We start from the raw sequence: 142303 nt of genomic DNA, 5'->3' as shown, positions 1-142303 counted from the left end.
TGGTCCTTCTGTATCCAGGCAGAGGGGTTCAGCAGCACGAGCGATGGGGAGATGTCGGAATTTGCCACCCACAGACTGGTTTGTCATGTGTGCAGCCTGGGTAATCCCAGCGCTGCTCAGTCCTGTAGGACCTTGGAGTCAGACAAGCCTCAATGTGTACTAGCTCGTTTGGTGGCAACAAATTGTCCTAACCATGCTCTGTGAATGCTGAATTAAGCATGGTGAATGAGGGTTGAAATTGAAAGCAGCTAAGTAAGCCTGATATGTGCTGTCTATTCTGTGTTTGTATACATAACTGTTCAATATCTTATAAACTTTCCCACAAAATCAAACAACACCCCTCTTAAGGGAGTGGTTTTCCAGCAATTATGAAAACCAAGTTGTGTGGCATCTGGGTACAGAGAACTATAGCCAAACACCACTTTGTTCTCGAGTCTTTTCCTTTCCCCCTGATTTTACTTTTAAACATTCATTGCACAGCTGTATCGTTCATCTTGAAAATTTTTGAAGGGTATACCTCAGGAGCGTTTTCTCTGTTTAGGACTCTGCTGGCTTCCCTTTATATCTTTTGGTTATGTCCACAGCCAGGCATTGTTTAGCCTACATTATGTGACTCAGAATGGTTTTGGTTTACATCCACTTTATCATTCTGTATCACCTATAGAATTACTACACACAGAAATTCAGACCTCTCTCTGTACAACTGGGTAAAGAAGTATAACTCTACACACGAGCTCCAAGGGCACTGTAAACGCCACAGCCTTGGTTAAAAATGTCTGCCTAGCAAAAAATGGGGAAGCCTTTTTGCAGGATGGAGTGTCTCAATTCTTGTCTGATAATTTTGGGTAACAAAAGGTGATGTCCTGTGGCATCAGCCCTGGGAGGGTGAAACAAGGTTCAGGAAAACCTTGTAGCTTCAATGCTGGGTTCACAGAGACGGCAGGGAGGACTCCCAGGAAAAAGGCAATGTTGTCCTGCTTGGAGGGTACCCAGCAGAAACATCTTTCTCCCTGACCATAACTTCATCCCACTTTCCTTTCATCCTCTAGGCAGGATGCACTCTGCAGAGAAGGATTTACCATGGCTGTTAGCAGCAGTAAGTTCCGATACTGCTTTCTTCTCTGACCCAAATGCTGGATTGCTGGGAAACTTTCGGTGGCTGTGTTGGAAAAGCACCACCCTCTCCGAGCCCCATCTGCAGGGAGGTAACTTGGCACAGCTCCCCAGCTTTAACGTGGATAAGGGAGGATACAAAGGGGATTACTGCTTCTTGTGGAGCATTTCCCTCTATGGCTGCTGTCTCTCTAGGGGAACAAAGGGCCCTTCCAGCTCCCAGGTGAGGCAGCAAGTATTAAACCCTGACTGGGGGACCTGCTATGGATTTGCATTGCTATTGCTGCTTCTGATTCTACAGCTTTTCCGGGGCTTCATTAACCCAGTTACTTGATTCACAGCTTGGAGAATTAGTATGGTTTTCTGTAACTGGGAGGCCTTCATGTAAAGCTTGATCTTGCTGTAATTCTCAGTCAGTTTGGTAATTTTATTGGGCCTCAAAGTATTCTGTGGCTGGAGGAAATGCTCTATGTAAAACTCACAGCTTCATCTGGTAGTGATTTGTCATTTACCATGTTTTGGGCTTGCTGCCAGCTCAGCTGTTGCCAAATGAAAGGAAGACAAGGGAATAAAATGATTATCAGGAAAAGGCTTAGAAATGTTGCAAATGAAATAAATGAAGAATAGCTTAAAACTAAGATGAGGATATATATAATCAATCACAGAAATCATGGGGGCAGGCAGCAAGGGAGTTCAGATTTCCCCTAGACTACAGTCCTTTTCACACTGAGAACATTTCAGTGTTACCTTCAAATATATGTGATCAAGTGGACCACCAAGACAAAATTTCCTGTGGACCTGTAAACCCGTGCTTATCTCTATTTTGTGTATCTTTAAATGGGGTATCTATTATTAGTGGTTAAAAAGCCTGTTACTATTACACATTTACTCTGTGGTGGGAGCTAAAGGTCAGGGAGGTATGCAAAGAGGCAAAAAGGGCAGTCTCCGGCCCACAGAACCAACTGCAGTACTGTTTGGAAGGAGATGCTGTCCCTGAAAGGGCTGTTTTGCAGGGCTCCGGTGTCACAACAGACTGTCTGGAAACTGCCGGTGGATTTACCATCCCAAGACCCAGCAGCTGGGGGAAGGCCTGCCAGCGCCGCTGCAAGCTGGGCCCCGGGATGCCTTCTCCTGGCTGCGGGTCTGTAAGGTTGGACTGCTGACCCTGGGCCCTCTCTCCGCATTCAGCAGTTACTGGTCTGCTTTCATTGAGGCTGGTGCTGTGTGGGAGGTACCTGGTAATTTCAGAAGCAGTGTGTATGGGCCTGGGGATCGACTGGTGTCCATCACCTACTGAATAGGTGGAAGAATATTTTCAGACGGACTGCCTAAATCCGTACCCACTTTGAAAAAGGGTCCTGCGTTTTAGTTAATGGAAGTTTTGGTTTGAAGGGTTGAGCACTACAGGTGAAAAATTTGTATTCCATACATGGAATGGAACAAACAAACTTTGGAACATACAAACTTTCAAAGAACATGTTTAGTTTGTGTAAGGAGTTGTTTCTTTACACTTCCACTGCTGGGTTTTGGTTTAATACGCACATTTAGGCAGAAGTTGTGACTTTATGTTGTGAAAAAATAAAAGGCCAAAAGATAAGGGTGATTCAACAAATACTTTATCCAAATATCAGGCACTTCTAGGGCTTGTAAATTGTTTTGGAGACAGTTCCACAGCTCTGTCAGCAGCCAGCTGTGAAGGGAATTTCCCACAACTTTTAATATGCTCCTGATTTAATAATTCTTCTTCTCAGCTATGTGAGGTAAGTCAGTAAAACTTAATAGAGGCAGAAACAGAGGTGTAGGGAGATTAACGACTTGCCTAAGGTCCTAGAGGACCAGGGTCTGTTAGCACAGTGCTACCCCAGCAGCACGTCCTGCTGTGGGTGCACACAGGTTAGTGTGGCGTGCGGATGCTCTCTCATTAGGTCGGGATGATCACGCTGAACTCTGGCGAGGCAGGAAAGGGGTGGCACCGTGTGGAAGGGGCCATGCTAAACACTGGGTCAGGAAGGCAGAGGGACAGCCAGGGAGACATCTCTTCAGTTGCTCATCTGGGTTGGGTCGGGGGGAACAGGCATGCTGGGGCAGGAGCAGCTCCCGGTTATTCACCCTGGTGCAGTAGTCAGAGGTGAGTGACAAAGTCTGGGCCTGCAGCAAGAGCAGCAGCACTGTAATCCTACTGCATGGTGCCTGACGTGCGAATGTGGGCTTCTTACAGGCTTTTTAACTTGTGGTAGAAAGAAGTTGAACAAAGCAGCAACTATTTGGGTAAACTTCCACTTCTCCAGGCTCCAACCCTGCTTATGATGTCCCAGTTTTCTCAGTCAAGATACCCTCTCCACTAATGAACTGCAAGGACTGTATTTGCTCTTCTTTATCCACTGTCCTTATCATGGTTATCCTTCCCATGGTTACTACTGCTCCTTTCAGCCCTTACTCTCCCTTCCAAATCCATTCTTCCTCTTCCTGCCTTTAATTTTTCTCCTGCTTTGAGATGCATATTGCCTTAGCTGCTTTTCCCCTGCTGTGCTAAATTGGTCCTTGAGGAAGGCAATGCCTTCCATCATCACATATCACTGCTGATTTTCCCTTACAGAAAGGAATGGTTGCTGTAGAGGGGGTCCTGGCCTTGATGATAGGCGGCTTGATGTCTGTTATGGTTGTAGTCTTCAAATACATGAGCAAGAGAAATTTTCTTGTCTTGTGGCCTTTTTATTCTTTCTTGAAGGTGCACTGGTACGCTGAGAATAAGGAACTTAAATTGAGCTGGCAGTGGCTTCTTTGTGATATCAGCACGCTGGAATACAGTTCTGTCTTATTCACAGAGCAGAATACTGTTGCTCTTGATGTGAGATGCATCCCTACCCCACCAGCTGTTCTCCCCACCCAAAGCCTTAGCTGATGGTGAATACTTGTATGTTTTTAATGGTAGTCAGCAAGTTTAGGCTGTATCTTTTTGATATAACTAAAGAAGCTTTTAAATAGTGAGCCTAATGGAGGACTAAGATCAAGGAAATGTTAAGTTTTATTCCAACCTTTGAGACCGACTTCCTTGGTAGTACTGTATACAGTGCTATGTACAAACCTGACTTAGGAAGTGTTAATGTGAACTGAAACCTGTAAGGACAGCATACACTCAAAGAAATGTCTGTTTATTGTGCTTGAACTTCTGATTAGTGAAAGACATGATCCATTTAGAAAAGGAGACAGGGAAAGGAAGACTGCCGAGTTGCTAAAGAGACATAGGAAGGCAATGACAATTTAGAAATGGATTTGTATTCCATATCTGTAGAGCAGTGACATATATACTTTTTGATATTTGGGAAATGTGAATTTCTTTTCCATGCAGTGCTCTAATAAAAGTGTGGATCCAGCTTTCCTAACCATGAAAATATAGATGGTCATCACACTGAAAACTCTTCTTTTTTATATTTTGGTCACCTGTTAGCCTATTTCCAATCGTTTGAGGTCATTTGCATTAAGTGAAGTCTGGAAATGTGGTACACTTACGACAGCTGTTTGAGCAATCTGGAAGATCTGTGGAGTGCAGTCTTTGAAATGAATTTTAGTATGTCTGGGTGCATTACTGGAGGCTGTGTAAGAAGCAAAGAAATTACTATGGTTCAGCCTGGTTTGTTCTACACTGGGGTCCATCATGATTGCTGTGGTTTAATCCCAGTAGGCAGCCAAGCCCCACCCAGCTGCTCGCTCACTCCCCTGCATCAGGATGGGGAGAGAATCGGAAGGGTGAAAGTGCGAAAACACGTGGGCTGAGATAAAGACAGTTTAATAGGTAAAGCAAAGCTGTGTGCACAAAGTAAAATAAGGAATTCATTCACTGCTTCCCATCGGCAGGCAGGTGTTCAGCCATCCCCAGGACAGCAGGGCTCCATCACACGTAACGGTGACTTGGGAAGACAAACGCCATAACTCCAAACATCCCCCTCTTCCTCCTCCTTCCCCCCAGCTGTTATTGCTGAGCATGACACCATATGGTGTGGGATATCCCTTGGGTCAGTTGGGGTCAGCTGTCCTGGCTGTGTCCCCTCCCAAGTCCTTGTGCACCCCCAGCCTGCTCGCTGGCGGGGCAGGGTGAGGAGCAGAAAAGGCCTTGACGCTGCGCAAGCACTGCTCAGCAGCAGCTAAAACACGGGTGTGTTATCAACACTGTTTTGGTCACAAATCCAAAACATAGCACCATACAAGCTACTACGAAGAAAATTAACTCTATCCCAGCCAAAACCAGTACAATCATGCATCAAAGGTCAAAGTTAAAAAGAAAAGTTAATGTGAAGTCAAAATGCCAAAAGGAAAAAGAAGTGTAGTGATCTGATCCAAAAATACCAGTTGCACCTTGCTGAGAGACTAAAGTGTTCTCAATTTGCACCCACCAGTTTCCTCAAATAGGGTCTGTCTGGTTAGCAGCTAATGCACAATTGCTAATGAGAAGGTGAGTTTACCTCTTTGCTTGTTTGTTAATGACATTTTGCATAAATGTAGGCTACAGAGGTTCACATAGTAGCTTTGTCGGAAAGATTAAGAAGTGAAGGTAAATGATGTGGGGGCTGGCTAGTCTTCATCTGCTGCCATCCTTGGAGACATTCAAGCCTGATCTACTTTCAAAGTGTCCCTGCTTTGAGTAAAGGTTGCCAGATTGCCTTGTAATGTTTCTTCCAACCAAAATTATTTTATGATTTATGATAAGAGAAGTTTAGAAAAAAGTTTGACTTATTCATTTGTCCTGTCTTGGTATTTCTTCAGCATATCCTTGCTTACTACCGCATTTCTGTGAGAACACCCCATTTTGATTAACTGCCTGGAAAAATTTCTGATTCTTTAATGATATGCTTATGACTAATTCATGCTCCCTCCTGATGAGTGAGTCAAAATCCAGGCCAGCCAGCTATGAGTTATGCACCCAGTCTGAAAACTCATTTTCATTTATTTTCTTAATCTGAACTGCAGGAGTTATCTAATATTTTTGTCTTCTCAAAAACAATAAGAATGCCATTTCTAAGCCTCCCTTAGTAGAATAATGGTAATGTGCTTTGGAAACAGGAAAAACAGAAAGAAAATATTTACGTTTCTAAACAAAATATCTATCCAAGCAGGTAATCACTCTGAGAAAGACAGAGGGAATGTCCCGAGGCTGACAGCAGCCCATGAAGTCACACGAGAAGCAAGAATGGCAGGGAAGGGTAACAACTGTGTGCCTACCTCCAAACTGAAAGAATATAGCATAATGTTTTTCACTGCACTATAAGTAGTTAATCGAATAAGTGCAAATTAAATGGGCTTCCAGGAAGACTTTCTAGGCACATCAGAGTTTTTTCATGCTAACAAACAGTCTTATTACTATTTTCACAGAATCATAGGATAGCTATGGTTGGGAGGGGCCTCTGGAGAGCGCCTCGTGCAACCCCACTGCTCAAGCAGGGTCAGCTACACCAGGCTGAGTTTTGAGTATCTCCACAGATGGAGAGTCCACAGCCCCTCTGGGCAACCTCTGCCAGGGTTTGACCACCCTCACGGTGAAGAAGTGTTTCCTTATGTTCAGATGGAGCTTCCTGTGTTTCAGTTTGTGCCCATTGCCTCTTGTCCTGCCAGTGGGCTGCCTCTTCTTCCTCCCCTCCCATCAGGTATTTATACACATGGGTAAGACCCCCTGAGCCTCCTCTCCTCTAGACTGAAGAGTCTCAGCTCTCTCAAACTCTCCTCTTTTTCCAGCCTAGGAAACCAGTTCCCCAATGCAGAAGATGCAGCAAACTTTTTCCTGTATGATGTCTTCCAACTCTTGCCTCAGATGTGCCAACCTCGTTGAAACTCGGTTTGTGACGCTCCAGGGGGTTTCTCAGAGGCCCCAGCGTGCCCAGCAGGCCATGCCCACTGCCTGCAGCTCTCCCCACGAACTGACCTCGGGGCCGCAGAGCAGGGGCTCTGGGCACAGCCCTGGCGCGAGCGAGCGGCTGGGTCGGTCTCCGCTTTGAGGGTGTTTCTGAACAGACCTCCCTGCCAAGCTCCCGTCTAGGCTGGCTTCTCCACCACTGCCAGCCAGCAGAATTACCCAGTTCACCTGCCTTGGATGTAATCAGGACGTGCGACGTCAGAGTCTTACCTTAGGTTTCTAAGTTTTACCTGAAAGTTTGATAGTCATGGGTAAGGTGTTCCAGACTGAAACCGAGGATGTGATCCAGTTGTTTTTTTAGTGTGGTGAGCTGGGAGGGGAGAGGGCTGAGATCAATGACACATGGAGTGTCTGTGGGCATATGGACATTCTCTTTATGTATAAAACCAGTTGCAAATTAAAGCTGATTAGAAAAAAGAAGAGCCACAAAAATGAGACTCTTTCTGATGACAGGATCAACTTCTATTAAACTATCTGCAGTTTAGAGTTTGCTGCCTTAAGAGGCAAAAAGCAATCTTGATTTAAAACAAACAAATAAATCTCCCTTTTTTCCTGTTTGCTTATGCCTCTATTCCCACTATGTAATCTGAGCATAAAGGAAAGCATGCTGCTAAACTTTCTAAAGCCTTCATTTAACATCTGCATGAAGAACTTTAAAAGAAATAATACAAACAAGTTGAATGTATATAAGGAGTCTTGGAAGATTATATCACAGATAAGGAAAATGCTTAGGATTTTCTTTTTGTATGTGTAATGCCTTTGCAACCTACTTGCAACATTATTCCCTGCATGAGGGCCCCCTAATTATTTCATCATGCAGCAGGAAATTCTGGTAGGTCATATATAAACAGCCCGAGGCAGAGACCTCTTCATCAGATAGAGCGTGACATCTGACATCTGTGCAGCCTGCCGTTCGCATGCCACAATTAGCCAGGCAGCCCAAACACTAACTAATGCAGGAGCAACTGGGAGCATGGGGCTAACTGGTGGTGGCAAAGGTCTCCCCTAATCCAAAACTAAAACTTCTGCATCCCTTCCCTTTCCCGATGGCCACATCCCACCCCTCGCCTGGCCGAGGCCACAGCAGGCTTGGTCACGGTGCGGTGCCAATCTGTCCAGGATTCCACCCTGACTTTGCTCTGCACAGAGGTTCTCCCTGAGGATGGGGCGATGCATGCACCCCTTTGTCCACATGTGCCCCTCGGGCAGAGCTGGGCCCCGCGGCAGCTATGCCACGGCCAGGCTGGTCCACAGAGCCCGGCAGAGGAACTGCACCGTCACTGCTTCAGCTGGGGCTCAGTCTGGTGCCACGCTCAGAGCACCTCCTGGCACTGGTGCACCCTTAGTAAAGGCACCAGCTCCCAGTGCGGCCGGCTGAGAGCCTGAGATGCCGTGGTGAGGAATGGCTGGAAGTAGGAGACAGCTAAAAATCAGGTGACTGTAATGGATTAGGGCTCTGCATCAGACGTGATCCATGATTACTTATTTTTTCTTCTCATTTTACTTATTTTTATGGTTCCTCAACAAAAAGGCAGGTTATTTTTCCTTAGATGAGTAATGGTCAGTGGTGTTTCCTTGGTATAGAAAATTACTTAAGGAAATTGTTGCAAGTTGCAGTCTGGGGAGGAGTTTGAGAAGTGTAGGGACAGCACATGCCAGCAGTCACCACTCTGCCCTTCGGTATTTCTTACCTGAAATTCCCTGCATCTCCACATTCCCTCTCCAGTGCCAGCTTGCCCCGGCCATGCTGTGTGTCCAGGAGTGTCTGCCTCCTGTGTGTCCAGGAGAACTGCAACAGCATTGCTAGCTCTGACACTTGCTTAGTTCATCTATCTTTCTTGGATGAAAGTAACAGACTGCATGAAAAACAAAGGAAAATTCTCTGAAGGAACATTTTAGGGAAACAGCAGTTCCCTAGTGTGACATGTATTTTTCCCTCCAGTGTATATTTCCACTGTCTTCAAATATACAACTCTATTTCATTATTATTGTTATTGTTCAGATTATTGGATTCTGTTTTCATATGTCTTGGCTGTTTTGAATCAAATAAGAAAGTTTTTTACATATTTTTTAACTTTGGCTTTAACCTTAAGCCCAGTCCTAGAAAAATCTATGTTCAGCAGTTTTCTGCACTCTGTCCAAATCTATTTACACAGGAAAACGTTCTTTCCATTACTGCATTTAAGGACATGATAAATTCCCCAAGTTTTAAGAAATTGAGGATAGTAACAATATTTGAAGACAGACTTTTAGTGTTAATACTAGACTACTGAGGCTTGAGCTCTGCTGAATCTCTCACTACAAAATCGTCTTCAGACAAACAATTCATAATCAGGCTTTTGTCACATTTCAGTCATTCAGCAATGCTAAGGATTTCCTGAAAAGTCAACATTTTTTTCCCTTGAGTAAGTGACTGAATCAGGTTAAGTTTGTTTGCTGAAATCCGCTATTTTAAAATCAAAGTATGTCACTGACTGAAATAGCTTCCTATTTTCTTCTGCTGTTTTCCGAAGTACTTTTTACATTAGGTACATTTGTAATCATATAATTCCTCATTAACCCTTTTTTCTAACCTACCATTCCTTTATTGCATCATCATAAACTTCAGTATGCACGCATTCACTTTTTATTTGAAGACTGTAACGTAGAACATTTTTTGCACTTAGCAGATGTTTAAAATTGAATCTCTGAAATGGACTTTCTACAACCTCCATCTGCATCTTTAAGACTCTCGGATAATCTTGACCTTGTGTACCTGTGCTTATTCCTGACTTGGGGGATACTCCTTATCAGCCATTTGTTCCAGGGTTAATAAAATGAAATGTCTACCCTTAAGTCTTTCAGTATTTCTGGCAAATGAAAATATTATTTAAAACTGCCCTTGTCCTTATGAGTGATTTTAACTTCCCAGATGTCAACTGGGAACATCATACAGCGGACACAAACAGGTCCAGGAAATTCCCAAAGCACGTTGGAGATGGTACCTGCACCAAGAAGTTAAGGGAGCCGACTAGGAAGGGTGCCCTCCTAGATCTGTTGTTTGTAAACAGAGAGGGACTCGTGGACCAAGTGGTGATCGGTGGCTGTCTCGGTCACAGTGACCACAAAGTAGTTGAGTTTCAAATCGCTGGTGACAGGAGAAAAACTGCCAGCAAAACTTCGGCCCTGGACTTGGGAAGAGCAGACTTGGGGCTGCTGAAGGAGCTCGTTAGTAAGGTCCCCTGGGAATCTGCTTTTGAAAGTATTGGGGTCCATGGATGCTGGTCACTTTTTAAGAGCCGTCTCTTACAAGTGCAGGAGCAGGCAATTCCAAAGTGTGGGAAGTCAAGCAAGTGGAGAGATCTGGATAGGCTAGAGAGCTGGGTAATCACCAACTGTATGAAATTTAACAAGAGCAAGTGCTGGATTCTGCACCTGGGGTGGGGTAATCCTGGTTACACGTACAAATTGGGGGATGAGAGGCTGGAGAGCAGCCCCTCGGAAAGAGATCTGGGGGTTTGGGTTGATGGCAAGTTGAATGTCAGTCAACAGTGTGCCCTGGCAGCCAAAAGGGCCACCCGTGTCCTGGGGTGCACCAAGCACAGCATAGGGAGCTGGTCAAGGGAGATGATTGTCCCACTCTACACTGCACTGTTGCGGCCCCACCTCGAGTAGTGTGTGCAGTTTTGGGTGCCTCAATCTAAGAAGGACATCAAACTATGAGAGTGTGTCCAGAGGAGGACGACCAAGATGGTGAAAGGTCTCGAGAGCAAGACTTAGGAGGAGCGGCTGAGGTCTCTTGGTTTGTTCAGCCCGGAGAAGAGAAGGCTGAGGGGTGACATTGCAGTCTACAGCTTCCTCAAGGGGGGCAGCGGAGGGGGACGTGCTGATCTCCTCTCTCTGGTGGCTGGTGATAGGACACGAGGGAAGGGGGTGAAGCTGCGTCGGGGGAAGTTCAGACTGGACATTAGGAAAAGGTTCTTCACTGAGAGGGTGGTCGGTCACTGGAACTTCCCCAGGGAAGTGGTGACGGCACCAAGCCTGTCAGAGCTCGAGGGGCATCTGGATGACGCTCTTAGTCATATGGTTTAGTTTTAGGTAGTCCTGCGAGGAGCAGGGACTTGGACTTGATGATCCTTATGGGTCCCTACCAACTCGAGATACTCTGTGATTCTATGAATTCATTACTTGTTTTACACAACTTTTAAGGTGAAATTCTAATCTACTTTGAGCTTCCTCTGCTCTATTTTGCAGCCTGGGACCTAGACATTTAGCTGGAAGCAAAGTAATTTTTATTTTTCATTAATCCATAAACAAGAACAGTATCCCAGGAAGTTCAGGCTAATATTACCAATGGCAAATGATGGTGCACTGCTGAAGTTCAAAGCATTCAGTTTATTTTTGTCTTGAAAATTACTAAGTAAATAGATTATTTCCACCTTCAATTATTACTGAAGCATTAGTGGCCACAGAGGAGGAAAAAAGCCCCTTTCAATAAAGTTTTTAATCACTTTTCAATGCAAAGAGGACCTAGCATGCTATTCACAATGCAAAAGCTCATATCCCCACCAAGATTCAGCTATTGGAAGACATTACTATTAGATTCGCTGTGGTCCACACTACTGAATACAGAACACTCCTGTAGCTTCAGCAGTCACCTTGTCATTTTTTGCGTTTTAAAAATTTTCACAAACATATGTGAGTTTTATTTTTAGAAGCTACACTAGAGTTATTCATATGATTCCCTCTGTTTTGCACTGTCGTACATCTGACAGGTCATGATAGGCAATTGGAGAGCTTCTGCATAAACTCCCCTAAGCCTTGTAGCAATTATTGCTGATCCTTTTAAAATGATGACTCCACTCCTGCCAGGAAGGGCAAAATGGCTTCTCGATTTGTGGGTGCAATGTTACCCTTGCAGCCCCTTTCACAAGCCTGGTCATCATCCAGTTAGGGATGTAATTTGCAGTCTGCCTAAATAAGGCTGCGATAAATACATTTACAACGTAAATAAGAAGCACAGGTTAGGTTGTGATCGCTGTTCCTGTTGCTTCTCCTTTGTGCTGATCGATGTATCCCAGATATGGCGTATCATAAAACATTATCACATGATACCTACATAGGAAAATTTGCTTGTTTCCAAAGTAATCCTATCTGTAGTGCTTTTAGGTAAACTACAGTTATTCCGGCAATATTCTCAAACAGTTTCTCTCTTAATTTTCAGCAGTTTTCAGAGTAATTTCCTTCTGTCACTGGTTCCACTATGGGACTCTGAAGCCTTCTCCTGAAGTCCCAGGGCCTCAGGACAGAGACTTGTCCCCAGGAACCGGAGCTCCCCTCAAGTTATTGCCTATTGGCATGGTGAGCACTTTCAGAGAGCTCCTCTAGGCCCCCTCCCAAAAAGCCTTACTCTTGCCAGAAGTGGCTGAGCTGTTACCCCGGTTCCGAGCCCGGACACCCCAAACCTTGGCAGTATAACAAGGTCGTACTGTCAGTGCTCTGCGAGCACTGAGCGAGCCATGAGCCTCTTCAGGGGGTTTTTTCATTGCTGGGCCTGGTCTTTGCCAGGATACTAGTGCAAAAGCAGAGGTCACGCTTTAGCAGGCCAGATCTCAAACATGAAACCACATACATGGTTTTTATTTGAGGCATGCAAATAAAAACCTTGGGGCAGGGTGAGGGCTTTGGGGTTAATTTCTATTAAAAGAGTGCGTTTCTTTGGGCTCAATTTCACACTGAAAACGAGATTTAACCCGCCCCATTGCAGGCATGAACCCTGCACCCCACTCCGCGGGCTGGGGTGGCCGCACCGCTGGCGGACGCTGCTCCACCTGGCACCCTCCTGGGCTGCTCGGTGTCCCCACGGGCTTGGGCAGAGGTGGCTTTTGGCAGTGCAGAAGGCTGCGTGCAGCAGTCCAGTGGGACATGACGGAAAGGAGCATTACCCCCAGCGCAGGAGGGAGGGCCACGTCAGGGCCCTGTGAGCACTAGTAGGCCCTGATGGCCCCCACCAGCTTCACCTGGGGTGTCCACCCGCCCCTCTGCCCACGGGCCCGGCAGCCCATCAGCAAGGGCGCTGCCCACACCAGGGTCACCCTCGGCCCGTCCCTGGCACGGGACAGGCCCAGGCCGGCTGCTCCTGCCAGCTCTGCCCTGCTGCTGCTTTTCCTTGTGCTGTGGCTGGGAAGGCAGCCTGGGGAAAGGGGAGGACAGGCGAGGGAAGGCTGCTGTGACCAGGTCCGGGGACAAAATACAGACTGTGGGAGACCCGGGCTTGCACCAGGAAATCCATGAGCACTTGCGCCAGCGAGGCTGGGCAGGGTGAGCTGCGTACTCTGTCTGAGGATGTGGTGAGAAGAGGCTGAGCAACGTGGAGCTCAAAGCTGCTGTCTCAGGAAACAGTGCCAAGAATGACACACCCTGTGGAAAATAACACAGCCCAAGGCAATGGCTGTCATCTGGAAACGGCTACAGATTACGTCCGGGCAGGACTGTGTAGGTGCTGGGGAAAGAGCGGCAGAGACGGAGGGGCTGAGAGGAGCATTGGAGCCGCGCGGCAGTGGACAGGGAGACTGATGACCTGGAGGCTGGTGTGACTCTGTGGTGAGCGGGAGGCTGCTACAGGCAGCCATGTGTTTCCAGATGCAGTGCCAGGAGACGGCTGCAGCTCAGTGCTCACGGGGCTGAGAACACCTGTGCAGGGATGCAGGACCAGACAGGTCGTAACAGACACCCGCTGCCGATCAAGTCCTTAGTCCTGTGGATCCGGTACATTAAGTGAAAAGGTAACAGTTCTAGGACATGCCCTTTTTTTAGCAGGGCACAGGAACAGGATTCCTAAATCACACTCCTAGAAGTTGCCTCACCCAAAGGCAGAAACCAGATGTGAAGCTGTTTTGCCTTATTTGCTGGAGATCAGGCGGTGGGCAGAAGAACTACAGCAGGACCAGGTGCCACCCATGGGGAAGATTCAAGAAATTGTCCAAAAATCCTCATTTCCAATCCATTTGTAATACATGACAGATCAGATTTTTAATGAAAATATTACAGTTACAGCAAGAGTTCAACATTTAATAGATCCCAGAAACTCTCCGTGGGAATGACAGTTGCCCTGAACACAGTGCTGACTTGTGCCTTAGCTAGGTACAGATTTTCACGGATGACTCCATAATCTCTCCCTTGTGTGACCCCTCAGATGCTGGAGGCAGGCATTTCTTGCACTTTCTTCATCAATAAGAATATTAGTAAGATCCTTCTGCTATTTGGCCACCTGTTTTCACTAAGAATTTAGGAGATGGCTCTCTGTTGCTCTGTCAGAGCTAGCTGAAATTGGTGAGGGCTAACAAGCTTATTAAGTGGGGACTGGCTGAGAAACTGTGCATACACAAGTATACACAGCTGTACTCTGCCAGTTAGCCTTATTTGTTAGGAAACTGTGCTGAATACTTGGTCCATTTTTTCCTGAGTAACTTTGCAGAGAACACTTTCCATTTCCTGGAGCGGGAGAAATTCAGGCGAGATGGCCAACGCTAAAAATATTTTTCTCTGCCTGGTGTTTCAGGTTCTGCCAGGTGCCTTTAGAAAAACAGGTCATGCATTTGTGCATGCTTAGTGGTTCCTCTGGGAGATGGTTTCTGCACACTGCTGCTGTGCTTCGTACCTGAGAGACTTCCCCACAAAATGGAACAGGCTTTTGGTGGTCTTGAAGAAGAATCACGGCTCTGGCTAAAGCTAAGCTAATAATATGCAACTTTAGGTAAGGGAAATAATAGACCTGGGATAGATGTGAACACAGGAAACTTTGAGAAGGTGAGACTGTTGCTGATATATGGTATCAATGGAGAAGAAAGGGATACCAAGACTCTTGATGAAGAGTGCAGGAAAACTGCTGTCTTTGATCTGGCTGCTGAGAGAACCACTGCGTGAAGCTGTCCTAGCTGAATGAAGTGTCTGAGAAACTGGGGGAGTGCAGCACTGTGTCTGAATTAGCTGTACTGTCAGTGCTGAATAAAGTTCCCAGAAGAGTGTTGACACAGCCAGAATGAATGCGTTTGTTGCTTGACAGCAGTGAAAAGCAAGTCCGTGCAACTGTGCAGGGTATCCTCGGAGGCCTTTTTAACTCCATCCTTAGTTTTAATTTGCAGGTAGATTATATGTTTTTGAAATTCTGTCATGATGATTGATTGTTAATTGTTTTTATTCTTAATTTTGCTGGGAAATGCTGGTGTGGGAAATGGGAATGAATTAATTTGGAACATGCTTGTTGCTCATGGTAGGCTCTATAAGCCACTTAGAATTGAAACAGTGAATGTAATAGGCCTGTGGCATACAAGGCAATTACTTGGACAACTCCATGGGACTCAGCAGTCTGTACAAGTGGCTTCTCAGGCATCTGTTGGGACTGAGCCAGGCTGCTGCAGTGGCAGAAAACCAGGCAGAGGTGTCTGTGGATGTGGATTGCTAAGGAGAGGAGTATGTTACCAGAAAACCTGGCTCCGCGTTCTGGAGCTATGGTTGTCTCTATGCAACCTGGGGCAGAAGAAGCGTGACATCCCACCCGGCAAGGCAGAAGGGCCCTGCACTTTACACTCTGGGAAAAGATTTCTTAGGCATGGAGTTATTCCTATGAGCTGTCCAGAAGATCAGAATCCGTGTAGCATGGGACAGTTTCTGTGGGTTGCTGGGAGGTAGAAAACATGGAAAGTACTATAGTAAATTCAATACTGTAGTTTTTGAGCCTGAGTTGTGCTTTTTTTTCCTTTTTTTTTGATCATGCAATGCTTGTACCCTTCTTCTGTCCTCAGTTCTGAGAGCACCCGAACATGGATATATCCCTTAGTATGCTGCGCTGAACTACTAAGGTGACCGTGGGGGAACTTTGCTTTTCCTATTACAAAAACTCATTTGGTTGTCTTTGGTGCATGTCTTTTTAACCTTCTGCCATGTGGACGCTGGTGCACAAGAAGCCCTTTAACAGTTTTCCAGCTACATTGCTATTTCATCCTGTAGAGCTGTGCTGCTCGGTGTCTGAGGTCCATCCCTGACAATGAGGATTGCTGATGAGTGATGGCTAAGGCTGTGAACTCCCTGGATCCCAGGGGAATGCCTGGATCCCTGGCACTGTGGCCACACGAATAATGGGCTTGTAGGTGAGCTGGTATTGCAGCATCTCTAGAAGCTGTGGGTTTGTCTGTTTGCCTAGTTCATTGCCTTGGCTTATATCAACAACAAGTAGTTGAGTTCTGAGATAATTAAACTTCTGAGAGCATGGATATGTGAGAGTCACTGCACATCTCATTCCAGATAAGCTGAATAAACAGATTGTAACTGATTCCTGTCTGTGTTGCTCTTTTGCTCCTGCAGCTCACCTGACTGCACTCGATGTGGTATGCCGTTTGGTGGGAACGGCACACATGCTGCGTTGCCTGGTGTTATGCTATCTCATAGCTCCTTTCTAAGAGGCAGGAATGTGGAAATCTGATGAAACTGAGACAGGTCTGTCTGGCTCAATGAACATTACACTTTCTGATTCCAGTTCGGGAAGTCTCTTAGGAAAGGTTCTTGCACACATACTTCAGTAACGCTGAAACCCATGGGATTCAAGCGCCCATTAAATCCTGGCTTGATTACTGCTTGAGTTCAGCACATGCTTGGGGTATTTTAGAGCTGGCAGTTGGGCCACATGTTTGACACATGTGGTTATTCATCAAGAGAGCCAAACATATTCTGCTCTGGGGCTTCTGTCTATTCCATTCTAGGTTCAGGGAGACTTTTTTTGTCCACAAGGCAGCATGAAACTTTAATTAGATTTCACTGGTTCTTTAAAGCATATAGGCAATTAGCTGTGTCTGAGACAAAATTCTGAGTAAACTGTGCTGGGTTTCTGGGGAAAACAAAGATATTCCCCTCAGAGGTTTGGCTGGCGGGTTTTGCTGCAGACTCGTGATTCTAGCAACCAGCAGATCTGTGGTCTTTCCCAAAGCAGAACCTTTTTGCCTTTTTTCACCTTCTTTCACATCCATTGGTATGCAACTTGGTTTCTGAAATCAGCTGTGTAAGTCTCTAGTATCGATTTCCTGCAAGCGTAGAAGTGTCAGGTAGAGGTGGCATGATCTTCTTGGTTCTCTGTTAGTAGCATGCAGTTTTGGTTGTAAGAGTGAAACACTTGGCTTAAATGAAGCCTTTGTTCACATTATAGCACATATGGATGGTACCTTTTGGGGCAGTGATATGATAGAGTAAAAAAGGATGATTAATTGTCACTCCATCTCTGATCTCTATGAACGCTTAATGAAATCTATGACACTCTATGAGGATGTGGCAGGTAATGCTCCAGACTTCAGCAGTGTGCATGGGAAGAGTTTTTTGTCCAGTGTTTGTGTGGAACCTCCTAGAAATGTAGAAAGAAAGCAGTGGAGTGGGTGGAGGAGAAATTCGGTGTCATGGCATATGGGCAGCCCTAGTGAAGATCTCAGTCTAGGCTTGACACTGCTTACCTGTGCCTTTAAAAATCTTTCACTAATAAAAGTTGAAATTTAATCATTAGTAATTATGTCATCAGCACCATCTGTTGGAAATAGTTGAGACTCAAGATGCTGAAGATTTTTGAGTAATTTTTCCCTTCTGCACCAGAAAGTGTGCAATGAATACCTCCTGTGGTTGTCTTAAAGATCTTTATCTTCTCTTAATATTTCTTCTCTATCTCTGCACCAAAGTCCTATAATTATTGGTGAAGAGGAATGAGGAATGTCTAATCTTTGATAGGCATTACATAAATTTATGCAGAGAGAGAATTATTGGAGATGGTACAGGAGGAGAACTGTATTCCTATTTAAAAGATCTAAAGATACATATGTTGAAAGTAAAACCTAAAATAAAAATCCTTGATATGGATGGGAATTTCATGAATGAATTTCTTTTCCTTTTCCCCTCTTCTTTAATGAAGAACACAAGTAAAACTGCAGATTCAAACACTTTTGAGTACTGGGGCAGGCAGGGGGTTGATTAGAGTTCTCTAATTGTAACTAATGACAGAAATAACATAGGCTCCTGCTTTGCCTAGATGATACATGAATTGAGCCACCTCATATAAATACAGCATGTGTCCCCTTATTTTCTTATGGCAGATGATAGAAAACTGACTTAGTAAACCATGCTGCTGTTTCAGGTTCTCAAGAACCGGACACCTCAGTTTGTCTCCCAACTCCTGGGCCTGTTCACCGGATCCTTGGTGACGTGAAATGGTATCTGACAATGATGTAGCAGCAGGTATTTGAGATTAAAGCTGTTCTCAGAGTACTTGCTGTCATTTCAGCTGCAGCCTGTTACTAAGCTGAGACCAACGTCTTGCTTAGGGCTCTATGTAACTCCAGCTGCTCTGACTCGGGCATTTTGGAGCTTGTATATGTTATGCTGCATTAGCAGTTATAAGTAGACAGAAATCCTCTGACTGGAATTGGGAAAGATGCTTCTTTGGTGCTATTCTGAGACTCCTTGTATATATTTTAATATTTACTCAAACTTCAGTCTGTGTGTAATCCCCTAGGAAGCACAGGCCAGGAAAAATTACTTTTTGCCTAAACATAGTCAGAACAAGATACTTAGTAATGGATTTATTACCCTGCACCTACCCTGATAAGCACTCTCCCCAAGCTTCATTCAATAAGCGGAGTTGTCAGGTCTTCCAGGGCAGGACAGCAGCGGTGCCAGGGAGCAGGGAGTCAGGGCACTGCTCTCAGCTCCTCCCTGGGCAAGTACGTTATTCTGCTCAGTGACTCCTTGCGCATGGGTATCAGCATAATACAGGGGACTGTTTTTAAATAAGGGCTGGCATCACCAATCCTATTTAAAAGCATATTTAAAATCCTATTTAAAAGCGTATCTTCTAATCCTGTTTGTTTTGTCTACTAATGAACATATTCACTGAAACAGGCACCTTGTGCCCTGAAGCAAAATCCTTACACTGAGGGAAACAAAAATGACAAATATTTTTGTTACGTATAATTCTCTGTCAATATTTATATAACTTAATTCCCCAGGTAGCTGCGGGTGAAATTACAGAGGAGAAAAAGAATCCTCGAACCTATACCTGACTCCAAAGGAAACAAGCCGGCGTGCATTTGTAGCAAACTAAAGAGAGGATGAGAGAGAGCAGCAAAACGCAAGGTGAGAAGAGCCACGAATGGCGCGGAGCTCTGGCTCTTTGTCTCCGAGTGGCTGTTGCAGCACGGTTATCAAAATCCTTCCTGGTGCGCGGGGTCTGCCTAGGCAGACGTGGCTCCGCTCTCACCTGGGTCTCAGCCCGTCCTTGCCCTGGCCCGCAGCCCCGCTGGGCGGAGGCCCTGGGGACCGTGTGCGCAGCAGCCAGGGTGCATGGCACCTGCCACGGCTGGCCCTGGCGCGGGGCTGCCGGTGCGGAGGCTGGCGTGCTGGGCAGCTGGGCGGAGGGCAGGGTTGTGACGCCTGCTCCGCTGCCGTGCCCTTGGCCTTCCTGAAGGGGCTGTGGGGCACCCCGTGGGGCATGGCTGTCCCTACCGAGCAGCGGCTGGCCTTTCCCCACAGTTACCCTTCTGGCCGCTGGCGTCCGTGGGATTTGCTAAGGCTAGCTGGAGCCACAGCGCCACAAATGCAAAGAGCTGCAGGAAGAGATGCAGGTTTATCTCAGTAAACATTGCGAGAACAGCGAGATGGAGTAACAGGGCGGAAGAAAAGAAACAATATCTGGCATGCAGAACACAACAACTGATCTCTTTTTTAATTTTTAATTTCCCCGGGGAATCACGTGCTTATTAAACTCTTAAAATCTGTTGTCTCACACTTCTTTAGGCTAATCCCAGAATTTGCTAGAAAAATCCCTTCTTGTAGAGCATACGTTGTAAATCCTACTTTGTTTAAATAGGGTTCATAGTAGAACTTGGTGAAATTCAACATTTAAGCTTTGCACTCATGGCTCTGTGTGAACAGTATGGCTTCGCTCAAAATGAGAGTATCCATGCACACATGCTGCATAGTTCCTTAAACCTCAGGAGAAAATGAATATGTGCAATACATGTGGTTAAGCGTAACTGTGGAAGTAGCCCAAAAAACTGTTTCGTAAAACATTAATTTTTGTATGTTTTAGTTCAGGACACAAAGAAGCAGAATCAGTGCTTTTGCTTGACATTGCATGCAGAACAGGAACAACTTGAGGTTGCTGCACAAGAACAATTAGAAACTTTTCAAATGAATGAAAAGTTTGCCATGCAAGTGTTTTTCTTGTTTTAGACATCTACATTTTAAAGTCCAGGCCGACCATCCCTGCTGTGGAGCTCCGGGCTCCTAGATGCGGGTGTCTGAGCATGAGCAGGGCCCCTCGTGGTGGTACTCCCCAGGGCTCAGCAGCCTCTGAGTACAGAAGCACAGCAAGATCTTGGGTTGTGCTCTTGACATCAGGACCCCGCTGCCTGTGGGGGACAGGTTTTTGACAAGGAAAGCAGAATATAGGAGAAAGAAGGAAAATAAGTGGTGGTAAATCAAAACAGAAATGCAGTCTTTCAAAAGTTAATAATCTTGTCTCCTTATTTTCTTGTTGCTGTTTCCAGACTGAGTTAGAAAGAGCTGGTTATCGCACCGAACATGAGGGGTAGCCCTTAAAATGACTATACTGGAAGAAACACAGATGTGTGTCACCTGTGGTGTATCACTGCAAGTTCTCATGTGTTTTCAGGCACTGGGTCATGTCTGCAGATGCATCTGATCAGTGTGTGTCCTACGCTGGCTGACTTTTCCAGGAATAATTGTGTATGCCTCCCCTTCGATGACAGTGACTGCTAATTAATCTTGCCATTTGGCAGAGTAAATTACAGGATGTAAAAGTTATGGTGTGGCCTGATGGCTGGTTAAAGATGACATCCTCTAATAAACTGTAGTTATCTTAGTGGTCTCATTAACTATGATTAGCGGGTATTTTGCAAATTAAGGCGACAGTGAGGGCATTCCAGGTAGAGGAGAGACTGACAGTGGAGAAGGCAACTAAATTTTAGAGGAGTCTGATTCTTGCAAGAAACTTAAAACATGAAATGTGCCTTTAATTTAATTTTTCAGTCTCTTTCAGATTAAGACAATACAACGTGCGGCTCACTTATTGTAGTCAAAGCATTTGAACTACATACTCTTCCTTGGTTATGCCCTTGCTTATGCCTTAAGTCCATATGATTTAGTTAATAAGGGGTGTGAAATGACTCTTGGATTCAGTGAAATAGTTGTTTTTTTGGTTTTTTTAAAGTCCCATGGTTAGGGTCTCAAGATGGGATAAATTGCATTTCTGCTTCAGTGGTCAGAGGAACTTCAGAGGCACCTATCTTCATTAAAAATGACGTATTTATTACGTCCCTCTCAAATAGACATCTATTTATTTATAATAGACAATATTTATAATGTGCCTTTGGGTCTTCTTGTACTGGGCTACTGTTGTCCGTTGTGTTGGAGTTCCTGTGTTCTCTCTCAGGAATTCTGTATCTGTTTAGCTGTGGATAAACTGTCACTGAAGGTTAAAAGACTGCAAGTCCGAGCAGCATGTGTTATAGGTACTTTCACTCACACTAGCTGAACAGTTACAGAAGGCTGTAAGTAGCCTATTGCCCCAAAGAACTCTAAGGATTGATTAACAGTTGATAAAAATGTTTTTAATTGTTTATTGACTTCTATGAACTACTCGTAAGTGGAACTTCCATATAAAGTCTGATTTTTTTTTTTTTAACTCCCTACTAGGAACTTAAATTTCATGTTTAGTAGGAACTGATGCAGCATAGAAGTAATTGCAAGACAATAAAAATACAATGATGTAAATTAAAAGCATAAAAACCTGGAACAGAGCAATTGTAGGGAACTATGGTGTAGCTATAGGAAAAAGTTAGGATTTGCCAGGCAAGGTTTCAGTTTTTGGTCCTATGCTGATCTTCTATGTGCTGTAATGAGTGTCATAATGCAGAAAGTGGCATATTAAAATGGAGATACGGCTTAACTGAGTCTATAATGGCCTGGTGTAAAAAGCTCTTTGAACATATAAGCTATTGGCCATCACGGGTAATTCCTTCTGTGTTTATTTCTGCTTGGGGCCACATTTTATTTCTGGGAGGAGTGTCCAGATATTTCCCCAAGCTGTTATGTTTGCTGTTACGCCTTTCAGTTGACAACCAGTGAATTAAAATTGTGTGTGGTATTTATTCTTGTTGTTTAAAATCAGTGGAAAAGTGGTGAGAATTCTACGAAGTGGGACAACTTGCTTGTTTAAAGCTGCCCATTATAAGACCTTGCTGTATCAAGGCCAAGTAAATCTAATGGTCTAATTTTGTCTGCATCATTTTATAGTTCAAGGGATTAGTTCTGCTGAGCTGTGTGATTGTCTTCTCTTCCTTCCTTTTTCCTTCCGCCTGCAGAACTCCTTTGCGCTTTTACGTGCATGCACATCAGCCTGTGCCGTGCTGCTCCACTGTGGAGCTCCAGAGAACGCAGCCTGGACTTGCCGCGGGAAGAGCTGCAAGCCCACAGCCTTCTGCTACCACAGCTAGAGACCAAGGCAGCATCAGTACCTTCATTTTCGGCGAAGTTCATCAACACAAGGGGACTCTCTGGACTGCCAGGACAGAATTCTTCCTATGCTTCCGATTTTGTGGTAGCAGAGGATGGCTCTTTTGACTTTGCAACACTATTCTCATAGTCACTGTAATATATAATTCTTATTGATGGTAAATATGGTTGGTGCCATTTTAAAATTCAAACAAGACTAGAGCTCATTGTGTTACACACTTCAGTGAATATATATAATAAAAAAGATTTCCTTGTTCCAGAAACCATAGCAAGGGAGACTGCAGGGGGTGCTTGAGATCATCTTTTCCTATCTTACCAAAATATGCTCCCTTTTCCATTTCTGACCTTCCTTTTGGCTTTAAGATGCAATGCCCTGCAAATGCCTTCTGCACTCATTAGTATTTATGTTACTTGTAAGGCTGAGGAGTGACACTGAGTTGCTGATAATGATGCGAATGTCAGTTGCCAATGCAACATATCATTACCTCAGGCTCTCTCTGGCTTCCCTTTGCCTTCTCTTGGAAGTGAGCTCTACTCCTATCTGCTGTGGTTGCTGGAGGCTTTGGCAAGGAGTTCTGGGATGACTCACCAGAGGAGCAGCAGAAACAGAGAGAAAGCAGATGAGAGATAGATGACTTTTAAAAAAAAAAAAAAATATGGGTTTACATGAGAAATTACTCTCTGTCGGGCTGGGAAGGAAAAGCAATGATTGGAATTGTGTCCTATGGCTGACTTCAGTGCCTGCCCTTAGGCTAGTTACAAGGGAGGGGATTTGGTTTGAAGCAAGACAAGGCTTCCCATCCAGCTGAGCTTTGTTATCCTCAGTAATTACTGGGTGTATTGAGGTTTATTGGGGATAGCTCTTCATAGCCCTCCACACAAAATATCATACCTTTGGCATTTAAAGAAGGCATAAAGCTCTATGTCTATAAAATTCTCCAATTCTGTGTGACTGTGAAGATCTAAATTCTTCAAGAAAGGAGGTCTTGGGAAAGAAGACCTGCCTGCAATACTGTTGAAGGCCTTTCAGTATCCATGAAGACCTGTCTGCAATATATGCTAGAATGGACAACGTATTGAAGGACAATATCCTTGTCATTCAGGAAGATATGCTCAGCTGTTAAGGGAAATTTTCTGGTTGTGGTCTGCACCAGACAGCTTCCTGGGTGACTAGCCCTGGATTTTTGCTCTTCCCAAGACATAGAAATGCCATCTTCAACTGCTGAAAATTTAAACTTTGTCCAAAAGTGATTATTATAAACAGCAGATATGTTATAGAATAATACAAAAGCAAAGAAGAATAATTATTGCAAGTAAAATATACATCAGTGACGCTAGGGATAGGACCCATTTCACTTCTGGTGCAACCCCTACAATTTAAATACATGACACAACAGATGCATCTGGTCCAAAATATTTCTATTTGCCGCCAGTGAAACAAGGCATATCTACAGTGCTTTCACTGTCATCATTTTATTCCATTTCTGTATTATGATTCTTTCATGGCTACTGTCTGCACACATGAAAAATACAATAAAATATTTCCTTAATACGGGAACTTTGTAAATAGAAATAACCCAGCCAGGAAACTGCTCCTAAATATTGAAGATATCTCAATCCTACTTACATGTCACATAAATAAGGGCCTTGAGTTTTATACATAGCCATGATTTTGCCAGAAGTGGTGTTGCAATGTCAACTTGGGCAATGAGACCCCTCTCATTCTTCCATCTGTTGTATTCTCTCCTAGAACTTGGTCTTGAAGTCAGTGGTTTTCAGTGGTCAGGAGAGCCAGCAAATCCAAAGCAGAAGTCTGGGAGCAGCAAACAGGAGCAGTTGGCTTGGGACTAATGTGGTAGCAAGTTCTCATCCCCTGGGGAGTGTGTGTGCATGTGTTTATCTGGGATAGCGCTGCACACTAACGACCTGGTGACTATAAAGAACAAAGAAGGGCTAATGTGTATAGAAACCAGAATTAGTCTGAGATGAAATAATTTGGGGAAAGGATGATATAAGAGGCTTTACCAGGGTAGTGCTGGGTGTCTGCTGTAGGCCCTCAGGGTTGGATTTGGAAATGGAGAGAGATCTCAGCGATGTTATTAGGGACATAAGTAGTACCAGTAATTGTATCATTATGGGAGTCTTTCAACTTTCCAGATATAGATCGGAGAGCAAATGCCACTAATAATTACAGGGTCCAGATATTTCTGCTTGTGTTGGTCTTTAGGTTTCTTTGCACGTGGACGAGCTTTGGAATGTCTTTAAATCAAAGGTGTAAAAACTATTCAGAATCTGTATGGCAGACAGAGAAAAAAATGTTGTGGGGAATGACTCCAGACTGAACTGGATAAATACCTCAAAAGGACACTGTAAATAAGTAAAGAGTCTATAATGAAAAGAAAAAGTACTAATCCAACAAAAAAGTTGCACCTTAGAGATAAAAAGTGCAAGATAAAGTGAAGACTACCAAAGGCTATGTGAGCTGTATTTTTATGAGGGAAATTCAAAGTTTCTTCAATCAAGTCTGCACTGAGACTGGACAAAGAAGTAGAAGGCAATTTAAAATATATTTTAAATATATTGATCATAAACTGATGTCATAATAAACTAACGCTTTGTCCAAGTTTCCTATAAATATTATTTCAGCCTTGTGGGCAGATGATGGATGGCTAATGAGACAAAAGGATAGAGAAAAAGACCTGCATTGGAGACAGTCTGTGGTGGGTTGACCCCAGCCAGGAGCTAAGCACCTACCAGCCTCTTGCTCACTCCTCCTCACCCCGCAGAGGGACGGAGGAGAAAATCAGAAGGGCAAAAGCCAGAAAAACTAGAGGGTATAGATAAAGACAGTTTAAGTGAAGGGAGGGAAAAAACCCCAGAACCAAGTGATGCAAAGGCAATCACTTACCACCTCCCTCCAGCAGACTGATGCAATGCATTTTACTAAATCTACCTGGTCCAGGTGGTACTGTGTGATCAGAGACTAGTGGTCATGTAACCCCCAGGCAGAATGAGGAGGGGTGCAGAGGAGGTGGTTGGCGGCTTCTGGCTTGTCAACCAGGCCAAGAGAGCAGAAGTAGCTTTACTTTGGAAAGGATGATGGAAGGTGTGGAGGTAAATGAAAAATGGGATAAAATACAGCATGAATTTAGCAAAGACAGGTCATCCCAGACTAACGTGGTATCTTGTGCTTAAAGAAAGATCCTATTCCTTCTTTCTGGAGTCCTCATCCTTGGAGATATTAAAAATCTAACTGGACCTGGGCCTGGGCAACTGGCTCTGGGTGGCCCTGCTTGAGCAGGGGGCTTGGATCAGGTGATCTCCAGAGGTCCCTTACAACCTCAGCTGCCACTCTATGGTTCTGTGAGAAGGAGCACTCTCAGGGTAAGGAAGTGACATGGTCATTGGGCTGGATGTGCTGACCTTGTCAGCCTCTTCCGAGAGCTGTCTTATCATTCATGGAGAGCTCCCAGAGGGACCGGTTGCCCCAGGATATGCAGGACTGTAATGGTATTCGTAACCAGAAATGGGCAGCTAGCCTCACGCAGACTGTATTTGGGGTTATCACTGATATTAGCAGGTTTTGCAGAAGGGTGTGAGGGGTAGTGCCTCGGTTCAGAAAACTGCTGTCCCAGAGGCTTTTGGTGGCGGTTGCTGACACTGGAGCATCTGGGCGGACTCCAGGCCTGCTGCGTTAGTTCATCCTGGCTGTGCTATGGTGAGTGGCATGCATGACTCCTTCCAGCCCAGGTGCCAAGAGGTGCTGGGCGAGGTGCATTCATATCCCAAGTCTGTATCTGAGCACTTTTATAAATGTGGAGCAAGAAATTATCTAGAACTGTTTGAAATTATTTGTTAAAAATATTTTTTTGGGAGGGAAGCATCTTTCTTCCAATTTTTTCCTCTGCTAAAGTGCAAGTTTACACAGGGAATAGTCACTTACAGTTAAGTTCTAGGGGTGTTACCACTGAGAGGAAAATGATTTCTCAAATGATTGAAAGATGGAATGTCTTCTCCTCCGCTATTTCGAAGAAACCCCAAAACTATTGAAGAAAAATGTTCAAAGAAAATGAAAACTTTGCCACTTTTGTCATTTCCCCTGCTCCGGGAACTGAAAACATCCCTTGGCCAGTCACAGGACTCTGCTGTTGCCTGCTCTGGCACAACACTGCCACACTCTTCCCAGAAGCACAGCCTTGAGCAGTAACGGTTACAGGAATGTCCGAAACCAGATGGTGGCATTGGAGCCTAAATGACTCACAACTGAAATGCTTCAGTCTTAAATTCCTCCCTGATGTTACTCCATCAAAGCCAATTAATTTGGCCTCCTGAGCCAGCATCCTCCTAAACTTTGCCAAACCTCTTTGGCTTGTTTCTGTTGCTTGCAAATGGTTTTAGAACAAGTCCTCTTCCCATCCCCTTCAGGCGTGTGTTCAGAGAGTATGGTCAGTGGGCAAAGACTTCTTATTAGGAAAAGAGCTGTCCCTGCCTAGAAATTTACACTCAGCCTGAAGATATTTTTTATCATGTATTAACAGTGGGTCTGATAAAGCTGGAAAGTTTTTAGAGACAAATATCTAATTTTTACCTGTTTGAATTTGCTACTTTTTGCTTGCATCAGATTCTGCCAGCTGTTATGAATGTTCTTTTCTCCAGAGAAGGGAAAGTAATATAGTGAGAAGACTAAACCAGCACACTGAGAAGCTTTCACATGACTATCTTTTCTTAATTTTTTTTTTTAAAGAAAATTAGCTGCTAGAACATTTATCTTTTCAGTAATTCCAGCATTTTAAAAAATTAAGAATCGCACTCACTGAGGTCCACAAACATCTGGCAGCAAAACTTCTGCTCAGATTAAGAAGCACTGGATGGCTTGGCAAATGACAGCCCAACAAGGTTCCTTCTCTCCCGGTCACTGGTTCAGATCCAGACCAGATCGATAATCACCAGCTGCTCTCTCTGGGGGAATGTGGTGTAGCTATCCAATGTGAGCCAAGTGCTGTTGGAGAATGAGTGGTCCTCCCACCTACAACCTCCCCTGCTGCTAAGCTAATCTTCAGTCTCAAAGGCAAGGCTGTGGGTTGGAAAGCAAGTGGGCTGAAAGAATCATGGGGAGGATTAGGCAAGTGTCAGAGTGGGGTTGGAAAGCTCTGCCTGCCAGTATCACAATTTAGATGTATTATTGCCATTGCAGATGCTCGGTAAGTACCAGTGTCCCACTGAGAGGGTGCTGTACAACTTTGTCTTACAGGCAGGGAGGGAAACAGAGAAACTGTCATCCATCCCCCCCGCCGCTTTTTTTACTTCCCACCCAGAAGTAACTCGAGTGAATTTCCTGGAGTTACTCCAGTTAAAAATTGGAGAGATAGGAAAGTCTTTGTTTGATGCAGTTCTTCAGAAGTGCCATTTCTTGTGGCTTATGTCACCTTACAGTGCCACATGAATCATTATGTAATGTAGTAATACTATATTGATTGGAAATGTTTCTACCATTATAATGCTGAAGTCAAAGTAAAGTGGAAGAGAATACAAAAGGCTGAATGTTGAACTTGTCTTCAGCCAGGCATGTGTGTGGGGTGAGGCTGTCCTTGCACCCAGCGTTTCTTTCTGCAGGCTTCAGTTTGGCTGTGTTTGGCTTTTAAGAAGCAGCAGTACCCTGCCACGCATTTCAGGTGCTTTTTCCCTGTGTTCCAGGAAGGAATATAAAAACACAGCACTGGTACTGAAACAAACAGCAGACCAAAATGTTTTGGCAAGGAGTCATCCTTCCATTCAAAGAGCCAGGGCTCATGGTGGGGGGTCAGGGCTCTGCTGATCTTGGTGCCCTTCATGTCTTTCTGTAATGCAATGCTGCATTTCCCTTGTGGAGGGGGAGAATGCCGTTACATCTGGTAATGATGTTATTCTTATTGCATTCGTGTGTTGCACTGCTGTACAGACCTTGAAAATATACATCCAGCCATCTGATCCAGCTTTTTTTTTACTATACACATTCACTTACTCTTCAGCTCTGAGGCATATTGACTTAATTCCCTCTGTTTTCTAATGCTGTGTGTGGTTTAATCACATCCCCAGGAAGAGGTGTAATTATTAAACCACAGGAAAGTTAATGACTGGTATTTGCTCTTCAGCATAGCCCATTTTGGTGTCCGGGGTTTGGCATGTTGTCCAATGGGAAAACCAGCTTGGAGACATAATCCTCAAACCACACATGATTTTCCAGAGATTTATACATCTTTTTTCACGTACTAGTTAGTACAATAGTTTTGCTGGTTATTTTAGAAAAGCATGTTTTTTCGATCAAGCTGTGCGGTGCTTACCGTGCAGCAGAAGGTAGTACCTGCTGAAAATTCTTCCCTGGAATTATCCCACATTCTATATGGGGGATGGGTATTTCACCATATGCAAACTAGATTTTACATAAAATTTGCATACTTGTGTAAATGTTGCCTACAGTACTTGTCATTACACAAATGCATAATTCAGGGTTTTTTGTTAAATCAAGAGCTCCTAATGTACTTTGCTTATTATGTATAAAACCCCTAGGAAATTGGCTAACAATTGCTCAACATTTTCTTTACTGAAGGGATTTCCTGGCAGTCTTGCAATAGCAGTTGGTTATTAGCAGCTCTCTGTACGTCTTATGAATTCTGTTTAACTAAGGATCCACTAAACCATATCAAATTTTATATTGTTCAAAAGGAAAGGCATAGAACCCATTAGAAAACAGCATTTCTGCATTTGGTTAGTATTTTATTTAGGAAATGATGATCTGGAGTCAGATCTCTGCTTTTTGTCTATGAGGTTCATTTAATGATAATAATAATAAAAGCTTAGAAACAGGGCCAGTTTAATCATCTTTGTTAGTCCCCACACGAAGTTTGCAAACCAAACAAGAAATCTGTGAGCCATGATTACCTGAAGTGCTGCTGCACTGATCCCTCGCTGTCTGCACGTGGCGGAGCCTGCCCCTGCCTTTGCTCTATTACCCGTTCAAATCAGTACATCAGGCACTGGAGACGCTTTATGTATGGAGGATGAGGGAACAGTCAGAGTTTTGCTTTATGGGTGAAGGAGACCCCCGCAGGGATTGTGCTTTGTTTATTATGTATGAAGTCCTAAGGTGAAGGGGGAAGGGCATACCAGTGATGGATAGTTTGTTCGGGGAATAATTGTGTGGTATCAGGGAAAACACCCATGGAATAAGGTGCTATTCTGTGAGTACAGGTATCAGAACTGCAATGAGTAAACTCGAAACAACCCTGTCTGTTTAAAGGGACTGGTTAATAGTTCTGGAAATGGAGGATTAACAATATTTTCTGGAGTGAAAAGGACCATGGTTTGCTTTCTCTTTCACAGAGCTGAATAAACTAGAATTCAACTGTAAAATTACTCAGTTGCATGCTGATAGTTCTGCTTCTTGAGCATTTGTTTGAGACTTGTACTCTCACTGCACGTGAAATTCACTTTCCCCCTTTTTAAGATGTTTAGTCTGAGCTTTATATGGGACTGCTCTTAAAAACTACAGAAACTTTAAAAAGCTGGTTCTGGGTTCATGCACAAACTTGACACTAGTGGTGTTTCACTACGTTCACTTTGAAGACTGTTTCTGATTTCATACATTTCATTTCAAGAATGTCACGATTCCTGATTTAAACCGGCCTTGAGGTCAAAAACAGGCTTTAAACTTTTGCTTAGGAATTTATGGTCATTTGCACATTGAAGGGGACGTAAAGCCCTTCCGCAACTCAGTGGCAAACTGCGTGGGTGTAAAGGTCACACATGATCCGGACACTGGAGGATCAAGCTTTGGGGTGGAAATTCATCCTCACTCAGCCCAAACGCCTCATCCACCTGCTCACCCTGGCAGCTTAGTGAGGACAGGCAAAGTGTCCTCATCACTAACAAAATTCCCCCGCCCTTTAGGTGTAGGTGAATTGCATCAGTGAAGGTGATCCTCAAAGGAGGTACTTCTTCTGCCCATCCCCTTTGACACTGATGGGGGCCAAGAGGGCTGACATGTGACGAAGCTGGCTGCATGCTGTCAGAGGTATGTGGCTATGCAAAATCTTAACTTGAGAAAATCAGATGATTTCTCAGTGAAAATGTGCATGGCACGGGAATTGTTTCCGTGTTTTAGCGAAGATGAAATCTAGGAATGTTCTTTTGTTTTTATACCAATGGGGCTCAAAATAAAAGAATGTCACTGGGGAGTAGAGAAGCAGTTGTTCAGTTAGAAAGTTTGAAACTTGTTTTTGAAGCAAGAGAACATATTGGGTTTTTTTTCTGCTCTATAAATAACTCTTGGCAGGCAGAAACAACCTTGATTGCATGAGATGAAGTAGAGCAACCAGCAGGCTCTACAGCAGAATAAATGGCACTGTGCCAAGAGCTTCATCAAATGAATAATAGCTTCCACTTGACAATCAGTAAAGTGCCTCTTCTCCTGTGGATTTAGTTTTTAATGATGATTAGAGAGGATGGGCCCCTAAAATTTCTCTGGTAGAAATGACCTCCTATTAATTTCTGTTACTTGAAATGCTGAATTTCAAAGCTATTTTACAGCTGCAAAACCAAAGGCACTGACATAAAGGGACTATTATCTTTGTAATTGTAGCAACAAGTACTAAATTTGTCATTGATTAACAGAGACTTTTTAACTTTATGATCCTTCTGTTGGCTATGTCCTTTACATAATGTTCTGAGCTTTCCAGATTGCCGTCCTTTGAAAGCAGAATGTTTGTTAGAGTGTGGAAGTATATCTTGTGGACTAGAAACGCTTTCTATACCACTGCCTTTTTCTAATTCATTTCCTCCATGTGTTTTTTTTCTAACATTTGGTATTGATCACTGTGGGTAGCAAAGGGCGTGTTTCAGAATGTGTAGTGTGGGAGGGTCCCTCCCAGGTGCATGTATTCAGGGCTGGGTAGGTGTGCTTTGTCAGTGGGGTGCCTCACAGACAGCGAGAACAAGTAAGTAAATCCCAGTTGTCGTTCTCCCCATGAACAAAGGGATCTTCCCTGCTCTGCTGAGTAAAGAGATGTGGGGATTTTAATGTGGAAGGAGGTTAATTGCCTTGAAAACCTGGACCTGCAAACATATCCCATGACTCCTTTCCTTGGTTGTTTTTTTTTTGTTTTGCTTAAAGCAAAGTTGTAGAAAGAAACTTTGGCGAATGACGTTAGAGCCTCCGTGATGCTGTTTTAGTGGGGAGTTGTAAGAAAGGCTGATTAGGTCTTACTTCTTGATTAAAATGTAGAAGCAAATTACAGTCTAGTCCAGGCTTCTGTCCTTGGGCTGCTACTGCTGCTGGTTTGGGCCAACACATGCCGCACAGTGTTTAACAACACAGCGTAATTTTACAAAGCTGTAAACCACTTTGTGTGATCACCTCAGTGTTTGAAATGTCCTGACAGTGCCCATTTCCTTGCTAGCAAGGAGCCAAGAAGTACTCCGTTACCGTGTAAGTGGCTGCACCGATGGGGCAGGCTGCCTGGTGCCTGCCGCCTCTCGCCCCGGGGAAGGACAGCGGAGGCGAGGAGCCCCTTCTCCAGCCCTGCTGTGGGCTCAGAGTGGCCACTGGCCATCACATGGGCAACCCCAGGGCGGGCAGGCTTCCTGGGAAGCCTGGCTAACCCTCCGTGCTCCCTGAAGAAAGGAGAGAAAAGGATAAACGTGAGTAAGAAAGAAGGAGCAAATATTAATTAATGATCGTATGGCAGAAGGCTGTTGCTGAGTGAACAAAATAAGTGCTTGAGGGAGGTGAAATAAACTTTCTTTTTTACATCCAAAGGGGGTTTCAGAGTGCTGTCTCCTGCGTGCCATGCTGTGATGGAGCACTAGCAGAGGACGGCGTAAGGAGCATTGTAATGGGAAATTTTTGTCAGTGCAGGTACTCAGACTTGTTACACACGGGAATGTTACACACGGGGATGCCTTGGTGTGTCTGGCTTGACTACCTGCATTGTGAGCCCTCTGTGTTTGTCTGAATTGTGCTAATAGGAAGCTTTGACAGCTATTGATGGTACTTAGAAGAACGCTGCAGGGAAAAAATCATGAGAAAAGACTTAAGACCGCTCTCCAGATTTCTGGATGTATGGTTAGGATGTGAGGAGCCACTGAAAATAAAAAAAATTAAGGCAGTCAGTTGTAACCACTTGCTTAGAATATTCTTAAATATTTTGTTCTGAATTTCATTTTTTTGTTTTACGTTACATTTTTACTATAATTGATCACATTTTCATAGTAAAAAACTGGCTTTGAATAAAAAATTGGAACTTTTCATTTAAACTATTGAAACTGGATTTTGAATTGGATATCGAAACTGGCAATTTGTCATAACTGGCCTTTTTTCCTACATAAAAAATCAGTGTTGATGAATCAGCATATTTTTAAAATAAACATTTCTCTAAAAAGTCTTGGCAAGCAATAAAAGTACACAAAGCAGAGCATGCAAGCAGAGACAGTAATTTATTTCTGGAACTAGTCATTCTATATGTGTACCGTGGGAGTTGGGATTTTCTTCAGTTTTGCTATGAGTGAAAATTATTTTGCAAATCTTTTCTGTAGATACTTGTTTTGGCTGCCTTTGTGTGTTGCATGATACTGTGTTTTTTGCCATGTCAACAAAATAACTCAATCTAGCGTTTTGGAGTAAGAGCTTTGTGTTTGCAAGTTCAGGTGCTGGGTGGTGAACCTTGCCTCATATTTGCACACAAGGTGCTATGTCTGTGATACCTGCTGCAGTGAAACGACAGCATTTCCGTGGAAAGCATGCCGAAGAGCGCAGGAAAAGCAAGGGTGATGTGCTGGCTTCCCCCTGTGAAGTGAGCGGCTGTGGGGTGTTCTGGGTCTCCCTGGGGGCTGCGGGAGAGCCTGGTGGAACAGGGCTGGGCTCCGATCCTGGCAGTGGCATGCAGAGCAACGGGAGGAGGGCTGGGCAGCGTGGTGCCTGGCTTACTGAGGGCCATGGGCGCCGGAGGGGGCTCGCGCAGTGGAGCGGTGAGGGCTTGGTGCCGTGTTTTTGTTAGGACACAGCAATCCTGCCAGCCATTAATGACTGGCCTCAGCTTTTGGATGCCTCTTTTCTACCCACAGTCTCAGGGACTTCAGAACACAGCCAGGCAGTCTGTAGGTTACCGGCAGTCACGGTCTACAATACCCAGATGTAACACGGAGATGCTCAGAGCAGTGTTTGCTGTGATGAGTTGGCAACGATGGGACACGGTATCTTGGGGACAGTGCATCATCCTGGCAGCAACTCTGCTCACTGGGCTGCAGAGTGTGCCTCCACCCAGTCTTTGCAATAGGATTACAGTCTGTTTTTTTCTCCTTTAGCTACTGGGACCTGTATTAAACACTTACACAATTGTATTTTTATGGTTATTGGCAGAAGTTGGCCTTCGTTTAGCAAGTAGTGCCCTATCACTTAATCTAGAGTTCTCTCACAAATGATGTGTGATCAACTAACAGCGTTTAAATTACATTTCTATGCTATCAGACATGTACTCCAGGGAATTTTCAGTGAAACTATTGGAGCTCGTATCAAGGTTTGGAGAATACAATAGAATATCCAATGCTGACAACACTGAATTGCTTTTGTGAGATACCACAACACTTCAAAAATCGTTTCCTGCTTTAAATTCAGGGGAATATGACACTGTCTTGGGCATTGGTGTGCAGTAACTGTTAGTAAATACTGCTTTTACCTCAGTGACCTGTGTGTGACCAAGGTAACACCAGGCAGCACTGAGACAGTAATGTAACCTTGGTTTGTGGTTGCGGGGCTGGGAGGGAAAGCAGAGGCAAAGAAGTGTTCAGAAAATCAGGTAACACTAGTAAGAAGGACTTGTTTTCTCTTCTCGACAAGCAGAGGTTTTGTAGTGTATGCTGTAGACCTACAAAGTTCATACTCAAATGAGATGGTAGCAAGAAGACTGCTTTTACAAAGTCCCTCCTACTGATAAATGTTCTTTGCATACTCATGCATCTTCAAGAAAATCCAGCATTTTGTCTAGAAATTCATGACCCGTTTGTCCTTTCTTGTTGCACCTTCCTTCATCACAGAAGGACTTCCTAGTCTTTACAGTGGGGTTTCAGTGTAAATGCTGGCACTGTCAGGACACACTTGATAAGGCTGTGGCAGCCTAGTGTTTGTGCTTTTATATAAAACTAAATATACCTGGGCTATTTCAAAGGCACTAGCATTGTCTATGGAGCTTTAAATTGCTGTACATCTGTGAAAGCCAAATAAGGTTGTGGGTAATATCCTATCAGGGATGCTGCCAAGACTCTGAGTCAAATTCAACCCGAATATGTTAGTTTGAGTTTATTGTTTCAGGTTAATATGTATAGCTTTAACTCAAGACAAAGACAAGAACTGAAACCAGGTGAATATGGCTTTAAGCCACACAAGAGTTTCCCTTGTGATTTTTTTTTTTTTTTCCTGTTCAAGTTTAGTTGAATAAAATAATCAAAATACTCTGTAGGAATGATAAGCTTTAAAGTGTTTTATTCCAGTAGTGTTGTTTGGATAATTTGTGGGAACCTGGAACTCAGAAAGTGGTCAAAATAATTTATTGCAGGTATTAGCAAATAAAAATTAGCTTTAGAAACCAACCTCTTGAGAAATTATTGTGATTTCATCTTGTGGAAACTAATTGGACTCCTTTGAAAAGCTTTGTCACAAACACAGATGTATTTTGTAGGTAATCAAGTTTGAGATAATTCATAATTTTCCACAAGAAATCTAACTCTTCTGTATATCTTCATACTTTTTATAATCATTAAGAACAACTATAATTATTTTTCTAGAAGATTCTTCACTCTTCCAGTCTCCATTTTCTAGCTACCTTAAAGAAAAAAAGCAATCGGTCAATTGTTTCAAAGACTTGTAAAGCCCTGAAGTCCTCTGAAATCTAAACATGCAAGAAGAAGGAACCAAGAATCTAGGTTTCCACAACAACCCTACAACAGCTTCCTCAGCTGAAAACAGATATAGAATCATAGAATCGTTTAGGTTGTCAAAGACCTTTAAGATCATCAAGTCTAACCATTAACCTAGCACTGCCAAGTCCACCGCTAAACCATGTCCCTAAGCGCCTCATCTACACATCTTTTAAATACCTCCAGTGATGGTGACTCCACCACCTCCCTGGGCAGCCTGTTCCAATGTTTGACCACTCTCTCAGCACAGAAATTTTTCCTAATATCCAACCTACCCCCCCGGTACGACTTGTGGCCATTTCCTCTTGTCCTATCACTTGTCACTTGGGAGAAAAGACCAGCACCCAACTCTCTACAACCTCCTTTCAGGTAGTTGCAGAGAGTGATAAGGTCTCCCCCTCAGCCTCCTCTTCTCCAGGCTAAACAGCTTCTCCAGCTCTCTCAACTGCTCCTCATAAAACTTGTGCTCCAGACCCCTCACCAGCTCCGTCGCCCTTCTCTGGACACGCTCCAGCATCTCAATGTCCTTCTGGTAGTGTGGGGCCCAACACTGAACACAGCATTCGAGGTGCGGCCTCACCCGCGCCGAGTACAGAGGCACGATCCCCTCCCTACTCCTGCTGGCCACACCATTTCTGATACAGGCCAGGATGCCGTTGGCCTTCTTGGCCACCTGGGCACACTGCCGGCTCATCTTCATCCGGCTGTCCATCAACACCCCCAGGTCCTTTTCTGCTGGGCAGCTTTCCAGCCACTCGTCCCCAAGCCTGTAGCGTTGCCTGGGGTTGTTGTGACCCAAGTGCAGGACCCGGCACTTGGCCTTGTTGAACCTCATACAATTGCCCTCAGCCCATCGATCCAACCTGTCCAGATCCCTCTGCAGAGCCTTCCTGCCCTCCAGCAGATCAACACTCCCGCCCAACTTGGTGTCGTCGGTAAACTTGCTGAGGGAGCACTCAATCCCCTCGTCCAGATCATCGATAAATACATTAAACAAAACCGGCCCCAGTACCGAGCCCTGGGGAACACCACTTGTGACCAGCTGCTGACTGGATTTAACTCCATTCACCACAACCCTTCGGGCCCAGCCGCCCAGACAGTTTTTCACCCAGCAAAGAGTGTGCCTGTCCAAGCCATGAGCAGTCAGTTTCCCCAGGAGAATGCTGTGGGAAACGGTGTCAAAGGCTTTACTAAAGTCTAGGTAGACTATATCCTCAGCCTTTCCCTCATCCACTAAGCGTGTCACTTTGTCATAGAAGGAGACCAGGTTAGTCAGGCAGGACCTGCCTTTCATAAATCCATGCTGACTGGGCCTGATCGCCTGGTTGTCCTGTATGTGCCGTGTGATGGCACTCAAGACGAACCTCTCCATAACCTTCCCCGGCACCGAGGTCAGGCTGACAGGCCTGTAGCTCCCTGGATCCTCCTTCCGGCCCTTCTTGAAGATGGGCGTCACATTTGCTAACCTCCGGTCTGCTGGGACCTCCCCAGTTAACCAGAACTGCTGGTAGATATGCTCAGAAGTTTTGTACTTCTTGTACTTCACAACTGCTGCAAGTTGTGAACTGCTACATGTATTGCAAAACATAATTACAGTCTTGAGGGTCATTCTTTTCTTAAATACAGCTAATTTTCATGTCATGGAGCAGATTCTTCTCAAACAGATGGTCATAGTATTATTTTATCAGCTGGAGATCAGACCACGGAAATTTCAGAAAATCTGAATGCAAGTGGAATTGAATCTACTGCTTTATTATTTTGGATTTAGCATATTTTCTACAGGTTTTATAGGTCTGAGCTATATTAGTCACCAAAGTGAGAGACTTTCTTCTCAGGGAATGAAATATGTGTTAACAAATTACAAGAAAATGCTCCAGCAGAGCCTCTGCAAGTCTCTGAAGGGCTGCTTGATCATTTTTGATGCCTAAGACTTACATTTTTTCTTAATAGGCAGATTATTTTCTTTGCAGTAGGCACAAGATCTTGAAATTAATAGAAATTCAACCAAGTAAAAGTAAAGACAGAAATGAAAAATCGAGGGCCAGATCTTCAGATGCTGTTAATTACCTTACTTCATTGACTTTGGTGCAGCTTTTGAGCTGAGGGAGGTGGACTCTAGTGTATCTGTAACAGAGAGTGCCTACATCTGCCGGTCAATTAGCTAGCAATCTTAACTGAAATGAAAGCCAAATTATTTATGCTTTTACTTTGGCATAGCACCTCCACATGACTGTTCCAGAAGCATTTCAGATGTGAACTAGAACCCTGGAGAACTGTCTTTGTGTTTGAGGTGGATGTGCCCTAAATTAGCAGTGTCTCCTTCCTCTGAAGGGCTGGGGATGAATCCTGCCCTTGCCGCTGAAAATGTGATAAAGATTTGGCACCATTGAATAAATGGCAGCAAAGTCTTTGTTAACTTCAACAGACTTTTATTGGTGATGCAAAAGCTTCTTTCACAAGACTGCTTATGAATCTTGAATTCTCCAATGTGGAGTTCCTGAAAAAGTGCCTAAAAAGGTGCTTAGGCTTCATTGAGGATGGAGTTTTATCCTTGCTGTTCAGAAGTGATTACTTCTTGCTACAAGACAATTGGCTAAAATATCCTAATAGTTTCCTGAAGTCAGCATGAATTTTTCTTGAACGGGTGAACTGCAAAGCTGTAGTATCTAGCAAGTGGGATGGAACAATAGTTGTTCCAATATTCCCGAGGAGCCCTGAGTAACAAATGAACATGTTCAGGGCTCTGCTTTGTTAATATGGGAGTAATAGTAGATGTTCGTCGTGAAATTTAAGATCAGAACTTGCTGCCCTTGCTCTTGCTGTGGTAATCAAAATGATTATATTTCCTCGGTATCATCATACTGATCTTCCAAAATGTGAAAGCAGTATATGATGCAGGTCAGTGACTCACCCCAAAGAAAACAATGCTTAATTATCTTTAATAAAAGCTGCATTTTTCAGGAAATTTAAGCCCCAGAACAGCCATGTTGAGACAATCTGGTATTTATCAGTGAACAAGGCCCCTTGTGAGGCATGTAAGTGTTTGCCACAATGTATGGGGAAGAACTGATTGATCCCTGACTGTCCGCATCAGTGGGTGGGTCTCTGGAGGGTGCTCAGCCCTGGCCCACCCCTGATGCTACTAAGTCCCTGATTTAATCCCTATCTTTGCCCATGTTTTACTATGCATTTCAGTGAAAGGATAGCAACAAGCTGTTAGAAAACCATACTCGCTATAGAAAGCTGCAACCACTTGAAGACCTGCCAAAATTTAGGCTAATTATTTGCTAATTAATTAGATGGCAGAGGTACATTTGAGGAAAAAATGCATATCCAGGACCCCCACTGATACCAGGGCTGTAATGAGCTGAATGAGCTCGTTGTGGCTGTGATGAGCTAGCACCTCTGTGAAAAGCTAGTGTGAGACCTACCTGTCACTGTAGCCTTATTCTACATACCTGAGAAGTCCTCTGCCCTTTGCTCAGTCACACAGAGGAATTGTTCGGTAGCAGCAATACTTTACCTCTTTTTGCTACAGATGAAGCTGGTGTCTCCTGCTTACCAGACACAGTGGGTTCCTCTTGCTCCTGGGAATTCCCTTTGCTTCTCCCTGCATGTTACCATCCCCTTGCTCAGTCATGAGATCACTGAGTGAAAAATATAGTAAAAGAGTAGTCTTCCCAATTAACAGAGAAGGAACTCTGATGGTTCTCGCAGGTTAGCTTCACTGGAAATAATATGGCCCAAATCTTCAAACAGCATGTAGCCCTTGTCCCTGCGTATTTCTGAACTCTACTCAAGGCTTCCTGGGCCACTGCAGTCTGTGGTAAAAGCACAATAAAAGTAATGAGGCACTGAAGTTATACCCATGATGCTGCTCACAAAGGACTGTAGGGCGGGTTTTAGGCACCTCTCTGCACTGGCAGTGGCGCATACCTGTGCTGGCCCTGCAGAATGGCTAGGTGGAGCTCCTAGGATGATAGCAAAGAGCTTGCAGCATGTTCCCTTCCCTTCTGGGGAGTCACCCAGTGCTTATGTCTCTGTGCAAGGGAGGGAAGAGCAAAACCACAACGTTGTTTCCCAAACCACTCAAATAATTCTCCTTGCTTTGGCACTGATTCTTAAGCCAGGGCATACACTTCGCTCTTTGCTTCATTGGGGCTTTAGTATGTGTTTAAGGTTAAGCACATGCTTAAGTCCTTTCCTGGGTTAGGAACCATTGAAAACAGATAAAACATCTTGTATAAGGGAGAGCAAGCCAAAAGGATGGTTGGCATGGCAACAGCTGAAAAATTCCCCCAATGCAAAAAGCTAGAGTACAATGAGGAGAGGAATGCTTCTTCCGACCTTGCTCGTCTAGCTGATAGCTTCAGGCATGCTCAGCCAGCCTCTAGATCCTCCTAACCGCTTAAACATGGTCAGCTTTCACACCTTGCTCAGTGCTGGATGAATGGTTAGAGACATCAGTGTCTCTTTTTTTTTTAGTCACTTTTGCTCATCACTGTATTATATTTATGTAATCTCCAAGTGGACCAAATTTAGCCTTCACGCAGGAATTTTTTGTGTAATTGTTCCTGCCTATTAAGCTAATTGTATGCATTTGATCATGGCTTTATCTCTAGCCAGAGAAATATCCAGTGCAGCTCCAACAGTTTCTCAAGAAGACCACCATATGTCTTTCTAAACTGGCAAGTTTGCATGCTTTTTAAATACAGTTGTTATGGCTACTTTTTTCTTTGCCCAACAACATGCATAGAATCATAGAATATTCTGAGCTGGAAGGGACCTGTGAGGACCATTGAGTCCAACTCCTGACTCCACACAGGGCAACCTAAAAGTTAAACCATGTATCTAAGAGTGTTGTCCAAAGACTTCTTAAACACTGACAGGCTTGGGGCCATGACCACTTACTTCTCTGGGGAGCTTGTTCCAGTAACAACATTTTACTTAGGGTGTTGATTTTAATGGAAGATTGTAAGCCAGGCAATCACTTCAGCAAAGCATTATCTAAGCAAAGCTTTACTTAAGTCTTGGATTTCTTTATTTAACTCTTGTCCCTCTGTAATATGCTTTACACGCACAACAGGAATCTTTTATCAGTTTTGTTTGCAGAGAATTTTTAAAGAGAGTGAATAAGGAGCCAAGTTTACTTTAAAGGCTGAGCCCCTGGGATAGCATTATTGACTTGGCCGTGTTCCTCTCCTGGTGATACGATGCAGTCTCCAGATAGTCTGGAGTGACAGTCTGACAGTGTGAACCATCATCTTCTGAGAAGCTCTTATGAATTCTCCATTGTCCCTCTGCTCTCAAACGGGGAAGGTGGAAGAGATGTGCTGAGTCCTGTAATTCAGCTCTGCTGGGTTCAGGTGTGAATAGCTCCTTTTGAACATGGATTTTGTAATGCTGTGTGTGCACTACTGTGAATAACAACACAACCTAAACTTACTTTCTTTCCCACCGTTGATTCCATTTTTTTCTTTGTAGTGTCCTGTAGCAAAGATAAGCTTTTATGTTTACACTGAGAAACAAACACACAGATAAAATCTCTCACAACACTAGTAACTAATAAAATTGTTATTTTTTGTTATCATAAGTAGCAACTCTCCGATGTTCTCTGCTAGTATTTAGGAAACTATTTTATAGGTAAGGTTGCAGCACTCAGGTGTATATAGTCTAATTCCTGGGTTTTAAAGCCAATAGAAATGATTAGTGGTGATTGAGGGTGACTCTTCTGCTCAGCTGTTAACATTAACTTTTAACACTGGAAAGCAAATAGGGGCCTGGCAGTCAAAAATGCTGAATAAATTGAATATTACAGGAGATGCCATGATGAACAACGCTTTTGTGACCTTGCTGTTTATTGGGCTGGGTTTGCAATACCACAGTGTTTTGAAGAAATCGTTTCCATATGAGTATTGGTGTGAGATTTTACTTTCTGAACATATCTTCCTCAGTTTGTCATGGTTTTCACTGCCATGGAGCTACGAGTAGGAACCTATCTGTTTTCAATTGGTTGCCAGAATGCTCACATACTTAGACTGTACAGTTAGAATTGATTTATTTTGTGGATATGAAGTTGCAGTTACAAAGTTTTATTGAAGAGTCATCATTGGTAAAGAAAAAGCTCAGACACACTGCAGAGAGATTAAATACCTCTGAACCCATGGGCTTTGGTCTGAGTGATGAAATAGAGAGCCGTCTTCTATCATTCCAAGGAGAAGGGCCTGGGACACTCCATTGTCAACCTGCTAGGAGAGCTCAGTTTCATACTGAGTCTTGTGGTGTGTGTGGTAATGGATGTTTGATGGAATATTCTGAGTAAGGTGAAAATCGCCCTTTACTTTTCTTGCCGCAGTCCTTCTTTAGAAGGATACCACCACACTGCCTGTCAGAGTAATCTGAGCTGGACCACTGATGGTTACAGCCAGAGGGTAGCTTTAAACATTCCTATGCCTCTGCTTTTCTGCTGTTTCTTGCTGGACTGCACATGCCTTTGGGCACAGATTAGGTGTGGAGAATGGGCTTGTGTTTGGCGAAAAAGCAAAAGACTCTGGACATCAAAGTTCAGTCTCCTGCTATGGCATGGCTTTCCACGTGCCCTCGGGTAATTCATTCAGTCACTTGCTATGCTTCAATTCACATTCTGCAAAATGGAGCACAACCTTACCTCTTGGGGGTTTTATAAGGAAAAATATACCAAATATGGTGATTTGTACAGCTTCTATGGCAATGCAAAGTACTACGCAAGTCCTGGAACCACGATCAGGCCTCCCCTGGAGCCCCTGGGCGTTTTGCTTCTGCTGATCGTAGCAGGAGTTCACTGTCACTCAGCGCAGAGGAAAGGTTCACATTAACAACTGTGTATTTCTTATGCTTGCATTCATCTGTCATCTTTGCTCAGTCTCCCAGCACGATTAAGTCGTCCAGGAATGGGTTGAAAAGGCTGGGTTTGTAACTAAAACGGGAAGACATGGATGAGTTTTCTTTTACCTGTTGCAGAACGTGGAGCATAGGGAATGTAAGACGGAAATTGGATGTAAACTTCCAAGAGGAACTGAGTAATCTTTTCAGTGATACTGCCTGCAGCTTGCTCACTTGTTTTTGATGCGGCTATAGGGTTACCAGAGGGTTGTTCACATCTCTGTGACTGTTGGGATCCTGGTATTTTGATGACATTTCCTTTCACTGTCTATTTCTCTTCTACTCATTTGTAAGAGTGCATAATTTTTAGTTTGTTTAAAGAAGTCCTAGTCATGTTTTTCCTTCAGATTGTTTCTCAACGAATCAAAACTGAAAAGAACAGAGTCTTGACAGCCTTTTGGCTCCAGTTTTGGCAGGTATTGAGTAAAAATACAGTGTGAAAAGTGTAAGCTCACACTATTTACATCTACAGTGAATAGCTGATAATAATGGATTTCAAATGTGTTAGGTTTGTTACCTTTGAGTATCAGTCACCTTTTGAAGCTCAAAACCCACCATATGCAAATGTCTGACTGCTGGGTTTTTCTGGGTTAGGCTTTGTCCACGGATGCACAGGCAGCTACCTAGTAAGCTTTTCACAAATGCCCGTAACTCCAGCTGGCATTTTCCTGGGTGAGCAGCAGAAACCTCAGGGTCATTCCCTGCTACATGATTGCGTCTCAGCAGGTGCTCAGCGCCTGTGTCTGGTGCAAAGGCGGTGCCATGCCTTGTACCAGTGTGGAGCACCTGTAAGGTGATGAGGCCGCCCCGCCTTCGCCTGGGTGGCCCTGGGGTTTCCCAGATGGCACCTGCAGTGCCCCATCCCAGCCACTGACACCAGTGACCCACGACTCGGGCTTACCCACAGGCTGTCCTCAGGTAAGACTGTAATTTGAATACGCTTTGTAAGAGCTCAGCTTACCTCAGAAGACCTCACTGAGAAATTTTGATACCTGATGCTTGCAAAGAAGCCACCCGAAGCTCTGCTCTGAAGACATCTTCACAGAGCACCGTGGCAGTGCAAGAGAACTAAGGCTAAGGTGTCAGGTACTGCGGTTGTTATTAGCATGTGTTTTACCTGCTGTTTTGGGGGTATCGTAGTCACCCTTTGAGAGTAAAGCTCATGTTAAAAGGGCAACTGTAGCTTGCTGTATTGAAAGATGAGCAAAATACAGCACCAAAAAATGGGGAAAGTTGCACAGAGAATCTGCAGGAAAGCAAAAGATAGAAATCAAATCTCCCAAGTCCTGGGCCTCAGCTATAATCACAAACCTGTTTCACTCTCATTTACTTGTATTGTCATCAGGAGCTGATTTATTCAAATCCCTAAAGGTCACAGTGCTCCCTATAGTAAGAATGAGACAATGCAACAAACTATTGTCTGCTGTACTTGCCATAATCTGATATAATTGTTTGTGTTAGCATTTATGTTTATTTATATACCTAGGAAACTCTTTTTACAGTTTACTTTTGCTTGCTCCACTTGTATATTCTCAGTCAAATAACTAAACCTTGATATCCCTCTGGAAACCACCATCTATCCTCAATTTACTCAAAGAATGACCTAAGCACAAGGAGTGTTTTGGTACAGACCCCAGGCTCTGTCTCTGTGGAAGCGTACCTCTCTCTGACTCCGCTAGCACTCCAGGTTGGATTTAGTACCATGTTCCGGTAACTTGACCAGGCTTGCTCTGTTATGGTTGTGTGTTGATTATTGGTGGCACACAGATTTAAGCTACTAAAGTAGTGGAAGAATTCAGAGCCATCCTTGTTAATGTCAGACAAAAGATCAATAAGATCTGCAGAACAAAAAGAATATTTGTGTTTGTGAAATGTCCTAGTCTTGGTTTTGTCCTTAATCCTTTTTCTGGTTATGAAGGAAATTGTGGTTTTCCCTTCAGAAGGACCCTGTGCTCAGATAATAGAGAATCCTCATCCGAGGGCTCCGTCTTCATGTCTGACAGCCTATGATGTATTCTCCTTTATGAATGTGAGTAGCTACTTTCTGAACCTACGTTGAACGCATTTGTCATCCAGAGCCACACTGGCAGCAAGTTCCCCAGCAGAACTGCGTGTCGTGTGAAGAATATCTCCATTCGTTTTTCAGAGCTTGCCACCCGGTAATTTCATCGAGCCCTTGCTGCCTTGCTGGTTAAAGGAGGCCGCGAGGTACCTGGCCCCTCTGCGTGGCACGCTGCATTTCACACTTGCTAGCGTGCTGCCCACCCTGGTCAAAGGTGGGGCTTTGGAATCCGCTCTACCGTACAGCATTTTTCTGCCCAACAGCTGTTTAGGAAGTCACCTGTTTTCTTACGAGCATTTTGTAAGCTCAGAGAAGAGACTGGAAGAGCTGCTGGGCTCTGCCAAGTCAGGCCGCGCGAGAGCTTAGTCCAGCGGGTGCTCCAGACTGTGATGCTCTAAAGAGTCAGCAAAGCTTTTGTTGCTTTTTAATTATTTCAGCCACAGCTTTCATTTTCATTGATAACAGTGGGTGACCCGTGTTCACATGCAGGGGGAAGTAATTTTCCAGAAAATACAAGCGCTGCTCTTTCACCTGATCGGGAAGGAGGAGGGAAGGCTGCCAGAAACAGCACAGAGATTAATGAGATGCCAAAGACGTGAGGAATTGGCTTGTGTGCCTCCTTCATCAGCAACAGTATCTTTAAAATGTAGTTTGAATAAGCAAGGAACAGTTTACGCATTACAGAGAAAAGATTTCAAAACTGACCACAGGGGACATTTCCTTTGCACAGCTGATGTTCCCGAAGGATGGGAGGACGAGTCACGGAGCCACCGGCCCAGGTTGAAAGTCAGTACAAGCCAGGGTGCCGTGGGATCCCGGGGGCTGCCCCGCAGGGCTCCTACTGAGAGTTTTCTTCAGCACTTTGATCACAGCTGGAGAGGGAGATGGAACACGCTTTCCGGGGACGCACCAGGCCCTTGCTGGAGGCCCACCATTCCCACCTCAGCTGGGGCCGAGGCCTGAGAGCAAGAAGAGGACAGAAGAGCTTGTGCTGCGTAGCACCGACGTGGCTCGGCAACTCACGCTGCCAGGAGGGAGCGGAGCCCCCTGCCACCAGCCCGGCCCGCGGGGCGCCATGGGGACCTGCCCGGGCGGCGGGCCTGCGCCAGGGGAGGTGCCAGCTGACGGGGCCCTGCTGCGGGGTGTGCCACGGGCCCCTCCAGGGCAGGTCGCAACATTGGCAGAGGAGGTACCTGATGTGAAACGCCTCTGTCTGGGAGTCCTGGTGCACAACAGGGTGGCCATGAGCCAGCCGTGTGCCCTTGGGGCCAGGAAGGCCAACGGCACCCTGCGGGGCATCCAGAAGAGTGTGGCGAGCAGGGCGAGGGAGGTTCTCCTCCCCCTCTACTCTGCCCTGGTGAGGCCACATCTGGAGTGCTGTGTCCAGTTTGGGCTGCCTGGTTCAAGGACAGGGAGCTGCTGGAGAGGGTACAGCAAAGGGCTGCGGAGATGATTAGGGGACTGGAACATCTTTCTTGTAGGACAGGCTGAGGGACTTGGGTCTTGTTAGTCTGGAGAAGAGAAGACTGAGGGGGATCTTATCAATGCTTATCAATACCTAAGGGGTGGGTGCCAGGGGGATGGGGTCAGTCTTTTTTCAGGGGTGCCCAGTGACAGGACGAGAGGTGACGGGCACAAACGTGGCCATGGGAGGTTCCACCTAAACATGAGGAGGAACTTCTTCACTTTGAGGGTGGCAGAGCACTGGAAGAGGCTGCCCAGAGAGGCTGTGGAGTTTCCTTCTCTGGAAATACTCAAAACTCACCTGGACGCATTCCTGTGCAACCTGCTCCAGGTGACCCTGCTCTGGGGGGGGTTGGACTGGATGGTCTCCAGAGCTCCTTTCCAACCCCTGTCAGTCTGTGATTCTGCCATTCTGTCAGCTGTGGTGCCAGCTGTGTGTGCCTCAGTGTCAGACCAGAAAACTATCAGGTTCAGGTTCAAATATTTTCTTTTTCTTTATTGGACTCAAAAACTGGGAAAAAAAGGAAAAAGAAAATGAAAAAATGTTTAGTTTGGGATTTTTTTTAATGCTTTTGCCTAACTATAATGGAATTTATGAACATAGACCTGGAATTATTTGGCTGAACATTTTTCACCCAGGTCTAATTTTAATATTTTAAGCTTGTATTAAAATGGAACCTGCTGAACAAACGTTTCTGAAGTGCCACATCCGTAGCTGTGAAGATCAACATCTTTTCCACAGAGAGGTAGTATTGCTTGTGCCTGTCATTTCAGATTTCACTTCTGATCTTTCAAAATGCATTTTTCCAATTAATTTGTGTGCTGCTTTAATTTTCTATCCTCCACATACACAATAGTAATAATAATTCTAAACAATTATTATAATAATACTATGAAGAACTGGTGCTTACTATCAATTGTAGGAAGAATCTGAGGCATATCTGATATGAAACACTGAAAATAATATGTCTCTATATGACAACCAAATCAAAAAAGGTGGCTTTGGATTTGGCTATTTGAGTAAGAACCTAGGTTCAATTTCTTGTAATTCTTAATTTTCATATGTCTCATTTTTTATTTATTTTGTGAAAAAGTAATTTCATTTTTTTTATCCTTACTACTTAATTTTTGCTATTTAATTCTGCCAGAGACTAGCTTTTCACTTGGGTATTCTTTCAGGCACCAGACTGTGCTGCCAGTGGAGGGGAGGGTCCCAGGAGACTTGAGTCTGCTTGGGGACTGCTCATTTGTTATTTTAAATTCACTCCGAGCTTCAGGAACTGTGGGGTTTTGTTTTATTTTTGTTTTCTCCCCAACAGGGCAGAGCATCAGCTCATCTTGGCAGTTCTCTTGCCCATCCCTGTGTCTCATGCTGCAGTTTCAAGCCCAGGAGAAGCAGTGTGGGTTTGGGAGCAGTGCTTCCAGCTATGAGCATTTCTTCTTGGCTGGGGCACTTGGCGCGGTCTTTGCCGGAGAGGCAGTGCTGTTCAGCTGGTGCCCATTGGTCTGCCACTGCTACCAACTGCGCTGCAGTTCGTGGTGGCTGGACTCGCCTCGTCTCTTCCTTGTGCGCAGAAAAGTCAGCAGCAGCTGCTGTCGGTCTGTCCCCAAGCAACAGCACTGGGTTTATTACTCAGGTGCTCTTCTCCTGCCAGCCTCGATAAGACCTTCAGGGGATTGTAACGAGGATGTTGTCAGAAGCTAGCTCTAAAAGTGCCTGGATCCTTTAGCTATTTTTGGGTCCAGGCTTGGCAGAGCCCGAGTGGGCACTGCTGTGTCTGTGTCTGGGAGTCACTGCCTGGGATGCCCACCGACGGGCACACTACAGCCTCGCCAGTCCTGTGGGTCCTGCGCAGCAGCTGGAGGTGTTACTGGCCCTGGCTTTGCTTCCTCTCCTGCTGCAAGATCTCAAAGGTTCCTAAAGTGTTTGTTACCTGGTGGTGTTTTTTCCCTGTTCCAAATTCACTCTGTTGTCCTTCCTGTTCAATGCTCATTTCCAGATGCTGAGCCATACATGGCACTGCTGCATCACCAGGAGCTCCTGGTCTTGTGGTATCTTACGCATCTGTTGGTCAGATTATACCATAATTTCATTTTAGAGAAAGTAATCATTATCACCAGTGAATGCCTTTAGAGAAAGGGAAAAAAATTATTTTCTCCTGTGCCTTGTCAGCTCATTTGGCACTAGCTTTCAACAAGCAGTCTCAGGTCCAGAAGCAGCCCGGACAGGGAAGTGCATAGCTCAACAGGAGCAGAATTGCACCAAAAGCAAACAGAATAGTATTATAAGTGCAACTTTCTCTGAATTTCAGTGCTGCCAGTGCTGAGCCAATGTAGGTGTATCTGCAAAGGCTGCTGGAGGTGACTTCTGCGCTAAACCCCCCACGTGAGGGCTTGTCTGTCCTGCTCAGAGAAAAGTCTCCTTCCTCCACATGTTTATAGTTCCTGGGCTATGTAACTAACTCTGCAGAAAGCTCAGCTTCCCTGGCTTCTACTGGCCAAGTCTCTGGGGACGAGGCTTCTCTTGGAAGAGGGCCCTTCTGCCTCAAGGTCTTGACACTGGCAGGTCCCCTGCCTGTGGCCGCTGGGGCCATCTGCCCGGGAGGTGGGCGCCTGTCTTTGCAGGGATGCACCTTCCCTTCTGGAGCTGGGCAGGTCAGGGAGGTTGAGTGCTGTGCCAGTAGTGGTGGGTGCCCTGCCTTGATTTTTTGGTGCGCTTACTTCAAACACTGTAGTGAGGACTACAAAGACCTGACATGGTTGACCAGAGGCACCAGGATTTTGGAGATCACCTCTCATTCTATCATTCCCCAAGATAAGGAAGACTGACTGAAGACGTCTTCTGAGTTGGCACGGTGAGAAGACACGCATTTGGGCATACAAATCCCAGTTGCAGTTCAGCACAAAGGCACTGGGGAAACGTTATTAGACAGATGTGGTGGGGTCTGCAGTCTAAGGCCACGTGGTGGAGATGAGCCTGAGATGGCTGGACAGCATAAGGTGAGCACTCTACTCACCTGGTGATATGCTGAGAGAACGTGGTGAGCTGTGGGCTGCTGGTTTGGTCTTATGAAATGACACTGGACTGATGTAACTGCAAAACATAGCGAATAAACGGCTTACGATGCTAAAGACAAGGAGGAAGCCTGAGTTCAGAACCAAACATCTGAGGAGGGGAAAGGGGAAGGGAATGGTGGGCCAGCCACTCCAGAAAAAATTGCCTTGGAACTTGGCTGTCTGTGAAGTTACTTGCCTGTTCATTACTTTACAGTTTGTTACTTGACAGTGGTTACTGTTCAAAAGGAGAAATTGCAGCTAATTTCTGGAGGAGAAACATATTCATGTCTTATACTGGAAAGGTAAAAACCCACTATACAGTTCTACCACTCTGATCCTTGGCTGTAGTTCTGGAGTTTCCTCCCTGTCAGGTTGCTGGAGTGGGAGTACGTTGATCCTCAGGGCATGATGATGGTCTGATTCACTTTAAACAAAAAGTAAAGTTAGAGTTTTATGAAGTATTTTAATTATCATCACTAAAGCTCTTTGCTGCTGTAGTGAAAAGTTAGCTGATGCTGTGCTTTGGGCTCGTTCTCGTAGTGCACAGCCAAGATAACCGGCACAAAGGCAGAGTCACGAGCCCCAGGGAGAAGAGGAGATCTCAACCTCTGTCTCTCCGTTCTCGTTTTTGTCATGTGGAATAGTTACACTTTCCAGAGTCGCAGCGCTGTGCTGCTGCCAGGATCACTGATTTTCTTGACATCATTTCTACCCAAGGTTAATAATATCGCACATTTTTGTTTAAAACTACTAACAGCATTCTCAGTGTGCGCTGGGACTCAGATGTCTGAATTACAATGTCAACAGCCTCAGCTGTTTTACTTCTGTGGAGAGAGCTGCAGTTACCAGAACCCAAATTGCTCCCTCTGCTTCTGCTTTTGCTCAGATCTCTCCTGTGCTGCCTTTCTTGAAAATTAATCTGCTAGTCCTTTCCGTGTTTCCTTAGAGCCTGTTCCTGAAGCTACTGTGGACATAAGTGTGTGAACTGGGGATGCTCACCCAACTGCTTTGTTTATTAATTAAAATCAAATGACATAGGCTGCAGATAGTGAAGACAAATAATGGTAATCATCAAACTGTTTTTCTTTCTTTTCAACCATTTTTTTCCGTCAATATTAAGAATTTGGGGTTTGGAGCTGAGACACCTTTGCTGTGCAGTGGTAGAACTAGCTAGCGTGTTTAGGGCACAGCAAGGTGGTTTGATTTTTTTAGCTCACTTTTGGGGATAGGTTTTATACCTCCATATGCCACTTCGATTGATTTATCTTTATTATTTGCCTCTTGATTTTTTTAAAGTTTCCACTGTACTACTTTCTGACCACAGAAGACACATGTGCTAGAAATTTTCTCTGACAGAAAGTTCAAACTCAGTACAAAAATTTATTCTTGGAAAATGGCTGAGGAAATAGGTTTTACTGTGTGCCCTGAAGATCAACAGACCTGGATCCCCATCAGTCAATGACAGAAGATAATTCCAGAGTCAGGGGGCTGAAAAACTCCATCTTCTTTCCCAGAATAGTTAAATTCAATGGCAATGAACAATTAGATGGTATGGAAATCCCAGGATCTCTCAATGCCTCTGCTGTGTAAGACTCTAATTAGATTAAAACAGAGTGAAGGATGAGGGAAGATGTTTAGGGGAACTAGGCTGACATGAGTCTGCTATTGACATACTTACTTGAAGAAGCTATGCTGTTTAGATTAACTCCAGTGAATGATAACCTTAGCTGAGAGATTTGTAAAGATATATAAGAACATGTCTGGCACTTTAGACTGTCTGAAATTTCTACCCTGAATTTTTTATTGGTTCCAGCTCTAAAATAGTGCAAGCCATTTATATAACTCTCTGAACACTCTTGATATGGAGTAGCTATACATCCTATTCCTAAACAACTCTGCATGAAAAATGTTTTTTATTTGACTCTGCAAAGAGGCTGGAGAACTCCACAATGATATGTTGCAGGCCCTTGAAAATTAGTGAAAGTGGAAAAAGAAAGGTAGTGCAACAGTAAATCACAGATTCAAGGGGAGTGAGCTAGAATAGTAAATCCAAAATTATTGAATGAGGGTTCATTACTATGTGCTGTGAGTGCTGTGCAATTAAAGAATCGGGCCAGGTCTCCTGTGGTATGCTGGTATAATCACAATGATTTTATCACAGCTATGTCAATATAATGCAAAGGAAAATGTGACCCTAGCAATGTTTATGATTAGGCGTTAGCAACTCAGAGGAAACAATCAAATTATGCGGCTTCCAATAACACAAAGCTCCTGGCAAAGTCAGCGATTAAAACTGGTGTGTCGCTCCAAGGAATAGCTTCTGTGGATGGGAGTGCCAGGGAGCAGCAAGGGCGGCTGCTCAGAGTACCTCGTCCTGTTAACGTTTCTCTTGCATCAGGTCCCTGCTCCTGACCGTGACAGAGAGTTACGTCTGATAATACCGCAGGGTTCAGTCCTTCAGCTGCAGATGAAGAGTGAACATCTGAAGTGAGTTATTCAGAATGGCTTTTCAAATACTGGCAGCATTTGTGCAACATTCATGGCAATCACAGAGTTTTAAAAGCTTAGTTTTCAGTCATATCTGTGCTTTTCTGTAAGACTGCAAAGTTGCAACGCTTGTCCAGCACTTTTGCAAGTTTTTACATTAAATTGGATGATACAAACCAAGATCTTTTAGGAGACCTGTGCATGTCAGCACGTATTTGTAGCAACATGCCTCCATACCTCCTGTTCCACCAATAATGGAATTTCAGCCACTGGCCGTTAGTGATACCAGTAATTCCTTGTGTCTGTAAGAAGCCCAATGAACAAGAATATGACATGCATTTGTAGACACCTGTGATTAATAACATTATTGAAGTTACATGGTTGGTTAAGGCATACATGTTCCTACCTTACATTACTTTCTCAGACCTGTGTAGGCAGTGACTGTAAAGGCACTCAGGCAATGTGTTTATCAGATCACTTTAGTTAGCATCATAAAGGTCTACTTACTAGGATAACCTATAACAATTACAAGGAATTTTCAGCCTTACTCGCTGCATGTTCTTTTGGAAGGATGCAGGCTAGCAAACAGTTACTTTTTCAGTCCGATATTAACCAGAAAAGCTGAAACCAAAGATGAGAGAATGGATGTCTCAAAGTCTCAAAAGCAAAGATTCGTGTTTGCTTATGTTTTAACTCCCTGTGGATTGGTCAGTTTCTTGTGATCAGTAACTTCTGTTCATCTGATATCCCGATCCTTCTTGTTGAATCACTTTTCCTCTCTGACTTAGAGTTGCTTGTTCTTTTTTTAAGCTCAAGTTAACTCCAGCTGGCATTACATGCCACTACATATTATGGTAGAAGTTTGTTTAACTCCACACAGAAATATGTGGTGACAGACTGATCCTCAAAGAGCTCATTGCTTTCACCTATTCTCTGGCTTGACACTTTGCTAGCTATTTGGAGACCTATTTTTCAACAGGGATCGTGGATGCCACCAGAAGAGTTAGGGTATTTGAAGGTGAGAGTCAACAGTCTCATGCTTTGCCAACTATGTGTAGTGCCAAAGTAAAGATACCATATTAAAGGAAAATATACTTTTTTCACATATTATTTATTGAAGCTAGAAATGACCAATACATTCAATGGTACAAAATATGGGACTAAACTCTGTTCTTGTTTTCTTCTTAAAATACTTTGTGGCCCTTCTTCCTAAGGAAACTTTCTGCTCTTGTGCAGGTTTCAGCTGTTTGAGCTCTGCCTCCAGGTGCTCACAGAATCAAATGTTCAATACCAACCCTTGTTAATGGTAAGGAGCACTGCTGGCCAAGACACCCATTGGTGAAAATGGGGAAAAGGGGAAAAATACTCCTTTGAACTTGCTAAAAGGCTGCATGGCTGAACAGATGCTGCCACATCCAACCTCTGTGACAGTAACCGTCTTGAATTCAGTCCTGTGCTGTGACCGTGTTGGCAGAGACTGGGGCGCAGCCCTTACTTCTCCACGGTGACTGCCAAAAAGACTCTCGCACAGACCTTGTCAGCGTGTGATTCAACGCCATCGCCTTCCCTCTTTAGACCGGGTGCCTAAGAGCCCATACACTGCCTTTTGGCATGACAGCCTAGTAGTGGGGGTCAGGCAGTCCCAGGTCGTAGAAAAATGTGTTGGGATTTTGTGACCCCACCAGGAGTTCATATGCACTTAAACTCCTCAGGCCAGAGATGACACTGGTATTTGTCTGCCGGGGACAACCTGGGAGGCCAAGCACCTCCAGGCTGAGAAGGGAATGCAACCGGGCTAGATGAAAGCAGGCTCCTGTCCTCAGGGGAGGGCTCTGGCAGGTGCCTGTGGCTGGGAGGAGAGACCTGCACCCGGGGAGAGGGAGGAGCCCTTGATGAAGGGCCCCCGGGTGAGCCAGGCATCAGCAGGGGAGTGCGGCGGGCTCGTGTGCTGTGGCGGGCTCGTGTGCTGTGGCGGGCTTGCGTGCGGCTCCGTGCCTTTCTCTTCCATCTTCTCCAGATTGTTCACTGGTGTGTGCAAACAAGTATGCCAAACTGGGGCATCTGACTCTCTTCTCCTGCCTTGCCTGGAAAGTAATGTTTACGGTGCTGGCAGCTGCGTGTAGGTAAGTCGCCCTCTGAAATGAGCTGAGCGGTCCTGGTGCCAAGCTTTCTCATCCAGCCCTGTGAGTGCTGGGTGTTCTGGAGATGGCACGGAGCGGTGTCTGGCAGCACTTGTCTGCTCAGGGGCAGATTGCCCCCTTTGCTATGGTGCCTTTTTTTCAGCAAGGGGAATTTTCACTGTCTGGTTTGGATTTTACTTCTGTGGGAGGTTCCCAGTCCTGGGCCTTGGGTAACCTGCCTGTTCCAAGAAGTTACAAGTGCTCAGTGACTGTGGACGTGGTTATACCATTCCTGTGTGAGCTCTGCCTTGCTGACATGTTAATTACATTGTTATAACTTATTACGGGCAAACTTCTTTAAATGCTAACCCTCACTGATAGAATAACAACCTTCCTAAGTCGTGCCAGCCAGAGGAGTCCCACTGGAAGCTATGCAGTAGAGGGCCACAAATTAGCAAATGACACAACAAATAAATGAGGGTTAAGGGGGAAAACATGGGCACAGTGCACATTCTTGATGAGCATAGCTGACCCTGGGGGTTGCCATGATGCGGTTTGGGTGGCTGCTTGAAATCCTGTCGTCCTGGAGAAAGGTGGAACCCCAGAAAGAGACACCTGTGTTTTGTGGACCAACAGGTAGCACTGATCATCCCAATGTGCAGCAGAACTCGATAACCTCATCCTAACGTGCTCCTCTGCGTGCACTTACGCAGACCTGGGATTTCTGCCTCTGTGCGTAGCAGGATCAGGGCCTGTGCTCACCTTCCTGGCCTGACAATGCAACACTTAATGGGAAGAGCTGTTTGGAAAACAGATTTTCATTCTAAGGGGGGCAGAAAATTTGTTACTTAACAATTTTTTTGGGTCACTTATCATGTCTTTGACTGTTTAGACAGTGGCACAAGTGAATTTTTTTGCTAAGACAAAAATGAATTGTGTAATGGAAAGTTGCCTAAAAATGTCTGGACTGGGCTTCCTTAATATGTAGAACACTGTCAATGGAGAAAAAAGTGGAGGACAATAATCAATTTGGCAGGTCTGACCATTTGAAGGAATGTCTTTAACGAAGAGCAGCTCAAGAACTGTAACTGGATCACAGAAAAGCCTTAAGTCTTAAAATAGACTTCAGAAACTAGTTGAAAACAGTGCAAGGACAAACTGACAAAGGACAACTGTCTAGTAGGCTTGAGGTGATGGTCTGGTTCTTGTTGCAGGCAGGTCTTTAAATCCCAGAACTTCACTTAACTTGCTTAAACCATGCTAAACTATGATAAACATCAGGTAATATATTAATAATAGCTTTAACAGAGTGATTCTGGGGTAACACTCCCCCCCCCCCCCCCCCCCCCCGCCCCCCGGGCCGGATTGATGCAAATGGAAACCCTCTGAGGGGCACCTTGCTGGGCATCTCCTTTGGGAGCGTGAAGCTGTCTAGGAGCTGCAGAGCTCCTGCTCTGCACATAGCACTGCCTCTCTGCTGAGCTACCCAGCACTACGCTCCTGCTGCGTGTGTAAATGCAGAGTGCCTGCTCTGCCTGATCCGCAGGGTGGTCCCATGGCCAGCCGGGGTCTGGGGCAGGCCACGCAGATGAGCTGTCAGGGGTCTGAGCTTGGCGATATTTTAGAAGCACGCTTCCCAAAATCGAGTTGTAGCCAGCCTGCAGGGCAGTGCTTCCGTGCAGCAGCAGACCCAGCAGCCAGCATGCTGGCGCTGAGGAGGCCGCGAGTCCCGAGCTCTCCTACCTTCAGAGACCTAGCTGCATCTCCCGGGTCAGCAGATCGCCACCAGTGAGCAGGCATGGCTGGGGCATCACCCCCTCTCCCTCCCTTTGACGCAGTGACCTTCCACGGAAAGAGGCACCCGAGTCACTGCAGGGGAGAGAGAATGCAAGGGGGGATGGGAATCGTCTCTTTGGCCATCGAAAAGGGTGTTTGGCAGCCCTGGGATCTGTTCCCGGTGTCTCACGCTACTCCTGTATGCTGCCTAACCCAGAATGTAAAAGTTGCCTTGCGGCCAGACCCATGAAGCAAAGATGTGGGTTTTTTTCCTGGGGAAGTGCCCAGAAGTTAGAGTTTGCAGTACCTGGCTTGCCGTTACCTCGGGCTAGGACCAGTAAAGTGTATCACCAATATGTTGTTTGCTAAATGAAGGTTTGCACTCTGTGCCAGACTGCAAAAGTATCTGCGTGATGTGAGTCATTGAACCAGAAATAGACCCTAAATGACCAAAAGCTTGTTGCACTGTGTCAGGAATAAAGCTTGGACAGGAAACAGAGGTTTTTTGGCTTCAGCAGACAAAGTGAACCCCTTGTGAAAAGAATTTGCAATTTCAAGTGGAAAATGTGGAAGGAGGGAAAAATGTACAAATAATGCCAAGAAACAGACTCACTTCTCTGGCACAAAATATGAAGAAGTCTTTCCAGCTGATGGTGGGGGACCCAAAAGCAATGTAGTGGTCAAAAGTTAGTAAGCCGAGTTGTCTTTTTATTCCAGTCAGTATGAGTAATTTTCAAGCAGATTTTGGGGACCCTACAGTATGTTATAAAATCCCTTTTGGGTGACAAGAGCAAGAACAAAAAGCAGATTCTAAGTTTGTCAGACACATATATTCATGTTTCACTGGTGAAAACAAACAGAATGGACAGTTCTTTTGAACTTGGGTGTAGGTGTATACAATGAGCTCATGTAGATCCAGGTGCAGCCATTAAGGAAACATTTGCTATTGCGTAGTTCCTTGAACTTCAAATGCTGGTACTTCTAGAAAGTGTGTTATTTAATGTAAGTGTAAATACCAAGCAAGAAAGGGAACTGCTTTTTATAGCTTGGGAAGTCATGTGCTTTCTCAACAATAAATACAATTAACTGTTTCATACACTTTGCACACAAGAAGAGGGTTTTAACAATGTAGAAGCTGTGACATTATCCCTCCACACACTGCTGATACATGAAACTGTGACAACATTGCCTGCCTATAGTTTTACCAAAACTCACGCTTGAACTGTCGTCTGCCTACAAAACATAAACCCCACACTTCTGAGGCTGCTCCCAGCTGTCTCTTTGCAGAACTCATCTTGCTGATTTTCCTGCCTTCATACCTCTGAACCTTAGAACCAACTTAGAAAAGCGTCAGATTCTTTTAAGGTACCGGCCGGCGCTGCTGAGCAGGACGGAGAGGGACCGTGGCTGGCCAGCCCGGGGGCGGAGGTGGTCCTGGCAGGGACCCCAATAGCTGTGCCTGGGGACAACCGGCCGTTGCGAGGACGGCTTCCCCGCCTTCAGCAGGGACTTGGCTTGTTTCTGTCAGCTGCTACGTTTCAGTGTGGTGCACCCGGCACACTCCCTGTGAGAAAAAACTGATGGTTTCGGTTCATGAATGTGTTGAGAACTGCTCTTGGATAAGGAAATTACTTTGGTTCGTGCTAAGCAAAATACGAGTACAGTATTAATAAGGAAGACAGGCCTCCTCCTGCACTCCAAATTCATTTGTTTCAACATTGTAAAGCAGGGATTCATATTTTTTTAACTGTTTCGTCTCCTTTTGAAAATTATTTCCAACTTTTAGCAGCCTCTAAAGTTGGTAAAGAACTAAGGCAGTAAGTGGTCTACCTTTGTAATGGTGTTAAGCATTGGGGGCATCAGCATAGTTTAACGTATTTGAGAGGGAATTAAATGACAGATAGTTGGTCAACAAAACTTTAGACCGAACTCTACTATCTGCAGATGTTTATCCTGTAAAATGTAGACTCAAAATCTCTCCAGATTTTAAAGGCTGTGTTTTACACTTGTTTCTCAATTTCTAGTTTTCAAGACAACTTCTTACAAATATTGCCTAAAATTCTTACGTTCTCGCCTTCATTGAAGTATTTCGATCTTGCAATGTATTGATCATATGTCTTAAGTTCCTTTGTGCAGGACTAGAAATAAATTACCCTAGGTCAAGTTCTGTTTATACAGTGGACTGTTCTTGCAGAATTACCTTCTTGACTTAATAGCTTCCTTTTGGATGACATTTCTGCCAGAAAGAAGACAAATTGTCTAAGGTCAGCGTGCAGATCAGCTCAGGGTGTAGGAGGAAATTGTAGTGGATCAGCTAAATTGCACCAGGTCTGCCGGCAGCGTTGGGCAGCACGCCGCCGGTCAGCAGCAGGCACTGTGGGGGCGCAGCCCCCTCCCAGCATGGCAAAGCACAGCAGGAGCCGTTCGGCTTTCAAATGTTGTCATGCTGTAGTTTGTCCAATTCAGGCTGTTCTTCAGTCTGACGAATTTAACTGGCATGGCGACAATGAATTAGATCAGCATAGCTATCCTTTCAGCTCAATGTTGACGTGTTCAGTGGTCCCCCAGGCTCTTTGTAGTAAACCTAGCAATTACCTGGCCATATCCAAAGAGGTCACGTTTCTCTGCAGATGCTACACGCTGCAATTTTCCCTGCACCTTCCTTCCCACTCATTCCTGCAACCTTCTTTGAAATCGTTGTCTTACAAATAGTTGGGAGCTGAAACCTTGCAGCTGAGTCTGCTCTCATAATTGCACGACGGCTGTGATGTTCAGTTTGTTTCCTGATGTGTAACATCAGAGGACAGGACTAAAGGACTGGATGCAGATCCCATAATCCTACTCTTGGTGAACTTGATGCTGTTCCATATTTGTATGTATGTTATATAGAACACATTACGTTATATGGAACACGTTATATATATGTTACATACATAACATTATTTGTTTTACGTATATAGATAAAACCAAATAAATATGAGTTGATGGAGAATAGTTCTGCTGAAGTTAGTGGCTTTATATTGTATGAGATTTATGGTAAGAGAACAATCAGGGCTGCAGGCACTGATCAGAATGGCACCAAGACCTGTGCATTTTGCAGATATGCTTAAAAACTAAGCTAAAACTTGACTCCGTGCCTGTCTCACAACATACTCTGTTCATTGAGGCGGGGGTTAGCCTGTTTCTCTGTTGAATTGCTTGTTACTGCACCTTAGCGCTATCTAAATTGCACCTCTAAAGCCCATGCACGTGGGGGGAAAAACCCTAAAGCACAAAAGAGTCATATTTAAAATGATGGAGTTACCTTTTCCCTTTGCAAATTCTTCTATTTATTCTATGTTCTACAAGAGAAGAAATATAAAAGTCTCCTTTTAATTAAGCTCTTTATCCTTTGAAGTTATTTTGGATTTTTTTTCACATTGGTGATGTAATTTATGTAAATAATCATCTATCTATGAAAGGAGTGTGTCTGTCAAAAGCTAAAATAAAAAACATCCGTCATTTTGAAGTGATTAACATTCTCCAGATGTTTAAATCATCAGATTTCAGGAGTTTCCCTTTGTTGTGATAATGATATAGTATCCAGAACAAGAATGTTTACTTTTTTGTATGGGTCAAACACAGATTTTTCACAATCCTATTAAAGCATGCAGTTTATTGTAATTGTATGTGCAGATGAAAGCATATGCAGTTATTATTATTTCCCTTAATTGTAAACTGCTGCTGGTAATTTTACTGTAAAGCTGAAACAAAAGGAGCATACTTGAAAGGACCACCACTGCCCACTTATGTAATCAATTTATAGATGTCAAGTTTGTACAGAGATGGTTATCCCTCTCCGTTAGAGGACCGGTGACATGCTACCACCCTGCAGCGCGCACTCTCCCCCTCCTGCGTTTTGGGGGAGTTGCTCGGGCATACAGTAGATGTAGCTGATAATATTAAGTGACAGTTCTGAACCGTTGTAGTCAAATGTGTTCAGCTTTAGACTTCGGGGAGGAAATAAAACGTGCATTCCTCTCTAATGCGATGGACCTCATGGTTGATCAAGAGAGCTTTACCCATCCTCCGCCGGCCAGCTCACTATGGTAACTGGAGCCACAAAGCCTTGCTGGAGGTTAAGGGGGGTTTTATAGTCAAGGAAAATGGCTACACATGTATGAAATGGGTCATTTCCTTTCCCTTCTATAGTCCTTGCGGAGTAACACCCTTCAATTCCGAAAACTAGCTAACGTACAAGAGAAATGTATGGATCTCGTGTGTCACCACGCTGGCAAACTTTTCTCAGAGCTGACAAAACGCACCTGGATAAAACTTCGAGTGGGCTGCTGGGTGATGGCAACTAGCTGACATTTTTCAATGTTTGTTTTTAACAAAACCTTTCCTGAAAGATACGTTTTGAAAAAATTCCCTAGAAAAATACTAGATAGTTGTACCAGACAAATAACTGCTTTTTCTCCCCCAAGATTTCATTTGAGCTGAAACGTTAACCAAATGATTGTTCAAAATTTAACGTTTTTTCACGTGATGGAATGTTCTTGTCAAATGAATAGATACACCCTGGGGGAACGTGGCCTTAGGTGGCAGAGACAGAGACAGTCTGTGAATGTGACTATGGCTGCTCTCTGCCCTCCAACACCTTCCCCTCAGGGCTGGTGTTAGCACCCGGTCCGCTCAGCAGCTCCAAGCAGAATTTTCTTAGAAAAAGCCACAAACCTGCCAGAGCGATTTCTTCCTTGTCCCACCCAGAACTCACATTTCTCTAAAGCTGCGCTCGGATGGGGTCCGCAAGGGGGAAGCTTAGCCGTGTGCCAATCTCTAGTGCATGCTATGAAAAACTTGCCTTTTCCTAAGCATTATCTCATCCCCCTCGCTGGCCTTTACACCATGGGAAAAAGGCAGATAAGTGAAAGCTGCGTTTTGCGGAAGATGAGAAACTAGAATCTCTCTCTGTTTCTCTCCAGGGGCCCCCTAAGATACTATACATGATTAAGTCTCTAAAATGTTTGTCTTTTTTTTTTTTTTTTTTTTTTTAATCTGGCTCCTTGGATCTGATCTTGCCTCAAGCAATGTGAAAGAGAAAACTCACTGAAGTACAGCTTTTTAAAAGTCTAAGCCGTCCTGAAGTAAGTTTTCTGCAGTATGTGACCTTTACAGGGTCATCAGTGTACTTGCTTAGGATGGCCAAAATAATTTATTAGGGACTTCAAGATTTATTTGCAAATAAAACAGCTTATTCCACCAGAGACTCGCTCTGCAGCCAAAGGGTTGAAATGGTGAGTCAGATCAGCCGAGCAGCCGAGATGCGCGGGGAGGAAGAAAATACACACGTGGTCAAACCTCCGAGTGCTGATCCCGGAGTGGCGGGAGAGAGGAGAAGGGACACGGGACGGGAGGGCATGGTGGCAGGGTGGGCGGAAGGGTGGCAGCCGGCCATGGGAGGGGAGGACGGGCAGGGGCATGGGGACAGCAGGAGGACAAGGCTCTGGGAGATGGGGCGTTGAGTGGCAGTGGCGGAGCTGTCCTCCTCTGGAGGGACAGGGCTGTGCCCTGGGGCCCTGGCATGGTCTGTCCCCCACCGCTCCCCCGGGCAGCGCAGTTCCCGTGCCCACGTGCGCGCGTGGCCTGGTAGCAGCCTCCCGTCAGCGCATCCCCTTCTCCCGAGGGGCTTCTGTACGCGGGCGAAGGCTGCGGTTAGCCCCGGCCGCCCCACCAAACCACCCTCACCAAAGGGCAACTGCTGTCAGAGCTGGCGCAGGCCTTGTGCAGGATGTGAGCAACTCATGTGGGACCGCGTTTTCAAAAGTAGGTGTAGGATTTGGACACCCCAGTTTGCCTTAGCTTTTGCAGGGTGTTTAGCAAAGCCTGCTGCCTATTAGGGGAGCGCTCGCCCCACTCCCTGGGCAGGCGGGGCAGCGGCCGGGAGCGGGGTGTCCCTGGCCGGCTGCGGTCCCCGCGGGGGGCGCACCCCTGGGGCCGTGGAGGCACCTCCGTGCCCCGAGGGGCAGCCCAGGAGGCCCTGCTGCTCAGAGCCAGCTCCGGCGGCTTTTCGGAAGTGCTGAGCAAAGCCTCTAACTGAGAACGTCAGAGCCTTGGGCTTCTTCCCAACCACGTTTCGACGTTTTGATTGCTCTTGCGTTATTTTTGTCATGCCAAACTCGTTTGTAATTTTAATTACCTTAGACAGGAGAGATGGACGAAGGGCAATTCTTCTGGGTCATGTTTTGCATCATTTTGCATCTTCTTGTCTTCCCTAGTTCTGTTGCCCTGATTGTAACGGCTGCATTAGCACAATTTACAAAGCTAGCAATAAATGGACAGAGCTCATTGTCGGTTGCCTGAGCCCTTACCCATAGCCGAGATGGCCGCGTCGGGGAGTCTGGCGGGGGCTCAAGGTGCTGCTCTGCTGTGTGGGGTCTGGCTCTCCATCCCCGGAGCTTCTGTGGAGCTCAGCCGCTCTGCCAGCTCAGCGGGCACGCAAACCTCACCAGCAAGTGGGGGCATGAGGATCGGGTCTAACTCTTCACTCCTCCCAGAGTACTCGCATCCCCCCTAGAAACCAGTGCATTTCAGAAGATAATTAATTATGCAAATCCTCCCATTACAGACTAGGTGAGCCACTCACATGGGCAACTGCAACTAGGCACAAGGAAAGGGGGTGGATGGGTTTGGTTCTTAGCACCGGGATTGACTGGGAAGAAACCAGTTCTCACCTGGAGAGTTATGTTAGCTATAACTAGCATAAATGAAGGATGAACTAAAGCCAAAGGGTCTCTTCTGTCTTTGTCCTACCTTAGTATTTTCACAAAACGGTCCTATGCAGTTCACTCTGGACTCTTTGTGCTTATAAAAAGGTAAATACAATGCAGCACAGTTTTCTGGAGTCTATATTTTCGTTTTAAGTGTGTTTGTTGATTGCGCGTAATGTCCTGGTCAGAAATACGACTTTCTCATCACTGGTAAATCGTGTACCCGGTTGTCTTTTTTCTCAGCTGGTTCTCGCGTTTGCTCCCACGGACTTACAGCACCGCTTTGCCCTCTGACAGTCCTTGGGGCTCCTCGCCCACCCCTTGTAAATGAGAAGAGCATGCTGCCTTGCTGATTGCCCGAGCGGTGGGAGCCCCGAGCCCCGGCCCCTGCCTGGGAGCCTGGGGCTGGCGGGGCGGCGAGGGCAGGGTCCGACGAGGGGCGAAGGAGGCAGCAGGAGCACGGGGAGAGGCAGGACTGCGCTCAGCGAGCGGGGAGGTGCCAGCGAGGGGCAAACCCGAGGCTGCCAAGCCTTGGGAGGAAAAGTGGGTGTCCGGGCCGTTGCTCACCTCCGCTGCAGAGACGCATTTGTGTGGGACGACTCTTCCCGGTCTGGGGGGAGCAGTGATGCGCAGCGCTGGTGGCTGTACACCGGGGTCCCCTCCTGCCCCTCCTTGCTGGCGTGAGCAAGGGCAAGAGACATGCCCTGTTTTCTTGGGTGAATATTTCACGTGGGTTATACCGACTCTCTCCTGAGCACCGTCCTGCCACTGCTTTCAGGGGAAGATGCGTGTTGGTGCTCTACAGGACCGTACTGTGAATACAGGTTTAAGAAAGCAAGTGATTTCTGTCGTTGCATTTTGGCTTCACTGTGCATTCCCCCTGAGTCTGACCAACGTGGTTTTCTTTCCTGGATATTGCTGAAACAGATTCTTCCCTTTTCTAAAGTAATTTCTTTTTGTGAGTCTTCCATTACCTCATTCACATCATCTTGCTAATTGGGCTGAAATATAAGCCGGTTGTGTAGCTAATTTTCCCCTTGATATACCGGACCCTCCAAAATGACAGCTTTGGAAAACAAATGACTGCTGAACAGAAAGCGAGTTACAAACCTATACTAAAATTGTTCTGCTGCATTTGCAGTCTCTAGCACCAGGAAATATTAGTTGTTATTTTTACTCTCCCTGTCTTTACACACAGTAGCAAGTACTACCTCTCTAATGCAGCATTGCATTACATAGCATAGTCTGGCTTCGGCACTCCCAGGGCCTGTCACACAATTGCAGTTGTGGATTTGGTAGCATTTCAATGCTAAACTGCTAGTTTTACGGCTATGCCAGTGGGCCGTGGCAGTATGTTTTATTTGCTTAGTTGACATAGAGTTTCTGCCTGCAAATGTGCTCTGAAGGAAAATTCAGCTATTTCAGGGCAGTAGCAATTAAGGAAACAAAGTGGGTATTTCTGGCTTCCTACAGATGTGCTTATGTGTTTCTGAACCCCAAGTGCCCGTGGGTTCTGCAGGTTGGCATCTGAGCAGGGCTGGCCCCAGAGCGGGCTGTGCTGCCTCTTCCGTGCCAGCTTTGCCTCGCTGCTGCCGCGCGCGGGCAGGGCGGTGGCGTGGGCTGGGGGCTGTGGGCTGGGGGCTGGAGGAGCCTGGGGGCGATGGGGAGAGCCCCGGTGCTCTGCCAGGCTTTGCCCCTTGCACCAGGACCCCCTCAGCTGTGCTGCATACCTCTAGGGCAAATTTGGGAGGAGTTGTAAAATACGACATACCAGCAAAACAGGCGATTTCTGGAAACAGATGGTATAAATACAAGTTCTTGGCTTGAATCTGGTCTTCAGGCACACAAAACTCAAAACTCCAGCACCTAGACACCTGTCAGTGCTTTTGGTTGACTTCAGTCATTTGAGCAAGTCACTTCATCCCTATTTCTCATGTAACTGGAGATTTGTTATGTGCCATGAAGTCCAGATGACACCCCAGCCAGCTTCAGCCGTCTTCTTTCAACTTCAAACTTGGAATTAAAGTTCACACAATATTTTCACCACCAACCCCCCCCCCCCCCCCCAAAAAAAAGGCGGGGGGGGGGGAGAAACAGGGTGAGGAAGGAAAGGGGTGGGAGAGGAAAAGACAAACACAAAATGCAGTTCACTTAAAAATATCTGTGCTTGATGGAGGCTAAAAGGTAGCAGCTGTGCCAAAGTAGTGGACCCTAAATCGCTGAGCAAAAAAGAGCAGGGAAAGCTCTGATTGCTCCTAGTACAGTAGTGAATGTGCGCTCTCAGCCACAAATCAAGCAAGCTTAAAAAAAAAAAGGAAAAAAAAAAAAGACTCAATCAAGGCAATAATGGCCTCCACTTCACAATCAGACAAGTGCTTCTACTTCAGAAATCCTACCATTTATGGCTGATTGCTAACCCTGGCCTCATTTCTAATCTAAAGGGCGAGTAATAATTTGGAAAAGGAATTATAACAACTTCCCAACCATTTGGTAAATCGTTATTATTTTAAAGGGGTGTTGGGAGGCTGTTGCTGTTTGTCAGATATTTTTTTCCTGCTGCTGCTCTACCACTTCCACCACACTGACTCTCACTGATGCCATACTAGAAGGCAAGCAATGTGCAGTGAAAATATAGAAGAAAGAAAAGCCCAGAGCGATACTCTGAGCACAGGGCTTCGGCATGTAAAAAGTTTATATGAAGGCACACAAAGAGATGAAATGGCTCTTTCCCTTTGTCACTGTATAGTGCCCAGAGCCTTGCATCAGGATTAGGGGTTGCGCTGAGCGGGGACACTGCTGCCACCCCAGGAGCTCCAGAGTGAGTTGCCTTGGGTGGGAAGCCTTCTGCCTTAGAAACTTCCAGAACGTACGGGCAAGGGGCAGCGCTGTCCTGCAGTGCTGCGTCAGCACCCTTGCAGGCAGATGGGGCGTTGTTGCTGTGCTTGGTGACAAGGGGCCCTCCATCGAGGGGCTCTCCATCGAGGTGCCCTCCATCGAGGGGCTCTCCATCGAGGGGCTCTCCATCGAGGTGCCCTCCATCGAGGTGCCCTCCATCGAGGGGCTCTCCATCGAGGGGCTCTCCATCGAGGTGCCCTCCATCGAGGGGCTCTCCATCGAGGGGCTCTCCATCGAGGTGCCCTCCATCGAGGGGCTCTCCATCGAGGGGCTCTCCATCAAGGTGCCCTCCATCGAGGGGCTCTCCATCGAGGTGCTCTCCATCGAGGTGCCCTCCATCGAGGTGCCCTCCATCGAGGGGCTCTCCATCGAGGGGCTGCAGTGCACCCGGTCCGGCAACCTCTGTGGTCAGGGGCTGCCCAGCCTGAGGGACTGCTGCTTTATTGTCCTAATCCTGCCTGTACTGCCTCGTGGTGGGCAGCGTAATGAGAGAGAATATTAATCGTTTAACCGACAGGGTATCTTGATGGGAAATGCAAGGTGTATTAGTCTAGAACCCTGATACCTTAATTGCATTTATTGCACTTGTTTTCCTGTTTCAAGCACGGAGAAGTGTGTATGTAAGTATTTCAATAGTTACGTAAATATTTATTCCAACATCTTCTGGGAGCCTGTTGCGATTTTCACATATGCATTTTCTAGGGAGAAAACACTGACTCAGAGGCTCCAGACAATGTGCCTTCCAGCCATGAATCCGGGGAGTGCCTGAATGCAGGATGTTGTCTGATGCCTCTGTTCTAAATGACAAAGCATTTAAAAACAGATGCAATGTGACGCAGAGCAAAAAACCCAAGGGGGACCTGAGCGCAGCTTCACCTGGGTTTGCTAATGCTGCTGAAATCACGATAGTGTTTTGATAATAGCAGGCATTTGTGATCAAAATACCTCTTATTTTAGTGAATCGAGGACAAAATGGGATGCTATCATTTCCCTGGATGAATGTGATATGTTTTATGAAAGGGACGATCAGTATATTTTGGAGGATGGCAAAATTTCATTCACTGACTCGGGAGATAAACGCAGCAGCAGCTTTAATGCAGCATTATATCCCTTATTTCTGGTTTGTGTTGTGAAGTTGTCTGTTGCCACAGCTATTTAAGTCCATATTTTAAATTTGATTTGAAGAGAGACTGATTCAAAAATTTTCAACGACCCAGTGAAATCTGAACTACTTATTGCAAGACAAAAAAAATAATGCTTCAATCAAAATAACAACTTGGAATGTGTTTTATTAAATGGAGTTCATTTAATATTACCCTAGAGTGCTGTGGATTTGAAAGCACATTCTTGAATTTGAACTTTCATATCTAGATAATAGGAATGAGGGGAAAATGGTCATTTGTAATACTGTGCATTTTGGGCCACATTCTGATCCTGCGTAGACCTAACCACGGTGCTCTTGCATATATTTTCCAGAAGTGGCAGGTCCCTGGGTCCTGTTTATCATTCCGAGGTGAAGATGGTGCAGGGAAAACATGTAGATCCTCCACAGAACTCTACATAAAATTGTGCTGCATTTTACTTTCTCAGCACTGCTATATTTCTGCAATATTTCTGAGGTGAGTGTATTTTCAGTGAGAGAAAACAAAACCAGGTTCAGTCTCAGTGGAATCAAAGAAAATTCTGTCTAAAATATGCCACTGAGGGATGCAAAATAATGGGAAAAAAAGAGTAGATTATATGCATAAACTCTGGGCGCATTTCACTTGTAAATATTCCTTGATTTTTGTCAGCAATGTTATGCTGAAATATTTAAATTAGTGTATTATAAGAGAGCAGCACTGCCAGTTTAACATTGATACAGAATTGATCACGAACCGGAAAACTTCTGAGATAGCAGTGGGATGCATTTACATCTCTATTAGTGGAAAATTGGTGGTCATTCCAAGGAAAACAGGTTTTTCCAGTCCAGCTGTTCAGTATTTCAGGAGTTTAAATGGCTCCTACTGTCAGAAGGCAGCCCGTGTGGGGCAAATCACAAGAACCGATTTTTCCCTCAGACAGTCGTGTGAGCAAAAGCGGCTCCAAAGCCGGGCAGGTCGCGCAGAAGCGTAGTCTAGCGACTGGCTCGCCCTCAACTTGCGGTGCCGTACCGCTTGGATCCTCCGGGTAGCCCCAAGCAGGACCGCAGTGATCTGTTTACCTGCTTTGGGAGTCTACAGCTTCTGCAATTTGAAAGGTATCTTTTTCTCTTGCCAGAAATACCACATCAGCGAACGACTCTGTGTGATGCAGTCGGGTCTGCGGCCAGGCTGGGCTGTGGCGTGGACGTCTTGGGGTACAGCAAGGGACCCTGTGGCCTCAAACTCCCTGCGTGCATAAGGAGCCCAGGGAATCAGAGCAATTGCAGGGGAGTACACCGAATAAAAAACCCGTCGGTTTGTTTAGACGTCAGTGAGTCACAGACGCCGGGAGCCTCAGTGTGAAGTACCCCTTGGGGAACAGTTTAACGGGGGTCGGGTTGCAGACACGTCTAGTATCAACACGGGCACCGTAAGCACGACCCTTGGCACCTCCCGGAGTGGTTCCTGCACTTCACGTACTGTGGGCAGAGGAGCTGTTGCCCACACTCGTAACGCGGCACAACGAACGCGCTGCCTGCGGACGCCGCGGGCACGGCTGTCTGCCCGGAGGGGCCACCGCGGCGGGGGCTCAGCCCGCGCAGCGCCGCGGCCGCCCGCCCCTGCGCCGCCGGGAGGGAGCGGCCGCGCCGCGCCGCGCTTCGGCCTTCCTCGGCGAGGGGGGGCGGGCTGCCAGCTCCTGCACCGCGCCCGCGGCAGGGCTGCGCCCGGGCCGGTCAGCCGCAGGCCGGCGGCCGCGGCCGCGCCGGGCTCCGCGCCGCTCCGCAGCCGGACCGCGCGGCGCGGGGTCGGGGCGAACGGGCCACGCGAGCGGCCGCGCCCCCGGCCGGCCCCGGCCCGCGGCGGTGGGGCGCAGAGCACGCGTGGGGGCGCGCGGCCGCAGCCGGCGCGGGGTCCCCGCGGGGTCCCCGGGCGGGCGGGGCGGCCGGGCCCGGCAGCGCCCGGCTCTGCGCCGCTCCGAAGCCGCCTGCGCGCCCGCGGAGGTCAGGGCGTCGTGCGCGCGGGAGCCGCGCACGGATCCGCGGGCCTCGGCGCGGGGCCGGACGGTTTGGCAAAGGCAAAGGCAGCGGCGGCTGCGGGGCGGGCGGCCCTGCCGGTCTGCGCTGCGCGGGTTGCCGCTCTGCTGCGCAGCGCTGGGCGGACGGCACGGCTGCGTTCCGGGGGGGCCGCTGTAGCGGCGTGGAAGCGCCTGTTCCTCCGTGCGGGGCGCGAGGTCCGCCGCCCCCGCGGCTCGTCGCACGCGTTTAGTCCGGGCCGGTTTTGACACCCTCCGCCGCCCGACAGCCGTGTGCGGGAGACGGGCGCCTTCCGCTGTATCGAATGTAATGTAGTGCAGCGGTCTTCCTGCGCTCATCGGACGGACCCCCCGAATGGAAAACCGACTAAGGCGGGTGTGCTCCTGTGATGAGGTGCTGGAACTGGCACGTCTGCCAGCGAGGCAAAGGGATTTAGCAATTAAACAGTCACGTTGCTAGCTTTTCGGGTTCTTCTTCAAGAAAACCTAATTGCTATAACTTCAGAACTTGACTGCAGTGTTATTTGAGGGAAGGAGTTACGTTCTTCTTGATAAAAATTCAGTTGGTTTTGAGAAAAATACTTTCTCTTCTCATGGGGTCATGCAGAAAATGAAAACAAAGAAAGATATTTTTTGTCCCGGTATAAAATGGACCGAAGTATTTATCTGCTCAGTTACCATAACTAAACTGCATCCAGAAAGCAGAATAAAAGCTTATGTGCAATTTCTATGTGGAATTTGGATATTGTTCTGTTTTTAAAAAAGAGCTGAAGATACTCTGACCTTGATGTCTAGATAGTTGTCTGCTGTTGTCACACCAGAGCTAGCAGGTTTAAGACAGTAATTCTTACAGGCTTTACTTTCTCGTGCTGTAAAGAAATTAAGTGGGCAGCTAGGAAAACTTAGGCACGTGATTATCTATTTTTTGAAAGACTCAAATTTCCTTTCAAAGGTTCTTTTTTAGAGACGCACAGCATGCTGCACTGGTATTATCTTCAGCTGTTGGAAGAACAGAAGTTAAACGTCCTCCTTAATATCACATTATGTAAAATCAAATTGACAAGACACTGCAAAGTAATTGTGTATTTTCAGTAACCAAAATTACCAAAGACCTTATAAAACTCCAGTGCATGGTATATTTCATAGTCGAAAGTAATTTAAAAAAATTGAGACTGAATTTTATACAATGGCATGTTGTTAAATGCATGGGCTCAGGCAAACTCGAGTAAAGCATGAGTAGGAGTGGTGGCTGAGAACTGAGAAGCCGTCCTATCCTGAGAATTTTAACTCATTTGCAAACAATGATTTCCACTGCAATCTGATCCTGTTACTGTTATGTTCTTGTAAACTGATTTAAGCACTTAAGTTTCAGAGGAAGAAGCTGTTTTGAGCAATACTAGTGCTTGTGACATCTGCGATCTGCATGTAAAGAATTATCTTGGTGAATCAGTCAAGTGACTTTCATGCTGAAGTGCCTGCTGGATGCCATTTGTGAGCACAACTGGCTGATGCTTTGGCGCTAATTTGGGGAATGACAAAGTGATTTTTCTGGTACGGATGCTAAATGTTATGAGATGGGTGAGAAAAGACGATCAGTTACTAGAGTGGATGAATACATCTGCCTCCCCAGAAACAACTGAATGCAAAGTGAACGAAATTGTAGTTTTAAATGTTCCAATATTTTAACATAGCAAAAGCAAACATGAAAACTGGGCTGAAAATACGCTTTTGTTAGTCAACTGCCTAAGCACACTTACAAATGGTAAAGATTTGCCAATTTTAGGACTCTGGTTGCTCATCAGTAATTTTTTCTTCTGCCTTGAACCCCAGAATTACCTTTCCAAAGGCTGCTGCCTCCTGTTGCGTGTAGCCTTTCTGTCCGCTGGGACGCCTGTAGTCTGCAGCTGAATATTGCATTGAAAGTGTAACCGAATTAGTTATAGGAGCTGGAAATGAAACACAGCTTGACAAAATTAATCTCAAAAGGAACTTGGGAAACTTGGGTAAGAGAGGGGGAAAGCGTGGCTCTCCCCGGTGTATGGGCGAATGAGGGCAGTGGTGCGTGGAGCAGGGTGGTGCTGGTGCTCTGCACCTTCCCAGCACGGCTGCAGGGCAGTGAAACACAACCTCAGTACCACCCTCTGAAACCTTTAGGGGGGTAAAAAAAATCAGAAAAACCTTGTAAAAACTGTTCCATATTTTAAGCACTGAAGTAACATGATTCCCTAACCTTTCACTGAGAATCATGCGACTGTTTATTTTTCTTGTTGCAGGGTCTTGTTTTGGTTTTTTGTATGAGGTCGCTAACAGTCTTCAATAATCGGAGTTAACAGGTATAAAGTAACAAGATGTCAATAGTTAGGGTAACCTTTCTAGGTTAAGACTGTCAAAAAAATATTCCTGAATTTGGTATCATTTTTAAGAGGAACGTGAGCTCATATCACACATCAGTTTCTGACAAACTGTATTTCTAAGAACGTAAATCTTGTACATGCTGTTACATACTGTAAAGGTTTGGGCTGTTATTGTAGTGCTCGGATTGCATTTAAAAGAAATAAAGGTGACAGAAAAAAGCAGCTTCCCCAAAAATGAAGTAGTTGCATTGAATACCCTTTCCTCCCAACACATAGTCCCACAGCTCTGCTCTGGAAAGCATACCAAAGTCCTGGTTCATAAACAAAGTTAGTATCTGTGATCCCTCTTCCTCCTGACGCAGGTGCGTTCATGGCTGTACGTACTTGGAAGGAAACCTTCTCTGACTTCTGAAACAGGCCTCCTCCGCTCTCAAAAATACCGACTCTTTGGGCTGGGGTTGAAGTCCGATATGGTTTCTTTGCCTCTCTGCTTTCTCAGTGCTGAATTTTATCTTCCCACCTGTGGGGCAAGATGGCAGCAGTGCACGGTGTGCGGAAACCGCTCACCTTCGCTAACAGCAGCTGCAGTCACGTGCAGTCGTTTCTGACAGGCGGGAGCCAGACCGTGTTAGGACTGCTTTAAATGCCGAAGGTGGTTCGGACTGTTCTGAAGAAACTCGCTGAAATCCACCCCCATCCCCGCTTTTAAAAGCAACCGCTGCCTCCTCCGCGCAGCAGCCACCCCCCTGGGCGGTGAGGAGGGACCCGCAGGGACGGTGGGACCCCCACCAGCGGGAACGGGGCCGGCGGCTCAGCAGGGCTTTGCCCCGGTCCCTGGCCTGCGAGAGCCACCCGCCCCTCCGCACTGAAGCAGATGCTGCTGTTTGATGGATGCTTTGGGGCTTCGGTTCAGCTCGGTTCAAAGAAACGCAGTTCTGCCTCAGAATGGAAAGGCAAGTCTATGAAAACTTGCGACTGCGAGGGCCTGAAGCAAGCCCCCCGCCCCGGCGCTGCTCTGACAACCTGTGCGGCAGAAGCCACATCCCCCCGCCCTGAGGAGCTGCTGTGGCTTTGGCCTGCCGCAGGGACCCTCGGCCGCTCCCGCCTGCACGCCTGCTGCCGCGCGGGCTGTGGGACTCCAGCTTTGCTCGCCCAGGGCCCTGCTGTGGGGGCCGCACCGCGTCCATGCCACACGCTCTGATCCCGCCGGGCGATGGGTGCCTGCAGCACGTCTCCCAGCAAGCAGCTCTTCAGCATTAGAAACGATCACTCCCTGCCGGGTTCAGCTGGAATTAAACAAGTGAATTGGGTTTGCGTGGCAAGGCTTTGGTAGCAGGAGGGGCTACAAGGGTGGCTTTTGCGGGAAGCTGCTGGAAGCTTCCCCTGTGTCCCATAGAGCCAATGCCAGCCGGCTCCAAGGCGGACCTGCCGCTGGCCAAGGCCGAGCCCATCAGCAATGGTGGTAACGCCTCTCTGGTAACATATTTAAGAAAAGGAAAAAAACCTGCGCAACGGCAGCCAGAGAAGAGAGGAGTGCGAATATGTGAGAGAAACAACTCTGCAGACACCAAGGTCAGTGCAGAAGGAGGGGAAGAGGTGCTCCAGGCGCCGGAGCAGAGATTCCCCGGCAGCCCCTGGTGCAGACCATGGTGAGGCAGGCTGTGTCCCTGCAGCCCGTGGAGGTCCACGGTGGAGCAGATATCCACCTGCAGCCCGTGGAGGACCGCACGCCGGAGCAGGTGGGTGCCCGAAGGAGGCTGTGATCCTGTGGGAAGCCCACGCTGGAGCAGGCTCCTGGCAGGACCTGTGGAGCCATGGAGAGAGGAGCCCGCACTGGAGCAGGTTTGCTGGCAGGACTTGTGACCCTGTGGGGGACCCACGCTGGAGCAGTCTGTTCCTGAAGGATTGCACACCGTGGAATTGGCCCATGCTGGAGCAGTTTGTGAAGAACTGTGGCCTGTGGGAAGGATCCACGTTGGAGAAGTTTGTGGAGAACTGTCTCCTGTGGGAGGGACCCCACGCTGGAGCAGAGGAAGAGCGTGAGGAGGAAGGAGCGGCAGAGACAACGTGTGATGAACTGACTGCAACGCCCCTTCCCCGTCCCCCCTGCGCCGCTCGGGGGGAGGAGGTAGAGGAAATCGGGAGTGAAGTTGAGCCCGGGAAGAAGGGAGGGGTGGGAGGCAGGTGGTTTTAAGATTTGGTTTTATTTCTCATTATTCTGCTCTGATTTTGACTGGTTATGAATTAAACTGATTTCCCCAAGTCGAGTCTGTTTTGCCTGTGACGGTAATTGGTGAGTGATCTCCCTGTCCTTATCCCGACCCATGAGCCTTTCATTATATTTTCTCTCCCCTGTGATAGACTGGCTTTGGGGGGCACCTGCTGTCCAGCCAGGGCCAGCCCACCACAAAAAGGATTCATCCACCCAAATCCACGAGGTTTGAGAACAGCATACACAGTGTATTACTTTTGAAGGTTCCTCGTGGTATTTCAACACCTTATGTACTTGGTCATCTTGCAAGCTGATGTTCTTTAATCTTCAAAATCTGTCACCTCGCCCCTTCCACAAAGGAGGAAAATCACAGTCTGCTCCTTCTGCTTTTTGCTCAATTTGTGCTTGCAGCCAACAGCCAAGGACAACATCAAGCCCCCAGCATTTCACTTGACACGACTGCAATCTTCTTGCAAGGACGGAAACGTGTTGGCCTCTCGCTGTCCCATGCCCCAACCAGGCACTGACATCTTTCAGGCCACCAGAAATAGGATGAAAGCAAGCGCACCAAAGTGCTCAAGCTGCAAGTTAGTAGCACGAACAAGCAACACAAAAGGCTCAAGTTTATTTGTTTTGGCATGCCTGCTACTGAAAACACAGCCTAACAGGTCTTCCAGAATCTATTTGAAGCCCCCAATTACATTTCCCCAAACTGCCACCTAGTATGTCAAATTTTTCCAGTGGCATTTCAGTGTCCCCAGGACATAGGCTTATGTAATGGAAACAATGACCTATATGAACTCAGAGTTACTGTAGCAAATAAACCATTTCCTTCAGTTGGGGTCTTGTTTTGCAGTGTTAGTGATCACTCAGGCATAAAAGGAAGGGCTCGGAATTCATTGCTGCCAAGATTTACAAACTCACCATTTTTCTGAAAAATACAAGTACGGAGTGGCTTTTCGAGTGGTACAATACAGGAATGCACAAATTATTGCACTGTTCTATATTTAACATTTATTGTATGTCAGTGGTTCACAGCCAGGTAAGAAAGCCCCTTCCTGTACCCTGTGGTTGACTTGCCACCCAACAGCTGGAACTGAAGCTGGGTGCTGGCCACATGTAAGTGAGCTAACCAACTATCAGCATATAGAGTTGGCTAAAAGATGCAAAGAAAAATAACGCTTAACGGCCGCTGGCCAAGGGAAGCAGAACACATGAACACAGTGGGGCTGGAGCCTGAAACACAGTAAAGTGCAGGAAAAAAAAGCATCAACTCTGCTGTCCAGTGCAAGTCAGGAAGGATCCCGGATGCACTCAGCTGAAGCTGGCATAGAGCAGTAACTTCTACTTTTCTATCCTAACCTCCACACCAGGTTAGGATTAGCCACATTCTCCAGCTAATCCGTGGCTTTGTGTTGTTCTGAAAGGGCCGTCTACATTGGTGCACAGTGTTTTGCAGAGGTCCTACAGGCATTAAAAACCTTCAAGGATAACAACCCAGTTTTTAGAGTTTCTCTGCTCCGCAAAAATCAGAAGGCCTAAACCCAGCATTTAGAAGTGAAATGCTTCCATAGAGAACGTGGCCAAAGGCTGTAGCAAACCAGTTATTTCTGTGATAACTGACACAGTAAAAGATTGTTAATTCAACAATGGTGTTAAAAAAAAAAAACAACAAACAAACCCCAAAACATTCTCAGGTTTTGTTCTCCGTGCTTTTGTGGCATTAAACCTCTCCACAATTCTGTTTAATTACTTTTTTTTCTGGTAAATGTCCATGAGAGTGTTACTACTTAGAACAGAGCAGTATTTCTCTCTCTTACAAAGAGCATTACAATTATTATTCAGTTTGCCATTTGCTTTCAAATGCCTTAGTCTATATCATCATTTCAGCAAAAATATCGAGATCACTTTCTGTATCTTCCGCAGGCTCCAATTCTTCATTGTGATCCTTTGGAGAGGCGTGTACACCTTGTTCTTGAATGGTCTTTCTCTTTCTCCTGTGAATGTACACAGAGCGATTCTTCTCTGTCTCCTCAGAAGGCGAGTTGTTTGCACTGACGACAGGTTTCAAAGCTAACTCTAAGCGTTTGTAGAACCTGGAAAGAAACAATTGTGTAGTTATTTTTGTAGGTTTGCTCAGGATCTGCACACTAGTCTGAGAAACTAATGCTTTTGCAATATAATCAAAACATGCTAAGAGAAGAAAACAGTTACTAACATTGAAATGTTCTAGCCAATACGGGAAGAAAAATTAGAAGCATCAGCACGTGTCCTTGTGTATGCCATGCCACTTCTCTTTGTAATGCTTGTACGTTAGAAATCAACTAGTGGATGTACTCACGTGCCATTAAGACCCTGTTAATCTTACAGAAACCATAAAATGGTAACGGGTTAAACGTCTGATGAATGATAGCATTAATGATCAGGTGGACTGCTACTATTAGCAATTACTTTAACAACTACAGAGATTTTTAATGGACATATAAAAAGAAACTGGGCTCAGTACAGGCAGGTGTCTCTCCAGCATCCTTTTGATCCTCCTGCTCTTCGGCTCTTCTGCCTATTCTGTTCCTCGGCTGGAGAAAAATGTAAAGACCCAAAGCGCATGTAACCTTCTATTGCCTTCATAAACCATCAGTTTTGGAAACTCTACAAAACATTTAGTGGATCGAGGTGTGTGTTGCCATCTGAATACTTCTGAAATGGTTACTGTGTTACAACAACAAATGCTGTTAATCATTAGAAGAAGAAACTTAAATCCTACTCAGTAACAAAGAGTCCGCAACCTCATGTTGTTTATAGGTTTTTGCTTAATTTATAGTCTTCAGAGCTCAAAAAATTAACTGAAATTGTATTTTAGACTTTGGGGGGGTTGTCTGGTTTGGTGGTTTTTTTTTTTTTTTTTTTTTTTTAAAACATAAGCTCTCTCACTTTTGGATTTAGATGTCATGAACAGGATTGGTGTACTCTTACAAACCTGTCAATCCTCTTTGTGTTTTCTTCCATCTTCCGATTAGCTACATGTATCAAAAATTCAATATATTCTTCAGAGACCATCAATTTCCCCTTGTGGCTCAATGGAACTTCTAAGCAATGAGTGCTCCGGACAGCCTAAAAACACACACAGATGGATTTATGTAGAATAAAGTTTTTTATTTTAGGAAGGTTATTTACATAATACGGGGAGTTCATTACAGGAAAAAACCACTTATCCACACAATTGGTTAGTTTGCTGTCAACTAAAGCAGAAAGGTACTTCTTTGCTACAGCATGCCCTGTGATAGCTGTCAATCACATTACCATTCAGCTCTTGGCTCGTTAAAAAAAAAAAAAAAAAAAATAATCAAGGTTAACAGTAACGATACGATTTTGTTACATTCCTTGTAGGTAAGTAGGAAAGTCCTTACCATCATAATTTTTCCTCCTCTGCCAACCGTAATACCAGAGTTCCTGAACCCAGAATCGATAGCCACTGAATGCTGCAGAAAAAATAAATGCTTTAAACAGGTCTTACACACTTTCGCAGCAAGAAATAATTATGGATGGGTTGCAATGCAGTTTATAATTTCAGTTTTGCAAAAACTTACTCAAAACCATCTCCCCAGATTAATACAGTAATAGTCACATTAAAATGTTTTTAAGATCAAACCCGTGTAGTATCACAAATTGCAGTTGGTTTTCAAAGAACCACAGTCAGTCTTGATTGCCTAATCTTAATCCATTAGTGCAGATGGGACATTAACGTCTCTCTGGGCTCTGTACTATTTTATCTTGAAGAGCTCGTAACCATACAGACAGCCATGCAACACTTTTACAGCTAAAAGTACAGCAGTACTATAAACAAACCTAATCAGCTCCTCCACATTAACGAAAGAACAAACCCTTCACACATTGCTCTCTGGAGTCATTCTGGAAAAGCAGAAGGCAAAGGTACTACTCAGTTAGTTGAAACACTGGAGCCAGATGGCCTGGCCGGTAGCAGAATAACATCTAAAAAAACCCATCACTTTCAGCCAGTGAAAGCAACCCAGGCTCACAGGGAAAAATTTTTTACCAGGCAACCTGCTTCAGCTCAAACACTGAATTGTAGTTGAGTAACTTTGTTTTCTAACACTTACAGCAAAATCTCTACTAAGTTGAAAACTGTTTTCTTCATCAGCTTACTTTTACTACCCTAGTTATTACACACACAGCACATCTGGGGCTATTCTTACGTGCTAAAGCTTACTTAGGAGCCAATACTTTCACTTTTACAGCAAGGACTATAACAGAACAACAATGTAACATTGTTACTTGATGTAATTTTACCAGAAGCTGTGCATCTTGCAGCTCTTGACACAGCACATGAAGAACAAATGGTTCAAACTTGAGCACAACGTCGCCAGTGGCTTTCTCTAGTGCTGTCATCTGGAAAATACACCAAAATATTTATATTAATACTGCACGTGTGTACGGTTAATAAAAAAAAAAAAAGCTAGTCAGTGTGCGAAACAAGCATTAAAAATGCAGCAAATAAGTTCCAAGCAATCAGGTTTGTTCAGCTGCTTTTGATTTTTCATTGCTTGTAATACATAGAAATTCCATGGATTTCCATGATTCTGTTTGCTAAACTGATTAGGTCTGATAGAAATTCATTGCAAGATAGACTCAAAACACTCAAAAAAGCGCGCTTCTGTTTATTTCTTCGTACATTCAAACAGATCGATACAGTCAGTACAGCTTGGGAAGAGGACTGCTCTAGTGCAATCAGATGAAACCTGAGCAGGCTTTTTTTTTTTTTTTTTTTTTTTAAACTGTTCTTTAAAATCAAAGACATTCAGTCTCTGAAGTACATTCCTAAACTTCAGAAAACTTTCTGGGATTCAGCAGATTAAATTCATGGCCTAACATACTTGATCACATTTTAATCCTAGTTTAAATAATAATGCATAGCCTACTGAATAAGAGTTATAAAGATAAAAAATTCAGAGGTTGAAATTAGAGGCATAAACCCACAAGAAAAAAAAAACGCTAAAACTTTGTAATTCTAGAAATCAAGAAATTACCTTCAGACCCCTCAGTTCTGCTAGAAGATTGAGATGCTAGCGACCATTTCTCCTGGATTTGCAAGTGTGGAGAAAGCTGTATGACATTCTGCATGGCTTACTATTACAGTTTATCTACTTTTCCATGCTAGCTTTATGCAGAGAAATCTTACGGGCCGATACTACTTTCTTCCATTCAGAAAGGTCACTTTGAGCCAGATGTAATACGTATTTCATTATATGATTACTTAATCATAAGCACTATTTGCCCCCCCTTCTTGTTTGCCTTCACTTGCTTAATTCACAGCACTAAAAAAATTTGCTACGTTAACTTGAGAAACTTCAGCTGTTTTACCACACTTTGCTGTTTTGTCTAGCTCTTCTCATCTTTCTTGTAAAATGAAAATACTCAATAAAATCTTCAGGTAATAACCAAATTCATATGCTTTTTTAAGACATGATGGCATAAAAGAAAACTGAAGTCACACTTTCTCCTTTCCTTTAAACCTTGAGAAGTATTAAAATGTATTTATGCAGCATCTCCTCCATAAATGTTCTTATTTTACGTTGAAAGCAGGTCTTTCTGAACAGCTAGGTTTGTCATTTCTGCGCCAGATTTTGCAAAACGCCCAAGTAGCCACAGCTGTGCTAAAGCTGATGAGAAACAGAAATGATCAACATTGCATAATGCAGTGTTGTACAGAAATGCCTAAGCTAACTTATTTAGCGTTTGCTCGGGCCTGGAAGTGACTTGTGTTGACACAGTGCTCCACTGAGGTGAATTCACCCTGCCTCAGAGCGTGCTAGCACGGTCAAACAGCTTCCTTATCCAAAGCTGGGCTCTGCAGAGTTCGTGCGGTTTCTCTCCGCAGCGCAGCACAAGGCTGGCTGTGTGTGCTCCTGAGGCCCCCGCATGATGTCGTGGCTGCCTGGGCTGTGCTGATTTCAGCAGGAATACAAATACATGCAGCAGTCGGCATTCACGCCGTGTAACGCAGGCTGGGACCTGCCACGGAGCTGTGTGTTCCCTTTTCAGGCATGTTTCCATGACCCCTTTTCAGACGCTTTCCCGTGTCTGAGAACACGGGGGTGTTCTAGCCATCTGAGCAAGAGTGTCCCGCTTCAGCAAAATGATCGGCATCCACTGCGGTTGGAAGCCAAGTTAGACAGACACGTCTCCGAGACAAGTTATTACAGTAGAGAACACATTATTAGCTGCGATCAGCGTGTGATACCAGTGAGGGTGTTTTTAAGGGTTTCCGTTGCTCTGGAAAGGCTAAGTAATTTAGCAGATACCCCAGAGGCAGCTTTTCAGCGAGAATAAAACTAGTTAAAAGCCATACTGACTGAAACCACCTATGCATGTTAGCACTGCCCCAAAGCTGTCTTACAATACTTGTTTCCTCAAAAAGCTTATTAATGAAACAAAATATTTGCAGTAAAGGTTTGATATTATTATTACCTGTCGGTGATATGTAAAAAAAGCTCACACATATGAAACCCCTCTATTCCAAACACAGGAGCAATCGTCAAAGCGATACGAAGCAGAAAAACAACTGTCTGTGTTTAATGACCGACCACAGCAGCACATTTACAGTAACGCAGAACGCAGCCCCTGTTCTAGAAAGACCGTACGCTGGCACAGCTGCAGTCACGTTACTCGCTCAGGTATAAGTTACGGTGCGGTAAGGGCAGCGCATAGCCCACTGCATGCAGCAAAACCGGCTCAGGAGAAAGGGAGGAGACACCTCGCTCACGAGATAGCACTGACACTCACGCTAGACGTTTGGAGGGTCTGTCAGCAATATGCAAACCCCGCAGCTGACGGCATACCTTACAGGTCTGTCCATAAGACATGGGGGCAAAGCTACGTGTGCAGAGATCCCGCTAGAAGCGAACGCTCTGCACGCACACATCTGAAAGTATTAAACGGCAGCTGGCCAAATTCTGGTGTACACACATCCAAAAATCCAAACTTGAAGGTGGTCAAGATTCACACCAATAGTGCGTCAAGGAAAAAAGTACACCAGTTCAGTTTTACACTGTTGTGCGATTATCAAATTATAGTTGAGTTATATCAATAACCTTGCAAAGAGGTACTTCATAATGCGTGATGCTTTTTCTCTAAGCATTGGGAGGATAAAGGGATAAAAATAAATTACAAAACAAATATCCTGTGTTCATACTGTTGAGATTAATATACGCAGCGAGGTCAAATGATCTGACAGCTGAAAAGCACAACACAGAGCGTACAAGATCCCGACTTCCCTTCTCATTTCCTAAATACTGCAGTAGCACACCTTTATCATACATTAGAGTACGGTAGTTTAAAAATTAATCAAAGACATTTTTCTTACACTTGCAATTCATGCATTAAAAAAATCCAATCTGCCTGTTAAAGGGAACAGGAAAAATCAGAGTACTTCCTCTCATAAGAGTCAGCAACAACCTGCGGTGTCCTACTCAGCCTGAAATTTCCTGATGGAAATTTCAGCAAGCTCTGCTTTGCTAGAACAAATACTAACAAAGACAAATATTTTGGAGGAGATTTTTTTTTGTGCTTGTGTGTGAATGTATGCATATGGTAAAGCAAGCTACGAATTGAGTGAGAGAATTTTGACCTTGTAACTGCTTCTTTTTGGGACAAAGCAAAGAGATGTATGCAGAGAGCAGACTATTTTGAAAATATACTAGAAAACCCCCACTATATTTTTATTTTTAAATTTCAGGGGATTAAAAATGCAGTGTAAGAGATTCACTGCTACAGGTGTCTGTTTGTAAATGAAAGGCTGTTAGCATAGCAAGCTGGGCTCACGACAGTTTTAAATTCAAGACAGGTTTTTTTTTTTAACTCAAGACCGTTTTAACTGTCTTGAAGGAGTTATTACATACAAAATGATCACGCCCACTGGCATGCTTACCTGAACACTTCTACATTTAATGGAAACAAAGTAATTAATTTTGGTTGCTCCTGGAATTTCTGACCAAACCAACAAAGCACGAATGGCCATAGCTTATGAAACAGTTAACGAGGACAACACAAAATGTTTGTTAATCACAACTGACCCATTCTGAAAGAGATGTTACAATTACTGCATTAATGTGTATGCCAGGCTCTCACTGCTGGAGAACGGGATAAAGGCCACACTATCTTGCGTCTGTGTCCTGCAGGAGTGTTGCTGCTTGAGTAAGCATCATCTCAGGCGCTGCCTGACACAGAACTTCTGCTAGGCAAATGCCTAGCTTCATGCAGAGATTGCTGCTTCGGTATTAACAAGGAATATACTGTTTTCATTTAGCCCAGCGTAGTCTGCTAATGACTAGGTCATCACCGTCCAAAGACCAGTGAGCATTCTACAGAAATTAAGCTTATTTTACTTTTGGATAGGAAGGCTTTTAAGTCAAATCTAGTCTCCAGTTGATAACTTGCTGGCAATCCAACAAGAAGGGAAAACAAAAGGCAGATAAAAAGCTGCAGAAATGAAAAATACACTGTTATGATACTGACAGTAATCTTCCAAGAACACTTGCTTATAAAAGCATTATTTCCACTTACTCTAAATAAGGAAAGGGCTTTGAAAAAACAGGAATCACTGTATCTTAGACTTCCAGAAATCGTTTTTTGAAGGACAGTCTTCTGGTACAGAAGCAACAGTAGTTACTGACTTCTTGAGCTATTGTGATGTGGAGATTACGTGACTCCAGACAGTAAGAAGTTATTCAATTTTCACATCAGCCGCATTTACAACTACGCGGAGAATTTGGTATTAAGCTTCGAAGCATTCTCCTCTTAAGGACTTATTAAGTAGAACACCTAGAGAAAAGTTTATTTTGAAATTCGAGCGTGAACTCATCTCAGTAACAGGAACAAAAACCCCGAAAATTCTTTGTATTTTACATGACGTGTTTTCCATGACATGAGGAACGTTCCGTCAAATAAATACGAAAGCTGTGTTGTATTGTCCTCTTACCACCTCATCCTTGATACACGTTTCGTGCGTTACCATCAGCCACGTGCAGTTTTGCTTCGGGATCTCACAGCCGTTTGTATCCTAGTGATGGAGAGAAACGATTAACCGAGCACGGCAGACAGGCGATGTCTGCTCGTGTCCTCGTACGAAGGAGAGGTCCTCAGGAGGAGTAACGGCGCTCTCCAAGGAGCAGGGGCACGGCACCTGCAGAAGCACGTCTGCACACAAGCGGGTCGAACCCGCCCCGCCCGCGCGTCCCGCTCGGGCGCCCCGCAAGGCCGAGGGCGAGCGCTGGGAGCGCTCACGCCCCGCACTCGACACGAGCCGCCGGGGGCGAGGCGGGCGGCGGGCGCTGACAGCCCCCGGGCCCAGCGGCCGCCTCCCGGCGCGCTGCCGCCGCCGCCGGCCCGCGGGCAGGAGCCCCTCGCCAGCGCCCGGACCCCGCGCGCCGGGCCGAGGCGCCGCGCCCCGGGGAAGGCGCAAGCTTCCCCCGCCGCAGCGGCGCGGCCGCCGCAGACAACGCCCGCGGCCCCGGGCGGAGGCGCCGCCGGAGCCGCTCGCAGCCGCCCATGGGCCCGGCCGGCTCGAGGGGCCCCGAGCGCCCCCGAGCGCCCCCGAGCGCCGAGGCTTCGGCCGGGCTCCCCGGGGCCTGCTGCCGCGGCGGGAGCCGCGGGACCCCCAGGAGCCCCCAGCCCCGCCCCGGCGGCGGGCGGCCGCGGCACTCACCGCGGCGCTGCCCTGCGCCAGGAGCAGGCGGCCCGCGCAGGAGCTGGTGGTGCAGAACTGGGCTCGCCCGTTGAGGAGGCGCACGACGGCGGCGGCGCCCTCGTCCAGGGCGCCCTTCCTGCTGCCGTCCGCCCGCGCCAGGCGCTGCGCCTTCCGCTGCCGGAAGGCCGCCATGAGGGGGGGGGGGGCCCGGCCCCGGCCCCGGCCCCGGCCCCGGCGCCGCAATGGCGACCCCCGCGCCACGCCTACGGCGGCCGCCGCGCGAGCCCGACGGGCGCCCGCGAGGGCCAAACCTCCCCACGCGACGGCCGAGGGGCGGGCGGCCCGGGCGGGGCGTGGGTCGCCCGTCGCCGCGCCCGCCCCCCGGCTGCCCTCGCCGCCGGTCGGCCCGGGGCCGCTTTCCGCCGCGGGGGCAGGAGCGCTCCGGAGGTGGGCGGTGGGCGCCGGGGCTCCCCGGCGGTCTCCGGGACCCGGCTCTGCCCCGGGGCAGCGGGGCGGGGCGGGGCCGGCGGCGGTCCCGCGCTGCCCGTGCCGGCTGTCCCCGGCGCGCGGGGCTGGGCTCCGCAGGCCGAGGCGGACACGGCCGCGGTGCTGCGGGCCGGCCCTGCCCGCGGAAACCCCGCGGCCCCCGGCGGCGGCTGCGAGAGCTGGCGGGGCGGGGCCTGGCGGCGAGGGGCGCGCTCGGGGCGGGGCCTGGCGGCGAGGGGCGCGCTCGGGGCGGGGCCTGGCGGCGAGGGGCGTGTCGGGGCGGGGCCTGGCGGCGAGGGGAGCGCTCGGGGCGGGGCCTGGCGGCGAGGGGCGTGTCGGGGCGGGGCCTGGCGGCGAGGGCTGGCGGGGCGGGGCCTGGCGGCGAGGGGCGCGCTCGGGGCGGGGCCTGGCGGCGAGGGGCGCGCTCGGGGCGGGGCCTGGCGGCGAGGGGCGTGTCGGGGCGGGGCCTGGCGGCGAGGGCTGGCGGGGCGGGGCCTGGCGGCGAGGGGCGCGCTCGGGGCGGGGCCTGGCGGCGAGGGGCGTGTCGGGGCGGGGCCTGGCGGCGAGGGGCGCGTTCGGGGCGGGGCCTGGCGGCGAGGGGCGTGTCGGGGCGGGGCCTGGCGGCGAGGGGCGTGCCCGGGGCGGGGCCTCCCTGCCGGCGCTGCGGGAGCGGCGGCAGCGGCGGGCGCGGACTGTTCCTCCCCGGGCGCGGGGCTGCCCTGGGGCGCGGCGGCGTTTCCCTCCTGAGCAGCCGGTGAGCCTCCCAGAGCCGCCTCGGGCCCGTCTCGTGCGGCTGTGCCCCTGCTTGCGACGGAGGGCCAGGCTCCACTTCCCGGCCGCGCCGGGGCCCGGGCTCCCGGCGGCTGCCCTGAGGCGGGCAGGCCCTGAGCAGCTCGGCGCCGCCGCCGCCGCGCCCGCCCTCCCCGCCCTTCCCCTCGGCCGCCGGGGCACTCGCGCGGGCCCGCCTTGGTGCCCTGCAGTTCCGCCCCGGCTGGCCCTGGCCCCCCCGCCCGCATCCCCGCTTGCCGGGGGGGCGTCTCCCGGGCCCCCTCTCGCTGCCTGCCCCGCGTTCCGTCCGAGGAGCTGCCCCTGCGTGCGCCCGGGCCTGCTCGGTGGTGCGCTGGTCCGGAGGGACCGCTGAGCCTGGGGAGGCTGATCTTTGGCCCTCAGCCAGCTCTCTGGGCACCCCGCCCGCCGCCGCGGGGCTCCCCGCAATCCCGAGGGGTTCCCTGAGGGGGCAGAGCCTGCCCTCCTGCCCGGCCGGCTGCGGCCCGGCGGCTTGCCCTGCTCCCTCCTCCCAGGCCCGGGGCTCCTCCGTCTCCTGGTCGCTGTAGGCGAGGCTGCCCCCGGCCTCCCGGTCCCCCGCCGGCCCTCCTTGTGAACGTGAGGGCACGTCTCCTCTCCACTCCTCCGTCGCCTGTGCCAGGACGTTGTCACCCAGGCGCTGGGAAGCCTCCTGGATTGCTTGTGCCCGCCTGTTGGCCCCCAGCAGATACGGGGGTCGCTGCCAGCTGTCTAGAGAAGGCCTCGTCCTAACGATCGGTCATCATGCTGCAGAATCATCTATGAAAACCTACAGGGCCATTTTTTCTCTGAGAAGAATAGAAGCCTTCTTTTCATTTGGTTTATTTTCACTACGTGCAAAAGTGACCTATACTTCAGAAACTACTTCGCCGTGTAGATTTTTGTCATGTCCCAAGGGAAACGTTAGTAGTGTATATCTGTGTGACTAATACTTTTCCTGACTTGAACAGGTAACCAAAAATGTGAAGCCTTACAGACTGTATCAGTTAGGAGAAAAAAATAGTGATAAAGTCAGGTACTTTCAGCAGCTGGAATCATCTTTGGGAGGAACCCTACCTCTGCCTCCAGCCCTGAAGTTCCTTAGCTGGAGTTGGCCAAAAGCGCGATCTCTTGGTGTCTTTAAGGTTCCTGTATGCCTGTTTGCTGTCCCGTGACTATTCGCTCTGTACCCAGTAAAGCTCCTCTGTCTGAATCGATCAGATTCCTGAAAGCATTGTGTGTGACGTTTCCTGTAGTAGGAGTAGCTCACTCACGGTGTTTTGTTAGAATACTTCACAAAATAATGCAGTTGGAATAGTCACAGCTTCATGTGTTGATAAATTGGCATTGCTTCCGTTAATGCTTACAAGGCTGTGAGCTGCCGCAGCTGAGGGCTGTGGTTCATGGTCTCTGTCGCCTGTGGCTGCAGTGGTGAAATCCAGCTGGAATTAAGGATTGGAATCTTGAATGTCTGCGCTTCAGTTTTTCCTGGCGTCTTTTAATGTGCTATGGTATCTTCTGTTTTTGATAGCTGATGAGTATTTTTTTGTTGCTCTTTTTACATAGAAGTTTAATAGTAAGCAAGAGCAGTGACTGGACTGTCACTTGGCTAGATTACCCGTAGTCAGCCAATGTACGACGGGGTATTTTGCTAGAATGTAATTGTAAATTGTCAATGTTTTTCCCCAAAGTACTGTACATCTCTGCATATGTGATAGCAGCGCGGTGTTCACAGCAGCTGCTGCAGAAATACTTCTACGGATAAATTATTTGCATGTGATTCTCTTAATATCCATGAAGTCCTGCAAATGGTAGGGCTAATTTTCTGCCTTTTGCAAGATTTAGGAAAAGAACCCCAAAACAAACAACCCCCCTCCCCCAGTTTAAATCAGGAGTGAGGCTCAATTTAATCACTTGCTTGACAGGTCATTGTTTGATTTCTTTATTTTGAAATTGCAAAATAAATTATGAAGGCAATACAATATTATTGTTTGTTTTTTTTTTCCCTCAGATATTCTGATCGCTATGGCAGCCACAAGAAATGTGATGAGAGCTGTCAGAGTTTTTGAATTTGGTGGCCCTGAAGTGCTCAAACTCCAGACAGATGTCTTAATTCCTGATCCAAAAGAAAATCAGGTATATATGAGTTCTGTGAACTGAAATAATGACATTGAATGATAATAGGTAGAACAGAAGGAAAAATACGAAACAAAACATTTCATCTTGAATGTGTAGTTTTTGATCAGTGTATTCGTACTACCTGAGACATCACGTTTAACAAATGTGGGCTTTTTACTGTTATGTGGGCTACATAGCCCATGTAAAGGATTTCCTGAAAACAGCTTCAGTTCAATGCTGAATTTTTGCTGACTCTGTTTAAGAACTTAGTTAAAATGCCATGATACTGTGCTGTGAATTCAAGTTCTAAATCTTTTTAATTATTGCTTAAGAAGCATCTTTTCTTTTAGGTGTTAATTAAAGTCCATGCCTGTGGGGTAAATCCTGTCGAGACATATATTCGTTCCGGAAATTATGCTAGAAAACCAGCTTTGCCCTATACTCCTGGCTCAGATGTGGCTGGTGTAATAGAAGGTGTTGGGGAACACGTGACTGCATTCAAGGTATTTATACATTGGGTTTTAATTCATTTTTGTTTATTGTATCATCTTAGTGTGATTGCTAGACTGCTGTTCCTGTTTTTATTGCTTAGAATCATGTAATCTATTCAGGGGGAAAATCACCTTTGTTGACTGGTAAAAGCATGCAGCGAGGTCATATTGGCAATCCCGTCTGCAGGCTGAACTGTGGGGAAGTCTTTAATGCTGTTGAGCTCCGAGAGTTAAAAGGCCTCAGAAGAGGCACTTCGGTCTGTCTGCTTAAAGCAATGATATCAGGTGTACAAAAGTTGTGGTTCAGAACTATTTTTATGGCATTGCAGAAATATTTGAAGTTGGATGCTTCCTGTTTGAGGTAATAATTTCACACAGAACTGAAAAATTTTCTGTACAGCTTTTATTTTACTGACTTATAAGACCCCGTAAATTACATATTTGTTGTTAAAACTGTTCAAATACTTAATTACTCCAGCCTAGTAACTTTACTTAGATTTTCTTAGGGGGAAAGTCTTGGGACAGGAGAAGGCAATTATCAGTTTGCTAAAAGATATCAATGAAATTTATTTAGTTTTTAAATCTGTTCTTCCTTTCAAGTCACTAGACTGTTGGTCTCAGACAAACATAAAAATTGTAGTTAAAATCGTGTTGGAATTTCCTGACTTGGAATTTATGTAACCATGTGGGAGAGACGAGAGATTTGGTTATCTAGAGAGAAGAATCATGTTTATTCATATTTTCTTGACAGTAGTTTGCTATATCTGCTGTGTACACTTTTTGTTTCTTATGGAAATCGTGATGCTCTTTGCTTGAATGAAAGAGAGAGATGATGAGATCAATATGTGCCGCAGACAGACATCCTGAAAATGCTGAGTAGCCAAGCTCATTCATTTGCATACTTATAATGCTTGAGAAACAGTTACGCTGATCTGCAGCCCTCTGTGCAGTAGTTAATACCCGATGTCTGCAACCCAAACTGACATAGTCCACCCGCGGTATGTTTACTGAGATCAACATGCAAATAGTAGAAAAATCAGTAACTGTGACTGTTAACGGATACTGCCGTTGTTCTGCGAGTGGGCTTGCGCAAGGTTGGACGCTGACCTGGACCGCAGCAGCTGGCGTGGGCTCCGTCAGCAGGACTGAAGCGCCTAGGCGCGCACACGTACCGCACGCTGCCAGGCAGGGCATTTCCTGCGTCACCTGCTGAATTGCTGGTTTGAGTATTCCCCGCTGAAGAACAGCAGCAATATTTAGTTCCCTTAGGGTATATTAAGAGTGTATCTTTTTTCCATATTCAAACAAAAATAATTGAGAAATATTTCTTTTGTGTTTGTAAAAGCTTTCAAGGTTTTGCATTTGGAATCTGTGGATGGAATTGTTTCGCGTTCAGGTTCATTAAGGTTAATATTAATGAGACAGTAGATTTGTGTGTTACACTGTAGAGTGGGGGTTATAATTATGACACTTAGATTTAAGTACATGAAATTATATGGTTTGTGTTGCATTGATGGTATGTATTAGCATTTATAAAAATCTTCTCTGTGACAAATATAACTGGTTATTTTTAATAGGAGAGCTGTTAGAAATAGCCTAAATTTCTGTGAACTGGTTCTTAATGTATATTAAAGAAAAAATAAGGGAGATGATTAATTTCTCTGGTTTTCTTCCCTCCTTTCTAGAAAGGTGACAGAGTTTTTACCATTGGTACTATCTCTGGAGGATATGCAGATTATACAGTTGCTGCAGCTAATAGAGTCTTTCCTTTGTCGGATAAATTGGACTTTAGGCAAGGAGCAGCGATTGGAATACCCTACTTCACTGCTTATCGCGCTCTTTTCCAAAAGTAAGGTGCCAAATCTAAGTTTGTGCATTTTGCTTTTGAATGTTTAAAATACTGAAGCCCATATTTTCATTGGCCGGTAAAATGGGGGGAGATCGATGAGTGGGAAATGATTAAAACACTTAAGTTAAATTTGTTATACTGATGGAATTGTCAGACGATTGTTACCTGGAAGCTAGTGACTCTATTTTCCTGTTAAGTATTTCTTCTTAAGACAACAGACCTGGAAAGGCTTCTTCAATAAGTATCATGTACTAAAGCGTGTAACTCTTTTCCAGTACTCGTCGGTATTTTAGCTAGGGAAGAAAGGCAGGAATAGTTCTAATTTCTTAATTAAACAGACAACGGGCTGTAGAGCAGACCCACCTCTTTTCTTCATGAGCCGCTCTGCCAGAGAGGCTCTGTGGACAGTCCTGTCTGTTGCCACAGGACAGTGTAACGAGTAGAAGCCAGACTTCCGTGTCAGCTAGGTGAGAGCTTAGGAGTGGAAGTCTGGTTTAGTTTGATAGAACAAATGATTAGAACTAGCGTGGTTTATTTTAAGATCTGTAACAGGTGAAGATCTGGAACTGAGGTTCAGTGCCAGACTGTTACTTGCTGCTAGCTGCATGTTGACATAATTGCATATTACTTAAATTCATAAATGATACGGTTTATTTTACCTCCTTGTTTTCCCAAAGAGGCTGATTATACCTGTTTAGCCATAACATAAATTGGAAAGAATACTGTCTGAAAGATGAGATTTGATGTCAGTGTATGCAATCTGATGCTTAATGATTACGTACTGCAATCATAATGCCAATATTTTCTGTTTTTCCATTCAGAGGGCATGCCAAAGCAGGGGAAACTGTGCTAGTGCATGGTGCGAGTGGGGGAGTAAGTATTTTGAGAAGGCAAGTTATAAGAAATGCTGCTTTCTGTCCTTGTATCTGTGATGTGATTTATGGTCACGTTTATATCAATTAATGGATTAACAAAATTAGGTTTTTATTTCAGACTATTTAGGATACTTTTTTCTTAAAGCAAACCCTGTTATTCCAAATAACTATGAAACCGCATGAGTGATTGTGTAAGGCCCCTAATACAGAGGGTCACATAATAAACACATTGCTGCAGTTGGAAGTTGGTCTGGAAGCTTTATAACCGGTCTTCCTGAGATAAAACTAATAGCAGAAAACTGTAATTTTAAAATATGTGCAAGTTGTTCTCAGTTCTCTGAGTAGTAATCACTGGTGTATAGCAACTATGCATTTCCAGGATATTTTTACCTAGTAACTAACAGCTAGCTGCACAAGGAGAGATACTGGAATATATAAATTAATGACTATGTGAAATTGAACATACAGTTTTCTTTGGTTTTACATGACAAGCTAACTTTAGATCTCTTTCACACAACAGTCTAGTTCAATTTATCCCCCATACTCTGCACTTCGTTGCTCAGCTTCTGCTGATGCACCAAACAGCTGATATAAATGGGCAAAGTTTCCTTAATTATTTGGTAGACAGCAAAAAGGTGATTATGACAGTCTCATATGATGAGGAATTCAGATCTCATTCTAAGATACTGGAATGACATTCAGCATCGTAGCCTCTTTTTTTTTTCCTTAAACTAAATGTAGTGTTTCTTTTCTTACTTATTTTACATTTCTTGAAAAGATATATTGCCTCTGGTTTGCAGAAGCATATAAAGCAAATCTGTTCTGTGGACTTGTAACTTTTTTTACGGGACTACTTGTAAAAGCAGTGGGATATGTATAGGTATTAAGCACATGCTGAAGAGAAAAGATGGTTTGTGCTGCGTCTTTTCTTTCAAGTGATGCTGATTTCCACAATGATTCTTAAAAATGTGCCTCCTTTTCAGTTTTTCTCTGAAAATCAGTCTGGCCATGATCTATGTTAATTAATGGTGTTTGTTTTTTCATTTAGTTGAAAACGGGTGATCTGCTATTGAGAAAACAAGGTCACATTTGGCAAACAGTTTGGGTAGATCCTGGCCAGACAGACGGTCATGGTAGTTTTTTTCGAGAAGCATGTCCATTTATTTTGTGTGTTATTCATACATACAAATTTAAATAGCAGAGCCACAAAATGGAGTTTTTATGGTCTTGCTTCTTCGTGTATTTATTTATTTGTTTCTTTCCCCCCGCCGCCCCAAATAGAAAAACATGCATATCTTTACATATCCCGAAGGAGATGTCCAGCTGTACGGTTGGTACAGTGGGCTGCCGAATCTGTAGCGTCAGGAGGCTGACCAGCTGGGACTGAATCCCAGGGAGGCATTGTACGTGTCAGCTGTTCCCTTGTTTTGCTTTCGCATTCTGTTGCTGTGACACAACGCAAAACCAAGAGATGGCATTGGTATGCCTCAAGTGATCATTGGCTCCAACGTCAGGTTTCTGTGAAGGCATCCCTCACCTCTAAACATCCTCTGGAGTGCAAAGCTGGTATGAGACACTGAGAATTTGGTTTCTAAAGATACCATTTAATCTGTTTGTGAAAGGTGCAAAAGTAGTGTTAATAAAATTTGTGCTCTCAGATTTTCTTTGCAATATATGACGCTAGTATCAATAGCAGGTGATTCTGTGAAGAGAAGAATTGCCTTGGGTTTGTATATATACGGGTCGAATATATACGGCCCAACCTTAACAGACAGACAACATTCTATGTGGATTTATATCAAATGCTGATAGCTATTGAAAAAACCACAAAACTTTACTATGCCTCTGTAAATATCTTCTCTTTTTTAAAAGACTATTTGGCTATCTTTAAGATCCAAATTACTTACTATGGCCAAAAAAAAAAAAGCTAGCAGGCCAACTTTCTAAATGGGTAAATTACAAGTTGCTGGTAGAATATCTAAAATTTAAAATGCTAAGAAAGAAAGAAAGAAAGAGAAAAAAAGACTTTTTTTTTCTTTTTCTTTTCTTTTTCTTTTCTTTTTCTTTTTTTTTTTTCCCCTCAGGTAGGAATAGCAACATGCCAGATTGCCAGAGCTTGTGGTTTAAAGGTTTTGGGTACAGCAGGCACTGAGGAAGGCACGAACATGGTTCTGAGAAATGGCGCTCACCAAGCATTTAATCACAGAGAAGCTAATTACATTGATAAAATTAAGGTAAGCATGTATCAGGGCTAGGTGATGCAGTATGTATTTTTCTTACTAAGAAAATGTGAGCAGTTGTTTGCAGAAGTTTTTTAAAGTAGTTTTCTGTAGGAGCAATGGTGTACTGCCTTTTTCATTTCTACACAAGGAAAAACTTTTCCAGGCTGGAAAAGCTGAGCTTTCTTCACGGGCAAGGGCATTTAGAAACTCTTGCATTCCAGCAAATTCCAATATGGTAGTATATCATAATTCAGCATATCAAAATATGCTAAAATTAAACTTATTAGCTGTCAGCCTTAGCACAAAGGCTATATTTAAAATTTAAACAATAAACTGTAAAATGTATGTTATCTGTAGCATATGAAATAAACAGTGGTACCCAAGCACTAATTGGAGTGAACATATTATGTCCTGTATAGGAATACACGGGGATGGAAGGAGTTGATATAATAATAGAAATGCTCTCTAACATAAACCTTGCTACTGACTTGCAACTGTTGTCCTATGCAGGAAGGGTGATGGTAAGTATTTTTTTGTCACTGACTTTAGCTTGTGCATTTAGCAACACAATTCAACAGTTACAACTTGAACTGTCTTTTAACCCGTTTGTAACAGGTTGTGGGCTGTAGAGGTCCTATTGAGATAAATCCAAGAGACACTATGAGTAAAGAATCTAGCATAATTGGAGTTAGTCTGTTTCTTGCAACTGAGGTAAGAAACATTTTTATTTTAAAGAATGTTTTGTTGGTTTATTCCAACACCTCTCTATTTCCAGTTAAAATTGTTTGTAGGGATGAAAGCATAACTTCACTGTAGGTAACTTGTTTGTTGATTCCTTTACATTTTGATTTAAACTCAGAACATCATAAAATATTTTTGGGTTGTGAAATTTGGTTTAACACTTGCATACATAGTCAATACTTTTCTAAAATGTAAAGGCTTTGTGGTAAATGCTGTCTTTATTACATGCAGGAGGAGAAGCATGAATGTGCAACAGCACTCCTTGATGGCATAGAAGCTGGCTGGCTGAAACCAATTGTAGGCTCTGAATATCCACTGGAGAAAGTAGTTAAGGTTCATGAAGACATTATTCATAGCAGTGGTGCTCGAGGAAAGATGGTCCTCCTTCCATAAAGTCTTTTTCCATTTATTATGTAGCTGTCTAACTGCACCTTTGCTTACATGATTCATTGAATGTATGTAACAAAACATACTTGTGATCAGGTTTGACAGTAACAGCAAATGCTAACTTACATTAATTGATTACATTAATTAATTAACAATCTATTTTCTTTTTGTGATAAGCAGAGTTGCATATACTTTAAAGTAATTTTTGTAGCTTTTTGGCCGATGTGGAAGGAATAAATTTTCTCTGCTGGTGTGGCCTTGTGATGCAGGGGAAACTGCATCGTGAAGTTATAGTGAGGCCACTGTAGGTAGTGCAAAATGAAGCCTGCTTTTTAAGCAGACACACAAACGTATATAACGAACTAGATGCATATAACTAGGACTCTGCAAATTCTTTAGTCACAAAATTTGTCTTAGTCATCTTTTGTCACATAATTTACTTGGAATAAAAGCTTTTACTGCCAAAATAGTTCATTTTCCAGCTCAAAAGATGGCCAAAGAATCTCTCAAATATGAACTATTCGGAAGCAGAGGCAGTTTCATTTTGCTACGCCTGACTTAGTAGCTTGGGTGAAAGTGTCCCAGTTAATCCAAAGGAACTGTAACTCTGAAGCTGTGTGCTAATATTTGCTGCTTTGCAACCGATCATAGTGGCAGAAGCAGCTGATTACTTGATGGTAAATGGCTGGGTAGCGAGGATTTCAATTCTTCCTGTGAGCTTTATTAAATTTAAAGTCACCTGAATCCCTGGGTACAATGAGGAGAAAAGAGAGGCTGCACTGCTTTTGTGGGTACTGAGAATTCACATTATTTCATAAATGAATGTATACACATTGTTGACTTGTTCCAAATACAATCCAAATAAGGAATGACAATTTCTTTGATATGTTGACAGTTTTTACACTCAAAATTCTGTTTGGTATTACAGGCATTTCCTCTTAATGATATAATTCTCTAATGAGCAGTGAAGTCATCACTTGCAGAAGAGTTTTCTCAACTTCAAGGATGAGCTTTTCTGTTCCTTTGAGGAAAAGTGAGTCCGTACTAAACAGGGACTTTTTAGAAGTTTTTTTGGCTGTGAAGGTTACTTGCTTTTTAACATTCGGTCTGGATTCTTTTGGTGTCGTACTATTATAAATCAGCATACGTTCTCTGAATCCATGTACAGTTTCCTCAGGGTGGTAGCTTCAGCACACTACCATTTTCTAAGTTGTGATTTTTTTCTGAACAGGCCTTCATTTCTACTGACATTTTGCTTAGTCTAAACTAAGAAAATAATGGGCAAAATCTTTTGAAATGTCTGGATTTCTCCTCTATGTTTGTGATCCCTTGTTAAAATATTAAGAGAGGGCCCCACAATCTGTCTCTTTATAAGCCTCTAACCGACCATGATTGTCCTGTGCGTGGTTGGGAGGAATCAAATCCTGACACACTACTTGTCTCTAGAGCCTGAAATGGATTTGTTATTTTACCCGTGTGTCCTCTAGGAACAATTGGCTCCTTTCAGAAAATTGGACACTATTCGTGTTGAAGTCTTGCTGACATGGATGCTAAATGGATGAAAATATTTTGGCAACTTGTTAGCGGAAAGTGGATTATTTGTGGTAAGTGGATGGAAATGAAGAGAGAATTTTCTTTAGAGCTCTATCAAAAATACTTATTTTTGTGTCATTGTAGTTGATCTGGATAACAATAGTTGAAGTATCATGGAATTGTAGAATGGTTTGGGTTGGAAGGGACCTGTAAAGATCATCTAGTCCAACCCCCCTGCCACCGACAGGAACATCTTTCACTAGATCTGGTTGCTTTAAGCCACATCCAACCGAACCTTGAACACTTCCAGTGATGGGGCATTCACAACTTCTCTGGGTAACCTGTTCCAGTCTCACCACCCTCATCATAAAAAATTTCTGCCTTATGTCCAACCTAAACCTACCCTCTGTCAGTTTAAAACCATTGCCCCTTGTCCTGTCAATACAGGCCGTGGTAAAAAAAGTCTTTCTCCATCTTTCTTATAGACCCCCTTTACAAATTGAAAGGTGGCAATAAGGTCTCCCTGGAGCCTTCTCTTCTCCAGGCTGAACAACCCCCACTCTCTCAGCCCTTCTTCATAGGAGAGGTGATTGTTGAGTACATCAGCCTTCTCCATGTCGGTGGTCACCAGCTCTCCTGTCCTACTTACTGGAGGTGGTACATTTTCTTTAATCTTCCTTTTCTGGCCAAGGTATCTGTAAAGGCTCTTATTATTCTTTGCATCCCTCACCAAATTCAGCTCCAACTGTGCCTTAGCTTTCCTAATCCCATCCCTACGCACCTAGGCAGCGTCGCTGTGTTCTTCCCAGGATACCTGTGGAAGTATGTGTGCTCATGCTACTTCAAATCTCGCTAGCTTAGAGACTATTGGGAACTGTTCTTTGCCCAGTTGCATGTTGTTATTTTCTAATTTGAGAGAATGTGAGATAAATAATAACCATTGATTTTTTTCTAAATAACTGAGTATAGATACTAATCTTTTTCATATTCTACATTTTAAAATTAATTCTAATGCTCACACTCACTTTTGGGTTAGCAATCAATGATAGGAAAGACTGGTGTCAGGTGAAAGACAGGTGGCATTTGTCCTTCAGTTACACCTAGATTAATGTTTTCTTTTTGTTAAAGGCACTAGTAAGGTCTCATTGGGTAGTGTTTTCATCATTTTTCTAAGCCGGGAACTGAGGCTCAGGTCTGAGACAGGCGACATCCTGGAGACAAATATTGTTGTGCAAACTGTAGTGTGTTGGGGGAGGAAATTAGTATGGTTTTCAAGAATATGAACTTGTGAGCAATAACCGGGCACATATCACAAAAAAGGAAAGAAGATCTTTACAGTGAGGCTTATGAAACTAATTCAATTAATACTGATTATGAAAGAGCAAGGTCTTAGAGTCCAATAGGGAAGGAATGTTTTTCTAATGCAAGGTTAAGTACTGTAAGGAAGACTTTGTCCAGCACCAGGCTGGTCCCTGTGGAAATGCATCTCCTGTGTTTTAAATTAACTTCGTAGTAGATAGGAGACCATGCTAAGTTCAAGACTCAGGTTTGCAATGTCAGGCTTTTTCAGGTATGGAAAGGTCTGTTTTAATGCCATGTTAATTTTATTTGGGACTGCTACTCAAGTGATAATTTAAACTTACAAGTGAATAATTTTTTTAACATACCGTAAATAGATACACATTTCTACAAAGATATATATTCTTCTTCCAACAATATTAATTCAGCAGGATTTAAATAAGTATTTGTATTTCTGGTGTGGGTGGATGATGTTAAGATAGTATAGCTTTAAGTCTCATTATTAAACACAGGACTAAAGGAGTATGCTGGATCACTGAGTTAAGTCCTCGTTTCTTTCAAGCAGCTTGTCTTATAATTGGTTTTGTGAACTTCCTGAGCTCCATCTTCTAAAGTAGGTATACCACAATACTGTTTCTTCTGTGCAAATGTGAATGTGAGGTCATTTTGCTATTCTATCGAGTCATTTAATTGTTTCTTGTTCTTGGAAATGTTAAAACCATTGCATCAAATGGATTGTTTTGCCAGGGAAGAAGAATGAGTGTTTCTGGAGTTAATGATTTCAAACTAATATTTCTGTAAGTGCTTTTGAAGAGAGTTGCTTTTGAAAAGAGAAGGATTAGGCAGACTCCGCTGTAGTAACGCATCAGCTGGGTCCCCTGCCTCCCAGTCCCCCCAGGCATAGTAGGATACCTCATGCCCCGAGGCTGTGCAGATGCCCCCAGGGATAGAAGCTGGTTTCCTTGTGTGTTGCACTTCCCATAGGAGCAGGGAGCTGCACTTCTACTTAGTCTGAATTTGAAGGTTTCAGAACGATTAACCTAGCGTCAGTGATGTGGGCAGGTGGTTTTTTAGCTCATTATTCAGGTAAAAGATGCTGATTTTTCCTATTGACCCAGGCGGAATGCAGTCTGAGGCAGTGATGGCATGTAGGGAATCTGTGATTCCACTTGACAACACTGTTAGAAAAACTAAAACATTTCTTAATATCAAGGTTAAGAGTAACAGTTAATGATTGATATGATTATGGAGATGATGTGCATGTAAAACCCACATGTTTTCTTTATACATTGTCTCTTTTAAACTGTTTAATTCTTTTTCATTTGGCCTTTGGCCAGAGGGTATTACATGAATGAGAGGCTTATGATTTACCATGATTCCTTTCTTGCTTAGTGCTGCCTCTTGCATTGTAGCTAATGCTAAGCGATGAAATTCAGAGCAGAGTTTTCTTGTCTGTGTACACATTGCTGCTGTTAACAAGGGTAGTGTTCGTTACTCACCAGAAGGTGTCAGAGTAGTTCTTCTATTTTTATTACGTTGCAGGCTTCTCTCTACAAAGGTAACCTAGCAGAGTAAGACAGCATAACTTGGACTGCTTTGTGAAGAAATGTAATATAACATCTAATTCTTTTGTCCATTTTTGATGTATCGTACAAATGGAAGGGGTTGTTTTAATTTTGGAGAAAGTAGTGTGAATGAAAATAACGACGTAGCACTGAACACGAAGTGCAGGAAGGAGCGAGGAAGCTGTAGTGGGTGCACTCAGGCTGTGGGCAGGAGATAACGTATTTGAGAAGTCCGCGCATTGTATTGCTGGTGGTGTTGCAGAAATAAGGTCGGGCTCCAGCTGGTGGGTGTAGTTGTAGCAGCTTCAGACCTTGTCACCTCTGTCCTGCTGAAGGTGGGGGACATCGGTTTGCCCATGACTCAGTTGCAGTAGCCCAAGCGTTGCATATTAGTGCAAACCCACCTTCCCTGTGATCTGCCAGGGGGAACGGTTGAGACGTTCACAGGCGTTCCTGGCTGCGTTCTCTGTTAGAGAGACACGAACGTCCAGTGGAGGGGAAATCACTGTGGCTAGGTAACTTCTTCAGCTGCTGCAGCTGAATTTCTTAGAGCTGTGATTTGACACATTTCTGGCTAATCACTCAGGTGTATCTGATCTGTGCGAGCCACCCCTCCAGAGAATCTGTCAACCTAGAGAGTCCTTGGTTTAGCTCTCCTTTTAGGACGTGCCATCCCCTTGGCGGAGCGGAGAAGGATGGAGGAAGAGGATGAGGATCATAGACAACTGAATTAGGCAGAATAATTCTTTCAGGCTGTTTGTTTTTGAGTACCTTGTCCTGATTTAATCAGACGGGGTTTCTGAAGCAGTGGATCCCAGCGGTCGTCCACTTGGTGCTGCTGTGGGTGGTGGGAAGGGTTGCACAGGCTCTCACTTTTGTGCTGGCCTTTGCATACGCAGGCGAGGTTTGGGCTTCAAAGTGTGCAGCTGGGTACACGTGCCACGGTCTGGAAACTGCTGCTATGCACGTTTCTGAAACGGAAAAGAGTGGAATTGTTCTGAAAAGCAGCTGCTATTTCTTAATCTCATTGTGCCCCAAATAAATGCTGCCTATGCTTTCCAGTCATTAAAAGTATCCCCTCTCCGTTGTAATCATGCGGTCCCCTGCGCGTATTCCCGACTTCTTCGTGTGCTACAGCATGATACAAGAAATTAACGAGACTTTCATTGCAGGGTTGGGATGATAAAAAATCAAGAGGATACTGATGTTCTTGATAGTTGCTTCCTTTACAAAAGACAAACCAATATTAAGTGCAGGTAGATCATGCCACAGGAGACCTGAGGACAGTAAAGTCCTTTAACATTTTGGAGCGAGTGCATCCGAGAGGGAAGGCTGTCCCTACTCTTAGTCACCCTGAGGATCTACACTTGCTTCAGGTGTGCTGTGGCCCCTGAAAGCATTACCTGGGCATTTGTGCTTCAACTTGAACTCACAAGAAGTAAAGGAAGCAGGGAAAGATAGGAGCATGGAAGGCTGATTATACCTCCTTTACGTGAGTAAATCTAGAGAGCATTGAGACGCGTGCTTTGGAGCTTTCCTGTCATTTGTACCGAAAGAACGGGCATGAGGATGGGTATTGGAAATGATTGTGCATCCTATCAGCTTGTGCTGTATTTTTAAGTTCATGGGTCTGTGTTTTATCAAAATGCCTTCTCCCTCCTTCCCCTTCCCTCTTTTTTTCCTTCCCCTTCCCTCTTTTTTTTCCTTCGCCTTCCCTTTTTTTTCCTTCGCCTTCCCTTTTTTTCCCTTCCCCTTCCCTCTTTTTTTCCCTTCCCCTTCCCTCTTTTTTTCCCTTCCCCTTCCCTCTTTTTTTCCCTTCCCCTTCCCTCTTTTTTCCCCTTCCCCTTCCCTCTTTTTTTCCCTTCCCCTTCCCTCTTTTTTTCCCTTCCCCTTCCCTCTTTTTTTTCCTTCGCCTTCCCTTTTTTTTCCTTCGCCTTCCCTTTTTTTCCCTTCCCCTTCCCTCTTTTTTTCCCTTCCCCTTCCCTCTTTTTTTCCCCTTCCTCTTCCCTCTTTTTTCCCCTTCCCCTTCCCTCTTTTTTCCCCTTCCCCTTCCCTCTTTTTTCCCCTTCCCCTTCCCTCTTTTTTCCCCTTCCCCTTCCCTCTTTTTTCCCCTTCCCCTTCCCTCTTTTTTCCCCTTCCCCTTCCCTCTTTTTCCCCTTCCCCTTCCCTTTACCCGACAGCTCGGACTTGATGATCTGGCAGGTCTTTTCCAACCTTAGTGATTCTATGAGTGATTCCGTGATTCTACGGTTCCGGGATTCCGGGATTCTGCGGGGGCGCGGAACCCCCCGGCGGCGCCGCCACGCGCGCGGGCCGGGCCGCGCTCTTGCCATTGGCGGCCGGGAGCCGGGAGCCCCGCCCACCCGCGGCGCCCCCGCCGTATCCTAGCGACGCGCGGAGACGCGGACGGTAGTGCCGGGACCCTCGGGGACGTCCGCCGCCGCCGCAGCCATGAGTTGTCCGCGGAAGGGGTGAGTGGGGCGGCGCGGCGCCTCGCTGCGGGTGACCTGGGCCGCCGGGCTGCCCCCCGTGTGCCCCGGGGTGACGGCCCCCGCGCAGCCCCACGGCCTGCCCGCAACAAGGGGCGCTGGGCGGCTGCTCTCGTGGAAGCGTTCTCTGCCTTTTGAGTTCTGTGGGAAGAGTGACATGGAGTTAAGTGCCTCGGACACCTTGAAAGACCTCAGGGCGTTTTCTCGCGCTCCAGCGTGGGTAGGACGGTGGTTTTGGACGTTCCCTTTGTGGGGAGTCGGGCTGCTCCGACCTTTGCAGCCGGGGAGCCCGGGAGGTGCCCCTCAGCCTGCGCGAGGTGAGCGCCTGTTAAGCCCGGGCCTCCCTGGATCCTCCCTGGATCCTCCCTGGATCCGAGTCCTCCGCCGAGGTAACTGCCCCACTCTGGGAGCGGCTGGGTGGGGTCACGGGGATGGGGCCCCTGTGACTTCAGGCATTTCCCTTTGCTGTCCTCCGACTTCAGACCCGCAGGCTGTGAGTTTCAGAGTATCCAAACTTCCCCGAGATGATGTGAATTACAGATTCTGAGGAACTGAGGTCCTCTGCAGATCTTCATCTCCATGCCAAAATTTGACACCTGGTTTAGCGGGTGATGCTCTGAGTAACGGAACGACGACACAACTTGCTCACGGTCACGCAACCGATCAGTAGCAGAACAGGAGTCTTTTGGCTCCCATTTCCATGTCTAGTTGTGTTCGAGATGGGAACCTGTAGCATGATTTGATTAGCTAAAAACCTTTGAATAAGTGCTGTGCATGAAAATCTCTTTCATGAAGAAATATATAGAACTTCAGACAAAATACTTAGAACCTTATTCTTGGAATACGGTTTCACTCTAGTTACTACGTAAAGCACTTCTGGACTCTGGATGGTGTTTGTTAATTCAGTTTTCGGGAAACAATTATGCCGTGGCTGGTTGCATTCACTTTGCAGGTTTTTCAAGGAATACCTCCAATCTGCATCTGACATGGAAAACGGTGAAAATTACAGAGCTGTGACTTACAGAGAGCTTGCTGAAGTGGATGGGGAGAGGCTAACACATGTAGGGTTTGCCCCTGCTCCTCACAGACTGGATGTAACCCACTTCCCTTCTGGAAACCGTCAAACAGCGCTAGCCTAGTACAGCAGCCAAATGAGTCGTAGGATCACAGCGTAATTCCCTCTGGAGGAGACTGCAGGAGGTCTGTAGCCCAGTCTCCTGCGCACTGGGTTAGCTGTGAGATCAGACCAGGTTACTTGATCCAGACTGATACTGAAAACCTCCGCGGGTGGGAACCGCACACCCCCCTGGGCGCCTCCTCCCCTGCCTGGCCCTCCTCCTGAGGAGAAATGTTTTCATTAGACCTGCCTCAGCCCCTTGTCTTTCACCTTGTATCCGTTGTCCCTCCTCTGGCTCCGTCTTCTCCGTGCCCACCCAGGCCCTGGCAGGCTGCTGTGGGACCCGGAGCCGCCCCTGCTCAGGCTGCGCCGGCCCCTTCAGCCTCTCCTCCCAGGATGCCTGCTCCAGCTCCCCCATCCCGCTGGCCATCCCTGAACTCGCTCCAGTGCATCCATGCCTTCCTCGAAGAGGATGGGCACAGCAGTGCACATGGGGTCTCGGGCGTGCCAAGGAAAGGGGACAATCGCGTCCCTCCTACTGGCTGCGCTCTTAATTCAGCCCGGGATGCTGCTGGTCGTCCTCGCTGCCTGGGCACGCGGCTGGCTCGCGTCCAGCTTGTGCCCCTTGGGACTGGTCGGTCCTTTCCAGCAGAGCTGCTGCCCAGCCCGGCCATCTCCAGCCTGTGCTGTTGCACGGGGTTATTCCTTCCTGGGTGCAGGACTTCCATCTGTCCTTGCTGAACTTTCTCAGGGTCCTGTACCGCGTTCAGGCAGTGTTGGGTGAGCCACTGTTTGCCTTCCAGAGTATCATGGCTGTCTTTGGGTACCGGCCGAGCAAGCTAATTTCTATCTGTTCGTTAGATCTACGGATGCCTTTGAGCTTGGTGATCATCCCCTGGGGCAAAGTATTCATAAAATAAAGTAATTCTCACTGAGTATCTGGGCAAAGAATCCTCAGCGGTTTGGCAGTTAAATAGTTCCGGTTAGACGAAGAGTAGAAAAAACAGCATGAGGCTTGTGGAAAAAAACCCCGGGTGGGTGTGACCTGTGTGTCCGTGCAGCAAGATGACCGGTGGTCTCATTGAGGTCAGATGGTCAGGGCTGAAGGGGTCCGGCAAGTATTTAAGCAGAGATACAGTGTGATTTGGAGAGACTGTGGCCTCTCCCTTGGCTACCACCTGAGTAAAACTGTACATGTGCTTAAGGGTTTTGTGGGCTTGGAATAAACCAAGTAATTATTGTTAGAATCCAAAGCTCCGTCAAAATTCCAAGTCATCTGCTGACTTCAGTGAGTTTTGGTTCAGTAGTTGTGTTCCAGCATGGTTTCTCATAAGCACAGCGGGAGTCGTTGACATTAATAAACACGGAGGCCAGAGCTGCCTCGAGGTGAAGCCCAGCGGCGGTACAGCCGAGGGTCGGTCCGTGACCCAGCTGCACGGCAGCAGCTTCCCGTTGTTGGAGGAGGGCCATGGTCTAAGGCCTGTGGTCGGAAGGGTCAGCTCACAAGTGTTACAGCCCTGTCTCCTGACAAAGTAAGAGCCTCCTTTTGTGGAGACGGGGGATTGTTTCCCTGGCTTATCATCTTCTGAATAGATGGCTCTCTTTCTCAGAGAGAGAGGAACCCAAGCACGGCATAGTCACTGCCCATATGCACTCGGCTTAAGCTTGGAGGCATCAAACAAAATAAGCGCTTATGCTGGATAGTGTCATAAGGGCAGCAGTTATCTTCTGAATGCCTGTACTGGCGGGTAGATGGCAAAACCCTGTTCTCTGTTGTGGAACTGTACCATCTGTGGGTTGCTAGGGCCACGTGTGCCTGTTAGGCCATTCCCAACTAGGATTCACAGAGTCCTTACCTTCAGGATTCAATGCCGAATTCCGGTTTTGCAGAAAACGGCTTTGCCACCATCTGCTTACCTCTCTGGAGACCCTGACAGCATTATTTTTGGAAGTGGGATATACCTCATGGTGGCTGAAGAACTTCCTTAGGGAGGGAATGGTGGAGAGCGGCCAGGTATCTGGAAGACCTCCTAAGAGCAGCCTTTTCTCCCAAACAGAACACGCCGGGCAGGTGCCCCTGCCCTGTGGGATGTTGAACTTGCTCTTTGTGGTTGACAGGCAGTGGTTAGGTTTGTTCTGTCTGAAAGCTGGACAAGCCGTTCTCGTTTACATCCCCAGCAGAAAGAGGGCAAGATCCAGTAGCTTGTTACAGTGAGGAATGGTTTCCATTGGGGCAGGACTGTTTGTTTGAGCGGAGTGGCAAAAAACTCCAGCTGTAGCATACAACGCGGGGGCTGTAATTCCCTACGACTCTACCAATCAACAACTAAAGCTTCGGTGCTCTCTTAGATTATTTCTTTGGTGAGCAGTCACTGATTTAATTGCACTGTAAATTATTAACTGTGAAGATTTGCTTTACAAAACTAACGTAGGACGCCTACTGTGACTTTGTCCTGATATCCTTTCAAATGAGTAAGAGCGGTCTTAAAAATCATTGCGATACACTGCACTGGCTCTGCATACACTGCATTGTGCAGTGTAAGCTGATAAAATCAGGTACTGTTAATAAATAACAGGGCAATGAGAATGCAGTGAAAATCCTGTAGAACACAGAGTTCCAAGTGGACAGTTCCTTAATTTACTAAACTCCTAGTCATCAGTTCTGGTATGTTTGTGTTTTGAGTACTCTGTCATCTGCACAGCTGGACTCCCCACAGCTGCAAACGTAATTCTCCCTGGGCGTTTTGGACTGATGAGGGTTTTACTTTGGCTTTTGGTTTTTAAAGCAAAATAAATTGTGGCTCTTTTGGTTTCTGTGGCTCCATTCTGCCTGTTCCCAGACGTGAACTTGTATTATCCTTCTGTTGATAATGTGTGCAGGAGCAGAAGAATAAATGAGACCAATGGTCTGCTTTGCTGAAGAGCTTGTTTCTGGCAGTCCTCAGGCTGGGTAATCCATGACATTTCTCAGGTAACTCGCTGTTAGGGAAACGCCCCAGAAGTTAGAGGTTGCATTGTTCCGTGAAGCAGACAATGAACCCAAATCTGTGTTGCAGCAGTTCTGTGACTGCATCTTTTCCGAATCATCTTCCTGCCTGTTTCCCCCTTGTCATTGGTAAGCAGCATTCCGAATTTTGTCTCCAGGCATGACCTGCCAGTCAGCAAAGACCGAAAGGAAGTAGTGCTTGGGCTGCTGAATGGGGGGACCATGAGAGGGTGCCGCTTGTGCCCTTCTCCCAGCACTGCACACGTCTGTGCCATAGTCATCTGTGGGCACAAGGCAGCACGGGTCTCATCTGGAGCTTAGGCTTGACAGTAAGTTGCGTGTTTCTGAGTGCACAGCACAGACTCCATTCGGAGGATGAGGTCTCACCCTGGCCGCCCTTAGACTGGCAAGTACGCCTGCACCCATGCGCTGGAGCACCGAACGGGTCTGGTCCGTAGGTGTCAGTGGGGTGCTCCAGAGGGGTTTGGGCCAAGCCCAAGCATAGTCCCACTATGGCCCGCTCCCAACTAAACGTGCCTAAAACCTACTGGGGGAGGGCGAACCGGTCAGCTGAAATAAGCGTGAAAACTGGCAGAAGCTCCAGGTGAGCACAGGCTTGCAGGGCCAGCCCCTGCTTACTGCACGTGATTTAAATCTGAGTTCGAGTCGGTGCCCGGGGTGTTCTGCGTGGCTCTGTCTGCGCTGGCTCTCTTGACGACAGAGGCATTCGCCTGGGCAGAGAGCTCAGGCTTCTCTTGGCAGTGTGGCTCTGCCAAAGCCCAGCGTATCCAGTTGCATTCTTCCCAGTGGTTTAATGGGCTTTGATTCAGGCCCCAAACATTTCCTTATTTCCTCCAATACCCTTTTGAACTTTGAATTTACTTCAGCATTTTTGAGGACCAGCCTGTTCATAATTTAAATGAGAAAATGCATGTACAGAGACTTCTTTGAAACTAGAGTTGCTACATGACTGTGCTCATTTTGTTGCATTTTGACTAGTTATATGGTCCATAAAATATTAGATGGAAGGAAGCAAATGAAAAGGAATTGGATTAGTTTCTCCTCTGCCTCCGTATGCAATTGCCAGGTGATACCATAAGTCAATACTTAGTACAGTTGATGTAATCTGGTGGTTTCAAATGCAAATGCAAAGAGTGGATTAAAAAAGTAATGTAGAACAGTTGCTGTAGTACCAGTGTTTAATCAACATGCGTAACGGGATAAGCAAAATTGTTTGTTTAAAGTTTAATTTATTGTTGGTAGGCTACCTGTGAGATTATTGTGAAACCCCAGATAAAAGTCCTGTAAATCCATGATTTCTTTGGGTTTTTTGGGGGGTTTTATTTATTTATTTATTTATTTATTTATTACTTTATTGTTCTTTCTTTCCTTGAGTATACTTTTGTGCGTGGTAACTCAGCCTAGCAATAGATTTATTGTAATTATCCCTTTGAAAGATATGTAATAGAGGTACAGTGGCATTTAAATTCAAAGCCAAAGAAACAAAAGAGGTCAATCTCTTGTTGTGTAATTAAACTGTATCCTGCCTAGAGAGCCCGAAGGTCAGACTGAACGCATTGTGCAATATGTATCTGAGTGTATACATTTTACAAATGCAAATGGATTTAGAGTATTAAAAACTTAGCCTACTGCCACTTACTTTGTTATTTGTCTTGTTTGCCAGAGGATGAAGTAAGATCAGGTTGTGCTAGGAACTATTTAAAAATATATCTGCTAATTATGGATGCTTCAGGTTTTGTGTTCATCTCTCATATATTAGCTTCAATTTTTGGAAGCTCTGCTCTTTGGTAGCTGCGACGATTTAGCTCTGTTGGCTTTCCAGAGATGCATGACATTTCTTGGGTAGAGCAGGGGAGGGCCTTGCTTCGGCAGTCTGCGTGGTCTGGTTCTCCATGTTTGTTGGTCTTGCAGTTTTTCCCCAATAAATAGAAGAGAGATGCAATTTGTCCACTTTGGATTGTTCAATGTATGCGTTAAGGAGAATCATTACTATGTTGACTTGGGAACTGGAAAAGACTTGAGAGGTTCTTGCATTTCCTGTTGGGCCCATTTTTATTGCTCTGGATACAGAAGAGGACTTGTGCACCCCTACGTCAGGGTCTTTAAAGGGGAAAAGCTTAGCAGAAGGTAGTGTAGCCCGACCATTCTGGGCACTACAGCAGCGTCGTCCCAGGAGTCTTTTAGACCGGACAGCAGTCTAGAGCCGTTGTAGTACCGGCTGGTTGGTCTCTTTAAAATCTTGAGAGTGCGGTGTGGCAAAAGAGATCCAGGTCTTTAGCTTTGACCTGCGCAGGCCGGTGCTGAACTGAGCAGTGAGTTGCCCAGTGTCTGTGCTTTCTAACCCAGGAGGGGCTGGGTTCCTGAGAGAGAGGCACTGGCTCTCACCACTTAGCTGTCTGCTGATGCCCTAGTTTGGATGAGGACTTGTTCCTGTCCTTCCAGCAGAAAGCATACTCTCCACAGAAAGACCGAGGTGGTGAAAAGGTGGTAGGTTGAGCGTGCTTTTGTGCAAACTCTTCAGTTTCCTGCAGAGTACATTTGCTTTTTTGTTTAGCTTGAGCAAATTGGTCACATAGAGTAGATCTGATGATTTTTGGTAAAATGTAGTAGCTGTATTTAGAGAGGGAAGAAAAGAAGTATTCTCATCAATGCAAGTTGCACTTCAGACGAACTGTTGCCATATGGCAACAGCCAGGAAAAACATACTACAGTAACATATGCTTTCTAGCCTGTAAATACCACAGAAGTTACGAATCTTGCCCTGTACAAGTTTTGTGCAATTGAATTTACAAATATGTTTGTGGGATAAGCGTTCTTGGCTGTTTAGTAAATAATATTCTAGAGTCACTGTTGCGTTCGAATAAATGGTCCCCGAAATAGACAGGGCAGCCCCTAATCTTGCTGTCGTGGATTAGTTTTCCCGAGTGGTTTGTGAGTTCTGTTGGTCTAAAGGCCAAATGGAGAACGGTTTTTTGAAACAGGCTTTTTTGTTCATGAACAAATTCGTCGTTGACCAGGCAACATTTGAACAGACACGTAGCTGAATCCCAAACGGTTCAAAACAGGAGGGAAGACTTAAGTGTATTTTTTGACACCTGAAAGTGAAGCCACTTAGTTTTCTGTGTAGGTGTTTCAAGTTACGAGCTTGATATGCAGTCCTTCTGATGGTGGGAACATTAAGGAAGAGGAAATTGCCATAAAAAATGGGTGGAAATATGGATACTGAAGGAGGCTTTGGCTGAAAACACACATAAGTAGTCCTCATCAGAGCAAAGATTTGCACCCAAGTTAATAATGTGTATGCTAACTTTCAAGCCAGCGAAAATACTATGGAAACGGTGTCCTGTCCTAAAAATATGTTTTGGTGCTAGCAGTTTCAGCTAACCTAAGCAGACGGAGGAAAGCAATTGTTTTTGTTCGATACCAGACAGTAACAGCTGAGAGCTGGCCATGAAGACCACAGGCAAATTCCTTTGCGTAGGTAAAGTTTGGTATGCCTGGAGCTGGACTAGATAGCCTCTGGAGATCACTCCCAACCCAGGTTATTCTTACAGGTCTTTGCAAAAGCTGCCAGAAACTCCGTCGCTGCCATATCTATCACCAGTTAGGAGGTGGCAGAAGGAAGGGGAGCATGGGGCATGTGTTGGGGCAGTGGAAGGCGTGCAGTGATGCAGGGGTTCTGGGACGTCGCTCTCTCCCGTGGTGTACCGAATACTGATGCACTTCCAACAGGGCCCATGGCAGGGCGGCGAGGGAGCTGGGGTCCACGCCTGCTGGACTCAGCCAGGAATCCAGCTCCCAATGTTGTATGGCAAGGTACTGACCTGTTGAAGGGCAGAGTTTATTATCTGAGGAGGCTGTTGTGGGAGTTGGTCTTGGAGAAGGCTTTCAGGGCCGGGCTCTGTCGGACCCTGTGCCTCGGTGGTGGTACGCCGTTTGGTGCTGAGCTGCTGTATCTTACGTAGAAGTTACTTGTTTCTGATATGAATCTTCCAGAGGCAGTAAGATGTTGCTTTTACATAATCTAATGGGTGTTTATCTGACAAACGCTGGGCATGATTCATCAAGACAGCATTTTGTGCAGCAAATTCTTGGGTAAGTCTTTATACTTAAGCTGTAATAATTTGGATGTCAAGGGGATTATATGCATCTGTACTGATTTTATTTCAGACTTCTGGCAACCTACAATAGCCTTACAGACAAACACCTGGCTGGATATTTCAGCAATATCAGGATGAGACGACATCTTCGGAGATCAGGACTGGTGAGATTGAAAAGTTTCCTTTTCTGAGAAAAAAAGAAAAGAATTCTTTGTTTCTTTTAACATTGCACAAGTCAAACCACTGATGGTTCTGTTGTTTATTTGTTAGAGGTATGTGTTGTCATTGGTAAGAATTCAACCAGCTAGCGAAATGCATGAAATTACGCTGTGCCAGATCAAATCCACACAATCACACTGAGACTGAGGGCAGGTTTCTTTAATCCAAGCATTTCCCACTGCATTGTTATCTACCGTTGGTCAGCTAGATATCGCAGGGACACAGGGCTGTGGTGTTTAAGGCTGCACTACTGAAATCAGAATGACAGAAAGACAAAACTGAGCTTGGAGCTTAGCTCCATGTGCTAAGTGGTTTTGAAGACACTGGTGACAACTGAGGAAATGCTGTAGCTGGCATTGAGCATGTTTCAGGACATCAAGGTCCCAGGGCCACCTGGGTCTATGAAGATGCTAGCATGGGGGCTGCTGGTGGATGATTATTCCACACTAGAAGTGGTGTGCTAACAGTCAACATGGAGGCCATACTCCATAGAATATCAAGCTTAAGCTTCCATTGCACCTTCTGTAATGCAACAGTCATAATGCTTATCTGTGTGAAACTGGGAGGAGTGGCTGACATGGATTGATGATGTATGTAAATATTGGAGAGCCTTGGCTTAGCCCTGAGCTTCTGCTCAGTAACGCAGTTTCAGTAAGCTGTTACATACGGCACTGTGTTACTGCACAATCACAGTGATGTGAGAATGTTTGTCAATCTGCTTGTATTTCACATTCAGGCAGAAGAAGGTATTTCATGGAGATGTTTTGATAAATTCAGAATGTTTTTATGTCTTTGCTCCATATTTCTTTTTGCTCACTGGAGTTTGCCTCTGCAAAATCATTCAGTTTGCAAATATACAGAATCATACTGATTCTCTTAGGTTTTTTAAATGGTGAAATCTAAGCACCTTTGACTCTAGTAGCTGCTTAAATAGCTTCAGTGTTATTTTTCAAAAGTGTTTAATGGAGAACTGAAGGATTTGGTAAAGGTGAATGTGCTGAATATTTTTAAAAATACTTATGCACTCCTAGGTGACTTTAGCACAGGCAGATGCAACCCTTACGCAGCAGGAAGGCAAGTATTTAATTCCGCTCCACTGGCGGGCAATGGCCCATGAAGAGTAAGGCTGAGCCCTCAACTGTTAGAAAATGTGACTGCTGCTCTTTTCATTTGGCTGATGGGGTCCATGGGGTCAAAGAAACTACAATTCTGTGCTGGGAAGGCGAGTTCCAGCACCATGGCAGAAGCAGAGGTGGTAGCTAACCAAGAAGAGAAAGTAGTTGTTCTGGGAAATAGCACTCTGTTTAAAAACATACTTTATTCTGTCTTCTCCTCTTCTTTTTGGTTACATTATATTTGTTTATGGCAGATCTCAAGGAGTGGAAGAATAATATCTCAGAAAGAATACCAGCTAAATGCGATGAGGAGGGATCACCAAAGACACATACAGGAGTGCCTGGCTCGGCTCATATTTCGTAAGATCCATGACATGGAGGTATGCATTTACTAGTGATGTGTAAGCCTTTTCAGATACTTCCCTCCTGACAGCCAGTGGCTGTTAACTTGTACCGGCGTGTTTTCCATAGCTGTGCACTCATGCTCCCCTGAAAGGCTCTCTCCTGCTGGGAAAAAGGACAATCTTTGTGCTTGACATCCCTCACATGAAACCTCCACTGGTCTCTAGTTGTTAAACCGTACTGTCATTAGACATACCCTGTCCTGGCTCACTTACTGCACTTTGGCAGTCATCAGATTATGGGATGGTATTCACAGGGCTAGTTTGCTTAAGAAAGTTTGGGCGCATTCCTGTTATGTATCAAGAATGGAGTTGGTCCTTACAACTTTACAAATGCTCAGTTGTTCCCTTGCCAATGCTAATATACACAGGTGTAATGCAAATGAACTGAATCAATAGAAGTTTCATAATAGGGCTCAATGAGGGTAACGACTAGGGAGCAGGCAAGTGATAAACAGAACAGAAGCAAGTGTTCTTACATTTGCTGACACCTCATAATGTCCATTAATGAGATTTGTCTTTCTTGTACATTGATAGCGTCATCATCAGCTGGAAATGAAAAGGAAACTTGAAAATTCTCTGAGGAAGGACAGGGTGCAGAAAATCAAGGTAAGGCTTGAGTGCTACCAAGTACTGATAGGACGCAGCAGTTTTGCCCTGTGTTAAATAACAGCCATGACTCAGGCCAGAGATTCATTGAGCCAAGTGTCCCGTCTCTGATGTTTATGGAAAAAGTACAAGAAACAGGCAAGTAGAGGATGGTCCTGCCCTAGGTTACATCTCCTTCTTCCTCTGTCCAGCAGTTCAGGAACTTCCATTCATGCACATGATTCCTTTTGAATCGACTTCTTATTTTGGTTCTGTAGTGTTCTTGGTTGTGGAACTTAATTGTGACTTGGATGAAATCGTACTTCCTTGCATTTCTGCACAATAATTAATGTATCTGCTGTCTGATAATTCTGTTTGATGCTCCATTGTTCTTGTTATGAAAAAAGGTAATAACTGTTCCCCTTTTCCAAAGCATTTGTGGTTTTATGTACCTTTTTCATATTCTTTCTCAGTTTTCCAAGCTGAAGACCCTCAGCCTATTGAATCCTTCATACATGAGCCATTCCAGGCTTCTCATTACTGTTGCCATTTTTGTACCTTTTCTAGTTGTACTGTTTCTGTTTTGAAATGGGGAACCAGAACTGGATGAATAATTTAAGATACATGTTGCAGTTCTTCTCTTCGTAATTCTAGACACTATCTGCTTTTGACTGCTGCTGAGCACTGAGCTCACATTTTCAGTCGTTTGCCTCTCCACATGATGTTTAGCAGAACCAGCATGTAAGTAACGAAAAGAGGTTTCAGAAGTCTTCACTTCGGTGTCATGTAGCTAGAGCTTGATCCTGTAGTTGTTAGAGTCACGGAAATCCCACCGAATTCAATGGTTCTTCTCCCCATGAAGTCACTTGGACTCACATGGGAAAAGTTGTTCTCATTTTGGCTGAAGTACACTCAACATCTTATTTCTTTATTAGGAGGCTGCATACATCGAAAAGAATGCATTGAGAAGCTAGCTGCTTCTTTGAGTAGTTGAAGAACAATGTAAAATCTTTTTAATTTTAAATAATACATTTATGAGCTATTCATCAGGTAAAGAAAGGAGGAGATTTTAACGAAAAACACTGATCACTATGGTAATTGCAAAGGCATTATTTACTGACTGAACTCCTGCTGGTAGAAAGTCGCCACAGTGGAAGCAGTGGCTAAGGCACCCTTTGAAGGGATTCTGGACTTGGATAATTTTGGAACATAAATCAAAACTGCTTCCTTTAGTGACAAGTGTAAGGGAGACACCTGCAGATACGTGATCTGTATCTTTGCTGTGATGCCACACTGGAACACAGGAACCTGGCTTGAATTAGCAGTGTAATTTAATTCTCAACTCATACATTGAGTGAGTTCAGCTGAGTAGCTAATCTAAAAGGAAAGGAGAAAGACAGATGACTGGACAAGGGAGGATGAGAACCATAGCTATCTATTTCCAGAAGGGTAGTCAGCCCAGTGTGGAGCTTTTGAGAAGAAAAGGTAGGGAGGGGCAGCAGTCAGAGCAAGGAAGTGGCAGATGCACTCAAGATTAAAGAAGAAAGAGACCTTCAACCAAACCAAGAAGTGGGAGATACACAGAAACAGGCAGATGAATTGAATTTTGGGGGATCTGCAGCTGGAGAGGGCTGCAGGGAAATGAATCAGAGATGGGAACAAATAATTTCCCTCGTCCCTCTCTCCTTCTCCCCTTGATTACCTTTCCTTCCTTAACCAGGTGTTCCGTCGGGTCTAGGCAATTTGATGGTCATAGCTGTCCAACGAAAGACAGACGGAAGGCAAGCTCAGACATTGCTGTTAAGAGTATTTAGTACCTCAGAGACATGAACTTCTATTCTTCTAGGTGGAGCAGTTCAGAAGATCAGTGGAAGGTGCTAGCCCTGTGCGCTCCCCACATCCACCTCTTGGTCCGAGAAATCATTATAGGCCCCGTCCTCCAGTGGCTGGAGAACCAGCTGGTCACTCACAACTGGTGAGTTTCACCAAATACTCTATATGCTTTAATGTAAGCACACACAGCCGAAAGCGTGCACGTATACCTATGACATCTCTGCTTAGTCTAGAGCATTGACTGCCCTGGTTGTTCCAGATTAGGGCCTCATCCTTCATCCCTTGAGGCTGATTTCCTGTTTGCAGGATTGTGTCATTAAAGAGAAATCTCGAGAAGCTGATGTTGCAGGAATGGCGCATCAGAACTTAGAAAAAACATAGCTTTGCTTGTGATAAATCTGCTTTACCTTTCCCTTTTATCTGCCTTATCAGCCAAGGTTAGGCCAGTATCAGTACATTAAGTATTGTCAGTGAATACTGTGGTTGTAGGCAAGTTTACAGATGTTGTAAAACCCTGCAAGCAATGGAGGTCTTTTAGAAAACAGAGCTGAAGGGATGCAGTAAGGCTAAAGCTCTTTCCAGAAGGCCGTGCTTTGGAGCTCTGACTCAGGAGCCTTACTCTCTGTTAACAGGCAGAGAAAGAATGTTAATGTACTCTTGAAATACAGGGATACTAAAATCTGAGGTCAAAGATCAAATATATAGTCCAGTTTTAACTGGTTCTCCATTTCAGTAATGATAATTGGTGCAGATTGAAGAGAGACTTTCAGTCCTGAATGACCTTTTCCTCTCCATCCCATACAGAGGGCACCTGGACCTGTAGTTGATTGTAATGGTGGATATCCTTCTCATCAACCCCAATCCAAGGAGCCTGCCATTTCTAAGATGGTGAGTTAACTCAGCTAAACAGTTTTCTTAGGTTTTAACATTTTAATCTGGTGTTCTGAAGGGTATACGAGCAAAAGATAAAATAAAAAAGTCAGAAAAATGCTGAGTATTGATCAAAAAAATAGGCTTGCTTTTGTCATGCATTTTCTCAGTGTCCATGTGCGGAAGTCGCCAAAACACAGCACACTGCTACAGTTTCTAGGAGTTCATTATGTGCTTCAAGGCTGTGCTGTGAAGAGACGGTAGCAAAACCTAGATTTATGCCCAAGAGTTATTTTGGATGCTCCAGTTTTTGGATGCTCAGTTAGAGATACGTAAAAGGGTCTGTCTCTTCAGAGGCAGACTAGAAAATTCTGTTTCCTGAAGGTACCTGAGAATCACTCATCGCTTCCAAATATCTTGATTAGTGCTATTTTTTTTTTTTTCTTAATGATGCTGCTCTGCCCTGGAAACTATACACTGAGATTTTGTAGCTGTTAGCATTTTCCTTTTCTAGGCTCCCTTGCGACCAAATACAGTTCCAGGAAATACGCAACGCTCGGTTCGCCTGCGACGACTTCGCAGCTGTGCTGCAGCAGGGTCTCTACCAAAGACTTCAAGCTCTGAAGAAAAGTGCCACGCACCTGAAAATGACCAGCAGTTTGCCAGTGGGGTGAGGCCGTATTTCATTATGAAAATAATATAATTTTAGGGACAGCTTTATAACACTGTTTTAGTACTGTAGTTCCCAGAACTGTATGCTGCAGGCAACATGCCTACCAAATGCTTATCAGCTTTTATGTAAACTCTCCTTTTTAACCTCCCCTTAATTTTCAAGACATTTTCTTACTGGTCTCATGCCCAGTTCTTGATCACAGCCAGGAAAAATGTGGTGACTTCCCTTTCATAGTATAAAATCTCTCTGCATGCAAAATTTTCTGCCTCTACATAGATTTTCTGTTATGTAGAGAGGGAAGCAGCTACTCGGTCAACACCAATAACTCAGGAATATTTTCACACAGTCTTACAAGTTTTCATCTTCGTCTACAGCTGCAAAGTAGCAAAAACCTAATTTCTTTTTTTTACCATTCCTCCTACTAAGTCACACTAGTGGGTTCAGAGAATGAGAGCAGTCCAATATGATCTTGATATGTATGCAGTTGCTTTCAGGTGAGATTTGGACTTGCCTTCTGCTCTAGAAAAACATCATGTAATTGGCTTTGGATTAGGAGTTCCGTGGGACTGGAGGATTTTGGAATGGGACTGTGACCTGCTACCCCTGCCTGGCAGACACTGTATGAATAGCTTCCTTCTGCTATGCCTTTGCTCTGTATTGTGACAGTCATGATCCTTTCTCCAGGAATTTGCTGGCACTATCTATGCCTGCTCAAATTATGGGTGGCTTAAATGGTTTCTTTAATGATCAGTACTGACAAAACAGCTGAATGTCCAGAGCATGCAACGTTTGCAGAATTTATTCTTTAGAGATGCCTTGCTTTTCAGGGCCCTGGTTCTCTGCGTTTCATCCTGAAGGAGGACTAAACCTCCACTACAAATGGGAAAGAAGTGTTTTGAACCACAGCTTGTATAATTGATGCCAAATGGTGTTACTGGTGGAAGATTTTGGCTGCTTTGGAATTTGCTTGACAGCTGAGAGAACGCAGCAGTGCTGCGGAGTTGTGCAGTATTCTGTCCACTTGTGATCAGAACTCTGCGCGGTTACAAGTAGTACATGGTTTACAATGCTGTATATATTTATGGAGGTGACATTTTCAAGCAATCTGCCTGTTGCTTTGCAAATTAAAAGAAAGGGTTTTAGCACAAAAATGTTTTCATGAACAAAATTGCAAGCACCAAGTTAAGGAATTGTTCTAGAGTACGTGTGTTGTTAAATGTAAAGAGCAGCCAAACCACAGTTAGTTCAATATGCTCGCTAGCTATTTTTGCATAACCTATTTAACCTGGTTAAAATGTTTTTGCAGGGAGAGAGGAGTGGGTTAAGACCTAAGAATTCAGTGGAACATGTGACTGGTATATCCCCATATCAAGTCTCTGTCGTTAACAATTATGTGATACCAGTGCCACATCCTCCCCTACAAAAAGGAAACAAGAGCGAAAATGCAGTGAGAAATGGGATGCCCAGAGGCAGACGATTTCGCCCCGCCACTGCACCAAACGATTTAGAGCAACTTCTAACAAAAGTAAGTTACCTCTGTCTACTTCTCAGTTTATGTATGGGCATATTGCCTTCCTCATTGATGTATTCGCCTGATGCTGAAAGATGCGTATTCCTAGTTTGCATAAAGATTCACTGAATTTTTGAAAGAAAATTTGTAACTATTAAAATATATAACTGCCACCCATCTCTCTATATACTAGAACATTTGATGTTTTTCATCAGTTGGGGGAAAAAGAGGTGCTTGAACAGAAAAAACATAGCAACTTTTATTTAAAACCTTCTGTCTTAGTCAATCTGATCCGTCTCTGACCATATCTAGTACCAGAACTTCAGAGGGATATATGAAATGCCTTGAGTGTATGAAAACTTAATCTGTTATGCTATAGCTCCAGCCAGTTTTGACTCCTGTAAAGGAAATTGTAGTAACCCAGGACTTGGAGGGACGATATGGGTCATTAAACCTGGTCCCTGCAATTTTGGGCAATTCAGTGCAATGGATTTTCCTGTCCTTCTGCGGGTTACAAAACACTTACTGATTTAAGCAGCTCAAGGCCTGTCTTAAAAGATTGGAAGCCTCAAGTGTATGCCATGCTTACATGATCTTTGTGTTCACCTTTTGCTAGAGTTGGAAGCTGAATGCATTTTTTGTGTATTTCCTGCTGCAGAATTCTGGAGGATTCCCTAAGCCCCCGTTACACAGCAACGCACTTGTTACCATGGTCTTTCTAGGAAAAAGTGTGCATTTAGCTCATGCTGATGCTGATTATAGAGATGAAATCAAAGTCTATCAGCAGCATTGTGGAGGAGAAAACCTTTGTGTCTACAAAGGCAATCTATTGGAAGGAGGTAGGGATAGTCAAAGAGTTCATATTGATTCTGGCAACATTTTTATTTTTTATTTTTTTTTCCTAAAATGTCGGTGTGATACCAAAGTGATTTCCGCAGAGCTCAGTCAAGATATATGCATCCAGGGATTTTTATACCATCTGCCTCCACACTACATCTGGATCTACTGTTTCATGATTGAGAGTCAGGTTGCAATTACTTTTGGAGGTCATGGTAGAATGAATGAATTTAGAGAACTGATTTAACAAAATACTGTAGCTTAGATTAATTTTGCATAGAGATGTATGGTTAATAAAGTAGTTGTAGCAGTAAACTGTCCTTAAACAGGGGTTATCTATTTCTGATTTGCTATAATACATCAATGCATGTTGCTTATTATTCCAGAAGCAAAACTACATAGTCGGAGACCAATTCCCATCTCTTTTACGTGAGTGCAATTCCCTCACACCAGTAAAAGGTGAACTGTGTTCTGGGAAATTGGGAATTTTCACTTATGAGGATGATCGATTCCACAGATCATACCCCTCATTCCAGCTCACAGAACCCACTGTGTTTGCATGTGTATTTTCACTGGGTATGGGAAGATGGTGCAGAGATCCCGGCCTGTCCCCTGCGGTTATGGGTGCACTGCAGTGTGCCCACAGATCTGATTAGGGTGTTTGTTGCAGCTGTGTCCCGGCTGTGCAGAAGGTGTCCTTTGTGTGTGCTCCTGTTGCCCCGAGCCCCATTCACACCGATTAGGGAACCTGCTGGAGGACGGTGCGGCTTCCTCCCTGCTGCTGTGTGCTCCGTTTACTTTGGAAGGATACTCTGACTTGTGGGTTAAGGGCGCACAGCCCAGTCCCCGCCCCGCATGGAGCTGGGTAGCAGCCTCAGTGCCCTTAAGGCCTGGATGCCGAACAATGCCCTTGCACAGTAGCCTGAGACGGCTCCAGAAGCAGCATCTTTCAGCTGCTCAGTGTTGCTCTGAGTACGACCGTGTTAGTGCAGGCCCAGAGCCACTAATATTGCAGCTGCGCTGATCTAGAGCCTGGCTGCAGTCTGCGAGGTGCTGCACTGAGGAATGTGTGCATTACGCTGCAGCTCTAATGTACTGCTGCACTGCACCATGTAGACACATGCCACGAATCCTAAACATTCTGTGTGTAATGCACACTCCTGTAAGGCAAGTGGCAGAGTTCCTTTTTTTGAGACGGGAGGCTCTGGTCTGTTCTGCTGTAGCAGTGAGTGGCCAAACTGACGATGTATTCGCTTGTCACAGGTGTGTCCAGTTTGATACTCCTGGGTTGGAAAGAGCCAAGACTGTTGTGTGGGGAGGAGGCAGAGTTTTACCGACTAATTAATACAGCCGAGAACCAATGTACCTGGCCTCGGAGGGCTGGGTGCATTGGTGGTGGTGCAGATGAGAGAGATACAACAATTGCAGTAGGCTGACAGTAAAGCATGACCTTTTTCCTCGAACCCTTTCCTTTCTGTGATTGCAGAGAGCTTTCAGTTCGTCTCAAAGAGGCACCATGGTTTCCCATTCAGCCTCACCTTTTTTCTCAATGGGATGCAAGTGGACAGGCTGAGCTGTTGCTGTGAGTACAAACATCAGAAGCATTCCAGGCTGGGAGGCAGAAGTGGATACTTCGGGTTTCTCAATGTGGAGGGAGCATCTCCTTGCTACAGGTATGGAGGCAAATACACTTTGCTCACAAGGACTTAGCAGCCCGGTTTTTAGAGAGTTTATCACTTGTTTCCTGGTTTTTTAATCTTTCTGGCACCCCACAGCTCTGTAGAACCTGGTCTGTTTCTCAGCGCCCCTTGAAAGGTGCAGAATTGAGCTTATCCCTCAGGGTCCCAGATCCAAAGATGCCATCAAAGTCAGCTGCTTTTGTGCTGTCTCTTCAGTCACTCTGCGGAGTACGCACAGCAGTGGACAGTGTTTGCACTGGCTCTGTCAGCTTGTCAGGAGGCAGTCAGCACTTCCTCAGCAGTTGAGTTTGGAGGAGTATGTGTGGGGTGGTATGCGTATGCCACTTGCATGTTTCTGGTGGAAGTGGTAGTGAATTAAGTATCAAGAATGCTGCTGAGTTAACTGTAGTTTTCAGGGGTTTCTTTGTGATGGTGAGAACAAGATAATTTATTTTTAAACAGCTCTGTCTCTGAGGTGGGATTCTGCTGTAATAGCCCTGGCTGCAGAATAAGACAGTATTGAATGTTAGACATGTTTCAGACAATGAATCTGTGCAGAAGATTCTTGGTTTTGGGCAAAAGTCAATGGAGCGAGCAACAGCTGTGGTTTTGCCAAGAAGCTTTAATTTTAATAAAATCTTCCTTTTGTGTGATTGTTAAGTCATGCCAGACAAGTAAACCTCTGCACACATGGATAATTTTAAAACTTTTTTGTTCTTTTCGTAAGTAATTTTCAAATGAGCAGCAAGCAGTTGGAAGAAGAGAACCTCCACAGAGCTATACTCTGTTTTTTAGATAAGGACCAAATTGTAAGAAAAAAATTTCTACTTTATTGTACCATATTTTTCCTACTCCAATCTAACATTACTTACGTAAATGTATTACTTAGTATGTTCAAAGCAGTGAAAATCATCTGAATTCAGAATGGATATAGTGGCTATAGACTTTAGGAAATGCCCAAATCTCAGCTTTTGTGCAATTTTTAGAAAGTTTTGAAGTGAATTTTCTGAATTAATATAGTCTCCAGAAACTGGTTCATTTTTTCCCAAGTCGCCCCCACCTTCTGTCCACCTTCCCGTCTTCTTCTTAGCGATACCTCTGTTTTCCTGTCTCTTGTCCATCCAGCCACCCTTATTTGGTGACTAAAAACCGTCTCCATTAACCAGATTCTCCTCATAAATGGCAATTATTTTCATGTCTCCTTCAGGTCAAATGCAGTTGTATTTGTTTCCTGTTTTGAGTATGACACCACATCCACACATTAAACACCCACTCTGATTCTCAGTAAAGATCCCAGTTGATTTTCCCCATTGGGTTAAGGCTTTGGTTCACAAAGAGGTGATGCCGCAGTGATTTCTACGCCGATGCTGTGATCCTTGCACAGAGAGTTTTCTGCTGGCCTAGGTCCAGCTTTTCTGTACAGTAGAAGTGCTCCAATATCTCAAAGGTCCCTGAAAAAAAATACCCTGAACGTATAATTGAAAGGTAGGACTCTTCAGAAATTGTCACATTTACGCTTTATGCCCGCAAAACTGAAGGATTTCTAGACTGAATGACTATAGGATATTTCACAGTAGTTTGTAAACAGCTGGGATGTGAGGGGAATTGCAATCAAGCCTTACATAAAAAAAGCAGTTTTGGTGGAGGGAAAGTTTTAAGACATAATTGTCTGTGAAGAAACTATGGTTTTCCAGAGAGACTTGTGATGAGCTAAAGTGAAAGTTCCAGTTTCAGTTTCATCCTCTGCTTGCAGATTTGACTCAACGTACTACCTACAGCACAATGTCCTGACACTCATAGGTGGTGTAGGGTGGCTCTTCATGTCTGCAGGTAACGTTACCAGGAGTAGGAGCTCTGGTCTCTTACAGGAGCCTCCTAACCGTAACACAGAGAGGCTGTCACTCCATTTTATACAGGAGGAGCAGTCTCAACAAGTCATTCAAAATGCTTTGTTTTCCAATTGTTTGGAAACAGAACAGAAACTGAAAATAATCCAATTTCAATCTCCCTCTTCCCCCGCAGTTATTAGACCCAGCAGACAAATGGAGAAAAAAAAGAAGTCTTATTCACAAAACCTGAGTTTCCACTTTAGTGGGTGTTACAGCAGGATCTGGATCAAGCACACCTCTGACTTGCAGCTTGTCTGCCTTTCCCAGCGATTATACCTTCACAGGTCGTGCTTGGTGTAGCTTGAAATTAATGGACACTTACGATAATTTTGATTTTAATCTGTTTATACTTCAGTTGTCACCTTTAAGTGCAGACAGTGTTACTCTCCTTCAAAGAGGAACGGCATCTGTGTTTGTGGAGCGCTTGAGGTTTTTAGGGTGCTTCTCCAAGTAAGTCATTATCAGTAACCTTGTTGTCTGAGTGGTGATGCAGGGGCAGATAGGTACTTGGTTTTACTGCTGATAATGAGCGAAATAGCTCACTGTGTCTGCTGCCCTTCCATTGTTCACAGAAAGAAAAATGTGATGCTTTCCGATTCTCCTTGTTTTTTATAGGTGCATTATTGCAATGCATCCGGACAAAAAGCCATCGCCTCCCAAGAGAAACATGGAGGACCATGAGGAAAAGCATGTCGGTTCCTGGAGAGATGAAGCGTGCAGTGAGCCAAGTAAAAGCAGTGTTGAGCAGAAATCAAGCAAAGATTCAGTGCCAGTCATCTCACCAGGTCATGAAGCGATTGTGGAAACTATTGAGGACAAAATGGAGACTGGAGAGGAGTACGGAAAAGAAGAAAGGAAAAAACTGTCTGATCGTGAGAGTGAAGCTAGTCAGGAAGAAACTGATAAAAATGGTACAGTATTCCAAAACACAAGCAAGGGCTGAAAAATGGGAGAGGATGATTCTGGAGAAGGTATGGGATTGTGGGCCTCCAACTTCGCCTGGAGCATCCTCCCTTAGGACACCTCATGGGTGAGAAATGTGGTGATGCCTGTGTCTGGGCAATAAAATTAGTGGGGCTCCTTTCAGCCAAGCAACAGGATGAGAGGTTTTTGCAAGACCCGAGCAAGTGAGTAGGGAAGGTCTGAGAGGCTGAAACAGGAGCTTAAGGTAGGTGGGAAAGCAGGAGGGAAGTGAGGCACAGTGAAGGGTCACTAGTGAAGAAGGAGAATGGCAGCAGGTGGAGGACAAGTGGAGCAGAAGGAAGAAATGGGACTGGGTGTGGGTAGGGAGACAGTGAGTCTGAGGTGAGTTCCTGAGCGAGACAGGACGTCAGCATAAGGTAAATGGAGAGAAGATGGGGGCCATGGGGGCCGGAGGTGGAAAAGCCTCCTGCTGCCTGGTGCGAGATGGACGGGAGGGAGGAACGAACTGTGAAGGGGAGGAGGCTGAATGCTGGGTGCAGAAGGGGAGGGAAGGTGGGAAGAGCACGCAGCAGCAAAACGTCAGCCAGATTTAGCGCCAGATGAACTATTTTGGTCTTTTCTCCTGTCTGTTGCCAGTGGGAGTGTAATGTTTTGTTCACTTGGGGCTCTTTCCAGTCCCTTGTCCACCACACTGCCCCGGGCACCTCTTACCTGCCACCTGACCGAACCTCCAGCTCCCTTGCTTGCCTGAGCATTTGTTCCCTCTGCTCCAGGCCTACCAGCTCACCTTTCTAGCCTTCTCTGCTCCAACCCCGCTGGGGCTATCCTTCTTTCCCTTTACCGAACGCTCCTGTTGCCTGCTGTAGCTGGCTGACCTTGCCCCTTCTGCTTGAGTCCCGTCTCGTTTCTGTTGACAGAGATTTAAAAAGAAAGACTGGAGAGAGGCTTGCCCTTGCTGAAAGTTTGCGCAAGGGGTGTTTCTTGTGGCAGACAAAGATAATATTTGTGGTATAAGAATGATGTGTGGCAGCTCCAGCGGCATGCTCAGAACGTGCCATTTCCCCAGTGCCACCGAGGGCCAGTCCCTGTCGCCATCAGGCTGCTTACAGCTCTGCCCGTCCCTGCAGGAAGAGACGGTGAGCTCAGCCTGTGCCTTCACTCCCTCCTTCTTGTAAAGGCGTTTTCGGAGTAAGTCAAGTTTAGAGAGAGATTTTAATTCCTCCTTCCTATTCCTGTTTTTACTTTCATAATTCTGCAGTGCTGCTGCTCAGCTTCCTCGTTAGTCCCTGTGGATGTGTGTTTGTGATTAATCAAGCCGTGTTCCTTCCAGGAGGTGGGCACCTTTCTGACAGTTACCTAAGGAGGCCTCACTTCCAACAATGCAGTTGGAATCTCAATTGATTTTTAATACAGGAAATACATTTCCTTATTCCCTTAATTCTCATTGTCTGGGTAATTGTTTATTTGCCTAATTGGTTCTGCATCAGATACTCTTCATTTCTGTCCTTTGCATTCTGTCACTTCGGTACTTCAGAAGCACTGATGGGAAGAAAAAGAGGCAAGCAATAAATCCGAAAGGTGAGAAATTATGGCTGTGAGGGACAGCTGGTGTGTCAGCAGTGACAGCTCTCCTTCACAATTTCGGTTTGTTGCCTCTCTGCTGCATGTGCAGTGAGCTGGTGGTAGCAGTGGAATTACTGAATTTTAAATAGAAATCACTGACATCACTGTGCATGCTGGTGCCTGGGATTTTAAATAGTGCAGCCTTGGCTGGAAAGGGAAGGCTTCTTTCATGCGTGTACATGAAGTCAGTCTTTACCTATAGATCTGAGCAAAGTTACCTATCGAACGTTACAACTTCTCAGGCTAGTAGCCTCGGATGAAATCCAGACCGTGTTGACGCAAGAGTGGTAATTCTGCCCTAAGCTTCATTTGTACTAGGATTTCACCTGGGACCTGAAGGAGCATATTAGAACAGTGCGATAACACCATGTTCCTCCACAGCACCGTTTGGCTGGATTTAATTAATTCGTTTAGTTTGTAAGCCACTTCTTTGCTAATTAGCCATGCCAATCCACATTTATCTTACATCGCACTACAATATATTACCTTTCTCCAGCTTTCTCTATTGTTTGTATTTTTCTTTTTTCATCGCAACAAGTTTTTCGTCCTGTATTGAGACTGTCTTGCATTTTATTTCTGAGTTTGCCCAGCTCTTAATTTTTCTAGTCCTTTCAGTGGCTGATGATTTCGTTTGTTTTGTTTTTAATGTATTAATCATACTTGATGCATCATTCAGGAGCTTTATTGCATTTTTGCTACTCTATCTATGAAGAACATGATGCTTTTTTATGATAATCTGCTTTTATGATTCCTATCTGTGGTCTCTCATGGCTTTAAAAAGACTGAGCAAATGCAAAGGCAAAAGGAGATTAATGAAGTTAACCACTGTCTGCTTAAAAAGAACTTCATTAGTTGTGAATTCTGTTTCCTCACTCGCAGTATGATTCTTTTATTTTAGAGTATGATGAAGATTTTGAAGCAGATGAAGAATTTAATGAAGAGGAACAGACCGGTGATCAAATGAATGGCATGTCAAAGTCATCCTCAGATGATAAAACCCATAATTTAGACTATGAAAAGGAGAGTCAAAACTCATCACAGGAGGCACTGCAGGACTCTGACAGTGAGAAAGATGAAAGTGATGGATATTCTGACAGTGACTCAGAGGATGATCAGGAAGGTTAGTTTTTTCCGTAATGAGGCTTAGAGAAGTGGACCTGATGCATGTTTTACATTTTGTGCCTGTCCAGTATGTATGTTGAGTCTGCATAGGAAAAACTATGCAATTCCTACTGAATTGGTGAAAGATAGCTATTTTATCTGTTCTTACTCATTCTGCCATCTGTCACTGAAATACAGCCAAACCCACTGGCAATGTAAGCATGTGCCAGCTCACAGCAGACATTGCTGAACCGTTCAGTTGCAGAAGTGGAGATGGAGCCAGGCAGCAAATTAGCTCTAAGTACTTGGGGCAGATCAGCACTTCATGTCAGTGGTCACCGACATCCCAGAGGCTCTGACCACTTACACCTGCTGTGGATACGCACTTTTATCCGAGAAGTCGCCAGGAAGCCCAACATACCACCTTGTGTTTTAGAAGTGCTGTCTTTAGTGGCCCTGAATAATCAGGACCTCAGCTCGGTCCTCTGGTGCATCACTGACTCTGTCCTGGCCCAGGGAGGAAACGCCACTAGCTCAGCCGTCCCTTCTGCTTGCCGCAGTTCGGCGGTTTGGGAGGGTCCCTGTTCAAGGCTGTCTGTGAGTAAGTAAGAGTCTGAGTCAGTAAGATAGCCTGTGATTCTTGATCCAAATGTAGCTACAAAAACGTGCAGTGGAGTGCCCAAGACCATTATTAATTCAGAAAGATTGAACTGTTCTGGAAAAAAATTTTGTAGAGTAAGTGGCGTTTTCTGTCATTCGTTTTTTTGGATCAGCACTTTTAATGTCTAGTGTTTTAACTATTGGCCTTCATGCAGTCCAAGCCGCGCATCTTCATAAATAATCCCACAGAAAACTTGCAGGCAATTTCTCATTTATTAGACTAACAGTAGAATTCCATCCCCCATGTGGTGAATAAGCCAGAAGTGAATTGCCTCTTCCTTTTGGCGCAGTGTTTTATTTCTCTCTAACATTTCTCCTCTATGGCTTTGTTAGATCCTGAGCCGACTTATGAGCCTCTTGCTTGGCATAATGTACCAGGGTTTCTCCATTTACTGCTGTTTTAAAACTAATTACTTTATCTTCCTTACATTTGACAGTCCTATAGTGCAAACTGTTTCTCAAGTTAAACGGAAACATTACTTTCACATTTGTATTTCCAGGTTAATTAAACAAAGGTAATACAGCTGTTTGTGGAAAGGTTGCAGCTGGAAGAAAGATCCAGTCTTTTTATAGGAAGTATAAAATCCAGTAGAAATTGAAAGCAGGTTTGAAACATCCTTGCTTATAAAATCATTGCAGTGATCAAAAAGGATGTTAATTTTTGTTGTCACGTGATAATCAGAAATAGCTTGCGGTTCATGAATAATCAGTACAATTAAGCATTCTTTTCTGCTTGCTAGTGTATGGCGTTATGAACTTTTTGGTGACTTTAATCAGATGCTTCTCAAGCTCTAGCAGTGTGTGATGATCCAGTGAAAGTGTGTGGATGCATAGGTGTGCGTAGGTGGAAAGGAACAGGTAAGTGTAAGGGCCTTTCATGGCTACTTATGCATTAAGGGCTTCGTTAATGGCCACCCTTATTCACCGTTGTTTGTACTGGGATGTAATACTGCTGCATGCACCAAAACTCATGCATTCGACACAAGGTTTTCTATGATGAGGAGAAAAGGCTCTTGGGAAGCCACCAAATCTTGAAATCTGGACATTTAACATCAGCAATAATGGTGTAAAGCAGCCAGTCATCTAGGCAGGGGCTCCTTACTGATCACCTGGCAGGCACTGCTAACGTTTTTCAATTTGTATTTGCCGTGGCTTGCTTTGTTCTTCTTTACTGCAGTAGCTCAGGACACGCGTTTAAATCATTTACATTCTCTGTGGTTTTAAACGAGACAGGTTTAATCTTCTTTCTTAGCAGCCCTATTTGCGGCTTCTGTCTTTTACATCAGCACACGAATAGAGCGTTCATCTGTTACTACTTGCATCTCCTTTGGCAATCAGCAGTGGGCCACGGGTGTCCGGCGCTGAGCAGCGTTGCCTCTGTGGAAAGGAGGGAAGCTGTTTTCAAAAGTGCTTCTTGGGAAGCTCACAACTTGGAGTCAGTTTTCCCTTCGGTCCATGTGAGCTGTGACTTCTTAACCATTTCTCCGTGACTTTTGGAGAAAGGAGGCAGAGAAGCTGGCTTGACTTCATTTTCCTTGTTGTGTTTGCTGAGGATGTAAGGAAGAGACAGGTAATATTCTAATTTGACATTTGGTATTTTAGTGTAAGGAGTGGTTACCCAAATACTGGATGGGGACCTAGAGGGGCTTTTAGAAGTCTAAACATGTAAGTACAATAAATAATGGAAGAGGCGTGATTAGGAGCTAGCGATAGCGGTGGAAAAGCCTTTTTTGTGATCGTTGTTATATTGTGAATGCATCTGTTCTGTGCTCTGAGCTCTGTTTGACTGCTCCCCGTAAGTGTAAATGACTGCCGACAAGAGGAGCAGTGCTTCCAACATCTATCTTCTCGGGGCTGGAAGCCTGAAGGAGTTCTGCAGTCCTTAGCACTAGTTTGCAGTAGACTGTAACACTGGATAAGGATGTTTTAAGGTTACTGCCAGCTTTGGGTGACACTTCAGATCACTGGAATTTTGGATTTCTAGGGACTTTGCCTTTAAGTTTGAAGGTCAGGATGATCTTTTTGTTCTGGCTGTAGTGATTAATCTTCAAAGAGATTTCTATGCTCGGGTCGTAGAAGCATTCAGAAACCCGCTGATATCTACTCCTTTGCGCTTGCACAGAATGTGTTTACAAACAGTAAACAGTGGAACCCAGACTGGTGCAGGGCATTTCCTTCTGCACGAATAGGAAATTTGTTGTCGGAAGGGTTTGTCATCTCCCAAATGGCTGTTTACTGTTTACCTGGTGGCATTGGAGTCCTCATCTAGTTTAATCCAGATTTTTTTTTAATCCTTTAAAGCAAATGATAGCTCTTTTGCATTGTTTTTGTTAACCTCTCTAGGCATTGATACACTGAACACAAAATGCCTGCAATTTTTTTATTTCTGTTTCCTATTCGTTGATTTTTTATATTTTCCCCTTTGTAATGAAGTTTTTCTACTTTTTTTTTTTTCCCACCACTGAACAGAAGAGGTGGAGAGAACGGATAAAAAAGATGTGAGCTTTTCCCAACTGAGATGTAATAATACATTTATGAAAAATAAGAATTCATTGGTAATTTTAAGGACAAGAAGAGCTTTCTGTTTGAATGAAGGACCCTTACTCTCTGAAAATAGTCTGTGTGGAAATATTTCAAGCAACTTTAGTAGGAACTACTAGTTCCATTTTTTTAGGAGATTATCAAAGTGCCTAATAGGTCTCAACAGTGGAAGATTTTTCTGGATATTCATTATTAAAAAGATTTTTCTTTAATTTAACTCCATTGTTTTTAGTTTTGCCTTTTTGCACATCCTTAAGCAGTTTTTTCCCCTACTTTATGTTTACATTTACAAATTCTCCAAGACAGCATGTGCCCTGCCTGAGTCATCATTTTCTCAAATCCTACATAGTTTTTCTCTTATAACTGAATCCATACACCTCTTTAATATCCACCTCTTTCCCACTTACCTGAATTGCCGCTTCCCTAATGTATCTAGTTGTGACAGAGAGGTCTAGAAATTAGTATACTGTCTCAGGGAGAAGTCTGTAAAGGAACTCCCGTCCTTAGCCCCTTGAAATTTCTAATGGTGGAGGAGTGGTACTCTGAGTGGGATGCTTTAAACTGTGGGTGTAAGATTTCTGTGTACAACCTGTTTTTCTGAACATGCTGTTCTGCGTGGATTACAGTTCTGGAATATGGATGGCTCGTAAGTGGAGGCCACAACTGCAGAAGGAATTCTCCCTCTTCTCCCTTCCACATGAGTGCCTAACTTGTGTGAAATTCTGTGACTATGTATTTTTCAATATTGAATGCAAGGCCCCGCTGAGGTGTGAAGTTCAGTGCTCCATAGTGCACCTTGCAGAGGCTGGTATTGGTGACAGGGCTAGCCTAAATAGGGTGTTACTACCTTAGCAATTTAGTCCACAAGATGAGTTCATTTTAGGCGCAGATTTGTTTTGCATCTGCTCGTGGAGTCAAGCACAGCACACAGAAACGCACCACTGATGTCCTCAATGCTCTTCTCGGTGTGACGGAATCGAGGCTGAGGCCCCCTTGCAGCGTGCGAGACCCTCCAGCGTCTAATGCTGTGCAGGCAGAGTGCATGCCGAGGGCTGGGAACTAGCATGAACTTCACTGCCATGTCTCCTGGAGTCAGTCAACATGGACATTTACTAGTCTGACCTGGTAGAATGGGTCTTTCTGGGAAGCGTTACTGGGGCATCATGCTAGTGACAGCAATGCATTTTCTCTTGGCTGGCAGAGGGTAACTGAGCCATGCTGGTTTTTAGGTCTGTTCCCTACAGTTCAGCTCTTCAATTTGTCTTTCTGCACATAAGGTAGTGATTTCATTTACTAAGTTATGGAACACCCATGGCTGCTGTTGATTTCCGTGGCTGCTCAGACCCCTGAAATCTCACTGCTCCTCTCTGCTGTGTACATACACAGCTAGGTGGCCAGCAGAACGCGTTCAGCTAAAACATTTAGGGAAGTCCTGCTGCCAGCCTTGTTATTTTTTTCTTCTTCTTTTTGTCTTTATTTTGTTGTTACATGAATTTTTGAAGTGTAGGTGAATTTTTGTAGTGTATGAGATTTCTTTTGATACAGATTGTCCCTGCCTTGCAGCGGTGTGTTGGTCACTGCTAGTGCAAGCTTCCTTTCTGTCAGGCTCCTAGAGGCAAACATAAACCTGTGACCACCTGCAGATTACCCACACCACGTGTTTCTGTGTAATTTAGCTTCAGTTGTTGCCAGCTTCAACTTTCATCTCCTTGTGACCTGAAATTCCATGTGCTCTCTACATTTACTGTGCTTTGAATTCATCAGCTGAGCCTTGGACCTGTAATTTTTTCGAAGAAGAACTCACTTGCTTTCAATTAAGTACGTGTGTTAGTGTTGGTAGACCAAGATTTTGGAGCGCAAGCTTTTGGGCATAGACACTATGTTTTTCTCTTTCGGTAATCAGTACACTTGTAACCTATGAGTGCTGCTATAGTAGAACTAACATGCTAATAGTAATGGGATCTGGATTTTTATGAGTCCATGCTGTGGACAGATTTTGTCTCCTTGTAGTTCAGTATATCATTACACTTGTTCACGAGTGTCTGCATTCATTAGGCCCCTTGGGTCAGTTCAGCCAGCATACAGAGTTTTAGAATAACATCCAAATAACTCAGGTGCCAAAGGTGTTACTTTTGCATACAGTATCGTGAATCAGACATAGATAACGAGCACGTAGGAGAGACCTTGGCATTCAAATCCTTGTGCACCATAAGCCTGTGGAGAAATTGGAATCACTGACAGTTCCCATAGTACAATATGTAAACTGCACATTTGAGTTGTTCTGTCTCTGAACCTGCTTTTTTATATGCTTTTAAGTGTCTTTAGGAGGGATGAATTTTTCTGGGAGTCTAAACATAGCTACTGTTAGAACACAGGCGCAAGTCCAGCGAAGATGGGAAGTGATGGAGAGTCATTACCAGGTGGTGGCTGTCCAGTAATTTGTGCTTGAAATCCACTCCAGTAGAGATCCTAGAGGATGGACGTCCGCATCACATTTGGTGCCGCTCGTTATCCTTGCTGCCAAGCTCTGTGACGACGTCAAAGTTAGAATGAGTGTATGCCTGAATAACTTCCCCAGAAATGCAGGCAGTTTCCTCACGCCACCACTAACGCGCGCTGGGAGGTGGAGTTGCACTCACACAGAACCACTGTTCCTTTTCCTTTGCTACTTTTAAGGAAAATTGAGGAGTTTTCTTGAATTGATAGTCTGGCACCTATACAAGGCAGTCCACTAATTTAGAATTGCAGTTTCCATTCAAACACACCTTCTTTGTTCTTGTTTTAAAATCAGCGGGAGTAGGAAGTTTTAGCTTCCATATTTGAGGTTTTTTTAAAAGCAGTCCTGCAAAGTTTTTGTAATACATTGCAGATGAAAAGGATAATTTAAAATATTACAAAAAATTGCAACAAGCCTTCCTCAGATCCACAGAGGAAGAAGAGGCATAGAGGCTGCTGGAAGATTGTGGCTGCAGGAAGAAACAATGCAGCACAGATTGGCTCCTGTGGCTCTGAGAATGGCTTCAGGGACGGACCGTGCCTCCAAATTCTTCCTCTGGCCTTTGGCCAGCAGCAGATCCCTAGGAAAAATATAAGAAAAGGGCAAGAATACTGTGCTGCTTCCCCACTGTCTTCCCACCCCTGTAATTAGCTGGTGTCAAGGGTGGTCCCTGTTACTTATTAGGCCTAACTGGATTTTATTTCCTTGAGTTTGACTAATGTCTTCCTGAACCCATGTGAACTTTGGACACCAGCAATGCTATGTAGTAGTAAGCTCTACTGTTCAGCTAAATGTTAGATGAAGAATTATTGCTTTTTTTTTTCTCAAATTTTCCATTTATGAATTTTATATGATGGTCCCTGTATGTTTTTTTAGAGGAAACAGTGAACTTCATCTCCAGTTCAACTTGAATGGTTTACACATGATTTTGAAGATCTTTATGATGCTCACTGAGATAACAGGAGTGCACTAAAGGACCGTTGCTATGGCTGAAATCTTTTATCAAATGGAGCTCAAGAAACTATTTTAAAACCTGTCTGAGTTACACTTAGACGTGCTTTTGGAGGTGTATTTCTGTGTGATTGATGGAGCTAATCTGGTTAATTTCCATTATCAGAAGAAAATATGTTAAATGGCTGTGATTTTAACACTTTGATACAGCTGGGCAACGTTCTTCTATTACACTTACTGGAATTTTGTGATGATATCCTTGGATAGTGTAATTCAGAGATTGATATCAGATGAGCGTCTGTCCCTTTGTGCATAGCAAAGGGAACTAGTGGCCAGTGAATGCAGATGTTTTCGTGACAAATATTAAAGCAAAATTGTGTTTGCTATTTCTAGATAGGAGGCCTGCACACTCTTGCTCATCCATCAGTAATCTGTACAGCAGCGAAGATGACTCTTATGCTGAAACGATGAAAGACAATGTTAAGGGCGAAGAGGAGTATAATGTCAAAAGAGCATCTGATAACGCTGCACATGCCCAATATGGAAATGAGGAGAATAAGCTGCTCAGAATGGAGGAAAATCAGAAAACTTTTGCACTGGAAAAGGAAGGACTAGATGAAGCCGAAAAGGCAAACCCAGAAGATCTAACAGCAAGGAAAAAGACCGGAATTTTTCGGGAAAATATAATGGCAATACAGCATCAAAGTCCTGAAGTTAATGGGGAACTCAAACAGGCCGTGTCAGTAGAAAGTAACATAGTCAGACTAGTCATAGCAGACTAGTAGTCTGGTACTGAGTTAGCCTAAGACAATAGTGCTGTTCTGTATTAGCATAAATTCCTGTGTGCTTACATTCAACACACGTGGTTTCACGGCTCTAGGTTTGAAAAGAGATCCTCTATCAAATATAGATAGATTGTCCAAATGTTATGTGGGTAACAGCGTTTACTTCTCAGTCAAGTCCTGCATCATCTCTGCTGCCAGGAGACTACCTGAGATTCAGGGAGAGTGCAGATCAAGGAAGGACAAGAAAAATCATTGAATCACAAAAATTACAGATAGGAATGACTTCCTAAATTGCATACAGATTTCTGCCCATCTACATGGGGGTTGTCTAGGTAAATTTTATAGCAAATAAAGAATTGCCAAGAAACTGGGTGTAGAGCAATGAAAGAAAAAGATAACACCTTTTGTGAGATATAATGAGCATGCTAAAGGAATATTGTGGGGTAACAAAGGTCACATGGGAATCTTAGCTTCTTCTAGGCACTTAGCACAGTTGCTGCCATGATGAATGTTCTAATTCAAAAATTTAAGGGTGTCTATAGTCTTAAAAGAAGTGCCAGGCGTTTACAACTCCCACTACTCCAGTCCTCTAAGAGGGTGAGGGCTAAAAGCCTCCAGAGACACCCGGAGGGCTACAAGAGCTCAGTCCTTTACTGTGACTGCAGAATGGGTTCTCAGTCCGTTCTTGGGCCTCCCTGATTCTTTCGTATGAACTTCTCTGTAGGGCTGGTCACTCTCATCAGCCGTCCAGCCTGCGTTCAGGTGGGCCTAGTATGCACTGTTTTGGTTTTGCCCCGATGAGACCCATCATGCTCTGCTTGTGACAGGATTTCTCCTAACCAGTGCTGTCATTAACAGCGCAGAACTAATTTATCCGAGAAAACTGTATATGCTGAAGAAGGCACAAGGTGCAAAATGCTCCTCTGGGGTTGTTCAGTTGCAGGCTGCATCTGCGCAAATCGTAGCTGGTGGTGTGACAGGATCTGTCAGGAGTTTGGAAGTACCTGGAATGGGCTCCTGCTGCGCGTTTTCTGATCTTGCTGTGCTCTTTGTGACAAGGAGATATGGCTGATCCCAAGAGAGGGAGTTATTGTGAGCAGTATTTGTCATCCTTCCCTGGGCTCTGTGTTTTGATAGACTGTCAATTCCCTTTTGCCAAATGTTACACAGGCAGTAAACTGCAAAGAACTGCCAGCTAGTCAGACTTCAGGCCTATAATCAGCTCAGAGTAAAATACACGCACCACACCTGGCAAAGCACTTGGTATTTCATCAAGTCGAAGAGAGTGCTGCCTGTGCCTCTGCGTGAGGCAGCCAAGGGATGTCGTGGAGCAGAAAGCTGCTTGTTTTCTCTGCAACGCTGAAACGTCAGAATGATTCGAGCAGGTTGTGCCCTGTTGTGCAGAGACCTCTGTCAGGATCTTGGGTCCCAGGAGGAACCTTATAAATGCTCTTCTGGGACCTTCCCTGCTCGACTTTCATGGTGCCTTGCAGAGCAGATCTTAGTGTTTCACCCAGGTGAAATGTGACAGCAAGGAGTGAAGCCATCACTGCCCTTTAGAACCTATGGTATAGGCAAAGGCCTTCATCCTGAGGAAGTGCCTTTTGAACTGTAGACTGAAATGCTCTTTTAAAAGTTTTCTCACATTTCTGTTCAGAGCTGTGTGGGTGCCGGGTACTGATGGGGTAGGAAGGATGGGTGTAAGCATAAAGTAGGAGGAACCACAGGAGGGAGAAGAAGAAAAAATAAAATAAAAAGTGAAAAAAGAAGAAAAATAACATATACAAGGGCGAGTAGAAAGACAGAATCAACAGTGTAGAAAAAAGCAACCTCACAGAAAAAAGGTGAGAGAGCACAGGCTGTGCATTGGCAAGAGAGAGGCAGGGATTTGGGAAGAGAAGAGTGCAAGGTTGCGGCAGGGAAGACAGTGTTAAGTCTTCTCCTCACTGCAAGCCAGTGGGAACAACAGCTCTCCCACTCCTGGACCTTTCAGTGCCCTGACTGATTGAAGCAGCAGGCAGATTAAATCCCATACACACAGCTACACGTGTAAAAATAATCAATCTCATAAGAATTGATAGCCATTTTTCTTAATAAATTGCTGGAGGGAATATTCAGCCACATGCAAGTACATGTGATTTCAATATATGACGCCCAGAAGTGGCAGCGATCCATACAAGACCTGTACAAACGCTCTGAGGCAAGACAGTATTTCTGTGGGTTAAGTGGGCAATTTGGATGAAACTAGTGGCCAGGTCGGTCAGTCTTATTGTGCTTATTTTTATGCAACTGATTTTCTTCTAGCAGAGCTCATGGTAGCTTCACAAGTGCCCGACAGATCAGCCCAGAGGCACATCTCTCACAGTAGTCTGCGTCTCACAGTGGCAAGGGGCTCTGTTTTCTGAATTTCACTCGTTTCGTAGCTCTCCGGCACTCCGATCTTTTGTATAACAGCTCTTAGAAAAAAATGCCTGCCTAGTCCTTTTGTAACCATTTATGGATCTGATGTCCATGAGTTTGTCTGGTCTGGTTTTGAATCTGCTGATACTACCAGCCTCGGGCTCCTGTCGCAGCAGGTTCACTGCTTCTGTCCTGTCCATTCTTTATGAAGCCCAGAATTTTGGGTACCTTTATTACATGCTTAACTGCAGAGTAGCCTGAAGTCAGCCAGCTCCTTAGTGTGGGAGCATTAGCTTTTTGCTCATGGCTCCTTATTTTTATTTGCGGAGGAACTGAAATAAGGTGTTGCATGAAAGTCAAGATATTTCACTAGGCTGTGAGTCATGATTTAGCCAGAAAGATGTTCAGTGGTTTGTTGTGGCAATTGGCTTCAGTCTCTGTATTTTTGTGATAGAAGGCCAAGTCAGGATTCAGATCTTTTTTTCTCACTGGCTGAAACCCTGCTCCTCTATTCTCAAACAAAATACTTTTTGTCTAAATAAAATGCCGTAGATTGATTCTGGAAAGATCATTGGTGAAGATGTTGAAAAGTGTCCGTGTTCTCACTGAGCCTTGACGTAGAACTTGTCTGTAGACATCTAGAAACTGAAATTTGGAACAAGTGCCTCTGCAGCACTTCCACTGCGTAGATGAAGCTGGCCGGTGTATTGCTTCATGTCACATACAGTAATAAGATCTAGAAATGCTGTGATTGTCTCCTTTATGATCTGAAAGTTATGCTTGACATAAGTATCGAGTACAAGCAATTGACTGAGTGACTCCCTTTCGATCAAAGACTTGATAGTTCCAAGCTGCAGAGCAGCAGTCTGAAACGTGACCACTGGCACCATCCAAGCAGCAACAGGAATCCATCAAGTCTCATGCTGTCGTAACGCAAACAAAAGCGGGCAGCTGTTTCAGAGGTGCATCTGAAGGTTGGTGGTTCCTAACGGACGCAGTATACTGGCAATAGAGGCCACTGGGCAGTAAAACCAAGGGTGAGATTTGACTTTATGCTGTCAATCCATACCAGTGGCAAACTAGCAAGCTGTTTGTGTAAAAGACTAAGCCAAGAACTGCAACAGAAAAGGAAAGATGCAGAAAAATGACAGAACTTGAAGGGAGAAGCCTGGGTTGCTGGAGGGAAGAGCTCTCAGAGGAGATGCTGAAGGGATCGGACTGTGTCCATGGCTGGGATACTGCTCATAAAGAAGTTGTTTAGTATTACTAGCTTGAAAGCCATTCATGTAATCATCCAATAAGTCTTAAAGCAAAAACGGAACTGATAGCACAATCTTAACAATGATGTCAAATATACGACTTGACTGTGAAGCATCACGATCATTGCATTTACAGAGCAGAAAATACTTCCCATTTAGTTATAGATAAGCATAGGTCTTCAGTCACTTACTTAGGTTGGGGAATTGAGAAATCTCCAAAACTGTAGTTGGGAGCTTAACATAGAAATTTTATTTTTTTTTTTTCCAAGAAAAGTATTCATAGAACAAAAACAATTCTATGTCTATAAAGCAATGTTGTTGCTTGTATGTTGAACCCCCCTCAGACTGCCTGACAAAAGATATCCCACTGTTTTGTGAAAATGCTGTGGAAGATTCCTGCTCTATGTTTCAGTAGATGCTCCTGCATGAATTTTCCCTTGGATTTTTAATGGTTGTCTCCATTTGGTTTTAATCTACTTAAATTATTGCTGGTGAAGATTTACATGGCTCTAGTCAGGTGTGCCCTAACATTTCAAATTTTAAACCAAGCTGAGATAGCTGGATGACTTCTACTCCCCTTTTGCTTTTTAATGGTTTCTCTTTCTTATTCCTCTTTCTTAACTTTGTGATAGTTTTTGAAGATTGGCAACCAGTCCAGAAGGAAATAGCAAAGGCAATTGGAAATCTTCATCCTGTGAATTCTGAACCTGAACCTAGTGATTCCTGTGAAGATGAGGAAGAGGAGAACATAACAAGTACAAAGCATGATGCCAATGAAGGTGAGGTTGGCTGTCAATCAGGGACATGGATTAAATCTTATTCATCTGAAGTCTTTTTATAGAAGTGTTTGCCCTTTCCCTTTCCTTTCTAGGCTATCAAACCCTCCTTGTGCTCTTTTCTTTCCTAACTTACATAAAATTGGGTGATGACTAGCTGGCTTCTGTAGTCATGTATAATTAATGCTTTTTTGGCAGTTACAATGGTCCTAGGTAAAGAATCCAGGCCGTGAAAAAACCAGCTGCCAGTCAAGAAAGTAGCTGGAGAAAGCAGGAATCTAGTGAGTTTCCCTTTGCCGCCAGGCAGTGTGGGGCCGCCTTGGGAAATGCATTGTCAAGACAGGCAGGATGGGACTGACAGACTAGGAATGAAGCTGAACTGCAGGCTCTATCGCCATGCATAATGGCATAATTGGCAGCGAGGAAATTCCAGCAGTCTTGGATGAAGTTGTGATTTCTCGTATTGCAAAATACAGAGTTTCTAATTTTAAAGTGTGGTCTAGCGTTCAGGTGATGTGGGAGGAAACAACCTGCTGTGATCTCTCCTCTCCTTCCCCATCCTCCATTCTCTCCCTGGAAGGCCTTGTGCACCTTCTGCTTTCCTCTGCAGCAGACCTGCTCCGTGCGGGAATCAGGTCCGGCTCTGAAGGGCAGGAAGGGAAGAGTGGCGGTGGGGAGCAGCAAGGCCAGTGGAAGGGTTGTGGGAAACCGGACACAAGCTCCGCTCCGCTGGCAGAGACGGGCCGGACAAGTAGTGTCCTCCAGGACTGTTTGTGGCCTGGAGTACTTCTCTGGCTGCCATTCCAGAGATGGGGTCTAGTTGCACAGGTGGTTGCCCGAGCAGGCAGCAAAAAGCAGTAATTGTGGAGTGCAGCAGTAGTGCAAGAAGGTAAAATAAGTCAAAATCAGTGGGAGATGATTTGGGGCAGGAAAGCCTTTGCCCATTTTGAGAAAGGGTAGCTTGGGAGAGACATCGCTCCTTGCTCCTTTCAGTGGCACAAAACCTCTCATTTTCTAAAGAATAGGACCCTGCCATGTTTGTACAGAACACGGGTGCGGCAGCACAGACTGCTGGGGTGCCTGCCCAGGGACAGATCCTGGAGCACCGAATTCAATGAGGCACTGCCGTTAAATTGCCAGGGGGCAGGAATCGACCCTGTATTATTCCCCTGGTGTAATTACAGAATCCACGGGAAGCAATTACCCATTTTACTTGAAAAGCTGAGTATTCTTCTTCTTGTGTGTGCATATTTTACAGGAGCGATTTGCCACCTATTTTTGAATGTTATTGTCAAGCTTATAGCTATTGCATACACACACCTGAGCTCCCCACTAGGCAGGTGAGGGAAGGAGGGAGAGTAGGCAGGGCAGGCAGAACTATCAGAGATGAAAGCTGATCACGCATCAACATTTTTGCTTAAATTAGTTATGCCAGATGCCAGAATGGCAGCGCTAGAAACGTAGTCAGAGCACAGGTGCGTGATGAGAAGCAGCACAGCAAGTTTTCTTCTCGTCACCATGCTGATGTTCTTCATTGCTTGGGAGAGATAGCATCTTTAATAATAACCCTGTAAAACAGCCTTAACACTAACACAGTTCTCAATAGAACTAATGTTTTGATTATTTCTTAATAGCACCAGATGGAGCTTTCTTGGCAAAGGGAACAAGAACACTTGACGTGGAGAAGGCAGCAGGACAAGTGGTACGAGAAGGGCAGATGGTAGGGGAGAGACAAGCACTTGAGGAGGAAGATTTTGTTGCTGAGGGAGGAGATGCTCGCACCGAAGAGGCGGGAGAAGGAATGGCACGGGTGGGAGATTTACTGCCCAAGGAAGACACAGGGGCTGTGCTGCAGGCGGAGGAATCTGCGCCTGAGGAGAGCGCCATGGCAGAAGAAGATCCCAAAGGAAAGGGGACAGGGAAGGGAGTGGAGTCTGGCGCAGAGGTGGCACCTGGGCAGCAGGAAGTTCTGATGGAGGGGACGGAGAGCGAGGCAGCATGGGGAGAGCAGGCACCTGGGGCAGAGGAGCCAGCCAGGGCAGGGGCACTGCTGGGCAGGGAGGCAGATGGAGCCGTGTCCGAGGGGGAGGAGGTGGCTGGGGAGGTCTCTGACGGAGAAGAGGCTACAGGGTCTCCGGTGAAGGAGGTGGTGGGTGAGACGGTGTCTGAGGCAGAGGAGGCTGTGGAGGAGGGAGGTTTTGCAGGGAAGGGGCTTGAGTCGGGTGCTGTGTCTGAGGCAGAAGAGACTGTGGATGATGCTAGCTTGGCAGAAGAAGGGATTGCTGGGGTAGATGGCCCGGGAGGAGAAGAGTCTGCAGAGGAAGCTGTTGCTGAAGGGGAGGAGGCTGTGGATGATGATGCTAGCTTGGCAGGAGAAGGGATTGCTGGGGTAGATGGCCCTGGAGGAGAGGAGTCTGCAGAGGAAGCTGTTGCTGAAGGGGAGGAGGCTGTGGATGATGATGCCAGCTTGGCAGGAGAAGGTTTTGCCTTGGTAGATGGCCCTGGAGGAGAAGAGTCTGCAGAGGAAGCTGTTGCTGAAGGGGAGGAGGCTGTGGATGATACCAGCCTGGCAGGAGAAGGTTTTGCCTTGGTAGATGGCCCTGGAGGAGAAGAGTCTGCAGAGGAAGCTGTTGCTGAAGGGGAGGAGACTTTGGATGATGATGCCAGCTTGGCAGGAGAATGTTTTGATGGGGTAGATGGCCCTGGAGGAGAAGAGTCTGCAGAGGAAGCTGTTGCTGAAGGGGAGGAGGCTGTGGATGATACCAGCTTGGCAGGAGAAGGTTTTGCCTTGGTAGATGGCCCTGGAGGAGAAGAGTCTGCAGAGGAATCTGTTGCTGAAGGGGAGGAGACTGTGGATGACGATGCCAGCTTGGCAGGAGAAGTTTTTGCCTTGGTAGATGGCCCTGGAGGAGAAGAGTCTGCAGAGGAAGCTGTTGCTGAAGGGGAGGAGACTGTGGATGATGTCAGCTTGGCAGGAGAAGGTTTTGCCTTGGTAGATGGCCCTGGAGGAGAAGAGTCTGCAGAGGAAGCTGTTGCTGAAGGGGAGGAGACTGTGGATGATGATGTCAGCTTGGCAGGAGAACGTTTTGCCTTGGTAGATGGCCCTGGAGGAGAAGAGTCTGCAGAGGAAGCTGTTGCTGAAGGGGAGGAGGCTGTGGATGATACCAGCTTGGCAGGAGAAGGTTTTGCCTTGGTAGATGGCCCTGGAGGAGAAGCGTCTGCAGAGGAAGCTGTTGCTGAAGGGGAGGAGACTGTGCATGATGATGCCAGCTTGGCAGGAGAAGGTTTTGCCTTGGTAGATGGCCCTGGAGGAGAAGAGTCTGCAGAGGAAGCTGTTGCTGAAGGGGAGGAGGCTGTGGATGATGATGCCAGCTTGGCAGGAGAACGTTTTGATGGGGTAGATGGCCCTGGAGGAGAAGAGTCTGCAGAGGAAGATCTTGCTGAAGGGGAGGAGGCTGTGGATGATACCAGCTTGGCAGGAGAAGGTTTTGCCTTGGTAGATGGCCCGGGAGGAGAAGAGTCTGCAGAGGAAGCTGTTGCTGAAGGGGAGGAGACTGTGGATGATGATGTCAGCTTGGCAGGAGAATGTTTTGCCTTGGTAGATAGCCCTGGAGAAGAGTCTGCAGAGGAAGCTGTTTCTGATGGGAAGGAGACTGTGGGTGATGTCAGCTTGGCAGGAGAAGGTTTTGCCTTGATAGATATCCCTGGAGAAGCGTCTGCAGAGGAAGCCGTTTCTGAAGGGGATGAGACTGTGGATGATGTCAGCTTGGCAGGAGAAGGTTTTGATGGGGTAGATGGCCCTGGAGAAGAGTCTGCAGAGGAAGCTCTTTCTGAAGGGGAGGAGGCTGTGGATGATACCAGCTTGGCAGGAGAAGGTTTTGCCTTGGTAGATGGCCCTGGAGGAGAAGAGTCTGCAGAGGAAGCCATTTCTGAAGGGGAGGAGGCTGTGGATGATGCCAGCTTGGCAGGAGAAGGTTTTGCCGGGGTAGATGGCCCTGGAGGAGAAGAGTCTGCAGAGGAAGCCATTTCTGAAGGGGAGGAGGCTGTGGAGAAGCCTGGGGCTCTCTTGGAAACATTAGGGGATACAAACGTTTGCTCAGGAGAAGCAAGGCCCAGAGGGGAAGGCTCTGTAAAGCCAAATGAGTTTTCCCAGCTGAAAGCATCAGGGGCAGAGTGGATGGAGATGGGGAAAGCTGCCATGGGAGCAGCAACATCTGAGACTGGCAAGGCATCAGAGGTAGAAGGGAGCTCTCTCCTGAGAGCGGAGGACACAGTGGAGGAGTCTGTGGAGCCTGGCAAGGGTCCTATGTTGCAAACAGCACCTGGGTTAGAGGCACTGGTGGATGCTGGAGGGGATGACATAAGTGAAGGGTCATCTCAGTTGGAGGAGATCACAACAGTGGAGGAGGAGGAGGGCTCAGCAGAAGCACTTTTGGGTGGAAACCCATCTCTAGGCAGCAATGCAAAGACAGAGTGTGCAATGGAAGAAAAACCCAATGGAGGGGTGATGGGAGTACCCGCAGAGATAACTGGAGCAGAGTCAGGAGGTAGAGAGGAGGTCACGGGTGGAACAGCATGTCCAAGGGACCTGGCAGCTGGGATGGAGGGACCGCTGGAGTGTGCTGAGGAGAGAGGGAAGAAGAGGCCTCTGGGTGAGGGGGGGGTGGAGGGACCAGGGCCGCCTGCCCTGTGGCTGTGTGTGAGCAGGGCCAGGGAGGCGGTGGTGGTGGTGGCCGGTGCTGTGGTGGGTGGCCAGGCAGGGTGGGGGGCTCTGCCTGAGGGAGCGGTGGGGGAGCCAATGCTGGCGGCGGAGGTGGCGGGGCAGGAGGGGCTGGTGGCTGGGGATAGCGGGGCAGGTGATGGGGCGGTGGCACAGGAGGGGGTGACAGGAGCAGTGTGGGGCGGACAGGGCGGGACGGGGGCGGCAACTGCAGAGAGGGTGTCAGCCGAGGGAAAGGAGGCAGCCGGGGAGTCTGGGAGGGTCAGGGAAGCGGTGGGTGGTGGAGCCGTGGCCTGCGGGCAAGGGGTGAACCGGGAGGCAGTGCTGGGGTGTGAGGGAAGGGGGCCAGCGGCGGCGGGCACTGAGGGCCAGGCTGAGGCGGAACGGGAGTGGGACACAGCACGTCTCATGACCCTGTGGCACGGAGAACTGTGTGGAGCGATGGCCTTTGGGGAGCAGCCTATTGCAGAAACCTCGCCAAGCACCCCTGCACATGGGGATGGGGGAGCGGAGCCGAGGGGGAGAGGGTCCGTAGGGGGAGAGGGGCTGTGCCCTGGCACCCAGCCGCAGCTGGCAGCTCTCGGGACAGGGGCAGTGGGGGGCGAGGACGGGCCGCAGGAGGGGACAGAGCAGGCGGGAGCGAAAGCCGAGGGGGAACAGGCAGGCCTCCGTGAAAGCACAAGAGAGGGAGAGGTAGTGGGTGTTGTGGAGAGCGCACGGAGTGCTTCTGGGGTCAGGGAGCAGAGTGAGGACAGTCCCGCTGGAGGGAGCCCAGACGCCCAGGGAGACGCTGACACGGGCGAGAGGAGCTGCAGTCCCCACGAGGTGAGTCCTGCGTGGGTCGGCTGCTGCCCCCCACGCCCCTTTGGGTCCCCAGACTGGTCCCTGTCAGAAGCAGACGATGCATGACTTTGTCCCGTTTCTTACACTTCCCTTAAGTATCTGCTGCTGGTAGCTGGGGTGAGGGATGATAAATCCTTTTGGGTGGCAGCTTCTGCATTCTCTCCTGTTCCCAAAATCTCATTGCAAATATCTTTGCTCTGGCGCTAACGCTCACTGCCCCTCAGTCATCTCACCCCTCTGGCTGCGGGGAGCAGCTCCTGGCACCCAGTGTGCTGCTCCTCTGCCCGGCGCTGTGGCAGCGGGTGAGCCTCGGCAGCATCCGCTGGCTCTGACGCTCCAGGTCAATGGCAGATCTCAGCTTCTCTGGTTACTCTGGCATCTGCTTGTAGGCAATCTGTTACAGCAGTATCTCAGTAGCTGAAAGTTTAGCACGTTTTCTGTAAAGCTAACATTTTTCTCATTGTTTCATAGGATGTTGCAAACCCGGATGCAGTTGTTGTGCCCTCGGTCCAGCCCCAGGATGGGGAAGAAACTCTTCTCTAAGCTTTTTCTGCAGCTCCTTCGGTGCTGTGTCCTGCAACATTTACACAAATTGCTGTAGATTTAGGCCTGTTGGGATGTTCACGTCTCCGTTATTTTATTCCACGAGTACCACCACCATCTGTCACATTTTACTAGAGCAGCTTCTCAGCGTGCAGCAGACACCTGAAATAAGCCTGTATGTGCCATCCCAGGAAACAGCACTCCTTCGTAATTGTGAAGACAATCATCACAAGGGTTCCACAGCTGTCATGCCTATTTTTCCCAAAACACAGAGAAATACTGGACTGGCTGAACCTCCCTCCTCGCCTAGGCACCGCTTGCTTCTGCTGGCTGGTGGCGGGGAGGGCTGGGGGTAGATGTGCTGTGCGTGTTTCCGTAGGATGAGAAGTTTGTCTGTACAGAGTGCCCACGTTTGACTGTATCTGTGTCCATGCTTCTTGCTGGCCACACTTCAGGGCATTCTTGTAACTTTGAACTGTTGTTGAAAATTGTTAAGTCAGAACAATTCTAACTCATATTTATTGATTAATAAAGTTTGGCCTTTTCCTTTTGCTGGCGTCAGCCAAGAGTAACTCCCTGGGCCCCCGGAGTGTGCTGAAACTGCAGGAGGGGTGGTCAGTGTAGAGCTGTTCAGCCCAGCGCTGGCTGCGGACCTCTGCTGCCGGAGTCTCCCTTTCAGCTCTGCCACACCTCCAAGGGCTCCCTGAGACCCTGCCAGGCCGCAGCGTGCGGAGCTGGGTGCACAGCAGCCTGGCAGGCATTGCCCGGTGGGCTGCAGGATGCTCTACCCCGACACAGCGGGACCAGTTCGGGAAATGGAACTGAAATGAGCAGGGTTTTGAGTGGATTGTTACTGTAAGTCACTTAAGATCAATATACATGGGATAGGAAATTTAAGTGTGATAAAGGAATTCATATTTGTTCCCTCCTGTACTAAAGACGGTTGCATTTGCATTTTCAGTCTGGATGCCAGGAAGTGCTTTGAAAGAGAAAAGCAGACAAAAAAGGCTAATAATAGCTTTACAGTCCTCAGCAGTTTAAAGGAGAACATTGCATGAAGTGGTCCTGAGTGGTGCGGTTGAAATGTTTATTCTGTGTAAGATATGCAATATTTGCTTAAAAGCACGTATTTGACTTTTGACCGTTCAGCAATGGTCCTTTCCTTTTAACCAGGGAATGTCCATAGAATCAGAAGTGGCTTATTCACTGGACCAAGCCATTTTCAATGTTGTTCAATATAAAAAAAATTGCAGTAATTAGATAATTGGTGTTTACATACTCTACAGTTGAATACACCTGGTATGTGCAGTGTTCAGAATTTAAATTCATGCTAAGGACCTTCTCCAGAGGTTTGTTTTTTCTGTATACACATGCACACCTCCAGATTTACTTGGGTCTATAGAAAAACCTGTACCGGTCTGTGTAGTTCCTTGAACTTTTGTAATTTATTTCATTGTAAGAATAATACTTGCCAAGCAAGTAGGGCCTGGTCTTCAGTATTTATCTCTGCTTTCTAACTGAATGACTAATGTTGGGTTG

At 45.6% G+C, this 142303-nt stretch overlaps 3 protein-coding genes across 3 annotated transcripts; 2 read left to right on the top strand and 1 right to left on the bottom strand.

The window, feature by feature from the left end:
• Positions 1 to 73368: 73368 nt before the first annotated feature.
• On the bottom strand, positions 73369 to 82657 carry TYW3 (tRNA-yW synthesizing protein 3 homolog). The gene is made up of 6 exons (XM_059821858.1): positions 82484 to 82657; positions 81758 to 81838; positions 77071 to 77169; positions 76170 to 76241; positions 75740 to 75873; positions 73369 to 74858 (listed from the first exon to the last, which is right to left on the bottom strand). Exons 1-6 carry the CDS (start codon positions 82655 to 82657, stop codon positions 74636 to 74638), a joined length of 783 nt encoding a protein of 260 aa, XP_059677841.1. The 3' UTR covers positions 73369 to 74635.
• Positions 82658 to 83686: 1029 nt separating this feature from the next.
• On the top strand, positions 83687 to 92557 carry CRYZ (crystallin zeta). Its single transcript, XM_059822040.1, has 9 exons — positions 83687 to 83705; positions 85746 to 85870; positions 86203 to 86355; positions 88029 to 88192; positions 89014 to 89065; positions 91152 to 91301; positions 91709 to 91810; positions 91905 to 92000; positions 92262 to 92557. The coding sequence occupies exons 2-9, from the start codon at positions 85760 to 85762 to the stop codon at positions 92421 to 92423; spliced, it is 990 nt and encodes a 329-aa protein (XP_059678023.1). The 5' UTR covers positions 83687 to 83705; positions 85746 to 85759; the 3' UTR covers positions 92424 to 92557.
• Positions 92558 to 103918: 11361 nt separating this feature from the next.
• ERICH3 (glutamate rich 3) lies at positions 103919 to 140287 on the top strand. Its single transcript, XM_059822230.1, has 15 exons — positions 103919 to 104010; positions 107598 to 107691; positions 109116 to 109241; positions 109800 to 109871; positions 111697 to 111825; positions 112488 to 112571; positions 113068 to 113223; positions 114533 to 114751; positions 115395 to 115575; positions 117060 to 117246; positions 119757 to 120052; positions 122587 to 122808; positions 129832 to 130219; positions 134441 to 134661; positions 136293 to 140287. The coding sequence occupies exons 1-15, from the start codon at positions 103919 to 103921 to the stop codon at positions 140285 to 140287; spliced, it is 6462 nt and encodes a 2153-aa protein (XP_059678213.1).
• Positions 140288 to 142303: the final 2016 nt, after the last annotated feature.

Source organism: Gavia stellata, chromosome 10 (genome assembly GCF_030936135.1).
Source record: "Gavia stellata isolate bGavSte3 chromosome 10, bGavSte3.hap2, whole genome shotgun sequence".
NCBI lineage: Eukaryota > Metazoa > Chordata > Aves > Gaviiformes > Gaviidae > Gavia > Gavia stellata.
The sequence above is the reverse complement of the archived record's forward strand: the minus strand, read 5'-3'. Positions and strand labels throughout refer to the sequence as shown.

What these genes read in the sequence shown, in the direction of transcription:
- CRYZ (XM_059822040.1), top strand. Translation starts at nt 85,760, where the DNA reads ATGGCAGCCACAAGAAATGTGATGAGAGCTGTCAGAGTTTTTGAATTT. An exon ending in TATCGCGCTCTTTTCCAAAA is followed by an intron (nt 88,193 to 89,013) that starts GTAAGGTGCCAA and finishes TTTTCCATTCAG; the next exon opens with AGGGCATGCCAAAGCAGGGG. An exon ending in GTCTGTTTCTTGCAACTGAG is followed by an intron (nt 92,001 to 92,261) that starts GTAAGAAACATT and finishes TATTACATGCAG; the next exon opens with GAGGAGAAGCATGAATGTGC.
- ERICH3 (XM_059822230.1), top strand. Translation starts at nt 103,919, where the DNA reads ATGGCCCGCTCCCAACTAAACGTGCCTAAAACCTACTGGGGGAGGGCG. An exon ending in GTAAGATCCATGACATGGAG is followed by an intron (nt 109,242 to 109,799) that starts GTATGCATTTAC and finishes GTACATTGATAG; the next exon opens with CGTCATCATCAGCTGGAAAT. An exon ending in CTCAGAGGATGATCAGGAAG is followed by an intron (nt 122,809 to 129,831) that starts GTTAGTTTTTTC and finishes TGCTATTTCTAG; the next exon opens with ATAGGAGGCCTGCACACTCT.
- TYW3 (XM_059821858.1), bottom strand. Translation starts at nt 82,657, where the DNA reads ATGGCGGCCTTCCGGCAGCGGAAGGCGCAGCGCCTGGCGCGGGCGGAC. An exon ending in TGGCGCAGGGCAGCGCCGCG is followed by an intron (nt 81,839 to 82,483) that starts GTGAGTGCCGCG and finishes CTCCATCACTAG; the next exon opens with GATACAAACGGCTGTGAGAT. An exon ending in CGTGTATCAAGGATGAGGTG is followed by an intron (nt 77,170 to 81,757) that starts GTAAGAGGACAA and finishes TGTATTTTCCAG; the next exon opens with ATGACAGCACTAGAGAAAGC.